The sequence below is a fragment of the Melanotaenia boesemani genome, chromosome 6, assembly GCF_017639745.1.
Source record: "Melanotaenia boesemani isolate fMelBoe1 chromosome 6, fMelBoe1.pri, whole genome shotgun sequence".
NCBI lineage: Eukaryota > Metazoa > Chordata > Actinopteri > Atheriniformes > Melanotaeniidae > Melanotaenia > Melanotaenia boesemani.
The window spans coordinates 15,405,182-15,509,197 of NC_055687.1; the positions used below are offsets into that span (position 1 = coordinate 15,405,182).

At 39.8% G+C, this 104,016-nt stretch overlaps 1 protein-coding gene and 1 long non-coding RNA gene across 2 annotated transcripts; both read right to left on the reverse strand.

Annotated features, from left to right (window-relative positions):
- Nucleotides 1–293: 293 nt before the first annotated feature.
- grik5 (glutamate receptor, ionotropic, kainate 5) lies at nucleotides 294–45,375 on the reverse strand. The gene is made up of 19 exons (XM_041987499.1): nucleotides 45,264–45,375; nucleotides 44,155–44,319; nucleotides 39,557–39,654; nucleotides 39,086–39,251; nucleotides 34,243–34,421; nucleotides 29,186–29,239; nucleotides 28,228–28,386; nucleotides 27,673–27,825; nucleotides 26,000–26,104; nucleotides 23,532–23,639; nucleotides 20,859–21,062; nucleotides 19,866–19,979; nucleotides 19,205–19,314; nucleotides 18,808–18,981; nucleotides 16,359–16,524; nucleotides 15,127–15,352; nucleotides 12,507–12,635; nucleotides 5,957–6,078; nucleotides 294–4,676 (listed from the first exon to the last, which is right to left on the reverse strand). Exons 1-19 carry the CDS (start codon nucleotides 45,373–45,375, stop codon nucleotides 4,062–4,064), a joined length of 3,159 nt encoding a protein of 1,052 aa, XP_041843433.1. The 3' UTR covers nucleotides 294–4,061.
- Nucleotides 45,376–99,333: 53,958 nt separating this feature from the next.
- LOC121641151 lies at nucleotides 99,334–103,762 on the reverse strand. The gene is made up of 3 exons (XR_006010659.1): nucleotides 103,675–103,762; nucleotides 100,661–100,972; nucleotides 99,334–99,484 (listed from the first exon to the last, which is right to left on the reverse strand). It is a non-coding gene; the product is annotated as an uncharacterized LOC121641151 (long non-coding RNA).
- Nucleotides 103,763–104,016: the final 254 nt, after the last annotated feature.

Below are 104,016 nucleotides of genomic sequence, written 5' to 3' on the forward strand. Positions count from 1 at the left end.
TAACAATTTAATCATAATATTCATCAGTTTCAATAATCCATTTAGCACTATTATAGAAATATGAAAAAATACCAAAGAAAATAACACAAAAGTAAACAAATGTTTTTGTTTTGTTTGGTGGAGTAATTGTTTGGACACCCCATTTCATTCGTTTTGTGACCCTTCCTTCTCCCTTTTGGATCCATACCAGCAACATTTTAGCTTTTTTTAGGATTTTTTTCTTTCTTTTTTTGAATACTTGTCACATTATGCATTTCTGCTGATGGTTTAAAGCTGTTAATAGCCACTTTGATGGCTGTGTAGCTCTGTCACATTTCAAGTTTCCAGTATTCATAAGGACTAAGAAAGATATTTAAAACTCTACTGACAAATTTCAAAACAGACTTCAGATAACAAAGGTATCAGGGAAAAAGATATGGTGGATGAGGGCATTTTTGTTTGTGCTGTGGAAAAGGTTGGCTCATCAGCATTCTGGACACAAAGGCAGAAGTAAACAGAGATAAAGAAAGAAGCATCAAATCCAGCCTGCTTGTCATTCAGAGAAAATGCATAATGTGTGCAAACAATGTTATCATTTATTATCTGTAGCACAAAGGTGTCAACAAATCTGCTTTACAGCAAACGCATAATTTTATACAGGAATGCAATGCCAGCCCTGACAACAATACCTGCATTTTTCAGAGGCATTTGTAAAGGGCGGACTGGTTGTTTAGCTAATTATCTCACATTTCCTGTGTGCTTGATATGGATAGGTGGGAAGCAAGTGAGAAATAATGTTCTTGTTGCTGTTTGGTAACACTACAGCGACAACTTCATCAGCCAAGGGTGAACCATGGCTGATGAAGTTTTCAGGGATGATGGTTCCATGTACACATGTGCAATACAAACTTTCTCCCTAAACAAAAGGCAAAGACACATGCACACAAAAGTTTTTGATGTTTTCAGGAAGCAGAAAAAAGCATCAGCTGTTAGGAACTGAGAAGAAGCAGCTGAATCATTACATTCATAAGCTCTGCTGTCTGGAAAATAATTCATAAAAAAGCTTTTATTAAACATGGAAAACAGGGTGATGGGAATCAGGTAACTAACTTTTAGATTTTAGTGTTCCTGGAACACAAATACCAGAAAGACTTTTTATAAACACTCTGATTGTAGATAAATTAACCACAACTGTGTGTATCGAATCATCTTATGTCTAGTCAGTGATGAGTCATGCTGTAAAGCTCAATTTGGGATTTGAATGGACAACAGGTTCCACAAACAGTGAGTCATGACCTGCAGGAAATAATAACAAAGCCATAATAATAGTGATTCTGAAATTCAAATAGCTGCATCAGAGTCATACAAACACAAAACTGGACTAAGCAGGTCAACAGAGTAAAAGTTCTTTCAGAGGTGGTGTATAAAATAAATAAATATAAAATTAACCACACTGACTTTTGATTTAACTAAAGAGAAATGGCACTTAAAAAAAACAAAAAACAATGGGGCCAGTGATACAAAGCAGGTTTAACGATTTGGTTTCTGGTTTAACAAAAAAAAACAACCAAACAAACAAACAAAAAAAAACAATACAATCCAAGTCAACAAACAACCTCACACCTTAAGCCACTCTATGCTGTCCAGATCTAGCTTTGAGTGTTTGGGTTAACTATACAATGTTAGAATCACACATTTCAGACACAAAAAAAGCAAAACGCCACATATCAGAAACTCTAAAATATAATCCAAACCAAAAGGAAAATTGTTGCTTTATTCAAAGGCAGGATGAAAAGCTGGCAAAAGAACCACAGACTGCATGACTGCCGGTGCCAACAGGTCTATCAAACTCACTGCCCGAACATGAAGGCACGCGAAGAACTGAATGCAATTCTGATTTTATAATCTTAATGTGCTGCAGGTTCATTCTTATGGCATGCCATGTCTACTCAAAAGATACAGATACCTTTAATCTACCCAGTGTCGGAATTAATTCACTATTGACTTCTTGTCTTTTCAGATGATCTGTAACAATTAGAAAAACAGAAATATGTTTATTTTGGGGTTTTGAGTATTTAATGATAGCAGTGGTTGCCTGAAGTCAGAAATAAAAAAAATTTAAAAAAGAAGAAATTGTATGCTTAAACATATCAATTAAAACTACTGAAAAATTATCTTGTTACGGAGCCACACAGGGAAATTCTGGGTCCTGGTAGCATATATGTGGATGCTAGTTTGATGAATACTAACCACCTAAACAGAGTTGCAGACCAAGCACTCTCCAAGAAGACTATTGCACCCCAACACACCACAAAAACCACTCAGGAATGGACCAAAGAGCATGATAACGATTAGCCCAACATTGACCAAGCTTCTGTAGTCACCAAATCCACATCCAATGAAAAACTCCAATCAGAGGAAGCACCACCCAAATCCACAAGACCAAGAATCACCTGCCAAAATACCATGCCCATGCCTCAGAGCTGTTTTGGTGACATGAACTGGTTATACACAGTATCAGAAAGGTGATTTTAATCTTGTGGCTGATTGGTGAATACAAAAAAGATTCTAGATCGTTTTGGTCCTAGCTTCAAAAAACAGTTGGGTGTAACATTAAAAACATAATAAAAATGGACGAGACTCTCTTTCAGCCACAGCAAAAGAAACATTAATTTCTTCCTAATGTATTCATCAGCATGTTTTCCTCTATTCAGCCCCTTCCGAATGAGTCCCTAGCCACCAAGGGTAGTAATTAGGCGATCAAAAGCTTGAAACAGTATTGACAAGGCGTGTGTGTAGTCTATCACTCTGGCAGGAGTTACTACTGTGGATGGCCAAGTCAGTCTGTTAAACAGTGCGCAGGGAAGCGGCTACAGCTACAGCCCGCTGGCTCATTAACAAGCCCCTTAAAAGATGCCCAGAATTAACGGATCACAACATATTTAACATTGGAAATAATTCCAGACGGATTTCCAATTCAGATACAAGGGTGTAGTATTTTCACTCCCTGGTTCATTCCGTCTTCTCCCCATTTGCACTTCTTTGTCTTCCCTCTCTGGCTCACCTGGTCTCTCCATCTAGTCTATGCTGTGTGAACAAAGGAGGAAAAATAAGGTAAAAGCTTGGCGAATGTTGCTCGGGAGGGACAAGGAGGTACATTAATTTCACATTTCAAAGACTCTTGCTAGCTCTGTCTTCCCTTTTGTTGCTGTCTGATTATCTAATGTTGGTAGGACAGTGCGGTTGCTGGGTACATGCTTCATATTTGCACACTTAGACTTACACACACAGTGTAAAAGAGGAAACAAAGGCAATAAAGAAAGGTGAATCAACACTTCTCTCTGCTACTATTTGTACTATTTTGTCATAGTTGTTTTATCCAAATTTCCTGACACAATCTGGAAAAGAGGATCAATGGGGAACAGGGAGGGACACTAAACGTCTGAACAGATTAGCTGTTGTTGAGTTATGTTATAATCCACCATATTGTCACACATAGTCTGTATTTATTCCCACTTAGAACAATGGTAACAAAACAAAGACAACAAAAGAAAAACAAAAAACAACAGAAATAATTCTCTGGAAGTCTTTTAGCTGATGTTTTTAATCCCATACAAATGCAGTATGTCCTCCAATAAGGTTTCATTTTACCAAAGAGCTAACTGGCTTCCAGCGGAGTGTCTGTGGAAGAAAACCAGCACTCTCAACACTGAAAATCAAGTGAGAGAGGAGTAAGAAGACAAAAGGAAATCATCCTCCAGTCATGTGCATTTCATTTCAGATTTGTCCAAACTGAGCTTATCTCCATAGCTGATTACAGAAGCTTAACTGATGATCATCTGACAGTCAATTCTGTTTCTGTAGAAAATGGAGAAATGTTACACGTGGTCCTGTTCGTTCGCCTCCCAGAGGTCATCTCAGTTTCCTGTTCAGCTGCTTTACTGCTTCTCTGCCTCATCACTCTTTGATCTCTGATGAATTTACCTGTAGAAATAGTGTTTCTTTAAGAAGCACAAGTGTCCCACTGCAACATCACTGCCTCCTTGCATCCCCTCCACGCCCCCACCCAGCTGCTCCTATACTCAGTCCTGGTCCCCCAGTAGGTCTGTGTTGTTGCTGCTCTGTGGAGGCAGAATGGGTCGAGGGGTATGAGGTGGGGGGCTGTGAGGTTGCCGCCTTGGGCTAGCACCCCCTCCACCCTCACTGTCTGTGTTGGAGGAGGACGGGGGAGGGGGTGGAGGTAGTCGGGGCAGGGGGGCAGATGAAGGTGGTATTCTTGTTGAGGATGAGCCTATACTGCTGCCTGATCTCAGGCTCTGGATCCTTCTGCACTCCTGACAGATCCTCACATGGGTGCAGCTGCGGGCAGGCAGCATCACAGGGGTGGGGGCAGGTGGAGGTGGGGTGGTGTTGGCTCCCAGTGGATCATCAAGGATCCGTTGGGGCCCTGGACCCAGGTCAGGCTGCCCTGTACCTCCTGCTCCACCTGTCAGAGGGCCAGCTCCACTGTACAGCTTCCCGTTGCTGAGCCGCATCTCCTGAACCAGCCGCAGGGGCCGAGGGGCCCCAAGAGCAATGCGGGTCGGGTGGCGCAATGCTGCCGAGCTGCTCAAAGGTCGACGGCGGCGCATGCGGGAGCTTTTTTTACAGGAGACGGCGTTTCGGAACTCTGTGATCATCTCTTGACAGACAGACACCTGGAGGAGAAAAGGAAGGAGGGAAGAAGGAAAGACGAAGGGGAAGGAAAAGGGAAGGAGGCAAAGGTAGGGGAGGTGCCACAGACACAAAGTAGGCAGGCAGCACAACAAGACAGTGGTGAGGCAGTACAAAAATATAGCAGAGGGAAAGCAATAAAATCAAGAGGAAAAGCAAAAAAAGACCCAAAAAGAAGGAGGCGGCGCAGAGACAGAAAAAACAGACACAGTGGGCATGGTAAACAAAAGAGTTGCAGGAGAAGCGAGGGCACAGATCAACAAATGGAGAGATGGTTTAAAAACAGAAATGACGAGGTGATGGGAAGGATGTGGAGACGGATAGAGATGGGAGAATATCCAAGGAGCAGAGAGAGTTATTACAATCTAAACACACAGAACACCAAAATGTTAAGTCTATGGATACTTCATCATGGCACTACTCTATGAACAAACAGGCAGGCCTGCAAACTCAGGTGCACATGTACAAAAGCACTCACTCATACAGCAGCTGAGCACAGCCTCGCACACAGACACAGGTATCACATCCAAAAGTCTGTCTTGATTCCAACAGCATGACTACTGTTATTTGAACACATGATGAACAAAAAGCATCGACAAGTCCACTACAAACAAACACTCTGATCAAAATCATGATCAAAAGTCATGTGCTCACATAAACAGAAACAGTACTCGTTATTGGAGAACAGACACTGATAGCCGAATGACAGGAGGAGTGTGTGTTTGAGAGATAGAGGGAAAGACGCACAGTGAGATGGGTGACAAGTAATCCAATAATGGAAACGAAGAATACCAGCGTACATGTGAGGCATGTAAAAGAAGATACATCATGACATTTAATGCCAGGGAAAAAAGATCACACTACTTCTTTATGCAAGCAAATATTGGCATTTTTCAATATTGCTTATCCGATCTATCATGTTTAGCTCACAAACACTTGCCATACTAATAAACACCAAACACTAAAAGGGCACAATGACATTAAAACAGGCAGGGCATGCAATCAAATCATCTACTTCTTGTATTAGTTTTGACACCACAGCAGGTCAGTCACAAACCTGAACATTCCTCTTATCACACATGCAGAAAACACACTGGAAACTCACGCAAACGTGTATAAATGGAGGCAGAAGCATAAAACGAAATCTGCCCACTCTCACACACAAACACACACAAACCAACAAAATCAAAAGGGTTGGCAGGATGCCATGGGAACCTACTGGGGTATATCTGTGGGGTCGGCGAGGGCAGGTATGGGGGCATACCTCATCAGTCTCTGCCGAGCGGCGTGTTGACCACACAAACTCCATAATGGCCACAAACACTGCGATGATGAGGCCACAGATCAGCACCACAAAGATACCCCCAATGTTCTCCATGCCAAGACCTGAGAGAGAGAGCGAGCGAGAGAGAGAAGGAGAGAGAGAGAGACAAATACAGTGATGCAAACACTTCAACACTGGCAATCAGTTAATGCGCTGGTTTGTTTTGTTTGTTGGTTTGTTTGTTTATTTCACAACAAGCCCAAGCTTCTGCAGTGAGGATTTCACCTGCAGCTTCTCTGGTATTGAAGTTATTAATGGTTAAAGTGGAGTTATACTATAAAGATCCAAATGGCCTGGAGGCCCTCAAAGAAGTCAAGAAGCAATTTCAAGGTAAGGCAGGTTTATATTTCCAGAATAGCATCCTTTTACAGACAGTGAGTGGTGGAGTATGTCTATGCAATGCTAGCTGGCTATTTGGTAAGGTTAAAATGTCTTTCTTGGTCAGCACATTGCTATTTGATGACTGAATAATCTCTTATACACCAACCATGGTCCTGAGCGGAGAAGTAGAGACATTTAAATGTTTTGCCTCTAAGCTATTGTGTGTGATTTCATTTTAAAAACTAGATACAAAACTTAATTCGAAAAAGACATTTGAATGTCACTGAGTTGAAGACTAAATCCTTGTGACACTTTTGTGAAAGTAAATAAGTCCACATGGTCATAAAAAGTGGCAAAAACACAGATGTCCTCAGGGATCCTCACACTCAGCCTCAAATGATGACATTTACATCACACAGACTCCTGCTTTCACTTGCAAGCTTGGCATAATAACAGCATTAGAGACATCTAAACCCAAACTACTGGATCCTCTCTGTAAATAAGTCAAATAGTGGAGGAATAACTGCGAGCACTTTGCTCATTTATTGTTGGCTGCTTCTCCGTGCAGCTGGAACACACTCATTACAACAACAACAGTACGTCGTTTCCCACTTCCTGGTCTCCCGTAATAACTCCCCCTCCAATGCGCAGGCGCATCACACACACACCGGTCAGCCTCCATACTACCATACATGACATCTCCCCCTTTTAGCATGTTATTCCCATAACACCATAAGAACCTTAAACAAAAGTTATTGTAGCCTGAGCTTACACATAAACTTAAACTTGAGGCATCTAACATTTCAACCTCTACCAAAACCAGCGTCAAACCAAACACTATACCTGTAGGGGTTGCTACAGTTCCGCCATGAAACAGCGCTTTAAAAGTTTCTCCTGCATTAGTGTGTAAACATCTGATTACACAAACAAGGATTATCTTAACCTTTGGTACAACACTTTTCCTTATATATGTGTGCAACCATTTACAGTCCATCTCATCTGGTGAATCTACAGATTCAGTCTCTCGGCTGGCTTACTCAGCCGCCCGGAACGGGTCACAGTTTGGCCAGACAGAGGGGTTGTAGGTGTGGCTGTAGCTGCGCTCTGACTAGCAGGAACAGTCTCTAACATGATGGTCCCGTCAGAATGTGTTTCTGTCCCCGTGTACTCATTAGGCGCTGCTGGGATAGGTCGCTGGGCTGCCGGCCCTGGTTGGATGTGACGACGGTTCCGCCGCAGCTCTGCCCCCTGCGGCGTCTTAATGATAAAAGATCTTGGGGTGGTGCTCTCACCCGTGATCACTGCAGGTAGAGTCCAAGTCTTCTCATGGTCCAACTTGGAGAGTATTACATCACCTGGATGCAGGGCAGGCAGGGTCCTGGCCCCATGACGGCGGTTGAAGTAATAGGCCTGCTTAGCCTTTTCTTTCTTATCTCTCTCCTGCACAGCGGCCTTGCTGGGCCATTTTGGGTTAAGGTTTTTGTCGATGGTGGGGAGAGTAGTTCTGATTCTCCGCCCCATCAAAAGCTCAGCCGGGCTGTACCCAGTGGATGAGCATGGAGTGGCCCTGTAGGTCAAAAGAGCCAGCACCGGGTCGTCTTGCTTAAGGATTTTCTTAGCCGTCTGTACGGCCCTCTCTGCGTGCCCATTACCTTGTGGGTGATGAGGGCTGGACGTGTGATGTTTGAAGTCCAGCTGTCTCGACAGCTCCTTGAACTCCACACTGGAGAACTGGGGTCCGTTGTCGCTCACCACCTCCTCAGGTATCCCATGTCTCGCGAACACTTCCTTAAGCCTTTGTATAACTTGTGCACTCGTTGTTGAGGACAAGTGGCAGATCTCAATAAACCTGGAGTAGTAGTCTGATATCACTAGGTAATTATTGTGCATGTACTCACAGAGGTCCATAGCTATTTTCTGCCAGGGTCGGTTTGGGAGTGGTGTGGACAGGAGGGGTTCCTTCTGCTGTGCTCTCCTCAGTTCACAGCACACTTGACATGACCCCACTAACTTGCTTAGCTCTGCTGTGAGACCCGGCCACCACACTGATGACCCCGCCCTCTCTCTACACTTTACTAGGCCCTGGTGGCCTTGGTGGATTTTCTGCAGGATCTCTTTTCTTAATTGCCGCGGCACGACAATCCTCTTCCCCCTGAGTATCAGTCCATTGTATACTGACAGTTCACTTTTCAGAGGAATGTATCCTCTTGCCTCAATAGGCACAGCGGCTAGGTGCTCGGGCCATCCCCCTTTTATGAGCCTCATGACTGACAGCAGCTCTGCATCGGCTGCTGTTGCAGCTCTGATCTCATCCATCTTGCTTGCAGACGCAGGGATTCCCCCCACAACACTAGCCACATAGCATGCCACCTCTCTTTGCATTTCTGTGTTAGCATCCGTGTTGGCCAGCGGGCTGCGGGACAGAGTATCAGCAACAACCAGAGTCTTTCCAGGCGCATACTCTGCCACCGCATTAAATCTCATGAGCCTCATGAGGAGTCGCTGGCATCTGAGAGGCACATTGTCCAGGCTGCGTTTGTTTATGAGAGGCACGAGGGGTTTATGGTCAGTTATCAGCTTAAACTGGCCGAGTCCACTAAGGTACCGCTCGAACTTCTCACATGCCCACACGCCCGCCAGGGCCTCCTTTTCTATCTGGGCGTAGTGTGATTCTGCATCGGTGAGGCGGCGCGAACAATACGCCACAGGTTTCCACAGCTCACCGTTAAGTTGGAGTAGCACACCCCCTAACCCGTAACTGCTGGCATCGGCGGACACCGCGGTGGGCTTGCTCACGTCATAGAAAGCGAGTACTGGTGCTGTGGACAGCAGCTCTTTGATCTGTTCAAAAGCTGTTTGCTGGGCATGGCTCCACAGCCATGCATTCTTGTGTTTTAGAAGCTCATACAGCGGTGCTCCTATTGTCGAAAGGCCTGGAACGTACCTGCCAAGGTAGTTCACCATTCCCAGCACCCTCCTCAACTCTTGCACATCCGTTGGCGCTGAGAGCTGCCGGATAGCATCCACCTTCTCCGGGTCAGGTCGGATACCGGACCGGTCAATGATGTGTCCAAGAAACCGCAGCTGGTTCTGCTTAATGAGACACTTCTCAGGATTCAGCTTCAGGCCCACCGTCTCTATGCGCTGCATCACCTTCTCCAGGCGACTGTCATGCTCCGCCTCTGTGGCTCCGTAGACAAGAATGTCATCCATGAAGATCTCGACGCCCGCCAGCCCGTCGAGAGTCTCCATCATTTTCCTCTGGAAAATTTCCGGTGCACTTGTGATCCCGAACGGCAGTCGCTTAAAGTTAAACCTGCCAAACGGTGTGATGAACGTGGTGAGTCTACAGCTGTCTGGGTGCAATGGGATCTGGAAGAAACCACTGGCTGCATCCAGTGAGGAGAAGACAGTTGCCCCACTCAGCTTTGCTGTGATCTCGTCAGTAGTGGGTAGAATGTACCGTTCTCTTCTAACGGCCTCATTAAGCCTCTTGAGGTCCACACAGATGCGGGCTTTGCCTGTGCTCTTCATGACAGGCACCATGGGTGCGCACCAATCTGTTGGCTGAGTCACCCGCTCGATTATGCCATTTTTTTCCATCCTCAAAAGCTCCTCTTTGACCTTCGGTAACATTGGGAGGGGTACACGTCGCGCTGTGTGCACTGCGTATGGCTGAGCCTCCTCTCTCAGCTGTATTTTCACCGGTTCAGTCTTTAATGTCCCATGCTCCCCATATGCTTCCACATGTCTGCTGTGTTCTTTATTAGCCACTAATTCTCCCACTCTTCTCACTAGATTCATTTTTATTGACATTTGCCTGCTGAGCAGGTTATTTACTGTAGGCCCCCGGATGACATATACAGTGAGTGGGTAGGTCTGACCTTTGTAGGTCACAGTGCTCTGGAACTTTCCAATGCACTGCAGCTCGCCGCCTGGGCTGTCCAGTTGCATGTCCGCAGGCTCCAATGGGTTTTTTGGAATGAGTGAATGGTAGGTTTCCTCTCGAATGATGCTCACGTCGGCACCGGTGTCGATTTTGAAGTCAACTGGTGTGGAATCCATCATCAACTTGACGGCCCACTGTTCTGGTGACCCACCCGGTTTACTCACGGCCCCCATGAAGTATCCATTTGACACCACCTGGTTCAGCTGCGGCTGTTCATTTTGCTCTCTGACCTCACTCACTGCTTTCCTGTTTCGACACACCTTACTCCAGTGCCCTACTTTGTTGCATGTGTTGCATTTGGACTTTTTGGCTGGGCAGTTCTCTTCTTTATTGTGCCGCGCCTTTCCACACTGTCCACATTGTCCTTTATTTCCCCCTTTTGGTTTAAAATGGCGACCTTTGTTCTTGGTGTGGTTGTGGGTGACCTCGTGTATAACTCCTGCTGCCTCACCTTGCATGCTGACTTGTGTAGTGACCTCCTCTGACTGCCTGACCGTCTCAATGGTCAGCGCGAGCGTTAAGTCTTTTGTCAGCTGCAGCTTACGAGACACGTCTTTGTCGAGGATTCCGACGACTATCCGGTCGCGAATATTCTCATCTCGGCTCGCGCCGAATTCACAATGTTCAGCAAGTTCATAGAGAGCCCTTATGAAGGTTTCAGCTTTCTCTCCCGCTCTCTGCACCCGCTGATGGAAGCACGCGCGTTCATGTATAACATTCCGTCGGGGCACAAAGTAGTCGTCAAACTGCGTTAGCACTCTTGTGAAGTCATCCCCATGCGCAGCTTCTGCGAACACAAACGAACGGAAAATGTTCTCCGCTTCACTGCCCATGGCATATATCAGGCTGCTAACTTGCACACCGCCATCCTCTTTGTCCAACTTCGTTGCGGTTCGGAATCTCAGAAAACGTTGCTTCCAGTCTGGCCATTCTCCCGGCTTGTCGAAGGGAAAGTTGGTCGGCGGGTTGAACTTTGCCATCCTTGCCTTATTTTACTTCTGACACCATGTAAATAAGTCAAATAGTGGAGGAATAACTGCGAGCACTTTGCTCATTTATTGTTGGCTGCTTCTCCGTGCAGCTGGAACACACTCATTACAACAACAACAGTACGTCGTTTCCCACTTCCTGGTCTCCCGTAATAACTCCCCCTCCAATGCGCAGGCGCATCACACACACACCGGTCAGCCTCCATACTACCATACATGACACTCTCTGCTGTTGAAGATTTAGGTTTTTCCTTTAATTTAATTTTGTGTTTTGAGCAATGGAATCACAGTCAGGAAAACAAATCAGAGCTAAATACCTAGATAATTACTGCAGCCAGTCAAAAAGTAGGACCATATTTTTCAAATGCTTTTTAAAAATGCTTGCCCAAACAGATTTACTTAAGACATAGCATACCATGTCCAACTGAAGGTCCTGATCTTCACATTTTTACGCTAACAAAGTTCTGTTGAACAGACATGAGAGTGACATCTCATCTAATACACTGAAAAAATTTTTTCTCTGAGTTAAAATAATTTTTATGACAAAATTAGACAGAGTATGACACTGCCTTCATAATCTGTTAATTTACTTTCATCGTTTCCTCATGTCATACTGCAGGGGGGAAAACGGGTCTGAACCAAATATTGTCATGCTGCATTAAGAAAAGCATAAGATCTTGTTATTTTTAGAGCTTGACCCATGGGAGGCACTTAAATCTAGATTTCTTGCACTTTCATTTCAAACCATTCTTTTTTTGCGATATATATCTGGCTAGTATTTTAGCATTTAATGTACATGGAGTACAAAATTTTTTGGAATTGAATAAATAAATAAGTAATTTACTAAAATGGACTCTAGAGTGATTACCATGCAGAATTTTTTTATTAATATTATGTTACCAAAACCATTAAAAAAAATTAATCCAACAGCAACTGTATGAATGCAGACAGTTTTATTTTCATGCAATTGCTGACTTTGAAAACGCAAATGCACACACACACACACACACACACACACACACACACACTCCGATAAAATTCACATTGCACACCACCTGAGACAAACAGAATGCATTTGGGAAAGCAGATTGTACTAAGCACCCTTCACAGGGACATTAGGTTAGGCATTAGCCATTAGCTGCACTGTAGCAGAGAGCGAGGAGACTATTACTGGGGACATTAGAGAGGAGGAGGAGGACGGAGAGGACACAGGCAGCTGCGGTCAACTCACCCTTGGCACGGTGGTCCTCCTCTTTGGGACATTGTCCTCCCTCCCACCACCTCCTCTTCAGTATCTCCAGCCTGTTATTCTCCTGCAGCTGGAGGATGGCCAGTGTGATCTCATCTCTGAACGGAGATCCTGGCAGATGACAGAAAAGCAAGATAAGAGTCTGCAGTGGACAAGGTGCAGCTTAGAAAGAGGTTGTTTGAGAAGAGGAGAAAAACGTGAAAGTGTAGGGAAAGAATTGCTGTTGCAGCTTTGAAGTGGATACAAGTGATCTTGGGGTGAAGAAAAAGAGAGGATTAGTGAGATAAACAGCAAGATTACAACCAGAGACAGTGCGGTACAGCTGCTGCTTGAACAGAAAACAAAGTATCTTATGACTAAGACACACAATAGCATACTGGAGCCATTTCATGGTTTGTTTGACCAGAAATTCAAATATATTCTTAGGTATCGTAGTGATATCTGGCAATGAAAATGAAAAAGCTCTTTCTAATAAACAGACCGTTCCCTGTGAAAAAGCACCAACAGCTGTTCCATGGATTAAAGAGAATAATGAGAACACCGTCTTGAGAAGCAGTTAAGCTTAGTTTTGAAACTGAGTCAGCTGGCTTGATCATTTCAAATTAAAAATAAAAAAAGCAAATAAGGCTCTGTATTTTAAAATATTCCTCAAATAGTCAACCAAAAGTGAGTTCAAGTTATGTGTCAGACTATTTCCTGAAGTCTTCTTCAGAAAAGCAAATCCTTATTTACTTTTAAAGATCAAGCTTGCTCTTTATTCTAATCTCCTGTTTGTGTCAGCCCTTTACAAGCCAACCATCTCCTGGCTGCAGCTTCACATGCAGAGTAGCAACTTCAAAGGAATCCATCACCGAACTTCCAAGCAAGAAATTAAATGCATTTTCACAAACTATTAATAACATCTCTTTGTGTAAACTGAAATATCCATACTCCCAGGGGGGAAATGTAAAAGCCTGTTTTTTTCCCCTCTTTGACAGCACTTTCAGAATAAATAAATGTCTCGTTTTCTTTTGGTCTTTCACTCCTGATCTGCCTCCCCTTCATCTCTATTTCTCCTTCATCTCTCTTTTTGGTTCATACTAGAAAGTCAGGCAATCGCTGACCTTTTTATTAGAGTAGATCACTGACTCAGTGACATCTCTGTGGAAAACAAAAGAATGAACTGAGCTGAGCATGTGTTGAAAAGCAATTAAGCAAATGTTCAAATACTTAATAACCTCACGGATAAAAAATAAATAAACACAAAGCTTTTATCCAGATCTAATCTCACAAACCAGCTACAAGTACATGTGTCTGCTTAGCATAATTGATCTTGTGCCAGTGTTCCTGCTCCTCCTGTCGTCAGTGACTTTTAATCCTTTTTGTTCCTTTTGTTGATAAAGATTACAGTTTCAGCAGTACATGAATAGATCTGAGATAGCTTCCTGTCACTCAAGCTCAAACACTCTGCCCTCTGTTGGACATGCTTAGTCACACTGCGCTTCTTTTTCTGCAAGATATTTTGCTGTAATTGCTCAGTGTTTCAGGAGACTTTCAGTATCCACTCAGTTTCTCAGAGTTCACTGGGGCTATAGGTGACCTACTTTACTCTCAGCTGTAAATAGCTCTTAGACTAATGATTGTGTCCAAGGCTATTTCAAGATAAGAAGAGTTCAACTTCTTAGAAGAACATCGACCTTGAAGTAAGCGATTAAACAAAAGTTTGTGTTACAAGTCACTGTGGAATTCTTTTTGTAATAAATTACAATTACATATCAGAACAGAACAGACACAGTGTCCCTTTAAAGCCACTTACTTGAGTCTGAAGCCCTTGTCCCTACAAGTATTATTGTTCTGGTGCACTGAGAAAATACATTACAGTTTATGTAGGTCTTCCTGATGCCCAGGTCTGGATGCCTGACACAGTTCTAGTGGTTAATAAAGTGCATGCTTGTATTTTTGAGCAAAATATGCAAATAAAACACTAAAATATATATGAAAACAAAAGTAACACTTTCTTAAATGCTCAGCCTTGAAACACGCAGAATTTATGCATATGTGTATGCATTATGCCCACACCTGAATTATATAAATGGGTCATTAACAGGCTTGTGCAGAGCTTGACAACAAGATGTTTGAGATACACTTAATTTAAATCAGGTGTGTTCCCTCAAGGACCAGAGCAGGTAATCTGTGGTCTAAATCTTCTGTAACATTCTTATTGTTCGGTAATTAAAATTACCTTTTGAATTCCACAGATAATAAACATACTGATATATTTTAGTAGAATGCTGAGAAATTTATCATTTAAAGAGGTTTTGTCCTGAATCATTATGATCCCAGAGGTCAGTGCTGCATCTCTTTTGACTTTGGGCTTATCCATCTAGACATGACAGGTATATCTGTGACCTTTAAAGCCCTAATAAGACCATCTTCAGCCAAGCAATGTGATTGTGGGCTTTGAAGCCAAAGAAAATCATCCACTCCCTACTGATGAATGTGCCTTATTTAAGGATTTTTCACAGTCTCATTCAAATACTCATGAATTCAATTGATTTAACAGTTGCAAGTAGACGTTTACCAAGTTTGTTTTGTTTGAAAAGGGATATTTTAGTGCATTTACCAAGAGGCATGCCAATGCCATAGCCCTTGGTGTCCAGCAGGCCTCCTATCTGTGTGAGATTGCAGTTGAGGCCACGATGGTACTCGTTCATAGTGCTCTCCATAAGGAAGGCATACTTGGAATTGAGTACACGGGCGATGCCCTCCTCTGTGCTTTTCACAAATACACTGGGCTGCTTGGAGTTCATGTAGTTCCACATCCGCTGGTATGTCTGGTACCGCGAGTTCTGCAGAAAAATGGGAACACGACAAAGGAAATTCAGCTGTTTGCAAGTGCTTTTATGTGCTTCCCAAACTGTCTGTGAATGAGAATAAAAAAAGGGGAGAAAACAGAAGGACATAAAACAAAATAGATGGATCCTCGAGATGAACACAAAGAGATGTACATATGGGACAGAAAATCCAGAATAAATAATGACAATCAGTGTAAAATATCAATAAAAAAGGAAAAATGGGGGGAAATGAGGTGAACAAAGATAATGGATGATTTCCACAAAGTGTAGAGGATGTTTTATCTTTCATAAACATGAAGCTACACTGACACTGAGCTGGTTCAGCACTTGACAAAATACAGTGAGTTAAAAAACAGTATCAAGTCAACAATTACATGTGTTACGTGAATATATGCAGAGAAAGCAAAAGAGTAGAGAGGCTCGGCTCTATGTGTGTTTTATGTTCATGTGGATTAGGCAGTGAGTGGGGTAATGTACTGTAGCAATACACCCGGCTTATGTAGACAAACACAGACCACTTTTTCTTATATCCTCAATACGGACAAACACTAGAGAATTAAAAACAAACACCAACTGGCAAACGGCCATTGCACACAAATAAACAAATACACTGTTTTAAACATTCACCTACACACACTCCCACAGGCAAACACACCTACACACACAGACACAATACGCTATGACAAACACAGATGTCGACTCAGATGCCAGAAGCATTCACGAAAAGTAAACGCAGGCAATCAGCCACTTAACACAATCAGCCATGAAGACGACCACAAACAAACACAGACACATTCTGGCAAATATCAGGATAGAAATCCAGCCCATTTGTAGCAAAGATGACATATGTACACACAATCAAATACAATACAAATCCCAACATGGTGAATCTGTAAATCCAACTGACAACACAAAGAGCAATTCAACTTGATCCCACGGATTGAAACACACACACAGCTATTCACAGAATCCAATTACAAGCTGCTGTGGTGGGCCGTACCATGAAGAAAGTCATGGTGCTCCCTCCATGAATGGTGCCGTACTCTATGTTGGTCTGGTCGGCCAAATCGTCTGGAGACTCGATGGGAACTTCCATCCTCTGGACGGTAAGGAAGGCTGCCAGATTGGCCGTGTAGGAGGAGATGATGATCAGCGTGAACGCCCACCTAAGAGGTGAGAGAACGGGTGAGAAAAGGGGGCGAGATCAAGTACTGCTGGAGCAGTCTGTCATTGTATACATATTTCATTGATAAGAGTGCAGGGACTTTTCTTAGACTAAATAACCAATTAAGAATCTTTGAAGCCAATCAACTAAATGAAACAACTGTCAAAACAAGATATTTTCTCACATTGAAAATAATATAACGATCTATTATTGCCATAAATAAACCCTGCAAGACATTGGATGTGCAGATATTTTTCAAAGGTACCCTTGAAGACTTTTAATATCCTCACATGTCTACAGACTTAATTCAAGAAGAACATCATGTTCTCACTACACTTATTAATTTCCCCATCTCACTCAACTCTGTGTAATCTGCTGTTCCTGTCCTCTTTTATCTCCTTAGCTCTCAGCAATTATTATTCCTTTCTTGGCATATGTGTCATTCAGAGTCACTCGGTTGCCACAGGAAAATCATCAGGCATGTAACTTTTATTAGCTAAGCATTTGCTCAAAAAAAGTTTTTTGAATTAAGTGTGACTTGGCACAACAGATGTCCTAATAAATCAATGAATAGAAAAATGAGCCTCAAAGAAAAATGCAAGTTATTGTTTAAAAAGAGGCACTATTTGAACGCACTGTTTTAATTACTGATGCCACCATGTTTTGATTTTACCGTTTCTTTCCTTCTGATTTATTGTTTTGTACTTCTAAGAACTCTTTGTAACCTCCTTTACTTACAGAATAACTCTTTATTATGACAACATGTCAGATGTTTTAAAACATTGTGTAGCATTTTTTAAATCATCTGAGACTGTTCGAAAGTTTAAAAATGGCCTCCAGAGATGTTTTAGGACATAAAAAACAATCCACTTTGAATAAAAGTTGATCTGACATATTTTTTCCAGGAACAGACAAAAAAAACCTGTTTGAGTAGATTCATCCAGGTCAGAGAAATCCAAAAGGCTTGAAAAGAAGCTACTTTTTGGATTATAAAGATGCTTAAACTCTCATCCCACAAGCCTCTTCATTTCAAGCTATTTAGTTTCTTGAGGGATAATTGGCATCTCGAGGGATTTTAAAGCAACATTCTCGAAAGGGACTCTTCAGCTCATTGTGTGTGATGATGGAATCACATGAATAAAGATGTGAATTAGCTTTGTTATTTGGCGTACAGTTGTCCCCATTTAACAATGTTTGGATCAGTTTAACAAGCTGTTTTCAAACATGCACTGAAGCATTTACATTTTCTAGACATTTTCCAGAAGGACTGCAATTTTTTGCAAGATTCATGCTAGACATTGGAAACTCATTCAGCCAGTTCCTCAGTGTTACCTCCAAGAAATAATTGAGCGAGATTTGTGTGAACATTAAGTGCTGGTCACATTTGCTTCCTCATCAATATTGCTGTTATGTATTGATACTCATAATATTGATACTGACACAAAAATCTTAATGACAGATGGGTAGGGGACCCATTGGTGTTCCTCAGTGTGCTGTGAATGAAAAACTGCAGTTCATGCTGCATACTTTCTGCATCATATTCTGCATCCACTCAAGGCACCACTCCAGAGTATTTGTGGGAAAGCACCCCAGACCAAAATCCTCTGGGAATTGTTTGAAAATGGCTTTATGTTGCCTTTAGAAGCCAAGTCTTGACCTAATTAGCTAGCTCTCTTGTGTTGGGCAATGTGTTTGTGGGATGATTATTTAGTCTCCCATATATAATGCTCTATGCCAGGGGTTCCCAACCTGGGGAACCCCAAGGGGGTCCTCCAAAAAGCACAGAGGGTCCCTGAGGCTTTGAACATTAGAGCCATAGTGATTAAGGTCCACAAATTGTCCCTGTTTTAAGAAGAAAAGTAAGGCAGAATGTTGTTCATTTAACTTTGGCTTTATCAAAAGGACAGGAATCAACCAGAATATATTATTTATGGTGAGAATTTCACTTTTGAAAGCATAAAACATAGCATGGTTTTAGCATGGGGTGGAGCAGGGGGTCTATAGCATTTTAGTACAAGCATGAAGGGAGTCCCTGAAGAAAAAAGGTTGGGAACCACTGCTCTGTGTAACACTGGTAAATATTGCTTGTGTTTCTAAACGATTTGAGAAAAAAAAAAAAAAAAAAAAAAACATCTAATATGTTGTTCTCTCTTCAAGAAATATATTTCAATGAGCCTATTAGCCCACATGATGGCTGGGTAGATGACCAGTTCATAATGACTCCTCAGGTGGTTTTATACCCGCTATTCACTTTCATTCACAACTTATCTGCCCTGATACTTACCACACACCACTGACACATCTGGTGGATAAGGCTCGGGGCATTATCTCTGATCCCTGCTGCATGAAGCCGCCAACGGGGAACCACAAGCTGTTTCCCAGAGTGTACTGGTTCTCCAACATGTCTCTGCGCTCTCGCAGACATGGGTGAGGGTTGTACCACTCGTATGGGCTTAATCTGGTGGGGAAACAGCGGTACAGTAAAGCAACTTACTTAATGTACCTCTGTCATGTTATTCAAGCCAATCAGTCATGCAGGCCCTGTCAGACTGTCTGTGGAAGGCTGCACAGTGTAAAATATGTTAATATAAGACAGGTGACTCATGTTCAGGAAGATAAATGGTGATAGAGCTCAGATGTGAGTTGCAGACAATCAGTACAGTGTGATGTAATGTATTGACCTTGCTGCCAGGAAGAGCACACAGCTGACTGCCAGGTAGGCGAGCAACATGAAGAGCCAGACAGCTGGAGAGAAGGGATCGAGAAAAGAGAAGTAGCCTGGCTTACGACCCTGTTCAAAGAAAAAAAAAAAAAAAAAGATGTAGAAAAACTGGAAAACAGAGACAGACTTATGGACAGACAGAAGCTACAATTTCTTGTAAAGAAGATGTCCCCTTTGCACCACAGGAGGGCAGTGTTCTTCTCTGCTCTTTACCACAATGTCTGCAGTGCTTTGATATTCTAACACTACAATCCATAAATGTTCTATTTCACAATGTTGGAGCACACTTGGAAGAGACCCAAAACCTCATTAGCAATGTAAAGCTGCCACTGTTACCCAGTTACAGAGCTCTGACTTACTGAGTACAATAACTTATACCTATAAACTTTAGTGTGGACTTAACAGATGCAGAATGCAGCACACTACACAAATACAATCATCTGTTTCGGTGCAAGAGATCAACTCTTACACAGATTTCTTCATTTTAATAGGTGCGGACTGTCGGTTTCTGTATGAAACTGTTAACTTAAAAAGGGCTCACAAAGAAGATAGTAATTTCAGTTCAAGATCTGAAGAGTATCGCCCAGCAGGTGCCCCACAGCCTGAGATAACACCCTTACCAGTTGAACTCGGTACAAGATGCTGATCCCCAGGGTCATGAACGGCTTAGAGAAGTCAATAACTTTCTCTCTTTCTGATGTGATGGTGAAGCCCGCCACGGCCAGGTCTGCTTTCTGGAGGATTGACAGAGATAGATAGGTGGGCAGATAACAGTGGGGCGAGAGAGAGAGATAGAGGGAGTGAAAAGTGAGGCAGAAAAAAGTGGTAAGGTATAAAAATAGAAAGACAAGTAATGCTATGTGCTGCTTCTATGAAATGCTGATTTCAGGGATAAAGAATTAAAAGTTTGACTATGCACAGACTACAGAAGTGCACTCTGTCTCACACACACACACTATTTGTGCACCGTCCAAATGAGGCTAATTGAAAGTAAGCATTGGGTGGCTGGTCTTTCCACCTGAATAAAACCTGCAGATCTCCGGTTGTTCTGCCTTCCCTCCATCTCTTCCATTAAAAGCTAATTTATGAACATGGGCCACTAATTAGAGTTGAATGATTGGGCAATGGGGAGGGCAGAGAGGGAGAGGAAGCATGGAGAACTGGGGGAGCACCAGTGTGGCAGGCCCCACACAGGGACCACAGTCTGGTAATTGAAGTATACCGCATGGTAATTAAGCAGAGAGAGGGCTCTCATTAGCCTGCTTCAACCAGAGAGTCTGCTAGAGGGACACAGAGGCCTGGACAGGGAGAGGATGAGGGAGGATAGTTGCGGGTTACTGCAAGGGAAGATGGCACAGACAATTTTAAGCAATTCTACCACTCTCTTTTGGGGAATTAACAAGTCAGCTTTTGTCCTAGATAAGAGTCTTACTCCCCTCTGAGGGCAATTTGAGACATGGGAAGTTACAGCAGAGTTGTGGTTTGGGGCTACAGCTCAAGTGTGTGTATGTGGGTGGGTGTGTACATTGTTGTGAGTTCTTCATACGTTTCTGTTTGAAGAAAATTGTATGGAACATTTCTGCATGTTTCTGTGCGTTCTGAAGAGTACTTACCCTGTTGATTAGCTCTCCAACCATGCCAGTCCATGAGCCGTTGGGCTCTGGGGCCCCGTACAGTCCATCATCCACCAGCTTGATCTTGAAGGAAAATTTCAAGATGTCTGCCAGCTCCCTCAGCATGTCAACACAGAAGCCCTCATACTGGTCATTCCCCTGGAAACCTTGGTAATTGTCTTTACGCATCACGTATGGGTTTTCCTGTACACAGGGGATACATGAGGGGTCTCAATCCAAAACTACAAATATCCAGTTTTAGCCGAGATTATTCACTAGATTAAAAAGATCATCTGAAATTGGGAACTACATTTATTTTCTTTCTGGTTGAGATTTCAAATCTGTTCAGTAAATGTGCACATTTCTATCTAACTTTTCTAAACAAAGCAAATGTGCATATTCAATTTGTCCACAAATACTACTTTTATGAGACATCTAAGCTAACAGCAAGTCCCCACACTCCAATCAAGTGTACATTTAAAGGGAAATTTGATCTTTCACACATTAATATCAGTGTATTTTTCAAAGAATACTATGTAGTCCAGAGAGCCTGGGAGCCTCTAAACTGGTTGAAGTAAACTTTAAATGTATGGTATTCAGAACCAAATAAATTGACAACACACAAATGCATTGTGGGAATTTAAGGATACATTTTTCTTGGAGCTTAACCAAAACTACTGACTTAATGTCACAACTCTTCAGCTGAGTCAATTCACTATAGAACATTTTTATCTGCCTCATGTAAGTCTCCTACAGTTAGTCCAACACTAAACAGCTTTAAGAGGTTGCAGATGAAGGTGAGGGTGAGCCAAACAGACAGATTCAGAAACCACAGTGTGGTCATTGAAGTAAATTGATGACGATAAAGCTGGGCACCAAGAGATGACAGGCTGTGCTCTCACCAAGGTTGGCTGATTCATCTCAGAAGAGGTGCAGGGAGGAAAATTAAACACATCAAACCTCACATGAAAAATGTCAATTTGCTGCTCAGAGGGGCCCACACCAGGGATCGAATCACTAATCTTGGTGGATGAGAGACAAGTGTTCTACCGGTAGAGCTACAGCCAGCAGTCTGATGGCACAGGTAGTCTTGATATTAAACCTAATCGGAGTCGTGACACAGCAGAGTACAACGACAAGAAAAGCTTGAAATTCACTGAAATGACATTTAATACTAACAGTGGTTTTTACTTTTTCTTTTCTCATTTTAACAATGGTTTTAAAAGTAGTGTTCAGTATTTTCATACTGAAACAAAATCTTAAAAAACAGAACAAATTATGTTGAGATTTAAGATATCAGCAGAACCAAAATGCCACAATTATAACTATAATTATAACTAAATTAATTAATAACTAAATTAATTAATCTCATTAAATAATTCTATATTTATGCATGTATGTATTTAATAATTTACAATACACTTTTTTTATTTTTTTAATATATTTATTCTACATGTCATTCCTACATTCTATTTTCAGTCTCTAATTTCTACATTCATTCATGTATTTTTATATTTATCTATATTTCCACAGTTATGTATGTATTCCTAAATATAATTATTGATTCGTACATTCATCTGTTTCCACATTAAATTGTTTCTACATTTCTATATATCTGTATTGTATGATAATAAATGAGGCATTCCTGTGAGAACCAAATTTCTGGTAATAAAAGTAGAAACACAAGAATAAATGTGGAAACAAATAGATTAAATAATAGTATAAATACACTGAAAATTAAATAAATGTAAAAAAATGATAGATATCAAATACATAATTGTATACATAAATGAATACATTTCCATTTTGTTAAAATTATACTTTTAAAATATATTTCTAAATATATTTATTTAGTTTTTTATTTACTTCTGATTAAGCCATTTTCAGTCCTCCACAGTGAAAACAAAATCCCAAAATAAAAACCTTCAAATTTCACCTGTTAAATATTCTTACACTCTTATATTTATTAGCTTTGATTTAATATCTTAGAATGAATTCAAATGAATGAAAAAGAGAATATTGTGATCTGTGGGTAAAAAGAATGTGTGAAGCTGGTGTGAAGAGGAGCAGGCCGAACGTTTTACACCTGCTTCTTCCAGTGCTGTTGGGCCTTATTGATCAGTATTCAAACTCATTGTTGCTCCATCTATATTGATCTTTAAAAATAAGTATTTCATAAATCCAACATGTTGTTATAAGTCCAAAATCCCCAAAAATAAATATGAAAGTAAACTGTCTACATCTTAGAAGAAAGCAGTAAGAGCTTTTCTTCATTCACAATGTGTTTCTACTTGGTTGTCTTTTTTTATTTTAAACTTTAACTATTATTAATTTATTAATAATATACCTTTAACAGTGTGCTCTGGAAATGTTTTCAGATCAAGATGAAGATGATGGATCAGCATTTTGAAAGAGATTTACTGTTTTTGTTATGACAACATCAAATGAAAAACTGAGAGACAGAAGGATATTAACAGAACACAAAGATTTTCCCAGCCTCATTTTAGTAACACATCCTTGTCATTGCCCCGTCAGTTTCTGACAGTGACAGCAACAGTTAAATGACTAGAAACAGACCATAAAACAGCGTGAGCTTTGCCACAGCCTGTGTAGCAGCACAAAAACAAGTCTGCACTCGTGTGTGTGGCACTTTCAGGGTAGCTGTGACCTTACCAGAATAGTGGTGACAATGAGAGTCTTGTTTGCCAGCGTTTCTGAGACATTAATATCCAGGCTGGTGGAGTTCATTGCCAAGGTGTTGTTGGAGTACCAGATCCCGATCTAAGAGAGAGGGCAAAGCAGGAGAAAATCAATGACTATTGTGGGATAAATAATGCACTATTGAGCTTCGCTGCAACTGTTTTTATGTTGTGGCAGGCTACAGGCCCAAGTATATGAGTGGGTATATCAATCCCGATAGCCTATTGTATAATGTAAAAACATTTATTTACTTTACGTCATATTCTTCGGCATTGGGATCTATACTGTTTAATATTGTACGAACATTGATATGAATGATCCCAATAAAGGAATAGATGTACTTGTAGTACTGAGCATCATTTTAAGAAAAAAACCCTGCTGTTGACAAGAAAAGCAAAGAGCTAAGGACAAGATGACAAAGACAAAGCAGAAAAGTATTTATCACCAACAGTTTTATTGCAACATCTTTTTCCTTCACTAACACCTTTCTGAAACTACATAACAATACTTTTATTTTCATTTTATGGAGACAGTAAAGTCACTTGGGTACATAATGTGTGATTATGACCCAACCGATATGCAGGGTGAATCAGCAGCTCACATAGCCATCTCTTTAGGATTTTCTTTTATTTCTTTCAGTAAGTCAGAGGAAAGGTAATGGCTCCACACACAGAATCACAGCTTTTCTCTGACACTCCTTCTCCTGCTCTGACATTTAAGAGTGGTCTTTTCTGTGAGCCACCACTGCCTGCTTACAGCATGGATGTCGCTGTACAAAGAGGTGGCGAAGTTAAAATGTTAATTACTACAAGCAAACTCTCTGCTGAGTTAGTGTTTAGCTTTAAGTGAGAAGGTGGCATTTTATGTTAGTATTAGAGACAGCTGGCTTAGAACAGAGCTCTGGAAGATGTACTAAAGAGAGGTAAATAGAAAGTCTTTCCTCCAGGTGATGAACCTCACCTGCAGTGATGTGGGCATTTAATGCTTCATTTAAACGTATCTTTTAAATTCTAAATGCTCCCCCACCTAATCTTTCCCATGCTTACTGAAGAGCGCTACACTAGCTGTCAATCTAACTGGATCAAACTGGATGTCTAATCTCTTGCTTTGTCACTTTCTTTCTTTTACAGGCCTCAACTGATAATATCCTGTTGCATTTCTTTTCCAAACCAGCTATAAAGTGCATTCAAAAAGGCCAGTGTGTAGATATCCAGGTACAGGCATGTGATGTGGTGTTGTAAAGCAAAACGCTGCTGCCGCATGATGCCCTGGGTGGTGCCATTTTTCAACCTCAGATACTGCAGGGCAATGATGATTCCAAGAATGTGAAAAAAGTAGTTTTAAGTAATTTTGTGTTTATCAACTAAATAGGCTAAATATGCAACATTTTTTAGGGTTAGGGTTCTATATTGATTTATTATAAACAACTGAGTAAAACACAAGTTTTGACCAGGTATAGACTTCACCATGTTATAGAAGTAAGCCTAGTGATTTCTTTTGAATACAGAGTTGTTAAAAACAGGACAAACCTGACATTTGAACAGGAATAAATCTTCATCACGACTTCATCCTCCTTGGCCAATATCTTTACAAGGAAGATCTATTCTTACTGAGTGGTAATAAATGATAAATAATTCACTTATTTTTCAGGCTTGAATGTACTCTAGACAAACTCACTGTTGGATTGAGCTGTAATTCTTAAATGACTGATGTTTAATCTGATGTCAAAAATAGGAAACCACATTTTTTTTCTGCTGCAAGTCTCAATCAAACTCATAGTTCAAGTAAAGAATTCTAAATTAAAATATATCAATGCTAAGCTTCAAGAAAATGTAAGACAAAGACTAAATTAACTTCATAAATACCCCACAGAAAGAAAGATTCTTTTACATACAGGAAGTATGATATCAAATTCAGTGAATGAACCTAAACCTGTTGGTTGTAGATATGGAAAGAAAAGAAAATTTAATACTTATATTTCCATATTACAAAACATCAAGATAATATCCAGCAATGACTGGAAAGTAAAGGGTCAGTGGCAAAAAGAAAAGATTTCCAAGACACAATTATTCTAAACACAGATTAGATTTGATACGGTGGACCTGCTAATAAGATTAGCAATTATTGAAAAAAACAAAACAAAACCAGACTAACAGCTAATGTATTCAAGTAGCCTTCAGGAAAAGGAAATGTTAACTTAGATGTGGATCTGACACATGACCCACACCTGCTGACAGGTTACACTAAAGGGCTGTCAGGGGAAACGTACATCAACTTCAGAAAGAACAAATCTGGCTGCTATCAGGGGAGTCTGTGGTATGGCTGACCTCAGAATTAAAAGCCTCCCTCAGCTTTGTGAAATCAGATGGCTGACCTGTAACTAACCCATTGCCTAAGGACATTATGACCTGGCTGCTACATGATAACAGGTGACTCCTGACCTCTTTGTGGCCTCCTCTGTGTTTCTCCAGGATCCGCAGGGTGTAGTTGGTCCTCTGACCTTTGCTGTTGAACTCCACTCGCCCAGTCAGGCCATCATACTCCACCTGACAGGTAGACGGAGCAAGATGAAAGGAAGTATGACAGTGGAACAGCAGCAGAGAAGAAAGATGAGACAATGATGGAAGCATATAGAAACAATGAAAAGAGACAGAGATATAAACAAAAGCCAGGGCTTTGCATGAAACCAAACATGCCTCTCACTATTTATCATCATCTTTAGACAGATCCAACCAACAGTGATCAGGAAGACAGAAAAGGTAAACACACTCAAATAAAAAGACAGAGGAAAACATACAGAGACAGAAGCTAGAGCTTGACTGGACAGAGACGATCAGCTCTGGATCAACTAGAAGAAACTGACTGATCAAGAGGCTCAGACAGAGCAGCAGAGAGAGTCAACAGCTCTCTAATAAGACCCAGACCTGCACCTCACTGCTCAGCTTGGCCACTCCAAAACCCAGGTGCTGGCACAATTTGTGGGAACTGTGATGAATGGCTGAGTGCTGAAGATGGAGCACACCATGATGTTGACTAACAAAGACAGATGTCGGGCAGATGGACCGCAGGCAATGAGAGATAGGATTCAGGCTGCCTTGACAACAGGTCATCGATGAGAGAAGCGGACAACCAGAAATGGGAGATGACAAAGAACAACAAGAGGCAGAGGTTACATGCAACAAGGGATGCAGATGAAGCACAATGTTGTTGTACACGTTTTTATTAATAAATAAGTCTCAAATCATTCAAAATCTGATATGTTGTTCTGAAATGTGAAGATTTCTGCTTTTCTTTCTGACAAGATGTATAAGTACAGATTAGATTTATGACTGATTATTCTCCAGCTTCCTTTTCTTCCTCCTTTCTGAGGTGTGAAATCATAATACCCATCAAACCTCCCAGGGATTATGTCTTGAAATGCTGATTTTTATCCAACCACAAGTCAAAAATGTTCAGCTTGAATTTTCACAAAGAAAATCTGGAAATCCTCAGAATTCACAAACTTGGATAATCTCCTGAGCTTTTTTTCTATTTTACGCTTGAAAAATATCCTAGAACCTGATTGATTTAAAATACAAGCGGATTCATTTTCACTAGACAATCGAGTTATTATTTCAGCTCTAAGATTAAATGTGTCATGATAAGCTTTAGGTAACTGCAAATGGGTGTTTTGTGACATTTTATTGATCACTTTCATTTCAACAGCAGTCTAGTCGATCATTAAAATAATTGTTAGTTACAGTTTCCTCTACTGGGAAACAGGAGCCTGAGTGCATAATATGGCCACACAAGCTGTTAACAAAAGCATTTATGTCTTATGAAATGAAAATTTAATTAAACTGAGGTATTTAATATTAAAATGTGACCTCTTTCTTACTGTATGATATACAGTATGGTGGCATGAAAAAGTTTATACTGGATATAAAGGCCTTAAGTTTAAGATGATACAAGCGTTTTAGCATTTTAAGAAAGATTTGTGTATTAGTTAACCAGCCCTGACCGTGGGAGCCCAAACCTTTGCATGCATCTCTTTGTGTGCATGATCATGTAAATGAGCTTGCATACATTATACATCAGCACTTATTGCACACAGATACACTTATCAAGCATTTACCATGCGCAGATAATTCATGAGGCTGGTCCCATGCTGCCAGATCTGAGGTGAGGTGCAGCTGAGTGGCTTCACTCCAATTTCCTGACTGCGGTTCAGTTCCCTCACCGCCCCCACCACCACATGCACCGCGTCGAACATCAGCGCAGAGGAAAGCTGTGGAAGGGATGGATGTACAGAAGATATAGAGCAGGGTAAAGGCAGAAAGAGTGAGATGGATGGAAACAAAGTAAGACAGGAACAGAAACAAGGGAGAAGATGTAATGAAGAGGGAGGTACAAGCACAGGTGATTGAAGGGATGATGGATGGAAGGAAGGAGACAGGAAAAGAACAGAAGAGAGAAAAGAAGTCAGAAATGAGTAAACAAGCAGTAGGATTCAGAGATGGTTTCATCAATACTGATTAGGTGAGCAAAAGACTGAACTGAATGTCTTTAAATGCTCTGTGTTTCAGAGGGAGGAATTAAGAAGCTTAAAATGATGTTGTATTCTAACAAACTTTAAAAATTAGTCCAAATAATGTGCATGCATGAGTACCTGTGGGTGCAAGAAACTTACCGCAGGACCAGGGTAGGTTAGATCGCATCCTTCCCTCCACGAGAGGTTCAGGCTACGGATGAACTCCAAATAGAAAGGATGGGTTGTATTAAACATAGAAAAACCCACAATGTTGGACTGCTCGTCCACTATGTCATCCAGTCTCAACAGAGGAAAGTCCTGAAAAGGCAAAGGGGGGGGGGTTGCAGAAAGAGATAATTCAGTTTAGTGACAATGTTGACAGTGTCCCAAATCTTAGCACGGGAAAATATACTATGCAAAGATGAGTGCATTAAAGAAAAAGAGACACTCATAGGGGTGACTAAATCTAATATTTGATGGAGATTTGTTAAAAGAAAAGGCAGGATACAACCGGATAGAGAGGGGGGTAAAGAGGGATACAGGAGACAAGAGAGGTCGATGGAAATTACTCGGAAAGCTTTTCAAAGTGATATGCATGCAAGTGCATCTAAAGCACAAGAACACATCGAGTACAGAGGGCAGAAAGAGAAGGAAAAAAATAAAATCAGACATAAAATGACACATTAATTCAAACGCTATAAGGGGATGGGAGTACTGTATATCAAGGAAGCAGATGAAAAGCCTGGAAGCATAGAGAAGGTGGCGGGTGGCAAAGGAAAAAACGCACATCATATCTGTCATCACCTTCACCTCAGACCCCTTTTTCTGTTTTTTTTTCTTTCTTTCTTTTTTTTGCCATCCTCCTCTGCATTCCCACATCTTTGAACAGCATGTTTGCGTGTCAGATCTCTTCCTCCATCTTTCCATCTTTCATCTCCTCTCCCTTTTTCTGCTGTCACCCCTCTCTACCTCCCCTTTTTGAACACTTTCTCCGCCTTAGCACCTTTTGCTTGCTCGCACTGAGACAGAAGAGGAGGAGGAGCAGGATGGAGGAACAAGTGAAAATGAAACAGCATGAGACACAGTAGAGGATGGGGAAGAATTGGTATTCTCTTACCATGGTGGTGAGGATATACTTATAAAATGCTGATGTCATCCCTAGCTCTGATGCCTGTAAGACAAAGAGAAAAAATAAGATGAAAACAAATAAAGAGAAAGCAGGTGGGATATGAATGTGGAAAGAGAGAATAAAAAAGGATGGAGTAAGATTGATGACGAGAGAAAGGGGGCAAAGGAGGAGAGTTAATGGAGAGGCAGGAAGCTAGGAGACAGTTAGGGGAGAAAATAAGAGAGAATTTGAAGGAGGGGAAGATGAGAAAAAGTAACCATATGTTAATCAGGGTTTTACATCATCAGGTTATTGCGAGGACATTTTGCTGAGGGCGGACAGCCACTCCAAGTGAAAACATCCCATTCAAACTGTGACTCACGGCACTGGCGTTCGGCCTTAGCATGAATCAGAACAAGTTAGGGTTGTATCTGCATCTGCATCCCAGATTACCCTTTTGGTAACACTTTACAATACTGGATGCAAAATTTGCTTCGTTACTAGGGAACACCTTGGGGGCGAATCAGGAAGTAATGGGTAGTTAACCAGTACTTACTGGTGACCACAAAGACCAGGCTTATTAGGGAACTACTGGTTAATTATTTGCTTTGTTACTAGCAAATGCTATACAGGCGAATCAGGAAGTAATGGGCAGTTAACCAGTACTTACTGGTACCCACAAAAACCAGACTTATTAAGGAACAAAAGAGAAATTCTTCATGTGAGTACTGGATTACTCTGACTCGTTGAGTGAACAGCTCATTTAGTCAAAAACCTGTTTCCTGTTGGTTTTGGAAGCCTTTGTAAGGATGAAAAGCAGTACCATTTATATATTCTTGTACTGCTGTGTCATCTTACCTTTACTTGTTCATCACTTACTAAGTAATAAGTCATTACTTAATCATTGACTGGTAATTATCTGTTATATTGTTTACTTCCTAAAAAAGTCAAACATCATACCAAGTACTTACTGAGGAACGCATCATTAACTAATCAGTACCTGACCAGTAACTACTACTTTTGTGTACCTTCATGATCATTTGCTACAGGGCACTTTAGAATTCCAACATTTTTACAAGCCAATTTCTTAAGATATTTTCTTTTTCCACCCAGTATGGTCAATTATTTAAAAAGTTAGCTTTTTTCCCCTCAATTAAAAATACTTTTTGGTAAATATACTTAAGATGTATAGCACTTTTCCAGTCATGTTGACCACTCAAATAAATATTTTCTTCCATAATCTTTCAGTGGTTGCCATTACACCCATGACCACTATCAAAGTTCTCACCTGTAATTAGTCAGGACTCTACCAGCTGTTTAATTAATCTTCGGAATATGTATTTCAATAGAAATATCCCTGAACAGTAAATCAAACACATCACTTTTGAAAATTTGACTTTTCAGTTTTAACATTCAGAATGATCAAAATGTCCCAAAAAATAGTCATTTACAAATTTAACAAGTATATAAATGTGATGTGATGTTACTACTTGTCCACAGTGTGTGATGTAGGATTTCGATGGACACAGTGTGCTGCATGTGACGTCACATGTTCCTCTGTGTATGTGGGTCGCTTCAGGGAAGTGTACAGTTCATACTGAAGTCTAATAGAGGCCACATGTAAATAATATGAAATACGACTGCAACAAATTGCACTTGAGCTTTAAGACCTGCTGTGTGAATGTAGCCTAAAAATTACTTAATCTCTTTCTAAAATAAAAAAAACCTGAGTTTAACCCACTTTCTTAAATGGTTCCATTAGGTTTTCCTATGGTTGCCTCTTTACAATACATGAGGCTCAAGATCTTAAAAAAAAAATCTTATTGCTTAAAGTATTAAACAGCTTTATGCAATTTGTTATGAATTCTTCCAGTTATAAATGTTCATGTATTCATACCTTTAATTTGAAGTAGGCATTTTATTTTGAAGACGGCTTATGCACTTCCTCTTCCTTTTCTTCACGTTCTACCTTCGACATGTTTCCAGCGGTACAGCGGTCACTGACAATGTAAATTGTGTTTATTCTGAGACAAGATTAATTTTTAAATGTAACTTACTCTTTCTGCTAGTGTTGTCCCGCTCATGTGTATGTTTGCACTCTTTAAAATGCCCATTTCTGCCTGTTAGCATGATCGCGATTTAGCATCGTTTAGCTAACCGTATGACTGTTAACTTCAGATTATTTTAAGCTAACATGTGCATGCTACATGTTTAAGTGTTATAGCAGCACTGATGAATACTAGTTGATTTATGCTGATATGATGTTTTTTATTTACCGTGAAGTGTTTCTTTAGGACACTGTGTTTAATTTACAAGACTTACACACACACTTTACTGATAGCTTAAGTGCTTTCAGACCGAAGCAGTGGTCAATTAGGCAAAAAATCAGCATCAGAGGTCAGATTCCTCAACACTATTGTAACAAGATAATGTTATTTCCGATGTCATGTTCTAATGTCGTTGCAAATCAGTGTAATTTTACAACTTTTTCTTCATTTAAAAGAAAAAATGTGACCACACATTGGTTTTGTGATCTAAAAGTGGAATGATAATACATAGTTTTTGTACTTTTTAACTCTGATATTTACACAGCCAATTAAATTATCTAATAGTATATCCAATTATTTGATATTTCTGTGTGTTTTTACAAGTAAATACAAAGAACTTTGTGAATTTTTGGACAATATTAAACTTTCTTTTACTACCATGTTTTCTTATTTTGAACAGTATGGTCGGGGAAGATTTGGACGAATCTGGAGGAGGCGAACATGGGTCTTTGGAATGCTAGGCATAACAGGCATGAGAAGGCGGCCCATTCTGAGGCTAGTCAGAAAACAGTCCTGGTGGCACTTGATCCCAGTCATAAGGTGTTATGATTGCCAAGGGACCACTATCATCTCAGATCAATGGAGGGTTTAGATGACGGCACTGGCTAATAGTGGATATGTTCACTATTCAGTAAACCACAGCTGGTCATTTGTAAACGCAGAAACAGGTGCCCATACAAAGAACATTGACTGTGAGTGGTCTACCTACAAATCCCAGGTCTGGAGACTGCCTGGCAATCGAACAGAGAACACCTTGAAGAAACAGCTTGCCTCAATAGATTGGACACATTGGGTGGCCAAATCTCACAAGAATGGTGCACTTGGATATATGCTTCAGGAGATATGCAAACAGTACAAAGTTTAAAATATATGGAAACGATAGTTTCCATTTATTGGGGGAAATGCTTGCGTGTGTGTGTGTGTGTGTGTGTGTCTAACTTTAAGGCACATTTTGTGTAATAAATACTGGCTCTTCTTCTGCAGTTATCAGTTTTGAATGGTTTGCACATGTTAGATAGCTATATCTGAGCGGCTGTAGCTCAGGAGGAAGAGCAGTCGTCTTTCAACCAGAAGGTAGGCGGATCGATTCCAGGCTTCTACTGACTACATGCCGAAGTGTCCTTGGGCAAGACACTTAACCCCACGTTGCCTCCCGATGTGCCTATCGGGGTGTGAATGTGTGTGTGAATGGGTGAATGTGATAAGTAGTGTAAAGCGCTTTGAGTGGTCAAACTGACTGGAAAAGCGCTATATAAGTACAAGTCCATTTACCATTTACCATATATGCATAAAGCCTAAAGAGATCAAACTGTTATTTTCAATATAGAAAAAATGCCACAAAAGTAGTAGGTACTGTTCAGGTAATGATTAGTTAATGCTTCGTTCCTCAGTAAGTACTTGGTATGATGTTTGACTTTACAATAATGTCCACAAAAGTAGTAGGTACTGGTCAGGTACTGATTAGTTAGTGCTTCGTTCCTCAGTAAGTACTTGGTATGATGTTTGACTTTACAATAATGTACACAAAAGTAGTAGGTACTGGTCAGGTAATGATTAGTTAATGCTTTGTTCCTCAGTAAGTACTTGGTATTATGTTTGACTTTACAATAATGTCCACAAAAGTAGTAGGTACTGGTCAGGTACTGATTAGTTAGTGCTTCGTTCCTCAGTAAGTACTTGGTATTATGTTTGACTTTACAATAATGTACACAAAAGTAGTAGGTACTGGTCAGGTAATGATTAGTTAATGCTTTGTTCCTCAGTAAGTACTTGGTATTATGTTTGACTTTACAATAATGTCCACAAAAGTAGTAGGTACTGATCAGGTACTGATTAGTTAATGATGCGTTCCTCAGTAAGTACTTGGTATTATGTTTGACTTTTTTATGAAGGTAAACAGTATAATAGATAATGACTAGTCAATGATTAAGTAATGACTTATTAATTAGTAAGTGATGAACAAGTAAAGGTAAGATGACACAGCAGTACAAGAATATATAAATGGTACTGCTTTTCATCCTTACAAAGGCTTCCAAAACCAACAGGAAACAGGTTTTTGACTAAATGAGCTGTTCACTCAACGAGTCAGAGTAATCCAGTACTCACATGAAGAATTTCTCTTTTGTTCCTTAATAAGTCTGGTTTTTGTGGGCACCAGTAAGTACTGGTAAACTGTCCATTACTTCCCATTACGCCTGTAAGGCGTTTGCTAGTAACAAAGCAAATAATTAACCAGTAGTTCCCTAATAAGTCTGGTTTTTGTGGGTACCAGTAAGTACTGGTTAACTACCCATTACTTCCTGATTCGCCTGTAAGGCGTTCGATAGTAACGAAGCAAATAATTAACCAGTAGTTCCCTAATAAGCCTGGTCTTTGTGGTCACCAGTAAGTACTGGTTAACTACCCATTACTTACTGATTCGCCCCCAAGGTGTTCCCTAGTAACGAAGCAAATTTTGCGTCCAGTATTGTAAAGTGTTACCGTTCTTTTTTGTCAAAAAATCTCAGAGGAGTATAAGTGATTGTTGCTGGCAGACATGCATAGATATTATCTCAATGTAAAGGGCAGAAAGAGTGTTATATGTTGGGTGTGATTTCCTGTGGAACTTTATGACTCTTTTATTTATTTATTTATTTTACATGTAATGCCTTTTATGAGTGTAACCTGAATTTTCCAATCAACTACACTGTGTATAAGAGTAACTCTAAATCCAAATGTGTGGGTGGTTTCAGACCTGACCTTCTTGAGGATGAGATAAGAGACGGAGGCATTGGCGTCTATGATGATGGTGGCTACTTTGTCGTCACGGATCTCCTTCAGGAGTGGGGTAGGGTCCAGGTTGTCATCCAGCATCCTGACTGACAGCGTCTCCCGCGAGATGAGGAAGCGGCGGACCAGTTCCTCCAATCTAAGCAGGCCTGAGGGAGAGCCCAAGCACAGCCAAGTCACATATCAATGTCTGTATGGGTAAATATGACTCATATTTCCAACATGGAAGCTTAGTGGGGCCAACAGAAATCTTGATTTATCCTAGGATGAAAAACTAACTGACTGTTTTATCTAAAATCTCCAACAACAGAAAACATCATTTAACATGGCCTTCTTCATTAATCATATCTTTTAGTGGGATTTTTGTATGAGTTATGGTGCCCACATCATGTACAAAATCTCACATAAAACATTTAGGCCATGATCTGGGAATAAAAGCGATTAGGTTCTGATGTAGATAATGCACTACATTTCACCTGCAACACCCAGCAGTGGTTTAATGAAGTTAAATTTCTTTTCCATTGATTCTATGACTCAACATGAGCCTCACAGCTTAGACTCCTTCAATTTACACTGAAATATAACATCTTCTTTTCTTTTTTTAACAGTTCTTCACCACCTGAAGACACATGGACAAATGCAAAGCTACAGAAACATTCTGTGTGTATTCAGTAAGTCAAGACCCTCTGTGTTTTGGTTGGTCTTCACACACACACACACACACACACACATATATATATATATATATATATATATGAAAGAAAGAAGAATCAGAAAAATTTTAGCCATAGAAGAAAATGTAGTGAATAGAGAAAGAAAAACTTTTATCCTCAGAACACAAAAGATAAAATGCTTTTTATGTCTCAATGTCCATAAAATAAAAACACTATTTATTATTTAATCCACACATGTCTGCATATTGCATATTACACCATGAACTGTAATATCACTACATTCATGATGCTACTGCTGCTGGATAACAAATGAATATCAGTCAGCCACAGTAATGAAACCACATACAGGATAAATGTGTAAGGCTTGTGGCGGCCTTGGCTTTAACTGCTGGTGTTTGAGAGGATAACCCAAAGCACACCCTCAAACTCCTGTGATTAAAATAAGTCTTTTAAAGTTTTTGTTTGAATGTTGACTGTTTTCTATGTCGTCTATGTTATTACTGACCTATGTATCATCCAAGTATAAAAAGGGGTCTAACTCAAAGAGTGACAGGCAGCATAACAAGTGATTTAGACCAAAAATTTCAAAGCTGGATTCATCATTCCATCAGACCTGTTGTCACTCATGTTGAGTCAATTTCTTCATTCATTTGACATACTTCCACTTTTTCTCCCTATTTCCATTCTTTATTAACGGCAGCCACCCTTCCATAAAGACCATTTCTGATGAGAGAACAATGGATAGATCACCTGAAGAGCCAGAAGAATCTTTCAGATCCTGTATCTTTTTTACTGTTTCTTTAGCCATCACTTTTAGTTATAATTTAGCTACTGTTGAGCCTGTCAGTTCTTCTTTTGTCATCCACTTGTCCAGTATCCTCCATTTCTAAAGGACATTGCACCCCATGCTGAAATATGGCAGGTTTTTGGCTAATACATTTCAGAAAATTTTGTGGGTGAGAAAAAGAGAAAAAATATTATGTGTTCATCAAACTGTTATCTCTTGCATTTTCATCAATTCAAGTAAAGAAATTAGAGCAAATTAAGCATCTTTACTACAGGTTTCAAATGGCACACTGTCCAAACATTTACAATCTTATTCACTACATTGTTAGTTATGTGATGACATAACACTGGTTCATCACCTTAATTAGATGTCTTCTTTATGCATGAATGATTCATAGGTCAGTGGTAAGCTGCTTAACAAACTAAAGAACATGTTCCTCTGGACTGAGATGGGCTGAAAAAGCAACCAATATCCAAAGCAAAACTTTGAGCGGCTTTCGGAAATCCTGCAGAACTGCTGCTCACGATGTCTTTAAAAGTTTGCAACAAAATCTGGCTCGTTGGAAGAAAACATAAAGAAATGAAGGGCGGTTCAAGACTTTTGCACAGTTTAGGCTACATCCTTACTTAGCTACAAATATCACAGCAAAAGCTGATGGCACCACATATGTTGAAACATTATATAATCCTCTTAATGTAACACATGGTTTTGAGCATGATTGAAGTGTAATATATCTTTACACAAATCCTTTTAACCACCAGACAGGTTTTAGGTATCCTTCAGAATTTATGTACACTATCTACCAATCTAGACCATAAATTCCTTCACATTTCCTATTAATAGAGTACTACATTTAGACAGTTGTGCTGCCTTGGCAGGGAAGTGTTTTCTTTGAGTGCTTTGTTATGCACTTTGTTGTTCTTGTCTTATCTTTTAGTTATTGGTTTCCTGGCTTGAGTAATGTATGTTCTGTGAATATTATGTGCTCAAAAAAAGTGACAATCTTTCACTTAAATAACAAAACTGATGCAACAACTGCAGAAAACTTTGGAGAAAATATGGACAGGAAGGGGAGTACAGACTGAAAGTATTTGAGGTAATTTTCCAACTTCCAGCAAATATCTCTTGAAATGGGAAATAACAAATGGCAATCAAGACTCACTTGGCACTGTGAGTGAAATAGGTTTTTATTAGAAAGTCCACTCTACTGCTTACTGATTATAATTCCATAGTAAATTACCTCTGGCTATGTGCTGTAAATAAATTGTGGGCTAGGCATCTGGGAGACAGTGTGGAAACCAGAGAGATGGAGGAGGAGGGGAAAGGTAGTACTCAGAGCCTTTCAGCAGGAGAAAGCCTCTATAAGCAGTAGGGTAATCACTGAACCAGGCAAAAACTTTAATTAGTTTGAGGAAGAAAGGGGAAAGAAAAAAAATCAATGCACTTTACAGCTTCCTCCTCTCTCCTCAGCCCACTTTCACATATTTTCTATCACTCACACCTAGGCCCTAACCTCTCCATCTCTCTTCTCTGAGTCCTGTGCTCCAGTTACCTCTCTCCCTTTATCCATCTCGATCTGATGCTGCCACCGTCTCCTCTTCCTTCTGCTCAGTCTCTCCTCTCACTGTCCTTAACCCTCATCCATCTCATGAAAACTGCATAATGGAATTTAACTCAGATAGCGAGTTCTGACCCAGACATAGCGAGAGAAGAATACATCGGAAATTACCCAAAATCTCTGACAGCCACACATATCCAGTTAAAAGAGGAAACATTAGATGAAAACCATTATTGTGCTCTTACAAAAAATACCAGTTTTCTTGCATTATCCCACACTTGACTCACTGCACTGGCATTGCTCTACGCTGGAGTAGATAAGATGAAATAAACAAGGGGGCTACTGGTAAACATTGTCTGATGTTGAACCTCTGCAGCACCACAGCAGAACTGCACAAATGCATTCATTCAAGTGTCCCTAAAGCCTCTTCTTTATATGCTGAAATACAGTAAACTCAGCATGCATATGCTCACCTGCACTCAACACACACATGTTCAAACTAAAACCAGCACACTGCAAAAAAAACATCAAGACACACACATACCACACACACCCACACAGTTGTTCAGAGTGTGGAACAAGCCTGTTGAGTGGCAGTTAGCACCTATTCGGCAGCCATGGCAACCAGCTCCACGGCGATAGATAGCGCAGCCAAGTGGGTCAGAGTCTGTGAGTGTGATAACCTTGTAAAGATCATCTTCAAGCCAAATATATTACACACAAACTCACCCCTCAATTTCTCCACCAGTAAAAGAAGCATCTTTAGGCATCATGAGGCAATCGTTTGCCTCTAAATCTTCAGAAAGGAAAAGCTTGGTGAAAGACAAGGCTCTTATCTACCTAATCAACTGATGATTAAAACTGAAAAGCGTGTGTGATGCTAGTTCAAAGCTCTTTTAGTTCAATGAAATGACAAGTCTACATGGAATTTAGCTGACTTTCAGGAAACTGCAGGAGGTTTTGACTAAGTGCTGAAGAGTTTCTTAATGATTGAGTCAATTTGCTTTATGTCAAAATCTGTTCAGGTGTCAGTGGTTCACCTGTTTCTTGAAGTGGTTTTTAGCTCTCAGACAGTTCTGTTTGGCTGGTGTGAGGAGTTAGCAGCCGCACAATGACACATTACTGTTAAAATTTACTGAGAAGTAAATAAGTCTAGCGGTTAGTCAGTGGATAAATGAGAAAGTTTGCCACCTCCTACAATATATAGCATGATCTGCCATGTATTCACAGAGCTGTTTGTATACTACAGTTTCCAACCAAGTCCTTTAATTCTTGCAATTCTCCATTGGCGACTGCAGCATAAATCAATAATGCACTCTTTCAAAATGAAAATAAAGACGGCCAGCAACCAAACCCCAAATCCCCTGTGATGTGAAAGCTCTCTGAGTGCCTGGCAAGTTAAATCAAATGTCCCTTAAGTTCCCCCACTACTGGAAAGCATTTCAAACATAAATATGTATTAAACTGGTTTGACCTTACAACAGTTTTAGATGGATAAGAGACAGTATGCAGGAGCAAGACTGATAAATAGGAAGGCTGCAGAACTCAGACAACAGACAGAACTTGTTGACCAGACTGTCAAAATGAGTGTCCAACAGCTCCAAACAGTCATATCCGCCCAAACAGCGGGAATCTGCCAACACTCCTACGGAAGCCATTTGCACACACAAACATATACATAAACTAAGTAAACAAGCATGCAAAAACTCAACTGATGCACCCACTTAAATATGAATGCAGCTATTCACACGTAATATATGGTTTAATGGTACAACAGCCAACTTGTGTACTAACACTCAGCCTTTGCGCAGACCAGACTGGCTGATGGGTAGCTGAATGACTGCAAGATGGCTCCTATGGCCAGGCTCAAGTCCTCATTGCTGGGGTACAGAGTTACGGAGGCAAAGCGCAGGTACGGCAGGCGGGGAGTTTCCTCTGGACCAATTTTTACATGAGGGATCTGCAAGGAAAATGTGGACAGCAGTACAAAACAATGAGACCAGGAAAAAAAAACAAATATGTGGTTATTTACTTCCCTCCAAACAGAAACAAGAGGAGAAATGTGAACAAGTAAAATTATAGTGCCTTCAATAAAAAAAAAGAGGAGAGAGCTTTGGGGAAAACAGAACAGCTGGAGGAAGTGGATGATGGTTGATTAAATGAGAGACTACTCCTCAAGGAAGAAAAATTAAATCAAAAGCATTTTGACGTGTCTGTGAATAAAAAATAAGAGACACACAATTTACATTTGAATGTGTGACTTACCTCCTTCTCCCCACATATATGACTGACAGTAGAGCCAGAGGCAGGGCTGGAGGCGGGGCCTATCACAGAAACTACGCCTTTGGGTAGAATCTGACACACTGGAAGAAAAATAATAAAAACTTAATATTAAAGCAAGCAGCACTCCTTATGCTCGATTTGTTGGCAGCACTGAGTTAAGAAACAGTAGAGGCTGCAATCTGGTCAAAGAAATGTAAAATATTAGTTTAACCATTTATTCCAAAGTAGCACCACAATTAGTCTCATTATAATCTGATTCATTTTGATGAAATACTCCCAGAGCACAACCAGACTTGTTTATCTGTGCAGGCACATCAACAGACTATCAAGTCATCTAACATGATTATCTATAAGGGTCAGGACACATCAATGTGGCAGGAGGTGGTTCACAAACTTGCCTGTTACTTTAATAATTCATGAAATTATATGACCTAATGTATTTTTTTCAACAGAGACAAGCAAAAAATTCACACTTTAAAACAGACATTTCAAACTCCTGTACTCGAAGGTTGCTGTCCTGCAGGTTTTAGATGTTCCCTTGCTTCAACACATGTGACTCAAATGAATGGTTATTTATTGCTGATTATGCCATTGGATTCATTTAATTTGAATCAGGTGTGTTGGAGCAGGAAGCATCTAAAACCTGCAGGGCACTGGCCCTCGAGGACCAGGGTTTGAGGTCAGCAGTGTTTGCGATATAGCCATATGAACTGAAATCAAGGCAATTTGTCTGCCTAGAAACACTTAATACTGTATATCTCCCATTTCTGCAATTTACTGTTTCATCTTGTTTTGTAGTCTCTAACATGTTTGGTAGCTACACGGCTGATTCAAAATAGAAGGTAAAGAGCCATTTATAATCACCATTTTAAGGCTAACTGGCTAAGCCTTAAAAGAGTTATTAATGGTCTAAACAGGTTGACATGATCACCTAGCACATTCATTTGAAAAAACTGCTAAAATGAAAAGTTAAACATTTTTTCTTTAATCTGTCAGCAAATTAACTAGCCTTTATAATCGAAACAAAGTCCTCGTTCAAATATCTACTAATTTCATCAGATTTACCCTGATGTGCACTCTGAGTGATGCTCTGGAACGATCTGAGCAAGCATGACACAGACTGTCCCTCGGATACATACCCTCCAGCAAAGCCTGGAATTCCTTTTTTGCCTTAACCTCAATTTTGACTTGGATTTAGACAGAGGTAAATATCTCATTACAAGTAGTCAAGAAACATGAACATAGAAAACTAGTGACTAATGCTGGAGGAGGAGGAGGTGCAGGAGGTTCACTGTTGTGCTCTTAAAGCCAAATGAAGGAACAATAAGGTGAACAGGGAGCAGGCAGGAATGAATGAATGCAGTTTTGCATAGAAAGCACACGAAATGGGTTGGACAGACTAGAGTCGAGGCCAACTGGACAGGAAGGAGACAGTTGTGAGCTGCATTGACTTTGTGCCTTCCTCCATAAATCAAAGCTTGGAAAACAAAACAAGATGGAAACAAGGTGCTGCTTTGCATAGAAATATTCACATGACTTCTCTTGACTCTGAAGTGTGTTGCCAGAGTAAACAATGGACCCCTGTGCAGTAATTTATTGTCTTTTTTGGTTGCTTAAATATAAAAATAATGTTGAATTTATTATCTAATAAACCTTGTAGGGAGTGATAGGTGTATTTTGGTCAATTTGGCCCAAGGATGCTGAAAGTGAGAGTGTCCAGGAGGCTGTAACCAACCACAATATCAGCAAATCACTCAATTTGTAACAGATGAAAGCCAATAAGAATGTAAGAGTGCAAAACCCAGAAATGTAAAATAACAAACATAATAATAATAGTAATAATGACAGGGAAAGTAGTGAGGAGACCAGAGTCTACTCTGAAACCTGAACAGAATTTGGTTAAATATTTGCGAGAACATAAATGCCTCTTTGATGTGATCAGTGTATAAGATCATGACAGACAGACTTAAGAGAGAAGTCAAACAGAAGCTATTACTCTTTCTTCAACAACCAGGTGGACAGACAGAATAACATGGCACTCGTTGTAAAGTTTGTAATATAATGTAAAACAGAGAAAGAACTGTTTGCAGGACAGCTGGAACCACCAAACAAAAATCAGTAAAACAAGTTGGGGGTTCAATCTGGTGAAACAACAACCCAATGATGCTTTAAAAACTTAGTATAAACTTGGTTTAATGTGGAACATTGCCGTTTTAGCTAATCATCAGCATATTCATCCACACATGCACATTTGTCATTATGCGTGAGGCTGAATATCTGAACACAGCGTCTAAGGGCTACGGTGAATTACATTGAAAAGCTTTTGGGGGACATGTGTGGATCATTTCCATTTGATAATGGTATATATTTAATGAAACCAGAGATCAAAGATGAACTAAATTAAACTCGTGACCAGACTTGAAGAATATAAACAGAGGAAGCCATATTGTGGGACATGTTGAGAGCCAGTGTGCATCTTTTATGTGCGCTTTCTGTTCATCTGCTGACTGAGAGGAAAGGAGCAGGGCTTGTCAATGTCAGAATTGGTAAATCTCTATGTTTATAAGAATGAGACGAATCCCAGCTGTGGAACTGCACCAAATACATTTGCTGCTTTGATAAGAATTGACACCTAGGAGATGTTTTACATACTGAAAATCTGATAGAAGGCGAGCCAGAGACCAGCTGGAGCGAACCCTCAGGTCTCCCAACTGTAGGTCAAAGCTGGTACGAGAAGTAAAAAATATGTTATGAGATGGATATTTCATTGGCATTGACTTCAAATGGATGGATGACTTAGAAAAAAAAAGAAAGAAAGCTATCAACAGTTTCAGACATGGAAAACAGTCTTTGAGTAATCAGTTAAGATCTTCGCCTTCTTTTGGCTTTTTTCTAACACCTGCAAGGTTTACTTGATTTACAAGGTGTTGTCTCCACATGTAGACAGTCTCCATTTATATGGCAAAATGTGTCCAAATTTTCAATATTGTTTTGATTAATTACCTCTTGTTTTTGGCCCCATCTCTAAGCTCCTGGTCAAATTACTCAGTTTGACCAAGATGAGTCTGCCATCCAAGCCAACCACACCTTTGTGTCAGTTCTGGAAATTCAGCTATTTATTTCTGAAATTGGTTACTGAGGTCTGGAAAGTTTAAGTACCAGCATTGAAAATGCTCAATCTCAAACCTGAAGAAAACTCTACAACCCATAAAAGCCTTTAAAGGGTTGCAAATAGTCTGTTATCTCAAACATGAAAAATAAAATTAAATAAACCTTTCCTGTGTTTTCTTTCTATATATCAAACATTTGATGAGAATATTTCCCAAAACCATAAATTATTTATTAAAGATTTAACACTGAAAAAGACTGAAAACAGATTATCTTTTAATGTGTCTGTGTTGTTTTTTTTTTTTTTTTTTTACAAGATTTTCAGTGTAACTACCTGCAAACAGAGAGAGCTGAAATGATTCTGGTCACTTAAATGTTTTATTCTGGTTGTCAATAAGCTCTTTTCTCTCTGGGATATTTGGTTGTTATTTCATTTCATCCTAATTAGTTGTCCTCAGTATCTGCCACTGTTTTTTAATGTGTGGATGCATGTGTATCCACAACATGCCTGTGACTGAATGTGCATCTTTGTCTGCAGAAAGAGATATGTGTGCATGCATGTGTAAATGCCCGTGTGGGTGACAGTGGGTGCATGTGTATGTGCATGCAGCCAGTTGTAGCTGTAAGATGAACAGTTCTCTGAGGCAGAGACAAAAAAATGCTGTGAGCAAACCAGTCCGTCAGAGTCTCCTACTCATTGGTCAAGGACACACACAGACCCACATGCCTGCAACTCAAGCATGCACACATGTGTACAACCCCTTCCCAAACACACAAAGATGTTTCGCCAGTAGCTTGTGGCAGGGTCAGTATCCTTTAGAAAAGGAGCAATGAGGCTTTGCCTCCTCAATGTTTAAATTCAAAAATTATTTCTCCTATCTTTGCAGAGGCCAAACATTCTACTGTAACTCAGTATATCAATTAACTTTTCAAGATGCAGCCTTTGTAGTATAATGTTGCTTTCTGTTGGCCTGTGCTGCTGATCTGTTTTGGTATTTGATGATTTGTTTTTTATCAAAGCCCGCATGGTAAGCAGTGCTAGCTGTTACTGAAGGGCACAGGTCTACTGCTTTTAATGAGGCAGTCTTAGCAGCCCATTACTGGTCTCCAATGACATGTAAACTAATAAGCAAAAGCCCTTACTGGCTCCTAATCCCATAAAAGTGCTGGTGTTTAACCATTCTGGTCATTTATGAGGTTTTTGCTCATATATATATATATATATATATATATGTTTTTTGGAAAAAACTGATTATCAGGCTACTGCTCTGCGCTACTCTGCACTAGCCACTATTAAAATGTTCTGTTTTACGAATAATATTCACTGGTATCTCTAGTGATCACTTTTCTCTTTGCTAATGAGACTCTATGCCCCTGTGGACTCTAATGCTTTTGCTGGATATTATCATTCTCTGATGAGTTTCACAAATCTACTCCAGTGGTTGTCTTTAAAGTAAATTGTATCCACTCACTGGTGTCAGTAGTATCGTACTGGGAGTCTTTTTGCAGCTCATATATGTCCACCTCCACGCGGGCCCGGGCTGGGCCCTCTATGACGCTGTTGATGTTCTCCCGGGCCAGGGCCAGCGCTAGCCGCTCCCCACGTCCACACACAGACTGGTCATCCAGGATTGCAGCTAGAGAGGTTTGAGAGGGAGAGAGGGAGATGAAATAGAGGAGAGAAGGATTGAGTATAGAGAGTGTCAGACCTGGTGAGAGGAGACAGCAAAAACATGTGGTGTAGAAATTTTAATCTGTTTAACAAGGTTATCCATGCCTGTGTACATGTGGGAATGTGCTACTGGGGGGATCAGCTCAACGGACTGCCAAAGGAATAAAGGGATTTGTCCATGCCCATATTAGTTTATTGTTGGAAAGCCAAAGGATATCTGAAATATGCTTATGCTGCCTTTCAAAGAGCTATGCAATGAGACATATTAATCTATAACCAATATTGTACATTCACAAAGCAAAAACTTATTTTATTTTTATTTTGTTTATCTGTAAGGATTAGCCTAAAAGTTTGGTCCATTTTCTTTTTTAGATCTTATCTATTCTTTCCAGAAACATTCAAGCTCACCAGGGTTGGATGAGGAGCTCAGCCTCTATCAGGTTTCTCCTGAGTTAAATGGTAAATGGTCTGTACTTATATAGCGCTTTTACCCAAAGCTATATATACGTCACATTCCCCCATTCACACACACATTCACACACTGATGGCGGAAGCTGCCATGCAAGGTGCTCAACCACAACCCATCAGGTGTATTGCTCAGGAATACCTCGACATGAGCTTGACAGGCCGGGATCAAACCGGCAATCCTTGGGCTACAGGACGACCACTCTACCCACTGAGCCATGCTGCCCACCCACTGAGTTGCTTTACTGGGTTCAAGTCCAGATTGAGTTTTGCTTCTACGTTGACATGGAAAGTTGAAAGATGCGTCCAATGTTTTTGTTCGATCTATGATTGCAATGTATTTAAAACTTGCTGCCTTGGTTGTGCATTTGAGTGTGAAAGGAATGAATGATTGAAATAAAATGTTTGTTGAGTAACTGTGGCTCAGGTGAGTTGTCCCCTTACCCATGCGGACGGAGGAGAGAAGAGGGGCCTGACTGAGGGAGCTTGGTGGCATGGTGACTAGCAGGAAAGACAGGAAGTATATTGGCAGCAGCAGTGCTGGCAGAGCCGGCATCTTCTACTGCTCCTCATGGAGAATGGTCTGCTGGCTGCCTGTACCACCACCTGCAGGACAGGAGAAAATTTAGCGAGTTAGTCAACACAAACTCCCTCTTTGAAGTTCTTAACATGCAGTTTATCTGTAGTGTACCACCATATTTCCATGCAGTAGAAACACCTGCGGTTTGACACATATAATACACTTTATTACTCAGTTATGAAAATATTCCCAGTCCCGTCCACACAGCCTGTCTAAAAAAAAAAGGAAGATATAGTACAATTCTACTCATGTCTCCTGTGGAAAGTCTGCTGTTTAGAAGTGACAGGATTCAGCCAAGACAAGTTCTCCAGAGGCTGTTCAAAGAAAACCTTACAACTGACACACAAGTCTCACGTACACACCTCCATATTGCACACACACAAACATGAAAACAGAGCGAAACACCCAGATACAGTCACGCACGAGAAACAGCATTGCAACTACAATCACGTAGAATGTTTATGATCATACAGTTTGCATGACTGTGTTCTCACTAACATATATTTTTGAACTCTAAACTTCAGCTCCTTCAAACAGACACACAAACACACAAGAAAGAACACAAAGCTAGTTCGGCTGAGCTCCAGTTGTGCTAAGCAACCCTCTCCAGGAGTGACAAATCCTTGTTCTGACTGACAACATGACAAGGCTGTGTAAAAGGATGGAGAGATGAGGAGACGGATGAAACGTATGAGAGAGGAAGGAGTGTGTGACAGACAGGCGGGGAGGTTGGGGAAGGGATGGTGTTAGTGATGGGGAACGGTGGCAAGGATGTTTTAGACGCCTGATTCAGTGGTGTGAGCTTTAGACAGGTGTGACAGTTAAAACAGCTCAGTTCAGGACCTTCAATTGACCCGTGCAACTGTAAACAGCTGACCCAGAGTCTGACCAGTATATGAGGGGGTGGGCATTTATTGTGCATGCGTATACAGTTCTGTGTACATCAAAGATGAATATGATGCAGATTTTCTGTCACTTTTTTGAACCCACATCCCTCCATCTTCCATTCTTAATCTTTCATAGCTATTTTCTCTTTGAGACCTTCATTTTATCTTTTCTCCCCATTCACCTTTCCAACTCTTGTTTTGCTTTGATGCTTAAACTGCATAAAAAAAAAAAAAACATCTGCAGCCCTTTGATTTGACTCCCTCGCATTTCAGAAACCAACTAGACTTCCCTTCTTCCTGATTTTTTTCCGCACTCTCCATGCAGCGACTGACCTCCCCTTCTTCCTTTCTGACTTAAAGGGTCTCTCGTTCAAAGGGTGGCAAAAATGTGTGCGTAAACATGTTTGTAATACTAATAGCATACACCATACTGTGCAGATGGCTGTGCTGCTCTCATTATGGCTTCCGCAGCTCATGGAAACAGAGGCAGGGCTTATGTGAGGCCATCTGTATGTGTGACACAACATAAGATAACAGGCACACAGTGGGAGTAATTCTCCCTTTCATTGTTTACAATGAATCATTCTTGTTTAACACAGCGTGCTATGGTAAAGTTGCCAATATAAAAATATCACAGCACCAACAAGTTCAAAGTTTCATGTTGTCATCTTATTTGAGTGTATGGTTGTGCAACAGCTGATTATTCTGCACAGTGCTGTCACACTGTACTCATTGCGCTGCACAGTGCTCCGTTTCCCTGGCTGTTACTACAGTATTCTGTTTGCTTCCTACACCAGTGGTCTCTTTCTCAATTTACTCGTCCCTAAAGTGTGTGTGTTTTGTGTGTAAGTAGTGTCTGTACCTAGGTGTTTATTCCTGGGCATGTATGAGGTGGTGCTTACCTTGTGTGTGTGATGGGTTATTGATCGAGACCAGCTGAAGTGGCGGGCCCTCAGGTGCAGTCAATCAAAACAATGGGGAACCTATCATGGGAGCACTGCATTTCGCAGGAGCCATCTGATTGGCTATTACCAGGAGGCATATTGCCATGATGACGAATAAGATTCCAACTGAGGCTATGGCTTCATCAGTGATGGGATGCAACCGGTGCTATTTCATTGTTATTGAGAGCTATTGACAGCATTAGACAGAGAGGATTAGAGGGGCTTTACTCCCAGGAGAAGAGGAGGGAAAGGAGGAAGTAGATAGGAGGTGGTGAAAGAAGTAAGGTGAATCAGTCAAAAGAAAAAGAAAAGAAGCAGAGTGAATAGGCTAGCGCCGATGAGGAAATAAAGGAAGAAATTGAATACAGAGAGAAGAAATTGGAAAGTGTCTGCAGAAAGAGACACAGAGCTGGAAGAAGAGAAAGAGAGACTGAGACTGAGAGAAAGTGTTAAAAAGTGCCTTTACACAAGAACTGCGTTTGGGTATAAAGTGCACTTTAAGATATTTTTAATTTAATTTTAATTTACAGTTGTTTTGCTACTGACTTTACTACTCATAGTTTCTGGTTATTTTCTGCTAATACTCATCAGTATATATCATATGGACTCAGGTAAGGGACTATATGGTGTTTTAGTGAGAAACCAGAGATGGTTCGATGCTCCACATAACAGCTTAGGAAGTCTTTTATTTCAGTTGAGTTTTATAACCAATATGTCTAGCTAATTGATTTATTTTTTGGGAGCTACTGAGAACTGAAATTGTTTTGTTGTGGTATGTTATTGTAGTTATTTGATGCAATACTTGTTTTTGTCTAATGTTGTTATTATTAAAACTAGCTTATCTTTAATCTTAGAATTAAAGAAAATGTCTCATGAAACTGCATCAGTTTGGTTCTGCAAGCAGAAGAAAATAATCACATCATGATGTCTGTCTATGAAAATCTCAGGCAAACTCTTAATGAAGATCTTACATTTTCTTTTACATGGCAGTTATGTGCTTGTGTACCTGGGAAAGAAACAGCAGCAGAATACAGAACAGGAAGAGATGTGCGATACTATGTTCTGCTGGGAAGCTTTGTGTCCTGCTATTCATGTGGATGTCACCTTGACACATTTCACCTACATAAATATTTCTCTACACGCACACCGCTTCATGAAAACAGTTTTCTCTGACAGATGTTGCCTCTTTTATCATGATAATGCACTATCACGCTGTAATAATTGCACAAGAGTGGTTAGAGAAAGATGAAAAAGGATTCAAGGTGTTGACTTGGACTTTACATCCGAGAAATCAGTTTGATTGAGCAGCTGTGGGATGTGCTGAAAAAACAAGCCTAGTCCATGGAGGCTGTGCTTTGTGGCCTGCAGGACTTAACGGATCTGCCGCTAAGACACTTTCAGAAGTCTTGTAAAGCCTGACAGGTCAGTTCCTTTTTAGTAGAAAGAGAAGGACTAACACAGCAATAAACAAGTGGTTTTAATATGGCTGGGTGAATTACACAGAGATGAAAGATTCTGATGGCAGCAATTCCACCAACAAATTCTATAAACATCATTAGGGTAATTATCGCCGTTTTCTGGGTACAGCCTGGGTTCCTGTCTATAATAGCAATTTCATGTTGTTCAGCCACAAGGGAGCATTTCCTGTATCAATCAGAGGTAGAGGCATCACAGCAGGAGCCAGAGACCTAGGCTCTGTCACAAGCTCTTGAAATTGGTATACCAATGCAATGTGACTAATTTATGTGTGAAAAGTGGAAACTTTATGAAACATTCTGCCATTTTAAATGATATTAACTGCCTCCTGAAAACTGGGCAGGAAATTATCCGCTACATTTGATTAATAAAATATAGTAAAGCTCCAACATACAGTTCATTGAACTATTTTTGCACTGATAGTTCTAGAAAGTTCTTTTTATTGTGTGAAAACCTTTTACCATGATCCTTTTATCCATAAAAATCAGGTCACTTCTGAGAAATTTCATCTCTGTAGGTTGAGATAAAGAAAATAAGAAGCTGAAAAGTGTCAGAATGAGGTGGAGGAATTCAGGGAACCAGATACAGTCAGAGAGAAATAGAGCGCAAATGGTGAGATACCATTGCCGTGTTCAATTTGCGAGGGCTGTGTTTCTGGCTGCTGTACGAGCTCCGTTGCTGCAGTAGTACATGACTGAGTCCCTGTAGCTGTCGGGTGTCAGTCTGCGGGGAGCTGGAGCAGCGAGAGGGCCGAGCAGAGCCAGGCTTGTCTGAGCCGTACAGAAAACACTGCTTGCGGCTCCCCTCGGTTGCTTTCATTCTGCACCCTGCTGTAAGTCACCCCGCATGCTGGCATCACTGAGATATACTCAAAAGCTAAAACACATAAATATCCTGACTCTCTGGTATTGTCTGCTTGCGTGCATGTACGAGTGCAGGAAAGAAAATTAAAGAGACAGAGTGAGAATATAGAATATGAGAGGGGACATTCATCCCCGTTGTAGATTTAGCTGTTTGGTGCATGTATTCATCTTGAAGCATATTTGTGTGTCTGCTGTTTGCTTGTATGTGTGTGCTAGTCACTTGGCGGCTTGCTTACAGTGTCTGCAGAGCCTATTATGAAAAAGAAAACCGTAAAATCAGAGATGTTAATTATCTACTGGGAGCATGCGGGATGGGTTGGTGGGTGGGTTGTATGCCAGGCGAGCAAGCAAAGGGAGGGCCGGAGTTCTAGCAAGTGGGGGAGAAAAATCAGGGAAATGCTATCTCGCGCCGCACCCCTAGGCAGATGAAGAGAGGATGAACAGAGACTGAGGCAGAGGAAGTAGGATGAGCAGGGGAGGAGTAGAAAAAGACAGGGATCCGGAGAAAGATAGAAAGATCTCAGATGAAGATAAGCAGCTTGAGGGGGGATGAGGAGAAAAAGAGAAGAGACTCATTTGTCTTTCCCCTTCTGACTTATTGTATGACACAAGAAAACCTGACAGTTATCATAATGAAAGGATGAATCATTCCTGTAATTGAATCTGCAAGTGGAACATCTTCAGTAGCTGTGGATTTGAGGAGACCATACTGCCAACCATGATGGGGCGCAAGTGTTATTTTGCTCATACTCATAATTAACAGTCACTGCTGACTAGAGCGAGCCTGTTGCAGACAGCTGTGCTGCTGTCCCTGAATGAGCACAGTCAGGCCATGTCGGAGCATTTCTTAAATCCCAGACAGCATGGATGAGCTGAGAGGTCAGCTTGGCTTTTTGTGTAAGTATGTTCGTTGGCATGAAGTGTCAGTGGGAGTAGAGAAATACTCCAGACACCCGATTCAGGTTTTTTTATTTTTTATTATTATTTTTATAGAATTAGGCAACCTGTGCTTTGTTTCTACATCTAATATAAAAGCAGTAGAACAGGATCTTCTCTTTGCACCCACTGTTATTTATCAGTCTCCTCGCCACTCCTCTCCTCTCCTACTTCACCATTTCTGCTTTACCTTCATCCTCTCCTCTATAACGCATCAGCTCCTCTAATCCTTTTTGCTTTGTCAGTATTTCCCATTTTTTTGTAGATTGTCTCCTTCATCTATACTTTTTATTTTATTTTTTGCCATTCTCTGTTTTATGGACTTTTTAAGGATTTTCATTTGAGGCATCCAGAACTTCAAGGTGAAGTTTAACATTTGGAGAAAATATGACTTATTCATGTGATGTCGCCTCTCACCACTAAGCTGGCACCTATATCTTACATTTCTTTTCTGAAAATGTTTACTTTACAGGAGATTGTTCGGTAAAAGGTTAAATTAGTTTTGCAGTATGGAATAAAATATAGGGCGGGCTACAGTAAAACTACTCTAAATGCAAACTAAACCCTATAAAAGAGAATGGACACAATAACAGCAAAAGCTATAGTAAATAATGCAATGCAGTGAAGGGTTTTAGCAATAAATACAGTGAAGCAAGGTTATATGGTAGAATATTTGTTTCTGCTAAGAGATTCTCTCATTTTGGACACAGCAGGAACTTCAGTCCAAAATTAGTTAAATCAATGCTTCAAACTTCAAACTTTTTTTTTTAACATTCAGTGAAAGATCTTTTAAAAAAATGATGTTTCTATGCTGTCAAAGTGATGCAACTGAAGCTAATAGTTTAAGGTTGAGGAACTACTTAATGAATAACATAGTTATCACACAATTAAAAGGCAATCAGAGAGCTCATCTTTCACCAAGGCCTTACTTTGTGTTTTTTAAGGAAGTGATTGAGCTCCACAACAAAAACAAAGGTATTCTTCCAGTATCTTATTTAACAGACAATTGGCTCTTATTACATCTCTGCCTCGATTCTCACCTTAGAGGAGTTAAAATCCTGCAGTTTCCTGTATGAAAGTCAGTTGTGTTGCAGCACCTCGTCTGATACAACCTTTAGATCAACCTCAATGCTCTGCCTGGACAAAAAGCACACCGCTGCATTTAGTTGGACGACCTTCAGATTTGTTGTCAACACATATTCACCCTGGCATCATTTCAATTTGTTTATGCAACATTACATCATTCATTTCTGTCTGGAGTTGCATTAATTTTTTATTAAGAGCTGTATTGGTGGTGGGGGATGTAGACAGCTTTGTAAGGCTTCTCCAGACTCTTTGGCGATCAGTGTGTGAAACTATTCCTTCATTCTTCCACTCTCTCACAACTTAACCCATTAAGGCCCGACCCATGAAAAAATGGTAAGAAAAGTCCCATTTTCTTTATATGAGGTCTTTATTTGGCCCTTTAACAAAATGTAACAAAAATTAACATTTGTTGGGGAAGGACAGCTACCATTTATTACCATGTGATACATTAAAAAATATTATAATGTGGTTTTCTGCTTCTGGGTATCTGTTAGGGTCAGAAGACACGTATCAGATTGTGTTCAACATGATTTTTTACAAAGTTTATACCATAAATTGAGGTAAAATGTCTCAGAAACTGTATGTAACATATATGTCATGTCGGGCTCTTATGGGTTAAGCTTGTCAAAGAAGAAAAAGGTCTATTGATAGAAAAACTTGGTCATCCCAGATACTCAGGTGACCTGATTTTTTATGGCACACAAAGGTTGATGTTGCTAAACCCCCCACAGTCTTGTACAGTAGACATGATTGGTAAAGCACAACATCCACTGCTTTTCTTTCACCATAGATGTCCAGTTCCAGTCCTTGATGACAACTATCCTGTGTGTTTTAGATATTTCTTGCTTCAGTACATCTGACTCTAATTAATCACTTGTTAACAGGTTTGGGCAAACATGGACAACAAGATATTGAAGAGATCCATTTAATCTGAATAAGGTGTCGTGAAGCAGAGAATCATTAAAACCTGCAGGATAGCGACCCCTGAGGACCAACACTGGTCATCTCTGTCTTAAATGCAACAGGATAAATCTGGACTCATCAGCCCATGTCTTTTTTACATTGCTACTGAGTCTATTTTTAATCTCCAAAGCCTTGCTGTTGTTTTGTTTTAGCCTCAGTGATGAAACACTATTTGAAACATTGCCAAGAGTTATTTTAACTCTATAAGTGATCTCTAGTCATGACCATTCACGATTTTCTTCTGACCACATATCTTCCTTGAAGATGATGTTTTATCCATATTCATTCAGGTTTTAATAATGAATTGGGCAATTTTAGCCCAATTTTATTAGTTTTGAGCAAGTTCTTTTGTTTCCAGACAAACAACTTAGCTTTCTGAAACAGAGTGACATGTTTTCCATGTCCAAAGGATTAGGGCTCATTTATGCTTCCTTTATGTAGTTTAATAGGTACGTCTGTGTCAAACTTTGTCAAGCATGACTGCCAACATAATCCCGTCAGATTCAATAACAAACATGATGAAATGATGATGGTGGAGGACGTCGTGATAATGCACATTATCTGAGAGAGGCACAAACAGAGGCAGCACAGTAAGGAGTGGTGGTCTGTGCAGCCGTTGTAGCCTCTTCTTCTCCTTCCGTGTACCTTTCACTGGTTTCACATGTTCTATATTGCACAGCACAGCCCTTATGATTTCCAGTGGTCTGTTTATGCCATTGGGGTATTAATCCACAAGCTCTAAAGTACCTAAAAACGCAGAAAAGAAACGCAAAAGACAAAGAGAAGGCTCCATGTGTGTTTCTGCTAACATGGAAGCAGCTCCCTGTATCCGTCAGGGTTAAATATCTCATCAGCCTAAACATTTCATATACTTCAGTATTTCCTATTTGCATAGTTAAAGCAAATCAGTCATGTGTAATCTGTAACTGTTATGAGTAACACACTATATTCTGCTCTTTATTATTTACGCTATTTATTTTATTGACTGGTAAAATGCACTTTAAAATGGGGAATGTGCAGTAAAAGGCATAACATTTACACTAGGTTATTTAATGCTTTTATGTTGTGCTTTTTTAAGATTGGTGGTATAACTTACATCAACCTGCCAAGGAACAACGGATGGAAATTAGATGATGGCTAAAATCTGACACATTTCCATGTTAGTGTTCAGTAATGTGTATTGTCCTTATTTTAATGAATAAAACTTCATTTTTTTATTTTCTTTTTTTGTCCAAAATGTTGATATAGACATCAAGCTATTCATTTTTTTATGTTCACTAGAACATTGCAAAGCTATAGTAACAGAATGAATGTATGGATGAAGTGTAGTCACATCGTAATCAGAGGAAGAGTGACGAGATCACATCAGATAAAACTCTAGAATAAAGAAGTTTCTCAGGAGCAAATGGATAGAAATTAGAAACATGTAAATAATTAGTTTCAATATTTTATTGACCATCATTTTCAGGTAATAAGTGCATTAGCACCAATGCACATAATGAAGATTGGCTTTCCTCCTTTTGGATATTGACCAGGTATTTAATGCATCTGTTCTTAGATATTTGTTTATAGTCCTTTATGCTTTTAGTTTGTTCAACTCAAACTCTATCTAACATGGTTTAATCAAATCTATCGGCTGAATCTTAGCAGGCCATCTATTCCCAGTGAGTTAATCTGGCTGCTTCTGTTTCCTGTCACATCATCTGTTGAAATTCAGTAACCCAGTGCCACGAGTTACACATATGAAAATGTTGTTTTGTATATGTCACTAAGATTCAAGCTGATCGATCCCAAGAATGTTGTTCCAAAACTACACCGGCTTCTGCAGAGTGCAACCATAGAAAGGCCTCCGTAAACATCAACCACTGTTGTGTCTGTTTATCTCGCTTCACTCACCCACTTCAGAATGCTCTCTTTTCTCAGAGACCAAGCTGTGGATTTTCCTACTCCTAATGTTCTTACTATGTGCCTCATGGACTTTTTTTTCTTTTTGTTTTTGCAGTCTAAGGGAGGCCTGTTTACTTGCACTGAGGTTTGTTTGACTGCATGTTCTGGTTCACACAAACAGCTTTCACACACTAACAATGCCACACCAAGATTTATCTCCAGACATTTTACCTACACACACACACACAATATATATATATATATATATATATATATATAGTGAGAGAGAGAGAGAGGGAGAGAAAGAGACTATGTTTACCTAGAAGCAGAGCACAAACTTTGTGTTTGGTTGAAGTGAATACCATTAGAAGAATATTGTAAGGGATTTTTGGCACATTTTGAGAGGGACGACCAACATATTTAACTGTGTTGCTCATTCCAAAGAAGCCAAATCCTTGCAAGTCAAATCTTGTTGTAAAGATGACTAATTGGTCTTTTTAACAATGTATAATACAACCAGACATTATTTTTAAAGGGGAGAAATAATCAATCACAAATTTTCTTATTTTTTTACTTAGTTTATAAATACACTCTTTAAATATATAGAACTCACAATTTTACTTATGACTTTTGTCTACTTAAGACATAATTTGGATGTGAATATTATTACATTAAAGCTCAGAATTCACACTTCAAGACTTCAATAAGAATAACTTTCATATGTCAGCACCTAAATGTTTCCAGAAAGAAAAGCAATGTGACTATACTATAAAATGTACTTTCTTAATTTAAACAGAGGATATCTTGATGTATCGGTATTGACAATACATGTGATCTATAAAAAATAATAATGCATTCTGTGTGTGTTAATAACATAAATTATTTGGACTCAGTTGACAGTGCATTATGGGAGATGTTACTGCTTTATCAGTTTATCTAGTTGCTTTCTCTATGATGGCTAAACGTGATTGTTTCTGTTCTATTACTGTTATAGATTCTTTCTCAGACCTCTTACATTCATACGTTGAGTGCAGTTCATTTGGCATAAAGGAGCCGACTCAATAGAAAAAGAATAGAAATAAGTGCTGTGAAATTCTGATACTGTGACAGCTCTGCTTTCAACAAATGATTAATTGACATTTCAATGATCATAATAAATTATGTAAGCCAAAAAAGAAAAAGAAATCACCTGCTACTCAAATGCTGCTTTTCACATTTTATTTCTTACAAATATGAGCAACATGAAGATATCACTTTAGATTCTGCAGAGAGCTATTTATTCTTTTTATTTAGCCATTTCCTTTCACTACATTTTTCTAAATAAACAAACCAATAAAAAAATCCACTAGACATCTTGAGCTCACTGTCTTGCTTTAACTTCTTTATGTCCTCACCTTGTCCTCCTTCTCTCATACTAAAATCACTCGCTCGCAGCCTTTCCCTGCCTCCTCCCTCTCTGCTGTATTTCCTCTCCCTCAGCCTCTATCTGTTTTGTGTCTCTTCTTTTGGAACACTATATACCCCTGTCTCTTTCCTGACCTCTCTGTTTTCCTGCAGCATCTTAGCTCTTGGCGCTCTCTTCAGTCTTGACACTACATTCTCCCTGCAACAGCCCCCACCCTCCCCCCAACCCTCCTCCTCTCCCTGTGTTCATTGAACATGGATAAATTCTTCTCAGTGTTCTCCTTGACAAAGAGACCCTCAGTCAGTGGCACCGGCTGCTTGGGGAACCACCATGCTCATGTGACAGTGTCACATCTGCCGCACACAAACATAACATACACAAAAGGATCTACGAACAGCACGCACACATACCCTAACTCTAAAAGAAGGTTCAAAGAACACTGTGTGTGTGCGCCATTTTTTTTCTCTCTAAATCTGCATCCTGAAGCACGCCTGCATGTGATTTGTTTATAGTGTATGTGCCATCACATACTTTGCATGTCAGTCTTGCTGCATGTATATGTACCCGCTGTTGTTCGTATCAATGTAAAGGGGTGGGTGTATATATATATATGTGTCAGGAGCAGGGACCGCTGATGCTCAGTGTACTGCTTTCCCCTGGAACTGTTTAAAAAAGATGCGCTGTTTAGTGTCTGTGGATGTAAAATTCAGCTCCCACTTGTTGCAGCTGTGGCTTACGTCAACACAGCAGTTTAATCAGAATTAGGAAGTTCTCCTTGAACTCACTCGCCCCCTGGGTCGTTTGGAGTGCTAAAATTTGCAGTCAGAACAAAGCGTTGGCAATATAGGAGCAACATTATTACACGTGGCGCTGGAAAGAGAACAATGTCTGAGTATAAGAATAGAGCACTGTCAGTTTAAATCAGTGCTACAGATTAGCGGAACGTCACAGTGAATAGAGCAAGAAATGTTTTCACTTTCATCATAAAGGGATGGTGCTTGTTTAGTTGTAAGATTTTATATAAACCAACTGAGCAATTTAACATTTAAAAGACAGAGTCTGTTTTTCTTTAGTTTAGATTATTAGCTATTCTCTAATTTAAGTAGACTGCTGCGTTCCAGACTCATGTTCACGTTTTTTGCATGACAGAGCTTCAACCTGCATTTGTGGATGTCACGATGAGCTGTGTTTACATGATTTATGACAATGATTTTGGAAGTGTTCCTGAGCCCATGCATCAATTTCCATGACAAAATCATACCTATTGCTGTGCATCCAATAATAATTTTAAACCATATCTCTTGCACACAAAGATATTTCCAGATTATCTTAAGCTTTTTAATTATAGACAAAACATTAAAAATCTTCAGTTTAACGCTGAGGAACATTAGTCTTCTCTTTGTGTGGCCACTTATACTACATGTATTGGGAATCAAACAAATTAGCTGCAACATCATTCCTCAGCTGTTTGTTAACTTATGTTGCCACGGTCCTGACTTTTCTGTGTCGCTGCCATCATAGATGAGTTGGGATCATAGACGTCCCTAGTTGGGATCATACTTGTGACTTTTTTATGGAACTATTGAGCAAACTGGTTGTGGTTAAAGACTAAGATGCTCCTCTTTTTCCAGACAAAACATTTGAACAGAGCATGAAAAAAACGTGGATGAATTATCTTTTTGAAGGTACTTTGTGAGGCAGCGTTGCTAACCACCACACCACCGTAAAGCTCACATCATACAGTAACTGTACATATTTGTTTTTTAGACTCCAGTTTTGCACATGGATCAGAATGCAACTTTTTCACACACAGAAAAGCTGACAATTAAATTTAATTGTTTTGTGTGATTGTATTGAACACAAGTTCATGAGGGATTTTGTGCATTTGTATAGTATAGCTTCAACAAGTACATAAAATAAAACGTTACTATTAAAACTACATAATACTATAAAAAAATCCTGGTCTGTTGAAATAATGTTCAGGGCTCATATGCTTCAGTATCTGGCATGTTCCACTTTCAAACTATATTTGTTGTTATTTAAATTTTCAGTTGCTCTTATCATTTTTTGCCAGTTTTTTATGTTTTTTTTTTTTTTTTGCACTTTTCTTCCCAACAGTCTTGTAGTGCAGAGCCAGCCATCCGAGGAGGAGCCATGTCTTAGAGAATTGCTTCTCTGGAGGTTTATTTCTATTGTTTTGTTTTGTTTTTTTTAGCTTACAAGAATTTCTTTGTGTGTGTGTGTGTGTGTGTGTGTGTGTGTGTGTGTGTGTGTGTGTGTGTGTGTGTGTGTGTGTGTGTGTGTGTGTGTGTGTGTGTGTGTGTGTGTGTGAGTAGTATTTCTTTTTCTTCTTGGAGAGCTCTTTTCCTGTAAAGCCCACAGAGACACGTGTAGCTATACTGATTTAGTGAAATATATCTGAGCTGATCGGATTTGACTAGAATTGTAGAACTGAGGCTACGAGCATCAGGATCTCTTAACAGCATCTTAATTCAACATGTTTAAATTATTTCAATTACTGTTTAGTAAAACCAACTATGTCACATTATGAAAACGTGTCAGGGCCAGTGTGATCAATTCAGAGCCTAAACACAGAGATGTTTGTGAGGCTGCTTTAAAATGAAAACACATTTGCAGCAAACATGAAATAGAAAACGGAAACAGCAGGGCTACGTGTAGTGAGACCGACAAAGGTAGTGTGTTTGCCTTCGCGCTGCCACAGCTCTGTGATGAACCGATGAACCGACTCCACACAACTCTCCCACTTGGACACCCACGCTCCGCTCTCACACACACATAACAGATAAATAGAGTCACACAAACATAGCCAACATATTCGCCTTCATGCACACATAAACACACACGTATACACAGGTTGGGGATTAAATGACTCAGATGGCATTTGCTCTCTGTGTCTCTTTCTCTCCCTCTCTCTCTTTCTCATTGTCAGGTTTTGCTGCCGTGGCAACAGAGTCGAGGGGGAGAGGAGGAGGGAGTGGGAGTGAAGAGGAGTGTGAGGGAGACGGAGAGATAGATGAGAGGAGATGGTGATGGAACAGGTGAATGAGAGACTGGGGAGTCGGAGCCTGCTGGTTGTGTGAAGCAGGGCTTCATCACTGCTGCAGTGTGTGTGTTTCAATCTGTGTGTGTGTGTGTGCGTGTGTGTGTGTGTGTGTGTGTGTGTGTGTGTGTGTGTGTGTGAGGCTGACTTTACTCTAGTGGTGAGAGGCAGACACAGAGAGAATGTGTTTTTGCTGCATGACCCGTATCAAGTGTTTCACACGTCCACTCAGATCGTGATATAATTTTGTCTCCAATGGTTGAAACTAAAATGTGGTATCAAGACAAGCCATCATCCTATCGCTGCTCGGAGAGGCAGAGAGGTGAAAAGCGAAAAGAGAAAAAAAAGATTTAATAACATGAAAATAAAGGAGCAACTGAGTTCTGCAAAAGTGCTCTTCTCTTGTGATTCCAGTTAACGTGTCGAGCTTTGGGTTGTGTTTTTGTCTACTACTAATTTGTTCTTTAGAAAGCAGCTTGCTGAAATCTGGCTTGTTTTCAGCTGCCCGCAGCCAGTAGACAAATTCTCACTGACTGCACTTCTCTGAGTCAGTTCAGCATCTGCAAAGGGTTCACTTCCATTTATGCAAAGTAACAATCTGCTGCTTTAATTTAGAAGAGGAATACCTGTACACTCCTTTAGACTTACATGATCTGATAGTGATGTAGAAGCGTAGTGTACATCACTGCCATGTAGTGATGGTAGTGTTGTATTCTACATGACTACCAGATAATCAAGGTTCACTGGAAATCCTATTAAAAGAAAAAGTAAAATCTTACATCATACCTTCAGAATATTTCTCCAAGCTCTGTTACTGAAGAGATTTCTTATAGAAAGAAAGAAAATAATCTCTCCAGAAGAAAAAGAAAACCATGCCACGATTTGTAATAAGTTAAGAGGACTTGAATCATATCTGGGTTGCGCTTCGTGTACTTTTATCACGACCGGAGACTTTCAAAGAGTCAGTAAGGAAATAAAACAATATATTCTTTTTTGTTTAGTAAATCTTTTGTAACATTAAATTTTAACAGCCACTGATCACTGACAGGATTACACAAAACTTTAACAGCAACAGCAGCATGATAACAATACTAAATTCAATTTGTAAATACTTCATAAACAGTTAACCTTTTTGCCTTTGTCTAATATTGACTTGTTTATCTGTTGCTTAAATAAATTTCTAAGCAGGCACCAGGCAATGCATAAACAAATGTTGAATTTAATGGAAACAAATGTGGTAATTATCTTGCCTTATCTTACTACATGTCTCCTCGTCTCACATTGTTTTCTGTTTGTGTTGAGGGTTGTGCCTTGGGATAACGGCATGAAAAATACATTTTTATTTTTGATTCTGCTTCTGAAATAGCTGAGAGCTTTTTCATTCATGCCAGATGGTGGATGTAAGCCATGAATAATACCATGCAACTCAAGACAGCACCGATCAGCGTTGATTCAGCAACAATCAGAAGTCTGCACATTTTTTTTGAAAAAAAGAAGTCTGCACATTAACAGATAACACAGACTTTGACCTTCGTGCTACTATAATGAGAAAATATAACTGTCACCAATAAGGCATTCATCTACCAAACGGGGAATATGAGAGAAAAATACTTTGCTTTATTTCTTATGCTTTATGTGCACATGCACATGCACAGATAAAAGAAAAAAAAACTGTGAGGAATGGCCTGGTAGCTCAACTGAATTACATAACTGAACAAATTATTTAAGGGCAGTTTCATTTAAAAAAAAGAAAAGAACAGCACCTTCAATTTTAAAGAAAGGTCACAAGTGATAGGATAACACAATGAAGCCCTCGGGGATTTTTTTCCATTTTGTCTCATGTTGAAAACAACATGGCAATGAAACAGGCTCATGACCTTGGCTGATGTCCCGCTCACCTGAGCTGCCTTTCATTCTGCTGCACGGGATACACAGCACACTAGAAATGCCAGGAAATTAATCTTTTAATGTTCTTTGCTAGATTATAGGCAAATCTATGGAAAATGCTACAAGGCTGGAGGAGGCAATAAAGACAAAATGACTTTCCAGTGTTTAGTTTGTGTTAAGTTATAAATGATCCTTTTAATCTAATTATTTCATAAGTTTTCTTCTGCTTTTTAAAGTTTACTCTACAAGCCTACTGGCCTATAAATTAATTCATATCTATCACTGACCATGAAAACTGCTGTAATCTGTCATATTTCATTATTCCTTTCCTAAGGCTCCACATATACTACATGTTTCCAATTGTATTGCAATTGTATTCTAATTAAAAGTTTTATTTATTGGTATTTATGTTATGCAAATTGCCTGAAGATTGCTTGTGCTACCCTGATTGATATTAGCCTCGCTGAGCGGTTCAACCAGCTGCAATACATATTAATCAGGTCAGATTAGTCATATAATTGCGTGCTTAGACTTGTGGTTTAACCAGGGGCTAATGATTGATATTCATCAGAATCTTATTCCCCACTAAAATTATTTAACACTTAGTCTGTATACATAGCATGCCTCCTTAAAATGTTGTATAATTCTGACACCCGTGACTGAGTCTAAAATTGGTCATCTCCCCTCCTGACGATTAAGCCTGATAAGGGATTGGCTGCAGAGGACAGAGGGAGAGGACCAGGATTCAGTAAAACACTAAAAAAAAAAAAAAAAAAAATGACATGGCTGTACCTTTTCTGAAAATTGTGGTGCATCAGTTTTGCATAAAGTGTTTTGTGTATCCATCTAAGCTAAATGCATTGCTGGCAAGAAGACTTAAATTGTTTTCAGATCCCCAGAGCAAGGGATAGTTTCTCCTGCTCTGTGCCTCCCAGGCTGAGTTGACAAATAAAAACAGACATCAAATTCAATGCGAAAGTGAGGACCTTGATTGCCACAATGTTTTGAAAAATGACATTGGATTGAGTGTAACACTATAAATGTGCACAGTATGTGGCAATGAGACTTTTTCAAGCAGGGCTTGCAAAGGCTATATTTAGTATAACTCACAACCCGTCACCCACAGGTTTGTAAATTCATGTTTTCAAGCTGCACGTTGGGCACTTTGGTCATTTTTTACCATTTAAGTTTTAAGTCAATTTTTGTAAATTGAAGATATGAGTAAGCAGTTGATCTTACTGAGATCAGATGAAACCTCACACTCTCACTGGCTAGCATTTGTCAATCATAGCATAGCCCAGTCCTAAAGCAAACCCTTTACTTTAGTAAAGAAGACATGGGATGCCGTTACACTTAATTACACCTGTTCCTGGTTATAATTAGTTTTGTGTTTTATTGGTTGCCTGACTCCACCTGTTGCTACTGTCCATTACACTCACTACCTGCACACTTGTCTGTCAGCCTGCCAGCTACCGCGTCTGCTCATCTGCCAGCCTGCGAGCCTGAAGCCAGCTTCTTTCAGTCCAGTTATCCAGAACCTTCCAACTTTCTCATGCAAATAAACCTTTTTAAAAGGATTCTGCTGTGTTTTGCTTGTATTTGGGTCCAGTTTGACTAAGACTTATGGCACTTTTCAGTAGTTTCTCATCTGGTTACACTAAAAATGAAAGCTTGTAAGAGTTTGTATTCATAACTGTAAAAGAAATGTCTAAATAACATTTTGGAAAAGTTATATTTTCAACAGGGGTAAGTTTATTATTTTAGAGTTGGGCCAATACCAATACATTGGAAAACCTTACCGATCCTGCCAAAAGTAAGGGTATCAGTATCAGCGAGTATTTCTGTCTGAACACCATCCGATACCACGGAAACAAAATCATAATTCTTTGTTTTCTGCCCAGCAAAACCGCACAGAGACACAGGAAGTTACGTAGTCGTTTGAGTTGTTGTTTGAGTCGAAAGGCAAAGAAACAGCTGCATGTGAGTCGCTGTTGTGCTAACATTTAGCATTAGCGGTATGTTAGTAATTTGGTATCATTACTCATTAGAAAATCTCACAAGCAGACCAGCAATATGTCTAATATGCAGGGCTGAAGTTTTCATGAATGCGGCCATATTTAACACCAGTGACTTTATAAAGCATTTGGGTTAGGAAAATTAGGACAACCTGCTGCGTGTTACTTTCTTCTGACAAAATTCTATGACACTAAAAAAAATCAATATAAATGAAGGTAGGATACAGTGTTTAGTTGGGTGTTAATGCTTAATATTCTCCTTGTATGCCAAGTAAGTTTAAGTGCTTTTAGCTGCCCAGGTAACAGTTTATAGAAATGAGATGTTAACTTTAATATACTGTATTTTTAATATTAAAAATATATATAATTTGCTCCAATGAAAGGCAGAGTGAAGAGGGTCAGAGGTCTGAGGGAAAAAAAAACTCAAACTATCAAGCTCTCTGACAAATGATGAATAACATCTTGCCATCTGGGCTTTGTTTTTATCTTTAGGTCAACATCTAATGTCTCTTGCCAGCAGGAAAACATGGCTGTTCAACCATCTTTACAAATCCATTTTTAGCTGAACAGAAGGGCCTTTTCACTGTTAGAGTGCCAGTAATTACAAGGCGAAAATAAAGAGCTGTAGTGCTTATTTGTACGCAAAAAGCAGGTCAAACTCAGGCAGCGTGTGCTCTTGATTGTTCACGTCTTGTTGACCAGAATGTAACCTTCGCAAGGTTAATTAAGTGATCCAGTTTGCCAGTCAGTGGTCAAACAGTGTTGCACTAAATTCTGCTCAGCTTTCTCATGCTAAATTGCTGGTTATTCCTGTGCTAGCTCTATGTTAATAGCAGAGTGTGTTCGAATATTCATGCAACAACACCATATTTAATGCAGAATTAGCATTAGTGTGCTCCATTGTTCAGAAAATCTGTAACAGGCTGCTGAATAAATGCATTATACATTTAGTTAGCTCATGGTGCATTAGCCTAACAAGTTCCACAACTTACTACAGAATTATGAATTTCCACATTCGTTTTTTACATGGCTTTCAACTGATAACTCCAACAAAATATTGATGTTGGTCAGACTGAACTTAATTATTAATAAAAAAATTGTGTATATTTCCAGCTGCTTAGTTATCTGAATTGTTATTGTAAATAAGCCTAATAGCTGTTTTTTTTTTTGTTTTGTTTTTTTGTTTGTTTGTTTGTTTGCTTTTTTGGGGTTTTTTTTTATTGTTTGTTTTGTTTTTAAAAATTGTTTTTTTCCCCCATGTTTCAACACAAATTTGGTAACATTATTTTGGAAATAGGAGTTCTGAGGCTGAATGTGAGTTGCGTGCTATACTTAAGCAACAATTGCACATTATTTAATATTTATGCATTTGTGCTTCACAGTATGAGATAGTAAATGAGATAATATGTGTGGCTTTGCTACTAACAATTATTACAGCTGGTATATACAGAAATAAGACGATTAGTGCAGGTTTTTAGAAGCACATAAACCACATTAAGCTTTATGGACTTGCCATACTTTTAAAAGAAGATAAACTAAACGTAAATGTTACACATTGCCCCTTTTAAAACAGCACCATGAAACAAATGCTTTTTTGGTTGTCAAAGATGCAGCTGTATTAAACTCTGCAATCATCATCACTATGTCCAAAAACGGCCTGAGAGAAAATTAATTGACTTTTTTCCCACAATAATCCATAAAAGAGTGGGCACATAACACCACAAAACAGCATTATGGGTGATGGAAAAGAAGCAGTTTTAATTGAATCACCCATATTAGCATTTTAACTGCACTGTATGTCTCAGTCTGTGCTTGTACTTGTTGTCTGTGCTGCAGCGGTATGCCAAATCCTGAGCTGTTTTTCACAGTAGAGTTCAGGACTTGGCAAAACAGCACTTTTGATATCCAGTCCCTCTGCGATAAATGTAAAACAAAACAAGATAACGGCAGAGGAAAATAGTCACTGCAGCTCCTGAATTACGCCTCTGTTTTGTCACAAGTGCTTTCACATGGTGCATCAGGTCAAAAAAAATGACTTCCAGAGGAAGTAATGGGACAGGGTTTAAAAACTGTCCAATATTTAGCTCACTTGCTTTCAAATGCAGCCTGTCAATTTGCATCATGTGCCACAGCACCTCTTACTCCTGCCTGCCCGTCTGCCTGTTGGCCATTTGCTTGGACAGGTAAATTATTGCCGGAACGCTGCTTAAGCCCCCCCACCCCATATGTGCACGCATACACACACTTCAACTCGTCCATTACTGTGCCTGTCAGCCAATTGTGCAATCAATACTCCTCCTCCGACAGCATGCTCACATGTGACGGAAGGCAAAAGATAGGAAGAAGAGGGAAGAAGAGGTTGGACGGTGGGGGAGTTTTTGTGATCGGGCATGTGGGGCTTGAGGGCAGAAGGTGAGCAAATGAGGCAACTGAGCAAGACTAGAGACAAACACTAGAGTGCAGTTATACATAACAAAACATAGATATGTAGTGAGTGTGGGAGGAAGAGATGGAGGACAGGAGTGGCAGAAGAGAGGAGAGATAGAAAGTTGAGTGTGTGCATGTGTGTGTTTGAGAGAGGAAGATAAATGGAGAGGGGCCGTGGGTGGATGAGAAGAATGCTATATATAATGGCAGAGCTTCGGGAATAGATCAGAATGATTGTGTTTTGTGATTACCTAATGCTGCAAACAGTAGCAGCCACCAGCTGACATCAAACACTACACACACCAACAAATATCCTAAATACATACGCACACTCCCTGACACGTGAACACGCAGGAATAAACCAGGCAAAATAACACTGGCACACGCACGCCAAACCTCATCTTTATGCTAAACTGAACTAACTCTCCACTAAAGGGCTTCTGTCATCTGGTCTGCATTGATAACACAATTCACTCGCAAACACAAACACTTGGACAAGAACACACAGTGTTATGAGCGTAACTCATATACATAAAACGACTCATTATCGCATATAAACACAGGGACATGGCTGTATTCTAAACACTCCATCCAAGTAGCCACACTTTCCCGCCACATGTGCAAACACAAATGAAAAAGAAAAATGAAAAAAGAAGCCTGGGGAAAATACTTGTGGGACCCCTGTTTTTCAGTGTGTGCACGCCTGAATTTTCATAAACACGTAATGGAACTTCAGACTTCATTAATGCGACCATGCAAGCCTTGACCTTGAGCTGGCATTAGTATGACGATAACAACTGGATCATTTACTGCTAAAATGGATTATTACAGCTCAGCAGCATTGAAAAGACTATTTCGAACAGAGAACAGAGCACTAAACATGTGGAGCATTGAGCGTAAAAGCACTGGCATGTTGTTACTAACCACAGAACAAAAACCTCCCAACCTTGGATTGATGGTTAAGGGAAATATAGAATTAAATTGTGCTATTTTATTGCCAGGTCTACAACAAAAGAAATTCTCTGCATGAGTTATTGCTCCTGAACTTCCAAAAATGATTCATTTGGTCCAGATTTTTCTCATCTACATCACTAAAAATGCCATTTGCATAGTGCATGCCAAGTGACTAGTTTGGCATATTTGGCATACTTCACACAAAGAATAAATAAGTGCCATGTACCTATACCGCTTTTCACCAATCATCTAAAGAAATCAGAGAAGAGTTAGTTCTTCTGGATGAAGACAGACTATGAAAACAGCTTGTGAATGTGCTTGCAACAGAAAATTCATACAGTTAATGTGTGTGCCATGTATGAGTGTTTCTGGACGACCAACAGCTTTCTCCTGCCTTTCAGCAGCACCACTGATTTTCACACTTTAACACAACGTAACAAAAGCTAATTCGGCATCTACAGTATTTTGCTTCCTCTCTCTTCTCTGAGCTCCCTCCAGTAAGTTAAAGCCAGTCCAGTGTTGACTCTTGTTGAATATCTGCCTACATCACTTTCTCTCTTATTTGCTCTATATTTGCTCTATTTTTTCTCTGTAAATGCCATAGTGTTGCTATCCAGTTGCTGGCGTGTGACATGATACCATAAAGCAAAACACAGCCATCACATGATGCTCTGGGCTGGATAACAAAGTTGTGAAGTGGGGTTTCTCATGCTGGGGACGCTGTAGGGCAATAATGGCCCCAGGAACATGCATTATAAATGTCAGTGTGCCATTAAAAAGAGTTTCAAGCACAGAGTTTTAACCCCTTCATGCTTTTTGTTGCAAATTACTGTAAAATCACTTCTGGCCTTTTTAATTTTCTTTCTTTTTATCTAAATAATTTATTTTGTTTGTTTATTTGCTTTTATTTACTTTTAATTATGTATTTACTTTTAAATTATTGTTATTGATATATTTCACATTCAACTATATTTTAACTTATTTTACTCTTTTTTCCAGCTCTTTTTTTCTGTACTTATTTTGTTTTTTATATAACTGTAAATACATTCAGGCGTTAAGGTCAGAAACCTAAGTAGTGTTGCTGTAAGAAAGCCTCCTTGCAGTTTGTCCAGTTGTCTGTTACCACCACATATTTTATTGCTGTGAGTCCAGCTGAATGTTTAGCATTTTTTAAAATTTGAAGAAGTCACTGAGGCAAGAGTCATTAGTCATCGAGTAGCTATAACTAATGAGAGCACAAGAGACTGGGTCAGAGGACACGACAGCTTGAAACCTGGAAAAGCAGGATAACAAACATAAGGGAGAGCATGAAGAAGAAATTACTTTCTGCTCAGGAAGCTGGGGAGAATTTGGGTAAATGTTTGTGAGAACACCCATGCCTCTTTGATATTTCAAGCGTACAATAATACACTGGAAATATCTCTCTCTCCTCTCTCTCCTGTCTATTATGATAGACAGGAGAGAGAGGAGATGTGGAGAGCTACTTGTGTCATGGTGTGATGTGTTAGAGAGACCTAAGGTGTTAATGACTCTCTGACTTGCTGTCTAATCATCTTCTTTTTCTATTTTCTGATCAGCACATGTGTGAACAGCACAACAATATGGAGATGTCTGCACAGAATCAGGTGTCTGTGGCAGTAAGAGGAAAAGCTAAAGGCTCAAAGCTTTTATTCTTTCTACATATAAAATTAAAAACAAAAGCTACACATTGCTTTGCGCTTCCTTAACGAGCTGTGGACCCCAGGAATATCTAAGAGAAAGAAATGGAGGGAATCCAGTTTCATGCCTGCATAGAATAGGCGGTGAGCTGCACACAGCCAAGGTGATCCCTGCCAGCCATTTTGCCCTGCATTTAGTATTCATTTTCCAGGCGATCAAACCTGCTGCCAGGAGGTGGAGTGCGTGTGTGTTTATGTGTGAGTGTAAGTATTAACATGCTGCCCACAAATTAGGTGTGCAAACGTGCACAAGCATTTACAATCCTGTAGATGTGGGTGTGCAGATGTGGATTTAACACCCTCAAAGACTTAAAGAAAACAAAAGTGGTTTGTGCATATATGTGAGAACGTTTGCATTAATGAATTTACTAGCACGTGTGCATCGTGCAGCGGGGCTGATTAGGAGCAAGGAAAGCACCAGAATAGGCCAGGGGCCAGCAGACCTGCCTCCCAGTGCGAAGCCAGCAGAGTAAACCTGGATGCAACAGCTTCCTGCTGGGAAAGGATAAGAGAGAAAGGGGGAACACAGGAAGTAATGAGAGAGGAAAGAACGAAGGAAGCAGTAAAGAGGGGTAAAGCAGGGAGAAAGTGGATGAGCGGAAGAAGAGAGTTTGGGGAGAGAAGACAAAACAGCGCAGAAACAGGATATGAGGGACAAAAGAGAGAGGGAAAGGGACTGATAAGGACAAGAGAGAGAAGAAAGAGAAAAGGGGATGAAAAGGGTTCTGTGCTGCTGATGAAAGAGAAGGTGGAGAGGAAAATAGAGGAAACTGGATCGAGGGAAGCAACTGAGCTGCAGTGCCCTGGCAGCATGTGGCGGAGGCAGGCAAGATGGCTGCAGGGGACAGAGTACCCAGCCAAATATGGTCATCAGAACCCTGCTCTGTCCTACTTTCTCTAATGGGCTAAAACAGAGCATGGATGATTCAGGAAGAACTATATATGGTCAGGAAGCAGCAACATTGATTCCTGTCTTTGATTTGTCCTGCCTGAATGAGTGATGTAGAACTTGAGCATAATGTAAACAAACAAAGCCCTACAGATTGCTTACATGCAATACTCACACACTCCTCCGTTTTCTTTTACAGTGTGCTAGTTGACATTATGACCTTATCAGAAAAACGCGAATGAGAGATGCCTCAGGACAACATGAGGGTGACTGAACAGGTCGTGAACATATTGTACCTGCCTACCTAAATTTATGTTTAAATGTGTGTCCCTTTTCAGGCCACATAAATGCCTGCTTGCCTGTATACGAGTGTGTCATTCCACCTATGGTCCGACTATGCAGCGTAAACTCTAATCACTCTATGAAGGCTGCCCTCAGGTTTAACTTTAGGCTACAGTGTAACCGACTAGAGAACTAGAGATGTGCATCATACACACACTATGTGGCAGAATCAACAACCTTCAGTTGCAACATCTGTGTACATGGCCAGGAATCAGGAACGTAGAAAGACAGATCTACCAAGGGCATTTCTGTAAGAATCTCTTCCTGTTGTTGTTTGTGTCTTCCCGAGCATATGCAGCTTTAGAAGCAAGGCAGTGCTCTCAGATAAAAGCAACACACTGTTGTAAACACAGTTTTTCTTTTGAATCATTTCAACTCATAATTAGTTTTTTGTTTTGTTTTTTTGTCTGCAGTGTTTCTCTTGGCAATATTATCCAACCCCGAATGTGGGGACACACTGAGAAGTACTGGTATAGTCATGGCCAGCAGATAAAGCAAACCAACACAGCAGTGCTACTGATTCATCTCATCTATTTCAGTTGTCCTACGCAGGTCTTGTTGCTATGTGAGTTGCTATGACTGACCAGCAGGTCTGACTTGCATATGCACAGCAAATTCCAGCCCTGCTGAATTAAGCCTCCACATGAGGATGTACTTCAAAATGAGGGGTGTTGCTCTTATGGCAACTGTGTCAGTAGCTGCAGTAACAATCACAGTCTTGCAGCTGTGGAAAACCATTTTAACAACCCATATATTGTATAATAAAGCCTGTCAAGCGGAAAAAAATGCCTCAGAAAAAAATAGGGCCACCAGGTGAGACGTCTCTTAATGCACTGGAGTGAAGTCATCTTATACTAATTCTTTTACAAACCCATAACAGGTGGTATCACCGTTGCTATCAGTGAACCGAATAAGTCACACATCACATGATCACAACACAAGGGCCTAAAGGCTAAAACTATAAAAGCTCGCAAATTGTATGTTCTGATCCAGGCCGCTACTCAAATTTGGCCTTTGAGTGTGATTCAAAGGTTTTAGATGACACCCTGCTCCAACACACCTGATTTAAGTTAAATGGATCCAACAGCTTGTTGTCAGGAATCATGTGTAGTAAGGCAGGGAAATGTAGAAAACCAGCAGCATGGTGGCCCTCAAGGCCCAGAGTTTAATAGCTCTGACTAGCATGTGGATTCACTGACTCTATTATTACAATTTAAAGCTGTGAACATACATTTCATAGTGAAAATTATATATACGCCCACAATGTGTGTACTACTATAATGTAAACATTCACGCAGCAAAGAGATGTTGTATGTAAAATGTTTGAAAGCCCACACAATCATGCAACTAATATTATTAAAATAAATATGCACATTAACAGCACGTTGCCAAATCCTTCATCAGCCACTGATCTGCAGTGTGTTTGCAGCAGGTCTGAGTGCAGGGCTGTTCGTTCTGACGGCAACACTAACAAGACTTGTATACACCACAGCATTGGTAAACATTTAGCCAAAATGCTGCTTAACATCTCCACGGCTGCTGCTAAGCACCAAATTAAAGTACAGATTGAGACAAAAATAGGTTTCTGCATGCCACGTTAGACAAGCACACTTCCGTTTAGAATCCCGCTGAGTGAGGAAAATTACAGACTTCCAGAAAATAAAACAACAAAACAAGAATCCAAGCAATTCCACATATCCAAGCAGGTGCTATATTATTAAAAAAAAAAAAAGTGGGGGTTTATCTGTTAAGAAAAAGAAAAGATCCAACAGTTGTTAGAGAAATAACCAGAAGGAGGAACAGAAACAAGAACGTGTTTGTGTCATATCTCAACTTTGGTTGAGTTTAACTGCAGTGGCATTAAGTCGAGATGGATGAGGCTAGACTGAGTGAAAATGGGATACCAGGTAAGAAGACATCCTGTTGTTCCTGTCAGGTCATTTGACACACACTCACTGTTTTTGACAGTCTTTTGCAACTAATTTGCATGACGGACAAACACTTGCAAACGGCCACAGGAAGACCTGACAGATTACAAGTGTGTGTGCGCTCTGTATTTGTCTATGCAATGTCCAGTAAAGAAAACATTAGATATGCAGCTCTATGTGCATATTTGGAAATTTGTGAAAGTGCGTCCATCTTTGTCAGTGTTTAGAATTCAGCCAGCAGTGTGCTGATGGCTGAGCTGTGTGGTTGACACCTCCTGTTGACAGCGGGCTTGGAGCAAGGATGCTAGTCATAACATAACAGCAGGAAGGTGGGAGGACATCACCTCCAAGCACACACACACACATATACAGTGAAACACTATGACACAGTGTTAAAGTCATATCAAGGTCCTTATTTAGATTGGTTATCATCTATGACCTCTCTCTCCATCCTCATTAGTTGAACGAGACAGGCTCTGCAGGCTTGACGCTGCCGAAGGCCCACACACAGCATGTCACATTGCTTCATCAGTGGTACAGTAACTAATACACACAGCCTGTAGGTCTCATCCTGCTCATAGATGCCTTGTTGTGCCATTATTGACTGTTTCATTGACATTCAGTCCAGTTTACTTTACAACCTTTTTGCTATTCCAGAAATCATTTGTCTCTGACAACCAGCCTGCTACTTTTAGTTCATATTTCAGCATGCAGATGAGGTGAAATGAGCAGGATGTCTCGACTGATTCAGTACATATAAAAGTAGGTGCAATATATCCCCATGATAGACTTCTGTTGTCACTGGTAGTCTTGCAATGATACAATTCAAATCAGCATTTTTCTTCACATTTAAGCTTCACTGTGTGAATACCCTAAAACTACAAAGAAATTAACTCAACTACAAAATTAAATTAAATTCCACTCACGTCTTTTAAATGTCGCAATGTCAAAAAGTCAAATCCTCTTCAAGTACAACCTTGGACATAAACATAAAGGTTGAAACAAGTTTTATTTAAGGATGTTATCTTATCTAAGATCCCATTCTGCCTACCTACATGTAAATTATTAACACTAACATGGATTACATGAAAAAAATCTAATACTTGTACCTTGGCTGGTCTTTACCTGGAGGCCAAAACCTTATATTAGCACTTTCTTTCTCTCTTTCTTACTTCCAGCCTTTGTTCCTAATTCCATTCATCTTTCATTTTTTTCTTCCCCACCAATTTTCTCTGCATGTATAAAGCAAATTCAGTTCAGTTCAAAGGGTCTTTACTAGCATGACCAACCCTGCAGTCAAGTGCCAGTACACTGCAAAGGAACAGTAAGATGGAGCATCAGTGAACCACAGGAATCTCAGCCCATAAACAAATCCTATCGACTGTAGGACAAAGACTATAAAGACAAAATGGGTTTGTGGTTTGAGGTCTACACATGCTGTCTTCAATCATGTCATAATCCAGGTTTGTCAATAGAGTATTTCACAAATGAAATGATTTTAAAAAACACACAAAAGGTGAATGTGAGAATACTCGCCCACCCGTGGTCTGGTTTGCCTTGACTGGCAGATATATTGTATTCTATGAATTAGTCATGTCTGAATGCAGGACGCGTCTATGGAAAGCCAAACAACTGCTGAATGGAGAGAAAGGGATTGGCTGCATTCATTCATTCATTCACAAAAAAACTTGAGGATTAGCATTGCTAACATTATAAAAGGTCTCTGTTATGAGACTTTAAACCTTGTAGCTGGATTAATGCTTTCTGATACCAAAGCCAACATTTCACTGCTTTGAGCTTATGGCATTAATTAGAGCATAATTAGTGAGTATGTATAGTTTCCTCCTCTTAACTTGTGATGCAGTGACTTTCTAACAATTTCTGTAAAATTTGATAGCCTTTACTACTCAAGACAATTTCTGTCACACCAGCTTCATTAAGGCGATGCAAAATCCAACTTCTGAAAAGGAGAAATGAACACAAAGATGTAGAAGAATCTATGATAGACTCAGATAAAAGATGGACATAGCCACCATGGCTTGTGATCAAAGTGTCAAGTTTGACATTTTAAGTAATGACAGAACAAATGCATGAGGGAAAGATCTGACCAATGACCTAAAATAACCCACTCTGTCGTCTCTTGTTTTGAGGGTTTTGGAAGGTTTTGGGTTTGTTTTTTGTTTCAGTTTTTGTTAGTACATCTGTCTTTCTTGTTTTTCTCACCTCTTAGCCTCACAATTACATCATATGCTTGTTTTTATTTATTTGTAAAAATGAGCATTACCTGTGTTTGGGCAATGTAGTGTACATGACATAACACATAACTACTATTAAAACACTTCTGCAAGGGTGTGACTGTGTTGTCAGTCATAGGTGCATGTATTATTAAAAAGAATATGCAGATACTGCCTCAGTAACTGACCAAACTCTTGTACAGTTGTGTAAAATCAGTAAATTAGTAGTAAAGTGGTTTTTTTAAGCTTTTTCTTTTTTACAATCATGCTATTTTTGATGGACATATGTGGGAACTTACTGACTTCACGACCAGCTCCAACTTAACGTCTGAGCAACCACAATTTTGGGCGTTTTGGCTTTTGAGGTTCCGACAAAATAAAGTCAAACAGTGCACTTGTAAGCTTTCATAAAACTACATCCCTCAGAAGCTGTTTCTTTTTCTATGTTTTTACATCAGTCACTGCAAATGTTTCTTCCTTATTCATATCTTCATCTCAACTCTTTGAGGTATTTTTAACATATCTTCCACCATTTTATGGAAATGTCTGGACTGCAGATGGTCACCCAACCTGAGTCTGCCAAGCTGTTCACCTTTAAAGGAAAAGCAGGACGCTTTGTGTTGTACAGGGATGCATTGGATGTTAGTCAGTATGAGGTGGCCACAGAAAGTTTGGATGGATGAATTTTGATTTAAAGAAAACATATGGTGAGGTTTTTTTTTTTGTTTGTTTTGCTTGTTTGTTTTTTTTGTGTGTGTTTAACAGTATATTCATGGGTGTCTGCAGTGAATGTAAACATGAAAACCCTAAAAAAGTACTATTACTTTGGGGCTGGGTCAGAAAACATGTAACTTGAGTCGTTTACATTCAAAGGGTAATGTTAGATAATACTCCCAACCCCAGCCCCTCACCTTTTTCTTTCAGTATGATTCCTACTAAACACTTTTTCTTTCTTGTTTTACTACAAACACTAAATTATTATCAGCAGTGCAGTTTACTTAAGAGAAAAGTTACCTTTAGCCTTCTTGTCAGCATAAAGTGTTTTAACACTCAGGGCCAGCTTGACAGATTACTTACATCAATATTTTCCCAAAAGAGAGATCAGTACCAAGTATCCATGACAGAACTGTAGAAGAAGGATTTGTTACTACTTGAGAGTAAAACTGTCAGTCAAGTACTTCAGAATCGGTTTGATATGTGACGAGTGTGTGATCTTACAGGCTGGTTACTATGTGCTCTTTGATATAGTAACGTCATGCTTCAAGGATTATTGAGTGTCATTTTTCTGTCCAGATTCTGTTTGAATGGTCGCCCAAAGCTGTACAAGCAATCTCAAATAAGAAAACCCCTGTAAAAGAGTCAAATGGAGCATTCTACACCCAAAACTGGTCACTGTGACCACAGCACGAAAGACATGTTTTAAAAGGAGGTGTGATTGTATATTTTATATGAACTGACCAAATCATATCACAGAAAACTTACTGAGACCTCATGAAGTTTGCAAATCTGTCACGACCATGGGCTGTGTGGGGGTCATGTTCGTTTTCTAGTTATGGTTTTGGGTTATAGTTCTGGTTTTTGTCATTAGTTTCTGCTTTAAGATCATGGTTTGGGTTTTTGATTTTGTCATGTTAAGTTAGTTTTTCCCTTGTGTGCTCTGTGGTTTCTGTTTCTGCCCGTTAGAACACCTGGTCTAATTATTCATCCACTTCACCTGTTTCTCATTACTCCCTCCGTGTATATATGTCCTTGGTTTTCAATCACTCCTTGTCAGATCCTCGTATGTCCTCTGATGTGGTCATATGCGGTACATGTTATGGTTTGTTCCCTGTCTTGAGTTTTGGGAAATAAACCCTGTTACTTGCACCGAGTTCTGCCTCCTGCCCTGACTGCCTGCACTTGGGTCCTCACCTCCACCGCAGACCGTGACAAAAAATGTAAAAAAAAAGGGCATAATAATGTCTCTTTTAAGGCTTTTTCATCCCTCGTTTTTTCTCTTACTGACTTAATGGGAAACTAGTATGGCTTTTTATGGCTCTTCAGTCTGTAATGAGCGCCTACCATCCTCAGGATGGCTTGATGAGCACAACCAAGGGTGACTGCAGCCACACACACATTTATAAACTACTGTCAAACGTGCCTGAAAACCCATGCACGCATACACACATCCAGGTGGTCCCACATCCATGATGCCTCTCAAGCCATTTCACCTATTAGGAAACCAATTATGTTCTGCACCTGGGCCTATCAGTGGAAGAAATTTGGAAACATTGCTGGAAATCTGACTTGTTTTCTCACAATATGCTTCTTTCTTGTCCTACAAATGTCCCATTTGTCATAGGGAGAGAATTATGTATACTGCTAGAAATCTAGAAAAGCTGTGCAGCAGCTGGTAGATTGTTTTTATATTGGAATAAATGGTTTGTGTCAGGTGGGTACCTGTGTATATCAGAGAGGATAATAGATAGAGCAAGAACTAAACATAGTAGGGGGTAAAGAGCACATATTTTTGTAAAAATCAGAAAATACATACTGATCTAGGATCACTTTAGAATCGTTAGTCATAACAAAGGGAAACAAAAGGTCAAAGTCAACCATTTTAGATTATGGATAACTGCAGGGTCAACACGTAAACAATTGTGCAGGATAATGTGATGCAACATAACATTTCTAAGGGAGCTCTACGTAGATTATGAACAAAAACGTCAAACATACAGTAAAATTGAACCTTGAGGTTTTCCTCTGAGCACCAAGATTAGTTTTCATCTGCAGCACCAAAAAGCCTTTTCTTGGATGCTCCCCAGATTTTCTACCATAGTTTCGGCAGCCTGCTCTGTCATCCATACTGTTGCTTGTCTTAAGTCTAGAAAAAAAATAAAAATAAAAATCATAGGTAGTTGTTGTATTGTCTACTGCAGCACCAGTGCAGGGATGTCGCACCAGACAACAGATTTAAAACACCAGTATAACATACTGGGTGCTTACCCTGATTCTTTGTGTTTGGCAAAAGCTGTAAAATATGCCAGTGATACATTTTAGCTGACAAAGAATACTTGCCAAGAAGCTTCATCCGGTTTGTCATTGCGGAGCTTTCAAGCTCGTCTAGCAGTTGTGATATGCCAGCAAGTTAATGTTGGTATTCAGAAAACATTAACATTGCTGAGGTTAAGATTTTAATTTTGGCTAAGAGTACTGAGCCATACAAATGCAAGATGTGTCCTCTTAATTTATATATTTAGAAACATTACTTAACACTGACACCATCATCTGGTCAAATAAAAGATTCAACTGTTTGGTGACTTTGTAATGTCCTGCAATCAAACAATGTGTTGATTTTCATGCCAAATAAGATATTTTAATGTTTTAAAAACACAAATATACCTGCTAAAAAATGCCAATTATACTGTATCATTTCTAACTGCAAGAAGTAATGTGTTTACCCTCCACACACAGACCTGGACTACAAAACTGTTACTTCCAAAAGAAACGTGCCTTTAAAGATACAAAAGCATGGATTTATGGCATTGAAATGTACACTATCACCTGAGTTGGACTGACGTTTTGAAAAAGTCCACTTTTCTGAGAAAGGCTAGTTTATACGTATTCTATACAAACAGTGGACGTCTACACACATGCATTCACCTGGCCAAGAGTGGAAGGACCAGTTTATTTGCAAACCTGTGATCAGTCAGTCTCATCTTTTTTAGTTTTTTAGATTCTCCAAGTAAGGATTTACAATAAATACTTATACTTTTATAATGAAAAAAAGTGAAGCATCCCCATTCTTTTAGCCCAAAGTGAAGCAACCTCCTTGAAAATGAACATGTGCACCCAGGTCTCTTGTTCCCAACAATGCCGACCGGAGCCTTAGCTGATAAATACCCTCTTTCCTCTCAGGCTGCTCTCACAAAGGATTTATATGCTCTCTTACAAAAAATAATTAACTGATATTCATACGTATCCTATAAAATCCTGAGCCCATCAGGGCAATGATAAATACAGTGGCGCTTGTTGTCTGTTGTCTGCAGGACTTTCCAAAAAAAAACAAAGGTAAAAAACAATTTACCTGATTGAAAAGATCATTTTTATTCTCCTATTATCAATTTACAACTAATATTGGTAATAACAAGAAATATAGTAAGATGCTGAACAAGCAGTGAGGCGCTCGCATTGAGGGGGCTTCAGATTCAGGCGTTCTCACGATTTAATGGACATTATCAATAATTATCAACCCATTCATACAGGGCAGTGGGCTATTATTTATCCATATCTCTGATCAGCAGCATTGATACAGGAAGACTCTCGATCCTATCTGATGGGAATCTTGTCCAACATCAGACCTCAAATTCTCGGCATTACGGTGCATTTTTGGGAATAACGATGTAAAATTAGGACATTTAAACTGTGGCTATGAACAAAACAAAAATGAAAAGGCTGCTTCTCATTACTGCATACCTTCAGAAAATTAGATTAGTGAATAGAAAAGCTAAACAGCCTTTATTTTTTTATTTACAAAGATTCTCTAAGGTCTTCTGAGATAGTTGCTGACGTGGTTGCTATGGACGCTGCTACGTGCATGGCAAGGTTCCATTCCTGTTTTGTTTGTTGTTTGCCATCACTGAGTTGGGTTTTCTATCCAATGACTGTCAGCCAGCGGTATTAGAAGTTTTATAGGCTTTGTCCATGTCTATGTTCATGTATATTTCAGGAATATACAGTAGATTTTTGTTTGCAATTACATCCAATAAGGAACTTCAGTTTTCTGGCCTGGTCTTTATGCCATGATGGTAACTTGAAATTACACTTACCTACAGGGATAGTTAAAAACTGTGTGTGGCAGATCATATCTTGAACTGTTACTATAAAAATATGATCAATATGGATTTACATAGGTCTTTATAGACCACATCCCTCATTAAACCCTGCTTTAATTTATTTATTCAAACTGGACTAAAACCCTAGCGGTGCATATGCACAAGCAAATAGTGAAAATGTCTGTTTTCACTTTATTTCTCAATGGCTATTGAAATGGTAGCCAATGTATGTGTATATATTTGATAATGTATCATGTAACCCTGACTCTGACCCAAAGACCATGTACTGACTCTAAAATCAGTATTTCAGACCTTCTTTCAAGTTTATCTGAATGCCCTAGATTGTGAATAATATTATAACTCTAAAGTGACTCATTTTGGAATATACTAGGTCTGGCAAGTGCTCTCTGAAACTAAGCCTCTGAAGGTCTTTATCAATGAAATGAGAAAAATAAAAACTTTGACATTTACTAAACCAAATACATCACTGGACAGGTCTTCACCTGGATAATAACATACGTCAGTATGACTATTCCACATGGCTACTTCTTTGAAAAAATCATTTTTGAACCTTGACCTCAGTGCATATTTGAAGGCTTATAATTTAGCAACAAAAGTTGCTGAAGACATGTGGCCTGCGGTGATAGAGAGCTCTTGATCCAAGTTGTCATGTAATAACTCATGTGTTACACCCTCCTACTGGGGACACTATCAAATATGGAAATATATTTTCACCCATTAAACAATTGGATTATTAAGATCTGAATCCACAGTTGTGTTCATCGTCCCTTTCATGCTGGTTTAAGATATTCTAGCCAAAATATTCTGTAAATGACAGCTTTCACATGATGTCGACAATTGACACCAAGAGCAAAGCCGACTGGAAGAAGAACAGAGAAAAAACTAACTGAAGCAGGGAGACTTTCATGTAAAACCCATTGTGGCATAATATGTCTGATTATGACTGTAAAGCTTGTATAATGTACTTTTTATGGGAAAGTGCAGACACCTGGCTAGGAAGCCTCCTGGACACCTCCCTGATGAGGTTTTCTGGACATGTCCCACTGTAAGGAGGGTCCAGGGAAGACCCCGGACACGCTGGAGGGGCCACATTTCTTTGTCAGGGAAAGGGAAAGTCTGAACTTCCACGTTTTGGCTGCTGCTCCCACGACATGGCCCCAGATAAGCTGAACTTTCTATATAATTATATGATACAATCTGTTAGAAACTCCCCCATCCCTCAGTATATCCAATAATAATTATTAAAAAAAATCAAGTTTAAAGTCTGCATTTGAACTTGTTTTTAATTATCTCTCTCCTCCAGTGTGACCAAACTACTGTACATAAGGCACTCAAGACCAACTCAGAAATATAATGCTTTAAGAATTAGATAAAGCTTTTCTCTTGTTTTACTACTGCTGGCCAATAAGATATTAAACCCACTAGCCATTATAGTCTGACTAAATCCAAAAATGTGACATGTTATTAATTGAGCTCAGGTTCTTTTTGACACTGTGATGGCTGACAGCAGCCCTGTAATTATCCTGAGCTGTAAATATTGTTCAATTTTTTACAGAGCCACAAATTACTAACGGGTAACATGTCCAGCACTAAATACTGCTGATAAGAGATGACACTCCATCTGCAGCCAAAGCCGCCCTTCCTCACCTTTCCCCTATCTGTCAACATGCCATCATCAACCCTCCCACACACACATTCACCACATACCACATAATGCACCATCCACCATAATCACTTGCACACCAAAAGGGACGCAGAGAAGCAGAGGAAAACAGTAGCAGAGTGATTAGGTTGACATCACACAAAATAAGGCTGTGATGGAGGAGAGGAGGTGGGAGAGCGTAAGAGAAAAATGAAGAACAGGTGAGAGGCAGGCAATGAGAACAAAGCTAATAAAACAGTGAGACAGAGGCAGTCACAGACTAGAAGCGTGGAAATGAGAGAGGAGAAAAAAAAGAGATGGGCAGTCTGTGTTAAAACAGAGCTGGGATGTGGGGACGATGAAAATCAACACCATTTCATTTTTAGTTAAAAGAAGAGGTGAGAGAAGAATTCCTTCACGGCCAGATAAAAAAAGAGCAATAGATAAAACATGCCTAGAGGATGTGACTATATTTACACTCTACTGTGCCATTTTTTATTTATTTCTCTCCCGACGTTCTCTGATGGGCCTGATTTTTTAATAACATTCACATCTTTGTCCTTCTTCTTGATTAAGGGATGAGAATATAGTAAAGATGGCACTGCAGGGGCCAGAGAAAACCACACTTCTTCTGAGTGGAGAACAAATATCCTTCTTTCTCTTTCCTCTGAGATTACCTCCATCCTATACCCAAACTTGTGTCTCTTCGTCAGACCATCTCTCAGCTGCTCTCAGCCTAGACTGCTCCTCCTCCTTCATTGATCTGTATTTCGCTTACTCACTATCCCTCTCGTTTTCTCCTCCTTTTCTCATCAACCACGTTGCATCCATTGTTCTTTGTGTAGGAAGGACCCTGCTCAACACCTCTGTTTATTCATTTAGTTGGACTGAGTGACACCTGATACTGTTTATTTAATGTCAAAGCTAAGAAAACTTGAGAAAATATATATATATATTACTTTCTGTAATAATGTTTTGTAGATATTTATATAAATTAGAATATAAAACTGTTTTGTTTTTTTTACTAAGCTACAAATGGCTTTTTTTCCTGGTTCTGTTTACTTTTCTTTTTTTCTATAAAAAATGTTTTTGCATTTTAAATCTAAAGCAGGAGAACATGCTTTAAAAAAAAGGTAGGACATGGAAGAATAATAAGGGAAAAGCTGTGCAACGCTATTTGACAGAATGAATACAAAAAAGCAGAATGTGTAATAACTAAATATATTAAATGTCACCATGATTAAGTATAAAAACAGCACCCTGGAGAGACGGAGTCTTTTCAGAGAAAAGATGGAGGGCTTTTCAACTGTCTCTTGGCAAATACCATTTCTCAGTATGAAATTGCAAGACACTGCGAATTTCATCATTCACAGAGCATAATATTAAAAGATTCAAAGAATCTGCAAAAGAAGATGGAAAAAATACTGAAAGTTCAGGATTTTTAGGCCTGCGGGGAGCACTACATCAATTCTATAGTGAAAATAACTGGACAAAGGAACATGAAATAACGGTTGTTACAGCCACATCTGCAACTTCAGTCTCTTCAGCTTCAAATCTCTTTAGCACAGACAAGATCTAGAAAGACAGCCGCCTTTCATCTGACAGATTACAATTAGACTATACGGAGACCCTCCCACTTCTCAGCACAAAGTTCAGTTTTGTTAGCATAAAAAAAAAAATGAGAACAACATTCAATGGTCACAAAAAGATTGTTCAGGTCAAAATGAGTCATTCTCAATGTCAGAAGGTTTTTCATGATTAACACCATAATCAAATGGTAAGAACAAGGGAATGGCCCAGTCAGGATTAAACATTTTACCTCTCCGTAAGAGGTGGTAAATGAAGAATGTAAGGTAGAGCCAGTAATGAGTCATTCATGGCAGCATATATCCATTTGCAGCACTATCACCCAAACAGCATGATGTCCTCTATAGCAGTGGTTACTAAACTTTTTGAGCCTCGACCCCAATGTAACATGGTGTTTGCAACCAAAATCAGTTTCTCTCTGTGAGACAATGCCAAATTTAGATGTTTAACGTGGCATGATTTTGCATTAATGTGTTAATTTTGACAGCCCTGACAAAAATCCCAAATTTATTAGATCAATAGAGACTATTTTTTTTACAATGATCTGACAGCCCCTGCAAATTACCTTGGGACACCCAGTTTGGGAAAGGCTGATCTAGAGAACTAACAATGCATTGGTCTTATAGATGTCAGGGGATGTTTGAATTTTGATTGGTTGAAAGTTGATATACATACCAAAAGGTGGACGATCACATCATATTAAATCACAAGAAGAGTAAAGCATGAGAAAAAAGCAAATAATAAAGAATCACAGATGACTAGATAAACAGTCTCAATCATTTATGACAGTTTTACTCCATCACAAAGCAGATCTTAGTCCACTTTGACTTCTGTCTTTCCATTGGTAGAGCACAACTAAAAAAAAAACAACAACAGCACCAATACAAACCAGAGTAGCTTTCACTAGATTTTTAACAGTAGTTTTTCAAGCTCTGCAAAGGCATTGTGTTGTTGCATTAAGAAAGCTTAGCTGGAAGATTATGCAGCTATCTCAAACACAGTCCCCACTTGAACAAAGAGGGTGAACAATGATTGGATTTTAGATTTAATGTTCAAATCTCTAACCCTAACAGAATAAAACTAACTGGTGAATGTGATAAATTCAGTGTTATCTTGGTATTATCTTTAGCTGATGTTGTTGGGATTTCTTTCCCAAATCCAACAAAAAAAGTAGGTGCACTAATTCCAACATTGCTTTAAATGTTAATATTGTGGATCCTTTCACTTCCTGCTTTAATGTTTAGTAAAGTCAATCTTTCAGTGGCTTTAATAAATCTTGTTAAATATCTGTAGAAATAAACCTGGCAGAGCAACCTCTATAACTCGGTTTGGGTAAATATCTGTTGGTTATCCCAATAATTTTCATTCCTTTGTTGTTGTTGTTGTTGTTTGTCTGTAAAAGAAACAAACCTTTATTGTTGCTAATGTTGTCCAATGGAAAAGAAAAAAAAGAACAACACAGTGTTGACATTACTGCTGCAGGTAATTAAACTGACATTCTAACACTTGCAGCTTACATTGTTTATTAAAGTAAGTTGTATTTATGTCTTTGAGGGTGTGATGTCTTCATTTGATATTCTCCACAAAGCAAATAAAACTTTCTGTGCATTTAATCATTCCTCTGGAGAAGACATCAAATTTTGTAAGAAAGTTGGATGAATGATTTAAGAATGAAAGTTTTTTTCTCTCACATTATTTTCTTCTTCTTCTTCTTCCTTTTCCTCTACTCCTCCCACTCATCCTGCTGGTAACAATCCAGTCCTGCAGCCTCCCTGGCATATTAACATGACAGCCGTCTGCACCTCTGTGCAGCTTGGCCTTTGCTTCGCGAGCCTGTAAGGATGTGTCGATGGGTGTGTTTCTGTCAAGAACTGTCACAGTAAGTGTGGTTCAGTTGAGTATGTAGGAGATGTAAGTGCAAAATACAACAGCATTTTCAGTGAAAACTTGTGCAGGAGGTGTCCACTCTTTCCTGGTTTTTATTTCATACCTTTAACTCCAACACATGGAAATGACAGCGCTTAGATCTGGAATACTCAACCAGATAAAAAAAAAATAACTTTGGCTATAAAAAGCTGAACTTGTTGGTTTTGAGAAATTGGAAAACTATTCTCTCATAAACACTAATCTTTCTTTTAAGCCTTTCCTACTGTAAACATGTTTTAATCCACTCTGTCTTTCGGTATTCCTGACTCGTGTTTTTTTGTAATAAAGAACCATCAGAACTTAATTTTCATTTACTGAATGTACATTTACTTCAAATTAATGTGAAGTTTATGCCAAATAGCCAAACCTTTGGCATACAGAGCAGGGGAACAGAGAAAGGTAGTGTCGCTGGATGGTATAAACGTATTTCATGTACAACACGTGTCTATAAGCAGAATCTGTGTCCGAACTTAACTTTTGGACTCACTGACAACAGGAACTCATAGCACTGTTTTTACCTGCCAAAAAATGCCGTTTCGATTTATATATGAATTTGTTTCAGCATTCATTGAGAGAAAAAGATATTATCTTGATTACAAACTTAAAAAAGAATACCAAAACACTCCTGACAGGGGTGTGCGTCCAGTCTGCGTCTCTGCAAATATGTGAGGCACCGAAACAGCGAGGAATTATCTGCTGACTTGATTTGTTGTGTGTATGCATGTCATAACTCATTTCTGCCCTTGCTGAACACCATTGGGGGGGAGAAAAAATGCTGTGTGACTTTTTTTATTGTTAGTGTCAAACTCTGACACGGGGAACAGAGGACCGAAGAAGCACGCTCGCAAATGACACCATACTGCAACAGATATTCTCAGCATAGTTTTTGCTGCTCTTTTTTTGTGTTTGTTTGTTTGTACAATGTTAACTTGTGGACGAAGGTTAGCTTATTTACTTGTCAAACAGAAAATCTACTTTCCAGACTGGGTACACAGCTCTCTACTTTCTACTCAGCAGAACTTTTCCTTGCAAATGAGCGACCACACATACATTTGTGTTGCCATTTAAACTTAGCATCATTAGTAAGGAAATTGTGTTTCGTTGATTATTTGTCCCCTTTAACGATATCAATCAGTGTTGAATTATACATTCATGAAAAACTTAATTAGTCACCTTTACAACAGGATATAACTTGTAAAGATAACATTTCTGTGGAATGAGCAACACAGCTAAACATGTAGGTAGTGATTTCCAAAAATGTACCAACATCCCCTGCAATATTCTCCTGCTGTTCACTCTTGTTTAGAGTTGCTTGGTAGGTTGGATGATTACACTCTCCTGCAGTAATAAGGAAAAAAACAATGCATATTGCAATTAATTCATTTTACACTATCAGGGACCTCAGTATCGTGTAGAAAACCCATACACAGCTACAACAGCTTGGCACCTTCTCTTCATGCTGGTCACATTTTGCTGTTGGATGGCATCCTATTCCTCAACCAGGAGTTGTTGAAGGTCAACCAGCATGGTTGTGTTGGTTACTCTGGCACTTGTAGCATCCCAAGCTGAGCCCACAAGTGTTCATTTGGGTGCAGGTTTGTACCCATGGAAGGCCACTGCATCCTCTTCCTAATTCTGGAGGTGCGCTGTGATGATCCTGGCTCTGTGAAGGAGACTCTTGTCCTGTTTTATTTGTGAGTGACACACACCTGACAGCACTCGAATCTCAAAACAAGAGTGAATACCAAAATATTGCAGGGAACTTTAGGGGGCATATAGCTGTGTAGGTCATACCACAAATGCATGATCCTCACAAGTTATACTTTGTTGTAAAGGTGACTAATCAGGCTTTCCAATGATGTATAATTCATCTCCAATTAGAATTATTAAAGGGGAGAAATAATCAATCACACACAAATATCCTTATTTTTTTACACTAAGTTTATGACCATAGGTTTGGCCTGTTTAGCGCTTAATACTATTGGTCAATAATAATAATAATAATAAGGCATCCATCTGGTTTTAAGTAAGTATAGTTATATAGCTGACAGCTGAAATGTATTTGTTACTTTCAGATTAATCATATATTTAACTTAATCCAAAAACAACCATCTTGCAATTGTTGAATCAAAACCCAGAACTATGTAAGTTTTCATGATAATATGTCTACATGTCTATAATATGTCTATGTTATTTCCCAAATTCTAATTTCTTTTGCTTATCAGAAATATTTGAAAAAGTTTATTTATGGCCAAAGGTGATTAATAGGGATATCATCGTAGGCATAAGCTAAATCTAACTCACCCATTAGTACTTAGACTCAGACAGGAATCTTAGAGACTGGCATCTTAAAGCCTGTTTGCTCAGCAAGTCTACCTCATGGCAATATAACACCAGAAGCAAATAAGAAAACATTAATTTGGGGGGGAAAGCCCTTCAGATAAATTGTTAAAATTATGACATTTAACTGTAATACGTACTATTGCTCATTATATTAAATTATTATCTAAATCATTATCTAATACTCTCTGACATGAACTCTGACGAGCATCACCACAGCAACCAAACCCAGACAGGCTTCTGTCTGGTGCTGGCTTTTATTGTTCCAATAAAGGCTGAACCTTTTTCGCACTGCTGTCTGAAGTCAGCTGCAGTGTCTAGAAATGTCTGCATGGATGTATGTTAGTGTTTTTACTCTTCTTTAAATTAGGATTCTGTTTACATTATTTCTCTGTATGCCATATCTTAGTTAATACACTGATTCATTGACCTAAAAATGAAGACACTATCATACACTCAGTGTTTATCTGTCCCTGTCACTCATCTTTTTGCCATATGTCTCATAGTGATGTATTTTTGTCCCTCAAGCGTGTAATAAAGACATAGTAAATAGCACTCGCATACCAGTAACAGCTTTAAGACTGAATCTCATTCTCTGAAATGAACAAAATGTGCACAGAGATTCACCCATCAGCCATAACATTAAAACCAATGACAAACAGTGTGAGCTACTCCACTCATTTAGTTATGATGCCATTTTCTGCAGGGAGACCTGCACCCTGGTATTCACTAATTCGTTTCATTTGCATTCATCACCAATAACAATAAAACTCACTGACAAAGCAAATACTACTTGGCTTGTCAATGTTCTGCAGAGCAAACCTGCATCCTGGCGTTCTGCTTAGGATGAAGTCAAGGACACATATCACTCTGATGGGATCTGATGGCAACTGTAGGAAGCAAGGCTGATCCACAAAGACCTGACATCACAGTCACAGGGCCCAAAAGATATATTGTTATTGCTATCAAATAAAAGATATCACAGGGACAAAAATGCATGAAATTGTGTATAAACATAGAAGGGAATGAGCTCTTCTTTTTTTCTTATTCTTCTTCTTTTTTTACTTGACCAGATTTAAAAAGCTCTGCATACAGATAGTTACAAATCTTAGTCAGTTATATGGCTGATAAAATAATAACAAAGGGGGGAAAAAAACTAAAATTTATTGATTTTTTTTAGTTTTACATTAATTTCTGCCATCACATGTGCATGGATGATCTAAGGAATGCATGAGATGTGAACATTCTCGTCACATTCACATTCATAAAAGACTTTAGTCCTTTCACAGTGGCAGGGCTTCAGGACATTTCCTCAACCTAATTTTTGATCCAGCCAGCATGTTCAGACAAAACAAAAAGACAAGTTGATAGAAAAAGAACTATCATAACAGTAAAAAAGACTTAGGGAAAAGTGGAGCTGGATGTGATGTTACATGTCCATCTTTTGAGCTGCTGGACAGCATAATGTGTCATCAACCAGCAAGCCTTGTAACAGGGGTGAAGCAGTGACAAGTGAAGAAGCTGAGCGTACCGCTTCCCACCGCTGGGTCTTTCCTGAACAAAGATGGCAGGATGACTACATACAGAAAATATTTGCACATAGTCAGTGTGATCCGCCATTTTGCTTCCACAATTACTTCCACAAAGTAAAGTCCTCCCACTTTGGTAAAACTGGTGTTAACATGGGCTGGTTCACTAGAAAGCACTAAAGTTATGAGACTTCAGAAAAGAACCAGAGCCAGTGCCACATGGGCATTTCAAATAGACACAGTTCTGGTTCTGGGACTGGCTTCGTTCTTTAGCGGTGTGGCGTTCAGGTTAATCCAGTTTTTACCTCTGAGACCGCTGTTTTTGCTAATAGTCCCTTGCTCCTGGAACAGAGGTGAAGGGCACATTAAGGAATAGATGAGGGAGGGAAATAGATGGAGACTATAATGGTGATGTTTTCAGTTGGGCTGATTTATGACTAGTTGTTACCATCTTTTTACCACTGACTCCATTGGGCTGGCCGAACCAGACTGGACAGCTCCAGCCACAAGGGGCGTAGCAGTGAGAGGAGAAGAAAGAAAAGACAAACACAAGTACCATAAAGAAAAATACCGTAAGGAGGACACTGGCTTTCGAGACGAAGACAAGCACGGTAGAGGAAGATAGGAGAGAATGAAGGGATAAAAGAGTGAGTGGGAAAATGATAAAGAGAGGCAAAAGAAAGAGAAGAGGGGGCTTAATAAATGTAAAGGCTATAACAATGAGGTGAGGTAAATTGTCCATTAAGTCAAGAGTTTCTCATGCGTGTGTGTTGCTTCACCATAACGTTCTAATTTAGTAGGTTACACTCTGATGCTTCCAAGCCAGAGACATGCAAAACCTCTTTAGGATATGAAGTTAGCCTAAAGTGAGAGAGAAGAGAGGGACTAAGGTAGACAGATAAGAAGCGAAATTGTGACAAAGGTAGAGGTAGCACCATGGAGGAAATGTAGTAGTGAAGGCGAGATAAGGAAGATAGGAATCCCAGAGAGAAAGTATTAGAAGTTGAAAAACACAGCAATAGGGGGGAATGGATAATTCAGTTGGAAAGGTGGAAATCCACAAGGGTGGGAGGGAGATACCATCAGCTTCTCAGATACAGAGGGAGATAGCCACTGCAGAGGGACACAATCCAGATTTCAATACAGGCCCAAGAGGAGCAGAGCACGCCGAATTATCACACAGCAAGAAACACAATTATTAGTTTCGACAGCGTCTGAGACTGAAGCGAAAAACAAAGACTGAGCCTGGGCCGCCATAATGCTCCATAAATGACACAACAATTTGGTGGCAGAAGGGTAAACTGGATGAGAGGTTAATTTGTTTTAATTGGTCTATGCCATCACTGGGTGTGATGGGGAAGATAATGGCAGAAGGGACAAAATTACTTCTTACTCTCATGTAGCCCAACTGGCTAAATTGAGTTTGTAACATCAATGTCACTGAAGTGATTCAACAATGGACAAGAAATGTCAGATATCAATTAATTTATAATGAATTGAAGGAGGACTCAGTAATAAATAAGACACATCGTCCTACATACTGTAATATATTCACACTGCAGCATTTGTTGCTTTTGATGGCAGGCATTTGGCAGCATTTTAATACTATAACCAAACACGAAAGGACACCTGTCATTAGCACTTATAATGAGTCAATTTGGAGTCTAAGTAGCTGGCAGTGTTTTGCCAGGAAAGGCCCAACGCTTTGCTTTTGCACTTTAGCTACTTACTTGGCGTAATGCTTCCTGGCTGGGGTCTTTGTAGGAGGACAACATTTATTTAGCCACACTGGGCTGAATGCTTCTGACAGATGTCAAGTCACACTGATGAGACAAGTCAAGAAATGATCACAGCCAAAAGCCATTTATCAGTTAGCTAAGAATGTAAAGATAAGAAAGATGAGAGCTCATGCATTGTTTGTGTGTGCAATCAGCTCAAAAATTGTGTTTAAAATAAGGAAAAAAGACAGACAGACACACATTATAAAACGGATTAGCTCACTATTGTAGCAGAGCTGTCAGATGCCTATAAGACTAAAACACATTTCCGCACCCGTTTCTCTTTAACCACTGATGCTTAATCTCAACCCCGATCCGCCTCAGAAAGACTTAAGGGCTGTTACTGATTCCTCTAATGCTTTAAGATGAACTATATGCTTTGACATGTATTCAGTTAACTTGGAAAAGAAAAAAAAAAACTTAGAGTGGCCTGAGACACTGATGAAGAGGCAGTGTATTTCACCCTCAGCAATATGGGGGGAGGGCTGGTAACGCACGGGGTTATTCATAACCAGCAGCCTGCCATACTGGAGGCTATCAAACTCCAGCGAGTGTAATAGCAGTTCACTAGGCAGGCTTTCTAATCACACCACCGCTGCATTTGGTTGCATGGACTTGTAAGGTGTTGGTTCACATTTTTAGCCTTGGGGAAGCACTGACTTAATATTTCAAGTGAATATAGATGAGTTATGATCTGGAGTGGAAGCACTGTGAGGGTCGTGTAATTTGCACTAACATTATCAGCAGTAATAGACATCATCATCAGTTTGTTTCTAGCCACCTGAAAAAAAAATGACATTCCCATAAATGCCTTTATGGTGGAACTATCAAGATTATTATGTTATGGTTGTCATAAAAATCTGCAGAGAAATGCGTGTCTTTAGGTGGTTGACAATATTATCAGTAGGTAACTTTGAAATATTGAACACAATACATTACACCAGATGATTTGATGTTTCCATGTCAATATTTTCTTTTTAATTACAGTCTCACTTCTTTCTCATAAGTGCATGAAAGATGAGCAGTACATGAGGGTTCAAATGATAAATACCAGTGGATAATCATGGCCATAGCTCTTTTATCAACATGGCCTTGTGCTCTCTAATGAGCCTCACAACTTCAGCCTTGCTTTGCTCGAAAGCAGACATCACTTATGTTTATTCATGTTATGCCAATATGGGCCACTTCAAAAGATTGTCCGGTTGGCACTTTCAAGAGAGTTGCTCTCTGCCTCTCACTCTCTCTTCCTGACTTACAGTAACTCTCCTCTGGCCCAGCCTGCTGCACCTGTCTCCCTGCCAGGACTCCAGCTTTATTTAATGTAAAGCTTTCACTGTGATAAACACAGCAAGTAAGCAGCTGTTGTGCACACACACATACACACATATGCACGCTCACTTTTGCACATGCATGCTCCCGGGTTTTGGCTTATGATCAGAGCAATACAAAAGCTGGTCTGGGCTCGCCGGTTTGTTTGATTCCTGTTGATTGTTCTTTCTAAACACACCTTCATCTTTTTTACTACGCCTCACTTTTAACTGTTTTCCTAACAACCCTATCTACTCTGCCAGCCTGTGAGAAAGCAGTAGCCCTGAAGAGGTGGAGAATGTGGTCAAAGGAGGTGGAGGGAAAAGGAAAAATAGGCAGGGAATTAGAACCATGGCCTCTCTGTTCAAACCCCTTGTGACGGCTAATCGATGTGTTTGGGATCCCCCTCTGTGGCTTTTGCCAAGGCAGTTTTGAAAGATGAGCCCAACATAGCTTCCACTTTCCTGCATGAGAGCGTGATGAGAGCCAGACGCCCTAAGCCTGGCAGATTAGCTTGCTATTGGTGGACTTTAAACCTTTCTGCTGAACTATTGCCGCCTCACTCTTCTCCTGCACACCTCCTCCGCCTTCAACATCCCCTCACTAGAGAGGACTCGGAAGATACAGTTATACAAATGCAATTCCCTTTATTAGCATATGTTTGATTTTTCTTTTTTTTTTTATGGATAATTGTACAACAGCGTTTTAATATCAAATACATTGTGGAAGAGCAAATCAGGCTGCTGCAGTAATGGTGTTCTCTCCCTTGGAAGGAGCCCTATCTTGTCTCTGCTTTACAGTAAAAGACCGAGTGAGATGGATACATGGAGGGAGCAAAGATGATGGCCCACAGGTAAGCACTTAGATGAATTACACGCACACACACACACACACACACTTATTACAATCATCCAAATGGTACATTGATCTCTGAAGCAGCATGGCCCAACAGGCCTGATTGCCAAATGAAAACAAAGGCTGCATGTACATTGCTGACACACACCATCAGTCATGGACAGCCTGCGGTCTCAACGATTACCTGCTATATGTAAATCCAATGAGCAATAAGGCAGGTTGTCCCCCTATGAGACACTGTTGTTATTACTGAAGACAGAATATCATCAGCAAAGTGCCACTGGCCAACTGCTAGTAACTGATTATGCCTCACTGAGACGAGATGGCGAAACTGGAAAATGGTGATATCAAGAGGTTAGCTTATATACTTCTGCAAGCAATCCAAAAAGGCTCATTTTTCAGAGTAATTTCAAGGCTGAAATTATCAGGTAAACCTTGAATCCTCACTAATAAAACTGAATGTTACTGCAAGTTAGAAATCTAGCAGATGTTTGGATTTCCACAAGGAGACAATCCAGTGACAAAATCTTCTATTCTGACTCAAAATGTGTGATCACCCAAGACAAGGAGAGCCATCATTCTCTCCATCATTTTTAAACATCTATCAGCACGTGATTTTATCCCAACTGTTCCAGTAATGTTACTGGATACCGATGGCAGCTGTTTTCAGAGATGCCCCCCCGCTCAGCACTGAGAAACTTATGATGCATTGTTTGTGACTAACTGGTGGGCACAATGGATCATTTAGCAGCTAGAGCCAGAAATCTCCCTCAAGAGTTTGTGGAGGCCAGAAACATAAGGAGACATAGAACAATATTGGACTTACGTGGCAAGAAACAGCGCTACAAATTTGCTCATGTATGCTTGGTGGTCACATTTCCTACTGTGACTGCATAACAAATTCATGAGATGACACATCTTTTGCTTCAAGCTTATTTTAACAGCTCCCATGAGGTCCAAACCATCAGTTACACGAAGTTTAGATACCACTAAATAGATTAAAACTAAGCATGGCATCTGGTGTTTAAGTTGTTAAGTTTTAGTTTCCAGACTAAATTCCAAAGCTTAAAGTTTAACCATGCAGCTTTTAAGTAAAACACCTGATATTCAGACTTTCTTCCACTCTTTTCCACTATAGACTTGCCAACACCTGATCTGAGGCTGACTGAAGGTGCTAATAGGCTGGTATTGCCAGTGTGGATCGGCTGAGTATGTGCTCTTTCAGCCTGTTTCACTTTGGATCAAAGGCTGTCTCATGAGCAGACTGGAATACTGTTTGCCTCTCAGCATGAGCGCAGCGCTTCTTGTGTAAAATACATTGATTCTGGCATCGACCACACACAAATGCCAACCATGACATTGGTAGAATGCAACCCCCCCACACACACAGTCTTTCATCTTGCACTGAAAGAAATTATAAACACATGCAGTGAAACATGGCAAGCATTTGCAGACACACAAAGGCTAAGTCACATAACACGAGAAATACGTTCTGCTTGACATACACTCAGTACTTTGCACACCTTTCACATCCAAAGGTAGTGCATCGTGTATGTGTATCGTACATCAGGTTTTTTGTTTGTAGGCTTGATAAGTCACAGAGGAATTCAGATTAAAATACTAGAGCTTATTCTATGTGAATGGAAACTTTGGGGGAATTTGGAATCAAACTGGTCAAACAGCATCGTTGAAAACATCAAATACCAAAAAAAAGATACACATGTTTATTTTAATTTAAATTAACATCATGCAACTGCTTAGCTTAACCATGGGACATCTAAACCTCAAGGAAGAGGCTAATTATCATTATCTCTTAATTTAAGCCACACCTTTTTATAAGCTAAATTAGAATCAAAACTCTCTTCCCTAATGGTATGAATCTACATTATTCACAGGCTACCATTTTACATGCGGGCTGATAAGACAGCCATGCCTCAGAAAGGCGATTGTGCAGATAACATTTAGCTATTTAATGCTTCTTTGTAATGGTTTTTCTTCAGTCAAGTTTTACTCACCTGCCACACATTTGTTGAAATCTAAAACACACAAAATCACAGAGCTAGAGGTAATTAATGACATCTGTTGTACTATTTTAAACTCTTCTATGATCACATGATGTGAGTCCATTTGGAGCATTGTGTTTCATTGAGTCAATTCAATATGCAGTAGTTTAAAATCAGGCAGTGGTCCATAACAAGCTGGCGCATCAACACTTGGACAGAGGCAGCGAAGCTGGAACTGACTCGCATGTTAATTCCTCTGATTGGTGGGGATGATTGTAGGCTCTTGATTCATAAATCTAAAGCATTAAGTTAAAAATTAGGCTTAAATTACATTTCAGGATGGAGAAGAAGAGTCAACATGTTTCATATTGAATCTACAACATAACAGAAGACCACAGCTTCAGCTTGGTCCCTTTAGATTTCTAAATTACACATTTATGATTAAAACTTTGGTCCAATAAAATATTATCAAATCTCCAAATGTAAATTGTAGTTTGTGTGTTTGATCTTAATTTGGAAATTTTTTATTTGTTTATTATGATTTTGTTTTTGTCTTTTGCTTTTTCCAAGATAATTTGCTGCATAATGTTTGCAACAGTTGGCTTAAATTGTATAAAAAGGGATAAAACTACTGATGCTTACATGCTTGTACTATAAACACGCAGAACTAGAGATGAGCAGTAGCCTGATATCAGGCAGAAGGGAGTGGACTGATTTTAAAATCCAGAACTAGTCGAGTGTTATGAAAAAATCTTGATGATGAAAATTGGATTTAGTTGATGTCAGATAAATTAAAGAGTGACCAAAGTCCAACATTTTATTGCCTATTAAAAAATGATTTTAGGCCCTTTTTTCATACAGTTATTGCATATTTTTTAATGTAGTATTGTCTTTCTAACAAATTTATTTTGTAAATACTGGAAGAGAGCAGAGGTTCTTGTTGATGTATTTTGTTAAAAGTTGGTCTAATAATACTAAAACATTACTTGCTTTGTATACTTGCAAAAACTGCTTCATGGCAGGTTTTATATCCTTTTCTGTACATAAAGATAAATTAAAGCATATGTTTGAAGGTCAATGTTTAATTTATTTCTACCAATAAAATGAAACATAAAAGCACAGAAATACAATAAAACATCTACAAACAAGTTAAAATTACACAACACGAGCGGTATGTTATTCCAGACTCTGCGCCAGCCAGATCCTCTTTATGCTTTAAACGAGACCGCGGCTGCACCAAGAACATCTGGCTAGGTGATCTCAGTGATCTTTCGGGGTTATAAAGGCAGAACAGCTTAGTTAAATAGCTGGGTGCTGTTCCATTTAAATTTTTAAAACTAAATAAATAAAACTCCATAAATCCATATGAAAACGGACAGGCAGCCAGTGTAAACCTGCTAAAACTGGAGTGATGTGATTATGTCTTTATGTGACACTTTAAAAGATGAGCAGCTGCTTTCTGGACTAGCTGCAGGCCAAAGAAATACATGTGATCAAGACCAAGGTATAAAAAAATGCAGTAGTTCAATCTAGTGGTGACGAAGGCATGGATGCTTTTTCAATAAAAAACTGGGTCTGATTACTGAGGCCACTTGCTTCTAAAAGCACTTAAAGGTTTCTAACTTTGGAAAATCTCTCATTTGGAATATATGAAACTGTGCCGTATCTCCAAATATAAGAATCACCAACACGATGCCATGCAAACTGTTGCTCAGCACAAGCAGCAGCGAACATTAAACTGTGAAATGTTGCCTTGTAAAATAAAGGTTCACAAGACTCACCAGACAGAGGCTAACAATGCTGCTGCCTGAATTTCAACTATTTTTTCAGTAGTTGAGTAGAATTGCACTGGAGTGGATGAATAGTTAAGCCCATGCTGTTCATTCAAGACCGTGTCCTTGCAGGCAGGTTGTACATTCAAGATTTTTTAAAGAAATTTAGATAAAGCTTTCCAATTCACCATTATTTATTTTTACATAGCTGTTTACATGTTATATCTAATAATAATAAATGCTGTGTGTCAGTGATCTCTCAAAATAAAACAACTGCTGAATTTTTTGTATGATTTTGCAGCCTGACCTCAAGGTTCAGCAGAGGCTATAAGTGACTGCATTAAAGGTCACTCAGAAATCTATTTTCTGATATTGTCATACTTGTGACCTCATCTGGCTGATATAAACCCACAACTGTGGCAAAGACTTGATAGTGTGGAATTCCTAAACAGAGCAAGACAGTAAAATATAATTATCTAGTTTTAGAAAACAATGAATTTGTTAATAAAATTTTGCGTACCACACAAACTAAGAAAAAATATCTTAATTAGTGTGCGTGTCACTCACCGTTTTGTTTCTGCCTAATTAGAAAAAGTGACATAAGGTGGATTCTGCTTGCAAACTAACTTTCCCAGGCACCAAATGACCCCAGATCAGGGTCATCAGCTTTTGTCACTCACACAAGACAGCAGAAATCTCACAGTGAAACATTAATGCTGCAACTCTCTGAGCCTCAGCAAGCTGGCTGATTACAGAAGGCTGGGTCAAGACTGATCGAGCTTTAGACCATGCTACAATTACGCTGACAGAAAACTGACCTTTTCTACTAATGCTAATGCAGGAAGGCATCAGTGTCAGATTTACTGTTGCCATGTGTCCAGGTACTAAAGCACTAAACACATACACAAACTACACAACTACACAATACGGTTACAGTAACAGTACGTATAGATAAATGATAGCACTCATAGCCCACATTGCGCACATTGCTTTTATCTTCTTGCAACTCAGCCTTAATGACTCCATTAACCAAAAGGCCATTAGCAGCATTCACTTTATGGCCAGCCAAACAGCCCAGTTGGGAGCACATTATGGAAAGGGCATGTGTGTCCTAATGTCCGTTTCTTGTCATTGTCTGCACACATACACTCTCAGTCTTTCCCCTAAGGCCAACTGGCCTGAAGCAAGCAGGACTGGACAAACGACTAAGCAAACAGGCTCATTTTTTGTGCTCCATTAGGCAATGTGGAGCAAAGGTTTAGTGCAGGCTGCAATGCCTCGCGCCGGTGGTCAAGCGGCTGAGGATTGACAGCAGAGGAAACTAAAGTGCTGCTCAGTGTTTGAAGAGATCTTATATACTAAATTAACCCTGCACACTTTGGAGCAGGGGAAGTCTGAGACACTTCAAGGTTGAACTGCAGTGTAAGAGCCATCACATGGCATAATAACAGAAGCCAATCATATCCCTGAGCTGATTTGAAAATGATAGATTTAGTGCTGGTAACATAATAATTATCTACTCCTGCTTTAAGCACTCAGTCATATTACAATATAGGGGAAAAAGAATAGCTGCTTCCACCTGAAAACTGTTAAATGATTAATAATGCACATATGAAAATATGCTTTTCCTAAACAATAAGATAAAAGAGATGTCCCCAACCCCAATCAAAACAGTAATAAGAGGATAAAAAAGTGAACCAGAAATTAGGAAAGTAACCCAAAGGATCACTGGATCCTGGATCGCTGATCTGAACCAGCCTGACTAGCACAAACCAGAGCAATGGGAAGATTGTTTACCTTAGCACAGCTTAAAGCAAGTCGAGTGAAATAATGGATGCAAACTGTGGAAACGCTGTATAATCTGAAAAAGCTCCTGAAAAGAGGAAACCAGACAACAGAAACACACAAGTGATATAATGTGCTTCATCATCTCCACATTGCCTTGCTGTTTCTGTATGTCTGGACTCAGTAGAGTCTATGTGATCCAGCATGAATGACTGTTGACTGGAGCTGTACTGGTTCTACAGAATGACTCACAATTACTCTGTTAGCATGAGACACAGTGGGGCAGGAGTCAAAGTTCATTTATTGTCATAAGCAAATACACATGACATGAAGCCTCCAGAAGATGACAAATTTTAATGTTGTTTTTAAGATGCATGTTTGTGCTATGTGTCATCAGCCATGATTTCATTTTGTGCCCTCAGCTCTGGTTTGTTATTTGTTGGTCTTATGATACAGCATCACACGATAAATGTGTCTCTTCAGTTTGCTACTCCAAGCTAATCTTTAGCTCTGCAGGCAAATGGTTGCTCCTGCTGAGAGGTGAGTGGAAATACTTTATATCTCATAGGAGGGGGGTTGAGCCCAGCCCAACCTTGATATTAGCTCGCCATTCTGGAAGCCATGGGTTTCAGACAGATGTACTTTACCTCTGCTGTGACGGGACTGGACAGTGGTTTCTGCTGCCTGCATGTTTTTCCCCTCTCCCAAGGGGTGGGAGATCATTTATCAGCCAGTAGAAGAACGTGTATCGATGTGCAACATAGCCTGGGAATTCAGCTTTTATTACACTTCAAACTGCAAGGTCAACTTGGCAGGGATCTGTGTCAAAGCTGTCATGCAGAGAAACATAAAACAAATAGCCCAAGCAGAGGATGCAGCGTAAAACATCAAGATAAGGGACAGACGTCTCACCATGAGAGCTGTGCTTTATGTTTACACATGTACAATCAGGTAATTTACTGCTATGTTTATGTGTTTGTATGTTTCTAGTCATTTTTTGATCTGACAATGCAACATTATTAAGATGAAAAAGGATTAGATGAAATTTATGTCATTTGTCAAATTTAAGGAGAAAAAAACGCATTGTTTAGTCACTTGTCCTGTGAAAAGTCACGTCTGATCTATACTTTTTCTTGGTGGCAGGCAGAGAAGCCATGTTGTGAAGCTCAGGCCCTTGTGACAGTGTGATGTAGTCAGTACTGTCATGCCTTTGATGCCATCATATGCCACTCCTTTCTTCTCTGGGCTTTCTGACAGTGACAAAGGGGATCGGCAGCAGCGTGTTATCAGGGTGCAGCTGCAGTAATCGTATTATTTAGTAATCTTAATTCTGAGAGGCTGACTAACAGTGTGAACAAAGCAGGGCCTTGCTAAGCCCATCAGAGTGCTCCCATGGAGCAGAGGTCTTTTCCAGCCTTGCAGCCCCTCTAGACTCATGCACTCCCATTTTCCTTACTGTTTCTCACCCTCCCTCCTCTGTGTCCTCCTCTCTGTCTCACAATCTGCCTCCTCTCTCGCTCTCTCTTGTTCATCCATTTCCAGAATGGTATTTATTCTCCCTCTTTTTTCCTTGCCTTTTTTTCACCCTTCAATTTTTTTTTGTCTCTGAAACGCTCTGAGCTGGGAGTTTGTGTAATGGCGTTATTCACAGTTCATTGGTCTGTTTGAAGGTACTATCTTGATTGAGCGTCTCCTGATGCAAGGCTTGGTGACTGTGGGAGTGTATAAAGATGTGGATGTGTCCATGGAGATAGATGGGCTTAGTAATATGCAGGACATTGCAGGGGCTGGTGCTCAGTATAGAGTTCCATTCAAGTAGCTCATTTGGGGATAAAAGGGGGTTGAAATGATATGCAGCCAGAGTGTAATGCTTTGGGCATTAGATGTGAAATGGAGGCAACAAAGAGCTAGTCAGAATCAGAATCATTCACAGTAGCTGATACACTCACTTTCAGTTTTAGCACTCATACTCTTTCCATCTCACCCTAATGAATATAAATACACTCACACATAACCAAAAAAAAGTGCTCTGAGAAGCAAAAATACTGTTAATTAGTTCAAATTAACCTCAGGACCAATACGTAGTAGTGCATGACACTCACACACAGGGAAAGACACCTCGTTCACCTCACTCTGATACTCTGATGCTGTTGCAAGCTTGGCTCTAAGATCAAAATCTCTGTCTTTGGCAGGCTTACATACACACACACACACATATACACACACATTGCCTGAAGCAGAAGAAGCACGGGAAAGCAAATCCACTTCGAAGGAACCATTAAACCAACACTGCAGCAAGACAGACCACTTCTATGTCTCTGAAAACATGAGCTTAATACATGCTAATGACATGCAGTGTACTTGTAAAGACATACATGCACACATAGATCAACGGAGTCTTACTTACAGAATGAATCAGACGGTATCAGAAGGGCTGTGCCATATTATAGCTGTAGTAGTGAGTCAACACAGGCACTGAGATCTGAGACCACAGAGTTCTTGCACCTCAGACAAGGGGGAAGCTGGGGGGCAGTCAGAGAAGTTTGCACTGTCTCATTGGGGGTGAGGAATATAGAGGTATTATGGAAAACTCCAGTGTTTATAACTCAGAGGGAAAAATAATCCATGTGGAAAAAGAATTAATGAAAGTTCAATGTGTACAAACAGAATGAGGGAGCGAGTGGGTTAATGTTTGTCTTCTTCCAATTGCTTCCTTCTAAATTAGTCATTTAAAAGCGATGCACCATCTCTTCTTGCTGTCTTTTTTTGTTGTTGCTTTCTTCTGTCTGCTCACCTCTTGTTTTTCTAGGTACTGCAGAGGGCCTATAGGAGGAAAAATGCCGGCATCAGAAAACCAATCACCAAGCCACACGACGACAAAGCCTAGAGGACTAAATGACAAGTAGATGAGGAGGAGGATTCCCAACACCTGTTCTATATCTCCCTCTCGCTCTCTCCAACCTGCATTTCCTTTCTAGTAACAGATCCCTGTTTCTAGCTTATTTGTTTCAGTGCATGGACTTGTAACTGTACTGACTGAGGAGTTTGTAGTGGGATTCTCTGGTAGCCACAAACATAGGAATGCTTCTTGTCTCTCCTGCTGTCTGCTTTCTTGCTTTCTTCTTACCTTCTCCTAACCACATAAAATGAATTGCACAATGCCTACTGTGCCAGCTCTGGATGTCTGCCTGGCTTTTTGCCTGACTGTCAGGCTGTTTAACTGTCTTCCTTCCTGTCTAACTTCCAGCCTCGGAGCTTGTCTGTCATTTGGTACAGTTGTCTGTTTACCTGGCCATCTTTAGATCAACTATTTCCCCAATACTAAAATGCAGAGCAGGCAGGTGCAGACAGGACATAACCCTCACCTCCTGCTCAAGTCCCCCTTTTGGCTGAAATCCTGAGCCCTCCTCTGTCCATTGCGTTAACAACCTTGCAACAAAGCACAGATGAATTACACAGCGATTTTAGGTCTACAAAAGGATTGTGGACAATTCCTGTTAATTCTCTTTTTTTCCTCCTCTTGCCTTTTTTTGCCTCTCTCTTTCTCCTTTTGTCTATCGCTTTTGAAACCTGTTCCTCTGTTTTCTGCCTTTTTTTCTACCCCTCCCCTCCTCAGTGCTAGTCTCCTTACTCGTTATCTATTCTGGACAGTCTGTCCCTCTTCTCTCTCTGTCACTGAGGGAGGATGAAGAAGAATGGTGCTGCTTCATAATGTATTTCCCCGCATTGTGAGAGAAAAATTGTGAAAAAGAAAAACAGGAGAGTTTGGGATAAACAGAAGGTTTTGATATTGTTCCTTTAAATAAAAAAAAGGTATCCTTTCTTTTTCTCGCAACAAATCAGAGCAGGGATCTTCCCAGGGGGTGGATTTTCAATTATTCGCTTTTGCCCACAAACCTATTTGGAGAAAGAGACCCAGCTCTGAGGTGTGCACCAACATGTTGTAATCTCGACAGGATATCCGGTCGATAAATCCGTACTTGTCCAAAAGCTCCATACCATTGCTCAAGCATCACTACAGCCTATTTCATTTCAGATGAAGTCCAAGAAGCTTAATTGTATGCTCAACACACTGGCTGGTTTGTTGTATGCCGTTTCCTCTGAGACCTGTCGCTCTCCGCTTATCTCTACTTCCTGCTGGCGGCTCCTGGCCAGTCCAGCTTCAACACAGCAGGTTCAGCTCTCACTGGAGTGGTTCAAGCTGATGGCTGGAGATGGTGGAGGCAGTTTAGTGTGGAAAGCTAGTCGCTGGAAGGTGAACGCTGGTTTCCATGCTGCCCATTTGGTGTCCATCTCTGCAAGGCCTCAGATCTGAAAGCAAAGGAAGAAAAGAGGTAAAGTACAAGAGAGGAGAGTGAGAGTGCATCAAAGGTTAGCTTGGTGACATTTGTGTCTCTCTGCTTTATCCCGTATGTCATTCTCTTCTTCGTCACGCTCCACCATGCCTGTCGTCCTGCTGTCTATTCCATCCTTGTCACTCTTCCACAGACTTTGCTACTTGTTTGCACCTTCGTCCTCTCCACTTACTCAAGATTTGATCTTTTCACTCTCCTAACAAGCTCATCTTCAGACACTCTCCCCATGACATCTCTCTTCTATTCCCTCTGTGCAATTTAATATCTACAACTCTGCTGCTTTCATTCAATCATTTCTGCTGTCTTTTGTCTTCAAATCCTAGTTAGCTGTCCATCACACTCCACGCCATGCATCAGGTGGAGGCTCATTGCTCTGATCAGGTGTATGCAAACACTGGCACTAACTTGGGCTGTCATATTTATTCCAAACTCAAATTTCTGTTTGAATACCAGAGAAAATTCAATATTTGATATTTGCAGTGAACAAAACACAATGTCTGTCTGAGCCGTTGCATGCCCTGCTGCCTTCAGCAAACTACACGGCTTTTGTTCCGGTGTTATGTTGAATGGATAATTAGGAAGCTTAACCATCAGAGAATTAATAAAAGCACTTGTTAATTAATATCACAGATTCAAACATGTGTGGATGAATGAAAGTGTTAGCCGTGTTAAACGTGGCTACTTATCCAGGTAAAGCAATGGATGACACACAGATGAACAAGTTAATTATGCTTCTAATTAGAAATGATGAACTGCTAATTTTCATTTTGCAAAAGCAAAATTATTACTCACAAAATGTTTTTATTTATTTATCTGTATGTTTTTTTTTTAAATACACACTAACTTCCAGAAATGCAGCTTTTGTCTGCAACACCTGCCACAGAATGCCACAAACCCCGAAGTACATGCTCAGCAAACTAATTTTAGATCTCAAAGTAACATAACAATTTTATCAAAAACATCTCAGACAGCATTTGAGACCTCACAAAAGGTTATATTGTTGTTGCTGTTGCGTGTCAGAAAGAAATTTATATTTTCATAACTTTCATCTAAAAATAGCATATTATCACATTATTATTTTAAATATATGTTTTGCACTAAAAACCTTCTCATGTGCATTTAATCTCCTAAAAATGAACTGTGTTCCAGATAGACCGTTTGTATTTTTTCAGGTGACAGATTTCTAAATTGATGTTGTACTGAGCTTAAAGGTACTTGGATACCTGTGCAATTTCCTTACTTTTCTTCCTCATTCTCTGACAGATTATGTCTGCTTCTGTCAAATAAATTACCATGATCTGAAAACAACAGCACAGAGTCAAATCTTACCCAAGAGGTGGCTTTGTCTCTGTTACTATGCAACAGTTTCACCTGTTGAATATAAAAAAGTAATTTCTGAATTCTGATAAAATGCTCACAGCTGAATTATGTCTCCTTTCTTAATCCAGACGAGTACAGAAAATGAAACCTGTATAGTAGTAATATAATCTCTTTTAAGAAAAATTTGTAAATTGGTTGAGAGGTTTCTTCCCCTTTCTGGGGCACAATGAGGTGATGCTCCCTTTACAAGGAAGCATATTTGTCTATTAAATTTTTCAGCTGAAATCAATGCTGCATGGATAGATATGACTCTCCTCTGACACCATATACTCTAAGGATCATTTAGGATGAGACTATGAGTCTGCCGTTAGGCCAGTGCTTAGTGTTGGCTATAGTGTGTGTGTGTGTGTGTGTGCTTGCACAGCCTTTGCTGCCACCATTAGCATGGTATGTTGTCACAGGTGTGAAAAGATGTGGGTGGGTGTGAATTGGTGTGCAGAAGGTATGTCAGCAAGAGGTATAAAGACCTGTGTGCAAAAGAAGTGAAGGACAGTGTGTGTGTTTCTGTGAATTTTAAATGTGTGACATCTGTTATGCCTGAAGCAATTTAATACACTCATCTACTTTGCAACCTTTTGTTCTTGGAGTGCCATACACTGAGGGTGAACACAACTCTGACCCTCCACACTGTGTCACAGCTGCACACACATACACACCAAGAATATGTTAAAAACTCTATTTAAAAAATGACTGACACATGCACAGAAATAGCAGTCCTTTGACACACACACACACACACTCACACACATATCCATCTCCATTCATTGCCTGAGTCAGGATAGAGACTCCACATCTTCATTGTGTCTGAATTAAAACAGAATGTAGAGAGAAGCTTGAGGAGAACCAGAGAGGGAGGGAGGCAAGAAGGGGGAGGGGTGACATAGTCGAAGAGGGGTAGAGAGAGAGGGGAAAAGAGGAAATGCAGGGAGAAGAGGAGGGGGACAAGCAACAAAATGAAGTGAGCCTTTCAGATTTTATCCAAATCCATCAACCTGGACAGCCCTGTTGATGTCTCGGCTGAGGCGCATGTGGTGGGGGTTATGAAAAGCGGATAGAAGGAGGAATGGAGGGAAACAGGTGGGGCACTGGCAGGGAGGTGGGCTGGACAGGGTGAGTGGGTGAAACGCTAGGAAAGGATGGGAGCCCATCAGAAGTGAAAATGCTCTGAACATGGCTAAAGACTGAAGAAGACAAGACAGCAGAGATGTGAGATATGAAAATTAGTTGAAAGAGAAAGAAGAGGGGGAAATAAAGAGGAAGAGACAAAAAGACACTCACCCATTTCAATGGGCTCTCCACAGCCAAGCACAATCCCTGCTCTGTGATCCCATCCTGGGGAAAGGCGCAGCGAGATCCTGGAGCTCCCTCCGCTGAATACCAATGGAGCTGCTATTATCAGCTTATATACACTGACTCACTCACACCGGCACTGGGGAGGAGAAGGCACAAATACAGAGTCAAGTCTGGAGTAGTTGTTTAAATAATGAAAATATATACATATTTCAAGTTAGTGATACATAGTACAAATAGAAAAATCACTGCAGCACAACTCTGACCCTCATGTTTTTCTGTTTCTTCATGCAAAAAGCAGGCAGTTCACAAGCCAGAGACATAAACCCA

What these genes read in the sequence shown, in the direction of transcription:
- grik5 (XM_041987499.1), bottom strand. Translation starts at nt 45,375, where the DNA reads ATGCCGGCTCTGCCAGCACTGCTGCTGCCAATATACTTCCTGTCTTTC. An exon ending in GTACGATACTACTGACACCA is followed by an intron (nt 39,655 to 44,154) that starts GTGAGTGGATAC and finishes TTTTTCTTCCAG; the next exon opens with TGTGTCAGATTCTACCCAAA. An exon ending in AGATGTGTCAGTGGTGTGTG is followed by an intron (nt 16,525 to 18,807) that starts GTAAGTATCAGG and finishes CTCACCTCTTAG; the next exon opens with GTGGGCGTTCACGCTGATCA.